Source organism: Callorhinus ursinus, unplaced genomic scaffold (genome assembly GCF_003265705.2).
Source record: "Callorhinus ursinus isolate GAN/ISIS: 27379988/994484 unplaced genomic scaffold, GSC_fseal_2.0 scaffold10, whole genome shotgun sequence".
NCBI lineage: Eukaryota > Metazoa > Chordata > Mammalia > Carnivora > Otariidae > Callorhinus > Callorhinus ursinus.
The window spans coordinates 87550731-87694909 of NW_027397072.1; the positions used below are offsets into that span (position 1 = coordinate 87550731).

Genomic DNA, 144179 nt, shown 5'->3' on the forward strand with positions numbered 1-144179 from the left:
TCAAAAAGTCTCTGTATCAATTCTGTGTATCAATTCTATGTAGTTAGCAGGCATAGAGTTTTAACCAGTAGACTGGAATCATCATTGGTTCTAGAACTGTATTCATTACTGAATTTAGTAGACTATATTCAGCCTGTGCTGATACAGTCACACAAATTGAAGAAATGAAGTACAGAATGAGGTAAGGCAAGGGACATATTGCCTTTTATAACACATTACATGCTACATTTAATTCATCCTTCATAGTGTTGGACTAAAATGTATACATACAAGTTTTCAAACAAGAGACTCCCCAAATGTTCTGAAGGCAATGAAGGAAGTGAACTAGCTTGCAACCACCTAGAAGACAGCTATTCACACTGAAGGACACTATCCTTTCTTAAAATTCAACCATCCCATCCCTCTTGCCCCCAAAAAAGCTTGCATTGTTTATACCATTTTGTTTTTAACCATTAGTCCAGTTCTTCAGAAATGCTTTTTTCTTTTCACCCAAATTTTAAAATCATACACAATGTCTAAATACCACACAGAATTTTAGATAGGAAGATGTCGCAATAATTACCAAAGTCTCTTCTTAGGATTACATAAAGTACACTTAATGGACAAATATTTATTGAGAACCAACTATGTGCATTACACAGTGTGAGGCCATCCCAGGTATGAAGAAACATTAAACAAGACAGACATGGTAGGGACCTTCATGGCTGCAAGTGGGAAGGTTCTCGATCTTATTAGGAATCATTATAATTATAAACGAAACCAATATATTTTAAAAGTATATAGGACCTAACATGGTTGCAGTTTGTTTTATACTAAAGTTATACATGTAGAATCAGGACAATAAGTTCTCCTACCTTTTAATAAAGACAAGCTGTGATAAAGCAGACCAATAACATTTTAAAAGTTTGAATTCCTTGCTCCTAACAGAAGTTCCAAACTAATAAAAGTTGAAATGCTTGCTTTTTTCCTTTATTTTGAGCCTGTGCACATGAATGTACTTAATCTTAGCTCAAAGATCCCTAAAATACTGGATATGGAACTTTTGCTTTCCTAGGCCACACCAACCTGGGGAAGAGCAATCAAGGAAAAGGGGTGATGATTCAGATAATAACTAAACATTGTCTCTGAACGACTTTATTACTCCATAGCTTTGAGCAACTTATTTAATCTTCTCTGATCCCATGTCCTCATCTGTGAAATAGGAACAATAACCTTAAAGAGTATAGGCCTTGAAACACTTAAGTATTTAGGACAGAAATGATCATATCTATAATTTGCTCTAAAATATTACCCAAAAAAGGGGATGTGTAGGTAAATGGAGAAAAACAGATGAAACAAGACCAGTCATCAGCTGATAATTGTTGAAGCTGGGTGATGGGGGTACATGAACATTCATGCCTTATATATGTTTAAAAGTTTACATAATAAAAGTTAAAATAAATATATATAACCCTTAATACAGGTTCTGGAGTTAAACTGGGTTTTAATCCTAGGTCTTCTGTTTATAAATTTTGTGACTTTAGGCAAGATATGACTTCTCTAAATTTGTTTAGACTTCTACCCCAAGCCAACATCCCAAATCTTGAGATTTCTCTCCTGAGATCAGAGTGTTCTTTTCAACATTTATTATTCACACACTCTTAAGAAACCCCATCTTTGCTTTCTTTGCATCTCAATTGTATGAATCCCTCTTTCTTTCCCTATCCTCATCTCCATTTGGTTTCATTACCTAACTTGGGCTGTATGGTTTGGCCTTCCAAAGGTACACCTTAATCACCATGCTGTAATCCCCTTCCTTTACTGTTTTCCAGGCCCACTTTATGAAACTATAAAATCGTACAGTTCTCCCTTGCTTCGACTCCACTATCCATTTTCCCCTCCTATTTTTGAGCTAGTAAGACTTGCTAGATAGAAATTATAAAAATTATTGTCAGACTCATGACTTTCTTCTAATTTCAGTTGAAAACTCACTGCCTCTTTGTAGTCCTTTCATTCCTCTTATAAACTCCTCTCAAACTTCTTTCAGCAACTGTTGCAAACATGTTCCACTATTTTCAAGGCTCAAACTTACTGGAAGCAGAAGACCTTGCCTCCTACTTGATTGAAAGCGAACTATAAATGCTCTCAACCTATTTTCCTGTAGGAGTCAGGATATCCCCCGATACTTGAGACTTATATATCCAACTGCCTTCGTGACCTCTCCTTTTGGATTTCAATAGCACCTACAAATATCCTACACAATTACTGATGTTTCTGAATGGTTTCTATTTTCCCTACTTTTTCTTGAGAAAAGAGACTATATTTCATTTATCTTTGGATCATCCAATAGTATATAGCACATAATTAGTCAACTAATTAACAAAATTCCTGATCTTCCCCCAAACCTGCTCTTCCCACAGTCTTTGCTAGTTCAGTAAATGAAAATATCATCCTTCTGTATGGAACCATCCTGTATGGTTCCATGGGTGTTTGCTTTCCTGCACTACCCACCTCTGCATGCCTTTGTGCTGAGCAGGTTCTCACCACAAGGGGGTTGTGGAGAACCCCTAGGGCACAAAGTGAGAAGTACAACAGCACAGGCTTGGCAACGTGCCATCAGGCTGTACTTGTGCAGAGGTGGTTGAAGCCTGCATGATACCAGTGTCTGTTAGACTGAAGTTAGACTGAGGCAGAAAGGATCTGAATGCCGTATGTCAAGAACTGAGGGTTTGTGATTTTACCCTACTCACAAGCTTACTAAGTAAGCCTGCCACAGTTTTATGGATGCTGACAGAAGACACTAGACTCCTAGGTCAGAGTCCAAGGACTTTTTAAATTCACAATAGCAATAGCCAGAGTAGCAGTGTTTCTCTAAACCCCCAACTCTCATAGGGCAGTGTAAAGACAAATTCCTAGTGGTAGGCTGTAATACCACCAGTGAGGACCTGAGCTTAAAAAGCCTCAATTCTTTATAACCGTCAGTAAACATGCCTGACATCTTCTTCAGAAAGAGACACTATATCTTTTAAAAGCCGTTCACTATAGGGGTGCCTGGCTGGCACCCTTTTATTTTTTTTTTTTAATTTTTTTTATTGTTATGTTAATCACCATATATTACATCATTAGTTTTTGATGCAGTGTTCCATGATTCATTGTTTGTTCATAACACCCAGTGCACCATGCAAAACGTGCCCTCCTCAATACCCATCACCAGGCTAACCCATCCCCCCACCCCCCTACCCTCTAGAACCCTCAGTTTTTCAGAGTCCATCATCTCTCATGGTTCGTCTCCCCCTCTGACATACTCCCCTTTTCTTCCTTTCCTGTTATCTTCTTCTTTTCCTTTTTTCTTAAAATATGTTGCGTTATTTGTTTCAGAAGTACAGATCTGTGATTCAACAGTCTTGCACAATTCACAGCGCTCACCGTAGCACATACCCTCCCCAATGTCTATCACTGGCTGGCACCCTTTTAAAAGGGAGATTGACAACCCAAAAAACTACCTGAAACTAGTTTTCTGAAAGATAAAGGGCCTGAAAGGGACTGAAAAATAAAGGTCCAGAAAAGTAAGTCATATAGAAGCAAAGATACAAATGACTGTGGCTTCACTTAATAAAACATAAAATTTCCATGCCGTTAGCCCTGGAATGAGATTCTCTAAAAACCAAAAAGAAATTGACCAAGAGCCCCAATTCTCTACCCTGGGTCCCCCTTTTCCCATGAGGATCTCTCCCTCTGCTTCCCACTGCCACAACTAAAATGATCCAGGGACTTGCCCCTTCCCTTCATAGTCTGGTTCAACTGCTTGCCAAAAATTCCTCCTTTGCGTCTCCTGATTATAGCTGAGACAAGCCTTTTTTAAAAAGACTACAAAGGGTTAAGGAAAAATCTCAAAGTTAAAAAAGGAGAAAACCCTAAGGAAAACACATGAAGCATAGAAGGCAGGTCAGCTTGCACAGATTACAGTGTGTTCCTAACACAGTCAGTTAACTCTGAAGGTCACAAATTATGGCCCAATCCCTGCTACTGGAAGTAGCAACATTCTAGGCCCAAATATTATTACAATATTGTCAGAGGCCCTCAGCTCCTCAATCTCCACAGGGTAGGCAATCTCATTTCTATAGTGATGGCTGATTCCTTTCCCCAGTTAAAGCCATGACTGGTTCACTTGGCTGGCTCAGTCAGTAGAGTGTGCTATTTTTTTTAAAGATTTTATTTTGGGGGAACCTGGGTGGCTCAGTCAGTTAAGCGTCTGCCTTCAGCTCAGGTCATGATCTCAGGGTCCTGGGATTGAGCCCTGCCTAGGGCTCCCTGCTCAGCGGGGAGCCTGCTTCTCCCTCTCCCTCTGCTGCTCCCCTTGCTTGTACTTTCTCTCTCTCTCAAATAAATGAATGAAATCTTTTAAAAAAATCTTTAAAAGATTTCATTTTTAAGTAATCTCTACACCCAACATAGGTCATGAACCTACCACCCGAGATCAAGAGTCACATACTCTAGGGAGGAGAGAGAAATAGATGGAGCACAAGGGATTATTAAGGCAGTCAAACTGTTCTGTATGACACTGTAATGGTAGATGAATTTCATTATACACTTGCCAAAATTCATAGAATGTACAACACAAAGAGTGAATCTTAATATAAACTATGATCTTTAGTTAATAATAATGTATCAATATCAGTTCATCAATTGTAACAAACATACCCCAGTAATGCCAGATGTTAAGAGGATAGATGATGGTAGAGATTCCAGTCTGGGTCTGAAGGCCTGGGAACCAGGAGTGCAGGGCCAGGAGATCAGTGCCACGCTCAAGCAGTCAGGCAGGAAGGGCTGAAATCTTCTTTCCTAAGCCTTGTTATTCTATTCAGGCCCTCAACAGATTGGAAGATGTCTACCCACATCAGGGAGGGCAAAGTGTTTTACTCAGTCCACGAATTCAAATGGTGATTTCATTTGGAAACATCCTCACAGACACACTCAGAAACAACTTTTAGCCAAATATCTGGGCACTCCATGATCTAATCAAGTTGACACATAAAATTAAATATTGCACTGAGTATACCTTTTTTTAAGAGTCCTGACTTTCAAAACTATGTTAATGTTTCACATGGATGGGAAATTAAAAATGTAATATAAACAGAAACAAATTACTCTAACCGTATCTCAAATGAATAACAAAACCACACTCATGAAAAGAAGCGACCCAAGTAACTTTTTTTTCTTTAAAGATTTTATTTATTCATTTGACAGCGAGAGAGGGAACACAAGCAGGGGAGTGGGAGAGGGAGAAGCAGGCTCCCTGCAGCCCGATGTGGGGCTCAGTCCCAGGACCCTGAGGTCATGACCCAAGCCAAAGGCAGCCGCTTAACGACTGAGCCACCCAGGCGCCTCCAAGTAACTTTTGAACATAATATTTTGTCTATGTACCCTCAAACAAAAGAAGTAAATTTTAAAGTCTATATAGTAGGTTTACTTCTCACAGTAGTATGGGTTAGAAATTCTGAAACCATGTTATCTTAATTTTATTCTTTCCACAGATGAGGAGACGCTTTTCTGGTTATTCTGGAATCTGTGCTCCCCAAAATTGTAATTCTGAGACTCCAAAGGAAGGTCTTTGTCCTTTTTCAGTTTTGCCTCCTTTTCTTGGTTGACACTATTAAGGACATTGGGTTGGGTCAATTGCTAAGATTCGAATAAGATCTGTGGATTAGATAAAAGTATCAATGTTGATTCCTAATTGTAATTTTATAAGACAGTATCTTTGTTTTAAGGAAACACACTGAGGTATTTAGGAAAAAAGAGGCATGACATCTGCAATTTACTCTCAATGGTTTACAAAAATAATAATATGTATACACCTAGAGAGATAATGATAAAGCAAATGTGGTAAATTGTTAATCTAGGTGAAGGGTCTACAGAGACTCTTTGCACCATTGTTGCAACTCTTCTCTTAAATCTGAAAAGCCTAAAACAATGAATTATGGAGTAGAAAGTGCTTCCATACAGTGTCAACCAGCAGCTTGCCCTGGGGGCCTGCCTCTGCCAGCTCCCTACTCTGTCCCAATGATTCAGGCTTTATCACCACTGCCTTCTCCTATCATAGCCTCTACTTCCTCCTCTTTTTCCTTAGAGACATAACTTTCCCAATTTCATAGCTTTTAGAGTTTGTTATATGTGCCTTTCTAAGATGATAATTGCTGTAGACTGACTATGCCCCCTAACAAACTCAGATGTTAAAGTCCAAACCCCAGAACCTCAGAATGTGACATTATTTGGGGAAAGGATCTTTACAGAGGTAATCGAGTTAAATTAGGTCATTAGGGTGGGCCCTGAGCCAACATGATTGGTGTCCTTATAAAAGGGGGAAATTTGGCTGCAAAGACATACATAGAGGGACGACAATGTGAAGAGAAAAAGGGAGAAGCGGGCTATCTACAAGTCAAGGAAAAAGGCCTGGATACATCCTTCCCTCATGGCCCTTTGAAGAAACTAACCTTGTAAACGCCTTAATTTTGGATTTCTAGCCTCTAGAACTGTGAGACAATAAATTATCTTGTTTAAACTATCCAGTCTATAGTACTTTGTTACGGAGACCTTAGAGAATGAAAGAAATAATTACATAATCTGATGTACTAAATGCATAGAAGCTCATCCTGACAAATTAGAAACAAGAATTCACCAGTATGAACATCCAAGAGTCATGGTAATTTGTTTTCCAAATTGTTTAAAAAATTTACTTAATAAATTAAAATATAATGCTGGCTGGCTAGAGTATGTTCATGTGATGCTATAATATAATAACATATAGGTAATATTTTTGTGTCATGGAGGGGAAAGTATTATACTAAAGGTCAAGAATCCTCAGTTCTGAAATAAATGGAAAGATATTCCATGTTCATGGATTGAGAGAACAAATATTATTAAAATGTTGATACTACCAAAAGCAGTCTACACATTTAATACATTCTCTATCAAAATACCAACAGCATTTTTCACACAGCTAGAACGAACAATTCTAAAAAATTTTACGGAAGCACAAAAGACCCTAAATAGCCAAAGCAATTTTGAAAAGAAGAACAAAACTGGAGGTATCACAATAACAGATTTCAGGGTATTACTACAAAGGTATAGGAATCAAAACAGTATGGGACTAGCAAATAAATAGACATAGATCAATGAAACAGAATATAAAACCCAGAAATAAACCCACAATTATATGGTCAATTAATCTGTGACAAAGCAGTAAAGAATATCCAATGGGAAAATTAGTCTTTTCAACAAATGGTGTTAGGAAAACTGGACATCTACCTGCAAAAGAATGAAACTGGACCACTTTCTTACACAAAAATAAACTCAAAATGGATCAAGGACCTAAATGTGAGACCTGAAACCATAAAAATCCTAGAAGAAAGCACAGGTAGTAATTTCTCTGACACCAGACATAGCAACATTTTTCTAGATACGTCTCCTGAGGCAAGGGAAACAAAAGCAAAAATGAACTATTGGGACTTCATCAAGATAAAAAGCTTCTGCGCAGCAAAGGAAACAATCAGCAAAACCAAAAGGCAACCTATTGGATGGGAGAAGATATTTGTAAGTGACATATCTGATAAAGGGTTAGTATCCAAAATATAAAAAGAACTTATAAAACTCAACACCCCAAAAACAAATAATCCAATTTAAAAATGGGCAGAAGACATGAACAGACACTTCTTCAGAGACATACAGACGGCCAACAGACACATGAAAAGATTCTCAACATCACTCATCATCTGGGAAATGCAAATCAAAACTACAATAAGATATCACCTCACACCTGTAGAAATGGCTAAAATAAAAAACACAAGAAACAACAGGTATTGGTGAGAATGTGGAAAAAAGAAACCCTTGTGCACTGTTGGTGGAAATGCAAACTTGTGCAGCCACTATGGAAGAGAGTATGCAGGTTCCTCAAAAAATTAAAAATAGAATTACCCTGTGATCCAGTGATTTCACTACTAGGTATTTATCCAAAGAATATGAAAACACTAATTCATAGCATTATTTTCAATAGCCAAAGTATGGAAGCAGCCCAAGTGTCCATCCACAGATGGATAAAGATGTGGTATGTATGGGGTGCCTGGATGGCTCAGATGGTTAAGCATCTGCCTTCAGGTCAGATCATGATCCCAGAGTCCTGGGATCGAGCCCCACATTGGGCTCCTTGCTCAGCGGGGAGCCTGCTTCTTCCTCTCCCTCTCCTGTTCCCCCTGCTTGTGCTCTCTCACTCTCTCTGTCAAACAAATAAAATCTTTCAAAAAAAAAAAAAAGATGTGATACACACACACACACGCACACATGCGCGCACACACACTCACGCACACGGGAATTTTACTCGGCCATGAAAAAGGAATGAAATCTTACCATTTGCAACAACTTGGATGGGTCTAGAGAGTATAATGTGAAGTGAAATAAGCCAGTCACAGAAAGACAACAAATATCATGTGATGTCACTCATATGTGGAATTTAAGAAACAAAACAAATGATCAAAGAAGAAAAGACACAAAAGCAGAATAGATGGTTACCAGAAGGGAGGTGGGGCAATGGGTGAAATAGAGGATGGGAATTAAGAGTACACTTATTATGATGAGCACTGAGTAATGGTTGAATCACTATATTGTACACTTGAAACTAATACAACACTGCACATTAATTATACTGGAATTAAAAAAATAAACAAATAATTTTTTCTAATTAAAAAAAAAGAATCCTCAGTTATGGTCTCGATTCTGACACTAGCCATTTTATGGCCTTTGATCAATACCTTAAACTCAGGCCTTGGTTTCTTATGCCCATTTATAAATACACAAGATTCATACTTACTTTAACAAATATAGCTGAGGCTCTAATAAGCCAAGAACTAATTTCTTGAATTAAAACTTGCTAATGTACTAACAAAAAAAGATCAGATGTCACTCAGAACCCTAATAACAGATGTATTGTAATAAGGCCCTTCTGGAAATAATGCCCCACCTTTGTCATCTAAACCACATAAGGAAGAAATGGTAGCACCATGCCAACTGGTGAAGAAGATATATTTACTTAGGTAGGGTCTTTCAATACCCTCAAATTATATTATGTGAATAGTGCTGATTGAGACAAAGCAGTCTCCATCTAGCATTCAATGTGCCCAGTAACATAGCACGTATTATTGACAAACACAAAGACAATGTCCCAATTTTCTATTTCTATTATATGTTCAAGGTGATTTTTATTTTCTTTTTGAGATTTTCCTGTATTTTCCAGATGTTCACTAATGAGCCTGAGTTACCTGTACAACTAGAAAGAAACACATCATTAAACTGGTCATAGTTAGTCTCATTATGTCTTACATACATGAACTCATCAATCCAAAGAATGTGAAATATAAAAGATAATCTTTCTAAAATCTAAATATGTCTTTACTATGGACTTAAGAATATCAGGAAACCTCAGAGGATTCCCAATCAATTCATATATATTCTTTAGTTCATTTAAGAAAGTATGAAAGATGATAAATATATTTTGGGGATTTCAGTGCTCACTGTAAATAGTGAGATATGAAATAAAAGAATTTTTTCCTTCAGAGGAACAAGAGCAGAAGCTATCAGATGGTCAAGGACATTATTCCCATCTCTGTCATCTCAGAGAATAAAATTCTTGCCCAAATGATATCCAGAAAGACAGGTGGCAGTGAGCTGGAACTGAGTGAGGTATTTAGTTGCTAGGTGGCCTGGGGACATTGTTAAGGATGCACTGACCCTTGTCTCCCTGAGGATTCCATGCTGCTCTACCTGCTAAAATTTTTTTTCAAAGATTTTATTTATTTATTCATGAGAGATGCGGGGGGAGAGAGAGAGAGAGAGAAGCAGAGGGAGAAGCAGGCTCCCAAGGAGCAGGGAGCCCGATGCGGGACTCGATCCCAGGACCTCGGGATCATGACCTGAGCCGAAGGCAGATGCTTAACCATCTGAGCCACCCAGGTGCCCTCTACCTGCTAAAATTTATGGACACTGTTACTCAACCCAATGCCAAGAGAGGACAGGATGAGGAACGGAGGATCGAAAGGAAGAAAAGAAGTCTTTTTTTGGTGTCAGATGTGAGAAAAAAAGAATTCTACTGTAACAACATCAATTTTTCTGTAGCTATTCATATAGCTGCACTCCTGGAATGTAACTATTTCTTGCTGTGTTTCTCTGAACAACCTCTACACAATTGGAGTGAGCACAGTATCTGGTTAACCTGCTATTTTATTGCAAGTGATTTACCTATAGAGATGATGCTACTTACCTTCAGTTATGAGGAACAAAATTTGAAGAGTGGGTTGGATTAGAAGAATTGAAAAAGAATGGAACGATTTAGCACAAGAAGGAAGTTAGCTGTAAGTACATAATTAGGGCATCTCGGGAAGTCTCCATGAATGCAAGGAGAAAGGAGCATTGATGGAGCAGAAAGGGAGATTAAACCAGCTGACCTCTAAAGGTACCATCCAACCTGGAGAGCTAAGCACCAAAGGCCTGTGTTAAAAGAACATGGCCAACTATAGAGCCAACTTGAAGGGGCTCCCATAAATCAAAAATGGGACAATTTGAACATCAGAAAGAATAAGAGCTGCAATAGATTGAAATTCATGCACCTGTTTTCTTAAAGATTTATTTATTTATTTATTTTAAAGAGAGAGAGAGAGATCGGGTGGGAGGGGTAGAGAGAGAAGAGAGGGAGAACTCCACGTTGAACATGGGGCCCAACCTGGGCCTCAATCCCACAACCCCGAGATCACAACCTGAACCGAAACCAAGAGTCAGACGCTTAACCAAATGCACAACACAGGCGCTTCCATCAACTGTTTTTAAATCCATGAATGTTAAATGGTTACAAGAGGAAAAATACCTAATTGGTCAATTTAGGATGATTATTTTGAAAGCCACTGCTTTGAAAACTAGTTAAGTAAAGCGAGAATCAAACATTTATCCTCAGAGTAACAAAACAGTTAATCAGAGGAGGTTTCTCCTTGAAGAATTATTTCAGCTAATAAATTGGAGAATGATAGGATCATCACCATTTTGCAACTCCTAATGATCTAGGCAATGATCATCAATGACTGCTCACATCACAAGACAACATTTTATATACCTCCTGATGGAAGTACATAACATCCCTTATCAAATACTCTTCACATACACATGCACACACACACAAAAACCAGAGTCTGATCAAACCTTTAAATTTAGTAATTTATAGGAAACAGAGTGGGAAAAGAAATATGGTAAATGGGACACAATCAGAAAAATCAAACTGTAAGAAAATGCTTAGGATAAATTACTCCATTTCTTTAATAATTGAGAGGAAAAAGGAAGAGACGGGGAGGCCTTTAGATTAAAAGAGACTTAAAAGACATATAAATCCAATTGCAATGTATGGGTCTTAACATTCTGAATCAAACAATCAAACTCTAAAAAGACTATTTTGTTAATAAATTTAGCAAATGTGAACATGGGGCACCTGGGTGATGCAGTCAGTTAAGCATGCAAGTCTTGGTTTTGGCTTGGGTCATGATCTCAGGGTTGTGAGATTGAGCCCCACATCGGGCTCTGCACTCAGTGCAGAGTCTGCTTGAAATTCTCTTTCCCTCTCCTTCTGCCCCTCCCACTCATGCTCTCTCTCTCTAAAACAAGTAAATCTTTAAAAAAAAAGAAATCTAGCAAATGTGAACATTAATAGGATATGTCACAACATTAATAATTCTCCGGTTTTTGTATGATAATAGTATTGTTTCACATACCTTAAAATGTCTGCCTTTTACAGATACATTCAGAAATACTATAAATTAAATGATATGCTCTCTGGGATTTGTTTCAAAATAATGTACGAGAATTAGGGAGATAGAAATGTGAGTAAAAGTGAAATAAGTTTGTGCATTGTCAATTACTGAAGATGGATGATGTATATACATGAGGGGGTAGCATACGCTTGAGAGAGAAAGAGAAAGACAGAGATAAAAGGATGTGGCCATCTTTTAGGCCATGCTACCACAATGGAACAGAGGCCCCAAATAAACAAAACCATAACTTCTTGGGCCCCACTTAAAAGACTTAAATGTAATTAGAATGTCATCAAAGAGTACACAGAATAGAAAGAGAGAGATGAAAGGGACAGCAAGAACAGAGGCATTTTCAGAAATGTAGGGGACTGGGGCACCTGGGTGGCTTCATCAGTTGAGCATCTGACTCTTGGTTTCGGCTCAGGTTATGATCTCAAGGTTGTGAGACAGAGCTCCACATTGGGCTCCATGCTCAGTGGGGAGTCCGCTTGAGATTCCCTCTCTCCCTCCCCTTCTGCTCCTCCCCCTGCTTGTGCATTCTCTCTCTCTCAAATAAATAAATAAGCAAATAATCTTCTAAAATTAAGAAAGAAGTATAGGGGACTGAGGAAAATTACATTTTTAATTTCACCAGACTTAAATTTTATTTTTATAATAAAGGCATAATGGTGTTTTAAAAACAGAGGGTGTTATTATTATTATTATTATTATTATTATTATTGCATGTACAGAGGGTTGATAAAAGGCATCCACATAAAACCTATAGCTAACATCATACTTAATGTTCAAAGACTGAATGCTGTTCCCCCTAGGTCAGACCAAGGCAAGAGTGTACACTCTCATACTCCTATTCAACACAGTACTAGAAGTCCTAGGCTGTGCTATAAGAAAAGATAAATAAAAGGCATACTTCTGGAAAGGAAGAAATAAATTTGTCCCTATACTTAGATGATGTGATTGTCTATGTAAAAAAATCCAGGGGGAAAAAAACCTTCTAAAACTAATAAGTGCATTAGAAAGTTCATAAGATATAAGGTGTTTTGAGAGGCAATTCTGGGGTACCTCACTGGCTCAGGCAGATGAGCATGAGACTCTTGATCTTGGGGTCATGAGTTCAAGCCCCACGTTGGGTATACAGATTACTTAAAAAAAAAAAGAAAGAAAGAAAAAGAGAGGTAATTCTGCTTGGATTTCTCACTATTCTGTGCATCTTTCAGGCAGAGGCCCTTACAGTTTTTGATCTGGACTGTCTTTTCAAAGATCTTGTGCAGCTGGTGTTGTATAGGATTGCTGGTGTCAGCAATGAGGATCTAGAGCTTTTAGAGGATCAAAAACATTAGACATTCATTTGGTTCAGTTCCAAGCAGCCACCACTCTGCTCAGAACAAAATGTAATATAAAGCCTTGTTTATTGGTATATAGCTGCTCTTTCCCTTCTCATCCCTGCTCCCTCTCTTCCCATCCATTCCCTCTACCCAGATGCTTTAAAAAAAAGACCAAGGTTTGGTCGAAGGTCCTCCTCTCTTCAAGAGGAATATATAAGTCTATATGTATCTACCTGAATATGCTAGGGAATCTCAAGAGTGAGAGACTCAAATTTTTAGGAGAGAGCACCCACATCAATTGATGGGAGTCTGGACATGGTTCATCATGCAGGAAGGAAGCTAAAGTGACCTTACAGGAGGGGTCCTCTCAATTGATTCAGCTACTACTGTTTTTACATCTGATTGTTATGTAGGAACAGATGGGTTGTATGCTGGAACGTCCCCATCCTACAAGCGCCAGAGGGCATCATCCCAAAAAGAAAGCCTCACATAAAAATGTGCTAGTGGGACAAACTCTTCTACCATTTGCTACCAGTGGGTGGGTTAGAATTTAATGCAAATGCCTCACCCTCTCATGCCCAAAAGCATTCACTATAGGGATGATGTGCATTTGGGGGGTTGGCCAGTTAGAAGCCTCAACTTCAATGGCCTTGATGGGGAGTAACACATCCCTTCTAATAGAGAAGGCTGGTAAATCCCAATAAGAGTCGGGGGCTTGGTAACAAGTAAAGTTTTTTGGAACTGTGGATCAAATAAACAGAGTCACAGGGCTCAATCCTCCTGAAAGTCAAGGAAAAACTGCTGTCTCTTTGCTTCCCTCTCCCAAAATGGAAGCCTTATTCTGCTCTTTGGAAGCTGGGGATATACATGCTTCACTTGGGCATTCTGCTTGGTCCTTTATACTGGCTAACCCATAAACTGATACAGTTTGAGTGTAGTGCAAAACAACAGACTTCACTGGAAGCTGTACAGCAGGCTGTGGCACGCTCGCTACCTAGGGGGCTCCATATCTCTAATAACCACTTTGAACCAAAAGTCTCTGTGACTGATTTTTGGATGACTCAACTCAAACTCTATGACTGAAAATGTGAACAGGGCTCACAAAACCTTGCTACATTATCAAACGTAAATGATATGTTCAAGAACAGCCAGCCTGGCCCCACAGACATCCAGGCTTCACAGAAAAAAAGAGGCAGCTATCTCTCTGAGGAAAGTTTTGCCATCCACTCAGTCATGTGAGCTATTTTACTGGCTCATTGGACCCTCAATTCACAGATTCCCCTAAATTCTGAGCCTGGTTTGGCTAAGCAAAAACTCAGTAGTTTTCACTGGACTGCAGCCACTGTCCAACCTCAGTGCCAGCACTGCAACACCAAAAATGGACATGGCACCTGCACCCAGAGGAGAGAACTCAAGGTCCTTCTCAGAGCTCTGGCTAATACTGCCTGATGAACCTTGCTTTGTGCTTACTGACTCGGGCTTTTTCCAATGGCCTAGATATCTGGTCTGCCACTTCGAAAACTACAGATTGGCAGATTAAAGAAACCCCTTTTTGAGGTCATGAACTGTAGAAACAAATTACAGCTGCTGACCTAACTCTCTGGGGCCCTCATGTAGACGCCCACAGAAAGGGCCCATTCTCTGATGAGACTGCTCAGAATCAAGCTGCTAATTGGGCCTGCACTGCTCTGGTTGCTACTATCCTCCTGCCTGCAGCCATCATCATACCAGACATGACAACACATCCACCATCACAAAAAAGGCACAGAGGGAAGGGCTCTGTTTCTGTGGAGGCTGCCTCTGCATTCCAGACCTGTGACTCCTGTCCAAAGTTGGCCTGGCTGTCTCCTGGCAGACTGACATTTAACATCCTCACCCCACCCCCTCCCACACCTCAGCCTATTTCTTGACGATGCCTCATCACTGATGACACTTTATCAGGTTATGGTGTTGTTGTTTTAGCCCAAGCACCCAACCACAGTCACGCTGTTGTGACCCCTGAGACCACTATGTGTCGCACGTGTTTGGTTTTCTGGACAATTTGCAACTTGACCATGATATATCATTTATCAAAAAAATTTATTCACAATGGGCTGACAAAGTATTCAATGGATCTTCTGTACTCCCTGCCATCTACACACATTTGGTATTCTTAAGCACTGAAACAGCCTCCATAAAAATCAACATGGAAAGGTTTTTGACCACTTCCCTGATATCCTGGTCTGCATACCTTACTAAGGCAGTTGGTCACTAAATGTGGCTATTCCTAGAAAAAGATCATTTCTTCTCTGCCACGTCCTGCGTAATGATCAGGATGGAATCTTGGCAGTTTCTTAAAAAATTAAGCATATGCTTACCATAGAGCCCAGCAAATCTAACTTCCAAATATGTACCCTAGAGAAATAAAAACTTGTGTTCACACAAATACCTGTATGTGAAAGTTTATAGTAGGCCTATACATACCTAAAACTAGAAACCCAAATGTCCTGCAATTGGTGAATGGGTAAAAATTACGGTATATTAATGTAATGAATATTATTTAGCAACAAAAGGGAACAAATTATTGCTAAATTAAACAACATGGATGAATCTCAAAGGTATTTTGCTAAGAAAAAAAGGTACCCTCAAAGGTTTCATTCTGCATGTTTCCATTAATATGACATTCATGAAACAACAAAACTACAGTGAGGAAGAACCAATATGGAGGTTGCCAGTGATTAAGGATGGGAGGATTGTGTGGCTAAAGTGGAGTAGTATGAAGGAATTTTGGGGGATAGTAAAACTGTTCTGTACTTGACTTAGCCCAGAGATTCATGACTCTGTACATATATTAAAATTCAAAGAAATGTATGCCAAAAGAAAAGTCAATTTTACTGAATGTTAATTGAAAAAAATAAAATAAAAAGTGGGGAGGACTATAGTCTTCAAAAATGTCAATTTTTAGGGGCGCCTGGGTGGCTCAGTCGTTAAACGTCTGCCTTCGGCTCAGGTCATGATCCCAGGGTCCTGGGATCGAGCCCCGCATCGGGCTCCCTGCTCCGTGGGAAGCCTGTTTCTCCCTCTCCCACTCCCCCTACTTGTGTTCCCCCTCTCACTGTGTCTCTCTCTGTCAAATAAATAAAATCTTTTAAAAAAAAAGTCAATTTTTAAATTCTTTTTTTAAACTGAGATATAACTCTCGTCATATAACATATATTAGTTTTCAGGTGTACAATATAATGATTTGCTATTTGTATATGTTGTGAAATGATCACCACAGTAAGTCTCATTAACATGTTACCATAGACAAAAACAATTATTTTCTTGTGATGAGAACTTTCAAGACCATTATTTTAGAAACTTTCAAATATGCAATATAGTATTATTAAATATAGTCACCATTCTGTACATTACATTCCCATGATAAATAATATCTTATAACTGGAAGTTTGTTCCTTTTGACCACTTTTACCCATTTTACCCACTCCCCCACCTCCTGTCCCTGGCAACCACCAATCTGTTCTCTGTATCTATGAGCTTGGTTGTTGGGGGGGTGGGTTGATAAAATGTCAAAAATATAAAAGAATTAACCAAAATGTCAATTTTATAAAAGACCAAGAAATGTCTGTGGAAATGTTCCAGATTAAAGATGACTAAAGAAACATGACAATTAAATGCAATATGACCCTAGATCAGATCTCATACTGGAAGTGGAAAAATATAGCTAGAATCCTTTATATTAATAGAACAAATATCACTGTAGTTGCAGGTCTAAGCTTACTCAAAACCTGGGAAAAAAAATGATTAGTGAACTCAAGTTCCATTCTGCTGACCCTTTCTTACATGAATTAATAGATTCAATTTAGTATTTATAGAGTGCCTGTTATATACAGGGCAACAGAAAGTCCTCTTTTCTCCAAGGGCTTCTCAAAGTCTTGAGTTTTTCTAATTCTACCTGCCAAACTATTTATTCACTCTTCTTTAATAGTTAGTTTGCTGCCATAGAAACATTAAAATGTTTGATGGCTTTTAGGAGTTAGTTGCTAGTTTTTTAAAAAGGTTGTCTGAGATTATTTTTCTAGTCCCCAAGAAAGTCACTCATTTTACAACACTGCACAATGTCCAGATTTATGGATATGTTCTCAAGTCAGCTCATTATAGAGAGATAATTTGTGTTTTTCTCAAGTTGGCAAACTTTTCCTCCCAAGACATGTATAATGCTGTTACAAGTAACAGTAAATCCCAATGCTAACTGGCTCACTTAATACAGATAATTTATAGACTCATTCATCATAGATTGATCAGCACTCCAGCTTTATTCTTCTGTGACTCTCTTGATTCTGCCTTTTTCTTGACAATTATTTTGTCCTCAGGCTACCTTCCATCATAGTGGCAAATGTCTACCAACAGCAATCAGGGCTGTATGTTTCTTCAATCATATTCAAAGAAAGAGAAAACATTATTACTAAATCAAAATATTAAACAGAAGTACCACATGTCACTGACTGTATACCTTACATCATGCACTTTCTGTGAATCAATCTCAGCCAAAGACTAGGTGCTACACACTATCAAAGAAGAACAGATGTTGCGGAGGACACTATACTGGCTACAATAATTGTTCTTTCTCTCTTAGTTATATATCTCTTTACTTAGTAATAATTAGCTACCATTTATTTGATACATACTGTAGGTTGCCTCTTCACATCCTTACAGCCAGATCAAACTCCAGGGAACTAAGTTGTATATTCCAATTACCTCAGTTAATGACCTTCGTTGAAAACATGAGGGGGAAGTAAGGATGACAGCAATTTCACCAACCAATCAGGACACAACAGCATCTTTGGCCACTGAAACAGCAAATCTAATGGTTGTGCCCTCAGAAGGATCCTTGCTCTCTTCTCCGGTTTGGTGTCTTCCCCCATCTCTGTCCCGACTGCCTGAGAGAGGCCGTCTCTTTTGCTTCCTACCACATCAGCATGAGTTCAGCGTCCTCTCGAGCAGAGCACCCTGGGGGGGCCTCCTCACAGACCCTAGAGCAAGAAATGCTTGTTTCAGGGGAAGCGCCATCCTTGGCTCCATCAGCTTCCTAGGGAGCTCACATGGCACCCTGCTGAACATCTGCCTAAGAAACCCCTCGAAATCAGCTGTCTGACAGGCACTCTGAGGATTCCCCTAAAGAGCAAGCAAGGTAACCGGCCTTTCGGGGGTGCCTACCCCCCAACAGTACTCCCATCATCTTCACAGGATTTTAAGATATGGAAAACGAGGCCCTGAGGGGTAATTTCCCCAATTCTCACAGCTAATAAATGGCAGTGGCAGGATTCAAACCTATCAGGGTTTGTGTCACTCAACACCAGGGTTTGACCCACCTCAAACCAGGGTTTGAACGTGCGAAAACCTCCCTCACCCCGGTTAGGCTGCAGCCGCAAGGCGGGAGTGGAAGGTGAGCTGGCAGCCGGAGGGGCGGGGCGCGTGCGGGCACCCGCCTCCCGGAGCAGAAGCGGAAGCGGAAGCGTCGCCGGTCTGTAGCTATGGAGACGCAGGGGGGTGGGGCCACCCCCCCTACCCCCGAAGAAGCGCGACCTTTAACCTGCAGCCGAGGGTACGTCAGAGGCGGCCGCAGACGGAAGTGCGGAGGAGGCAGCGGCTGGGCTGAGTGGTTCCCGGGCTGTGGGGCTTCGTGGGCACTGCGGGCCGGCCGCCATGGAGGTAACGCTGCCCAGGCGGCCGGACTGGGACCCGGGCCACCACCTCCCTGCCGGGCCTTCCCGCGCAGCGGTTTGGGATACGGGGATGGGCGCCGTGTGAGGGCTTGGCAGCCTCCGTTCCGCGCCCCGCAGCGCCGCGCTGCCCTGGTCTCCCTCTTGCCCCAGACTCAGCCCCTCGCGGTTATCTGGCCCCTTTACAGCCAGACAGTATACGATTTGTCACAGCGACAGATCGCCTCCTTCCCCAATTCTTTCTCACGTAGGAGTTTCCTACACTTGATTCCACGGAAAGGCTTTTACCTATAAAGGTTCCAGCGTTCCGTCTGGGATTAGGAAAAGAGTTCGGACACACCTGGGTTTGATTTTGTTTTGCAGGATCCTGTTCAAGATGGGATGGCTTCCCCAGCCACCCCTGGGACCGGGAAATCTAAGGTGAAGAGAATACAGTGCTTGACTAGCGGGCTCACCTAAGAGTGGAAGGGTGATGAATGGAGAACTTTGGCATGGGTCGGTGGGGTGGCCTATTTAAAAGAAATCCTTCTCCAAGGGATCTCAATTTTAGTTCACACAGTAACCAATCTGTTATTTATTCTTTTTGAAGTTTCCTGCTATGAAAAGAGTTGACTTGTTGTTTACTTCCTGCTCCTGGTTAGCGCTGCTGAGAGATTCTGCAATTCTTCACACATTAAACAAAGCAATCTAATTTACGAGGATTTATATAGTGTAGTGGAAAGAGCAGTGACATAAGTAGTAGGCCTCTCCTATGATGTAAAAAAAGAGAGTTGAATTAGGTAATATTTATGGTCCCATACAACATTTAATATTCAATGATTCTAAAAAGATGGTGGTTTATTGCTTGCATACTAAGTTTTTGGCACTTACCTGAACACTCAGTTACCGCATTTAAGCTTCATGGTAAGCTTAAATGATAAGACAGGTACTTTTATTATCCATATTTTACAGATGAGAAAACTGAGCCCCAAGGGTTAAGTAATTTCCCTGATTTCTTAAAAAGACTTAATGCACCCTGATTCGTCTTGTTACTGTAATTATGCTTACATGTTTTCATGTAGCTAAAGACTTATTTCAGCCTTGAATAGAATAATTTTACAGCTCCAAGGAACTTTAAGTAGAATTAGTCCCAGTCCCCTAATTTTACAATTAAATCAAAACGCAGAAAATGTCTTAACCTAAACAAGAATATATGTACGTAAGAAGATACGTGCTGTTTTTTTTTTACATTTCATAGTAATTGCTTAACTAGTAATTATTAAGTTACATTTGCTACTTTTTTTAAAAATGTGGTTTGGTTGACATAAAGATTTATTCAGTGGGATGTTTTTAGGAGGACATTATGGTTTTGTGTGTGTGTGTGTGTGTGTGTGTGTGTGTGTGTGTGGTATAATAGAAACATGAGTTATAACAAACTGGTAACATCATTACCTTTTTTCAGCTGGAAACATTGCCCAAGGAAGATCTTATCAAGTTTGCCAAGAAACAGATGATGCTAATACAGAAAGCTAAATCCCGATGTACAGGTATTGTGTTGAAAATATTCATCTTCACCACAATCTCATTGAAACATGGTTAAAAATAGTAGGTTTTTAATAGTATATTAGCTTATTTTGTTTACCAGTATATCCAATAAAATCATAATAATTATAGTGAAATCTATTACTATTTAACATTCGAACCATTTGCCTGTGGTGGGTTTTTTTTTTAACCATTTCACATCACTAAACTGCAGTTATCTTTGAATTATTAAAATAAAATCAGGGAAAAGGATCTTAAATAAATTGTTAAAATTAAGCACTTTTTTTTTTACTTCATTTGGATTGTATATTGATCTGAAAAAGCATTTTTTTTTCCTAGAGCAATCAGTTGAAATGTTAGAGACATAGGTTGTGAGCCCAAAGGGGTAAAAAGAGGCCTCAAATAAAGTAATAAAAGATTTCCATTCCTGGAATGTTGAAGTATATTTATTTGCTGAAGTTGATTGATTGCCTGTTCACCTTTATATTCCAAAAGGATGTAGATATTAGTATCCTTTTTAATACATGTGGTGAGGCCATGAATTTCCGGTGACTAACAAATGCTAACTGCCCAGCCTAAAAGCCAAGATTTATGTTCTACTAGAAAAGGTCAAATTGTGTTTAGGGAGATTGGATCAGCTTGTGAGAAAGAGAGTAATGTATTTGGAAAGGTGTTCTAGGCTCCAGACCTAAACATGAGTTAATGAAATAGGTTAGCATTTATGCTTAACGTGAGGTTAGTTGTTGCTTTAAGATTGTACAGTAAGAAGTTATTTACAGCTAAAATACTATGTCTGGGATTTGCTACAAAAATATCAGGATGGGTAAGTAAAAAGGAAAAGGGAGAAGTGTCGGGATGATACAAGAGTCCGTGTAATAATTGCTGAATTAAGGTGATGGGTGTATTATTCATACTGTTCTTTCTATTTTTCTTTTTTTTTTAATTTTTTATTGTTATGTTAATCACCCTACATTACATCATTAGGCTTTCTACTTTTCTTATTTGTCTGGAGTTTTCCATAAGAAAAAGGAAAATAAAAGGTAATACTGGGTAAAGTTAATACTTTCTCAAAATATTTGCTGCTTAAATGTATTCTAATTTGTAGTGGGTTTTTTTTTTTTAAGAATGTACTTATCACTCTAGACAATAATTATTTTCTTCATTTCTGAACTGGAATTTTTTTAATAATTATTTAGAATTGGAGAAAGAAATTGAGGAATTGAAATCAAAACCTGTTGCTGGAGGAACTGATGATATTATTAAGGTAATGCAACAGTTGAAAATATTGCTTTAATTTTTATGTATGTACTTAGAGGAAATGTCTAATGACAAATCAAATTTCCTTTAAAGCTGTCAGTTTGCCAGAGCCCTGTCTGGCTTTCTGTCCCTGTTTTTCCACTTCTCCCTGCCCTTGGTTAAGTTTTTTACCTGTCTGGTTGCCTGTAAAAAGAGTTAAATGACCTCTCCATCCCTTTCTGTTCTAAAATGAGTATTCCTCTCTCTTGTCTTCATCCCACACACTCTGTCATTAGAGGGTTGCCTTAATCACAGCCCTGTTCTTCCCTCTCCCCCTCAGAAAACCCATGCTCAGGACTTCGATGATGATTTTTAGGCTGAAAGATACATATAATCTGTTAATAGACATATATCCCTGGATGTGACTACTGACCTTTCGAGCTGTTTGAGGAAAGAAATATTCACCCATTTTTCTTGTCTTCATATTCATATTCAGACCAAATCCCCTTGCCTGGACAACCAGTGGCAGCCCTGTTTTTCAAGACTTAACTTTAGAGACTTTTCAGTTTTCCTGTTTCCCTTATCCTCTACATGTGTCAGCCACCAGTGACTTCTAGTTCCTTCAGGATAATGCTGTAGTTTATCAGTATGCTTTCTCCATATCCATGGCTGTGTGGTAAATGCCTCATGTCATACTTGACTTTTTTTGATACCTCCCTAACCAGGCTCTCTTCTCTTTTCAGTTTTACATGCTCTTACTAGATCATAGGGTACTGTTTTTATTTTGTTATTCCCTGTCAAAGAAGCTGAATTGGTTATTCTTATTTACATGCCCTTAATGCTGACTAAATGCCTCCCCCACCCCTAGCTTGGCCTAACCTTCTTTAGAGTTTCTTTTACTTCTCAAAGCTCTGCAGTAATCTTTTTCCTTTTCTGTATTTATAATTTGAGTCTTGATGTCTGTTCTTTGATTATAAGTTTATAAATTATCTTACTTTCTTACTAGGGGGCTCCCAACTTGTGAGCAGTATACAATTGAAGGACTCCCAGAGAGTTACTGTAAGAGAGCTTTAAATCCCCATACATATCTCACATGATTGCTTTGTTCTTTATTTAGCTAAGACAGTATAGAAAGCAGGCATAGTGTGCACAAATACCATTTGGATTCACAGTGTACTGATTTACTTAGTATTAGTGAATTCATAGTAGCTTTCTTTGCTTATTTGGTCATTTTGTATTTTATTAATCAGTGATAGCTGAAGTAAAACTACTTGATATTTACCTAAGAGTATTGACTCTAGAGCCAGACACCCTGATTCAGATCTTTGGGTCCCTGCTCTGCCACGTACTACCTACGTGGCCATACCTAAGTTTCTTTCCTTTCAGTTCCTTCACCTGTAGACTAGAAAAATAATAATAATACCTACTGCTCATAGAGGTGTTGTATTTTGAGTTAATACATGCTTAGAACTTAAAATTGCATCAGTCACATAAGTTCTCAATAACTTATTGTAGGGACGCCTAGGTGGCTCATTCTGTTAAGTGTCTGCCTTCGGCTTGGGTCATGATCCCAGGGTGCTGGGATCGAGTCCCGCATCAGGCTCCCTGCTCAGGCGGGAGCCTGCCACTCCCTCTCCCCGCTTCCCCTGTTTGCACTCCCCTCCTTTGCTTGTACTATCTCTTGCTATCTCTCTCTCTCAAATAAAATCTTTTAAAAAAAAAAATAAAAGGGCACCTGGGTGGCTCAGTTGATTAAGCGACTGCCTTCAGCTCAGGTCATGATCCTGGAGTCCCGGGATCGAGTCCCACATCGGGCTCCCTGCTTAGCAGGGAGTCTGCTTCTCCCTCTGACCCTCCCCCCCTTGTGCTCTCTCTCTCATTCTCTCTCTCTCTCAAATAAATAAATAAAATCTTTAAAAAAATTTTTAAAAAATTAAAAATTCATTGTAATATATGTTATTGGCATATTTTATTGGTGGGGGTATTTAATACATACACACTAAAAAGGGATTTTTGTATTTGAAGAGAGAACCACAGAGGCTTCTTTCTAATTTAGTATCAGTTAACTCTTAGCCCTTGAAATACTTGTTATACAATTGCATTCCAGAATATCTAAATATCTGCCCCTTATTTCCTCCTTATCTCCGAGCAGTGTATTCTCCCTTTCTGTCAAAACTGCTAAAGAGGAGATTAGAAAATTTCTCTAAGTTAACGAGCTTTACTTTTCAGGTTAATTTCATATTAAAGCATGTTATCTCACCACTCAAGTTTCAGAAAGTAAGTTTGCTAAAATTCATGAGAACAAAACCTTTGGCTTCTAATTCTAATGAGAGAATTACTTTGGGGAGTGATTGAAAGAGATATGTATCAGTTATTCCACTGCTATAAGTAATTTTTCTATTTTAGAAAAATCCTATACTGCAATATAATACATTCTCTACATCTCTGGAAAACTTCTTGCTAAGTTTTATCTCTTCATTGGGAAAGTACACTGGAAACGTGGCTCTGAATACAAAATTTTCTGTTTTTCATATAGTATTAAAAATTTATGGCTTTTTATAAGTTTTAATTGTAATTAAAATTTCTGGAAATCATCTTATTTCTGGTAGTGATCTTCTAGTGCATTGGGATACATCTAAAATTTTATTCAAAGCTGACATATTTGACTTCTATTTTAAATATAGGAATAATAATCCATATTTTCCATGTCAAAATTTGAAGTGTATATTATTATAGTGAACTTATATGCTGCTGCTTAATGCAAGGGGAAGGTGAAAACTGCATGTTAAGAGAATGGAATTTCTAATACAGTCATTCTTGTTACTATCTCTTTGCTGCAATCAAATCTATGTTTGCTAAAAAATAACTGTCCATTCTGTGCCTCTAACCTTCAAGGGTTTTTACAGCTGTTTTCAATTAATGGCCTCTCTCTATCTCCTAAATTTAATGAATGTATTTAGGCTTCCCCTGACATTTACTAGTGAGAAGTTTATATTGCAATACATTATGTAATGTGAAAAACTAATTTTAAAACTAAAACTGTTTTAACCAAAGTAATATATGCATATGATTTACCAATAATGCTAATAACTAAAGAGCTTATTTTAATACTAAATAACAGAATTATTTCTGTTTCTAAAAAAATATGGTTATATTGCTGTTCTTTGATTTATCCATTTAGACATTTAGCTCTTAACTTGCTGTTACAGCAGATGAAAATTTAGCTATCTTTCACAACAACTCTTACTTTCAGTCAAATAGATCAAATAACCTTTTCCATTTTTTCCTGGACTACCTCCTTCTAGAGCCTTCTGTCCTACACTCATTTGTTCTGGTCATTCTCTTGGTCTGCCACACAGTTTTCCTGGAATTGACCTTGTGCGATGATCCTATGAATTTCTATACTGCTTTCCTATTATTGGCCCCTGTTTGCTAGGTGATGTGTCACTGACTTTCTTGGTTAACCTCATCTTATATAGAGTATGTCTTTCTGTAGCATTCTAAGAAGGGATGTATGGGAGGAAAAATGTTGTCATCCCCTATTTTAAAATGGCTTTATTCTACCCCTGTCTGAATAATAGCTATAACTTTATATAAAACTCTAAATTTTCTGCATCTGTTTTCTTTATTTCATGTAAGTTCAGAGGCAAGCAGATCTAGGGTGATAGTGGACTAATATTTAGGATTTTAACATTTATTTAGATTTTAACCTTTAGGATTAACTTTATCTGGATTTGTGGTGAATTGGATTTATGATTTGCCTGTTTGTAAAGTCCTTGGATATTTGTATCAAGTTATGCAAACTTTATAGAATAACTTGGGAATTGCTTCTTATTTTGTCTGAGTAAGTTCATATGTAAGTCGGATAATCTGTTCTTTGAAAATTTGATGGAATTCACCTGTAAAACTCTTCCTTCTGTTTTCTTTAGTGGACAATTTTTAAGCCACTAGTTTCATTTTTAAGTAGTTATAGTATTAATTATGCTCTTTAATTTTTTCTTGAGTTAATGAAGCTATATTTTTCTAGCAATTTTTATTCCTTTCATTTCAGTTGTTAATGTTGTTGCCAAATAATTGTTTGTAATATTCTCTTTAACTCTTTAATCTCTGATTTTATGTAAATATGTTTCCTTTTTATTTTTATGGTTGTGACTTCTGTCTTCTCTTGGTCAGTCTTGCTAGAGTTGTTTCATTAGCATTTTTTTTTCAAAGAACTGACTCTTGTTGATTTAGTTTCTGTTTCATTAACTTCCTGTCCTGTTTAATTTCTGCAGAGAACAAACCTGTCTCTGAGGAAGAAGGGACACGGGTGATTTCTTGCCTATTATTTTAACCACTCCCTATTCAGATTTTCAATCAATCCCCAATTTTTGAATCCCACACATTAGTACTTCCCTTAACAGTATCTGGGGACTCTGATTTCTGAGCATTTAGTTTTCTAGAGTATTTGCCAGCTTCTCATACGTGTTTCCTTGTGAAGGTACTGTGAGTTATACTTTTCCTCTTTCTAATTCAGTTCCTCCTCCACTTTTTAGTTTTAAAAAAATATGGTGAAATTTCCCATATCCTCACTTCTTTTCTCCTTTTCTCTTTGTTCTTGTGTTGTATAGACCTTTTTAAGTCTTTTATCCTTACTTCAGTGTGGTTTGGAAAAGGTGAAGAGAAAATTATGCATGTGGTCAATCCACCATGTTTAACCTCAGGCAAACAAATCATCCTGTTCCAAAACAGGCATTGACTGAACGTCTGGATGCCATTCTTCTGGAAAAAGCAGAGACTGAGCAACAGTGTCTTTGTCTGAAGAAGGAAAATATTAAAATGAAGCAAGAGGTTGAGGTAAGGCAACAGTTTAATGTTTGGTTTTTTTATTTGTTAATTAATGTGGTCATGAATTTTAGAGCTAAGACCTTAACAAACATCTGATCTGATGATTTTAATCATTTACAAGAAAACAAGTTGATATCTAAAAAGAAAAATAATTAAAAATCATCTGGCTACATAGAAATGGAGCCAGTATTGTTTCATTGCTTAATCTTCCTTATTGCTGTAATGTCATTCTTTATTAAAAATTAATAAAGATTACTTATTTTGTGAAACAGTACTTAAATAAGTTGATTCTCACACATATTCTAAATATCATTATCTGTTCAGTTCTAGGATACTCAATTGCCTTTTGGGTCTGGGCTAATTTTCTCCAAAAGTCCCTTATTATTTTACTCAGGAGATACTAATTAAGGTCTTGTGACTTAATGCAACTTACATAATTTATCACTTTTTTAAAGGAAATTAAACTCAAGAGATTTCTTATTTCTTGGTTATTATTTTGTGTTTTCTTGTCTTTTTAGTTATTACTTTGAATAACATATTTAATACTGCTGATGTGCAGTATATTGTCATACTTAAGGTAGTCACAGCCTGCGCAGAATTCTTGGAATCTCAGTATCATATTTCTCTATGTACATTTTTGCTCACTTCCTTTTCTAATTAACCTGTGGCTAATATTTTTCCTGAAGGCAGGTATTTCTTTTGTCTTAAATAATTTTTGTGTGCTTGTTTTTATAATAGGATTCTGTAACTAAGATCAAAGATGTGAACAAGGAGTTTGAACAATCGCAAAGAAACTCTGTGAAAGAAATTGAAAATCTGAAAAATGAATTAATGGCAGTACATTCCAAGCACAGTGAAGATAAAGCTAGCTTGCAAAAGGAACTGGAAGAAGTAACCAAAAAACAATTGGAACTTTCTGAACAACTTAAATTCCAGGGTGACTGTGAAGATAATGTTAAAAAACTACAAGAGGAGATTCAGAATATCAGGCCAGCCTTTGAGGAGCAAATTTTGTATCTGCAAAAACAACTAAGAGCTGCCACAAATGAAAAGGAGAAAGAAATCACTAATCTCCAAGAAGTCATTGAGGCTAATTCCCAGCATTACCAAAAAGATGTTATGAGTTTGCAAAAAGAGCTTTTGCAATTGAAAGCTACACACCAAGAGCAAGTTAAAGAATTAATGTGCCAAATTGAAGCATCTGCTAAAGAACGTGAAGCAGAAGTAAATAATTTAAACCAGCTAAAGGAGAATTTAGTCAGACAAGGTGAGGCAAGTGAGAACACTCAGGAGAAATATGAATGTGAATTAGAAAACTTAGAGAATGCGCCAAATGCAAACCATGAAAATCAGATGTGTCCTTTGGGCTTACAAGAAGATGCTTTTGTAGAACAAGTAGTAAACGAAAAAGTCAAACATTTAGAAAATACCTTAAAAGAATTGGAGTCTCAACATAGTATCTTAAAAGATGAGGTAACTTACATGAATAATCTTAAATTAAAACTTGAAATTGATGCACAACATATAAAAGATGAGTTTTTTCATGAACGGGAAGACTTGGAGTTTAAAATTAATGAATTGTTGCTAGCTAAAGAAGAACAGGGCTGTGTAATTGAAAAATTAAAATCTGAGCTAGAAGATTCAAATAAACAATTTTGCTATACTATAGAAAAACATAACAAAGAAGTACAGAGTCTTAAGGAACAACATCAAAAAGAAATATCAGAACTAAATGAGACATTTTTGTCAGGCTCAGAAAAAGAAAAATTAACATTAATGTTCGAAATACAGGGTCTTAAGGAGCAGTGTGAAAACCTACAGCAAGAAAAGCAAGAAGCAATTTTAAATTATGAGAGTTTGCGAGAAATTATGGAAATCTTACAAACAGAACTGGGGGAATCTGCTGGGAAAATAAGTCAAGAGTTTGAATCAATGAAGCAACAGCAAGCATCTGATGTTAATGAACTTCAACAGAAGCTCAGAACTGCTTTTAATGAAAAAGATGCTCTTCTTGAAACTGTGAATCATCTCCAGAGAGAAAACGAAAAGTTATCCCAACAAGAATTAGTACCAGAACTTGAAAATACCATAAAAAGTCTTCAAGAAAAGAATGAAATATGTTTAGTTAGTCTCAGTGAGAGAGATACCATGTTAAAAGAATTTGAAGCAAAGATAAATTCTCTTACTGAGGAAAAAAATATTTTCATAGGTAAAATAAAATCTTCTCATGAAGAGATGGATAATCTCCATAAAAAATGTGAAAGGGGAGAAAGATTGGTCATAGAACTTAGGGAAAAAGTGGAGCAAACTAGCCAGTACAACAGTGAACTAGAACAAAAGGTAAATGAATTAACAGGAGAACTAGAAGAAACTTTAAAAGAAAAGGATCAAAATAACCAGAAACTAGAAAAGCTTACAATTCAATTTAAAACTATTTCTGAAGACCAGGAAGCCCTGTCATCTGAAGTGAAGTCTCTTTATGAGGAAAATAATAGATTAAGTTCAGAAAAGAACCAGTTAAATAGGGATTTGGAAGCTGTCCTGTCCCAAAAAGAAGGAACTTTTATGCTTACGGATCACATTTCTGAATTAGAAAAGAAACTTCAGTTAGTGGTTGCAGAACGAGATAATTTAAGTACAGTGCTTGAAAACGAGCAGGTTCAGAAGTTATTTGTCAAAACTCAGTTATATGGTTTTCTTAAGCAGATGGAGTCCAAAATTTCAGAAGAAAATGAAGAACAAGATGTTGTGAATGTCCTGCAAGCTATAGGTGAATCCTTAACTAAAATAAATGAGGAAAAACACAGCTTGATTTTTCACTATGATAAAAGGGCAGCAGAGTTAGAAAAAAAGATTGAATGCCTTCAAGAAGAGAACACAGTTCAATGTGAAGAACTTCGATCTTTACTAAGAGACCATGAACAAGAGAAAGTTCTCTTAAGGAAAGAGTTAGAAGAAACGCTGTCACATAAAGAGGACTTGCAGTCTGATCTTCTAGAAATGAAGAATGCTAATGAAAAAACAAGACTTGAAAATCAGAATCTTTTAAGTCAAGTTGAAGAAACCTCTCAAAAATTATGTAGCAAAAATGAAACCCATAATGTAAAAGAACAATGTCTTGTAAAGGAACTTGAAAATCTGAGGCTATCACTAGAACAAAAAGAAGCGGAATTACAGGATGTGAGAGCAGAGTTGTTATTATTAAAGGTATTCTTATTTCAATTTTATTAATTTAAATAAATTCTTAATTCTAGTCTTAGATTCGAGAAAATATATACATTAAATTTTTACACTTTGAAGTTAGAAGTAAATTTTCATCATTTAAGCTCAAATGACAATTTTCTAAAAGTACAGTAAACATTTTCCTGTTGTGTATCCTCTATCCACATTGGTCACTTTTTGGTTTTAGATCATTTTAGAATCTTGATCTTGCATAAGATTAAATGATTAGGGGCTTAAATGTCTTGGTTAAAATTATGCAGCCAGTCACCACCAAAACTACATAATGAAAAAGACTTGAATTTCATTCTTATGTAATATACATAATACCTTTCTTAAAGAGCACTGTTGAGCAAAAAAGTGGGCTATTGCAGTATTTAGCTTTAGCCAAAATTTTAGATTTTTCTCCAAAAATTTATGAAAGTATGATAAACAATAATCATTTAACCTTTCCCTTATTGCATTGTGTTTGATATGTGTCAGGTTATTCATCTTGGCCTTGGATACTACTGTTTGGTTTTTTTTATAGTAAATACCATATGCATGATAAGGTCAGTATTACCTGGTCTGTCAAGGTAGGAAAAAGACTTCATCAGATTGCCTTTTATGTGAATTTTCTTTAATGAGGATTTTCTCATGCATGACATGATGGCCAATTCACCGTGGGGAATGAAGTGATTTTCTTTTTGTTTTTCCTATAAAATCTAGGATTCCTTAGCAAAATCACCTATAGAAAATGATCAGCCTTCTTTAGTAAAAGAGCTGGAAGAAAAAATAAGTAAGTATGGTTTTGCATATCTTATTGCAATGAATTACACAGATTCTTCTAGTGTTAGAGGCTATTGAGAAATGTAGTAACCAGTTAGTTGTTAAATCGTAATAACTAGCTGTCTCTTTCTAATGTCCCCATTCTTGCTTGTCTGCCATTTGTTTGCCTTCCCTTCCAAAATTACCACTTTCTTGTTTAATCCAAAGGACTGATGTGATTCCCTTTATAAATGGTTCCATGATTGTTTGGGGATTTTTCATTCATTTAGCAAACTTTATTTGAATGCCAGACTATATTAATAGCAGAGTGATTAAGATATAGACTATGTCTTCAAAGAGTTCAGTGCCAGGAGGGGCTATTGCAGTAGTTTGAGGTGTGGACAAGATACAGTGCTGGCACTACAGGAAGGCATGATTAACTGTCTTGAGTTAGGAAAAACATCACAGAATAGGCTGTACTTTTGTTGTGTCTTGAAGAATGAGAAATTTGACAAGAGAAGAGGCAGGAGGGAACAGCAGATGCATGTATGTTAATATATATAAGATTAAGGAGCATACCAAGAAGTTCTTGGAGAAGCAGGAGTCCCATCACAAAAGCAAAAGAGTGTGTGCAGAGCATTTGGGACTTTTTCCTAATGCATCTTCATCATACTAACATTATGGGGTAGCTATTTTATTCCCATTTAAAAATGAAGAAACAAATACTTAGAAGTATTAAGTAATGTGCCCATAATGCTTCAGTTTAGTGCCCAATTAGTCTGGTGGGGAAGAGGGAGAGGAGGAAGTTGTAAGATTTTATGATGAATCCTATTTTCTTGAGGTGGATGATTGAGGCAAGTGGAGTTAGATGAAATTAGGAACTCAGTTTGAGACATGTTATGTAACAACCCTAATACAAATGTCAGGTAGACTGCTAAATATGCAAATCTGGAGTTAGGGGGAGGGAGCTAGACCAGAGATAAAAAGTTGTAGTTAACATAATAGTTGCATTAAAAGCCATAAAATGGAGATTGCCAAGGAAGTGAATGTAGAAAAAAGAAGACCAGAGACAATTAATCTGTCATTTAAAAATCCGAAAGACAGGAACAGCAAAGGAGATTGAGAAGGAGTAGCCAGTGAGTTAGGAAAACCCAGAGCATGAAATGTCTTAGAAATTAAGACCAATGAAGTGCAAGTGATAGAAGTGTTTCAAAAGGGAACAAGTATTTAACCGTGGCAAATGCTGCTACAGGTCAAGTAACATTAGTACAATGAACTAATCATTAGATTAAGCAGCATAGAGGTCATTAGTAACTTGATAACCTGTTCTGGGATATGCTGAGGCTAGAGCCTGATTGAAATGAGTTCAAGAAAAAAAAATGGGGGAAGAGAAATTTGAGACCATGTGTACACAACTCTTACACAGAGTTTTGCTTTACAAGAAAGAGATGAGACAATAGCCAGATGGGAAGTGTGGTGATTTGCCTTTTTGTGTGTGTGCAATGTTTCACCAGTCCTTTTGTGACCTCTTCCCATCCTCTTTGGTCCTTCCACTGTTTGCTCTGAGCTTTAAAGCTCTTGATATTTTCCTTATTTGCATGTTGGGAAAAAATCCATTAGGGGGATTTGCTGCACAAGAAAGAGGGAGCATTGCTGCCTGATGCCTGAGTGGGTTATAGAACGAAATGCAGAAGTGTAACAGCTGGCCAGTGCTGCACATACACAGAACAGTCACCTGTAGCAGCAGAGGAAGGCAGAGGCTGTGAGCACAGGTGCATCTAGAATAACAAGCAAGGACAGAAATTCAGATCGTGACTTAAGCAGAAATAGCAAGAATTGAGATCTGGAACACAGGAGCTGAAATAGAGGAGATGGCTAAAGACATTAAGGGAGAGATCAGGATTGGATATGTAAAACACATTATGGGTTTAGTTGTAAAAATCACACCTGCCAACCAAGAGGTGTGTGCCTATGGATCCTTAGTATTTAACTGTGTCCGGTATTTCCCCTACATAACCCTGATTTGCAGATTGCCACTGAAAGTCCTACGGTACTTGAGTTTCTGGGAAATCTTTTTTTTTTTTTTAAGATTTTATTTATTTATTTGAAGGAGAGAGAGCACAAGTGGGGGTGGGGAAGGGCAAAGGGAGAGGGAGAAGCTAACTCCTCACTGAGCAGGGAGCCGGATAGGGGGCTTGATTCCAGGACCCTGAGATCTTGATCTGAGCCAAAGGCAGACTCTTAACCAACTGAGCCACCCAGGTGCCCTCTAGGAAATCTTCTAATGTTAAAGGAGTACTAATACTCTCTCTAATTTCTAGCTGCCTATGAAATGATTTTTAAGAAAAGTAGGCTATTTTGATTGATTGCAAGAAATTTTTTACATTGTTTGCCTTGCTTAGGTAATGAATAAGCTTTCACTTAAAAAAATATTAATATTTTTGCTACTTATTTCATTACTTTTAATTCCAAATTACAGATTTTGTGTTCCCAATTGAAGGTCAATTTCTAAGGCTCAAGTAAGTAAATTGGGTTTTTTTACTTTTGAGTTCATATATAATTCTTCCATTTTGTGTTTTTAGGATATCTGGAAAAAGAATCCAAAGAGAAAGAGGAAAAAATAAATAAGATAAAACTGGTTGCTGTGAAGGCAAAGAAAGAACTAGATTCTAGCAAAAAAGAGGTAAGGGGACTTAAAAATGCAAGCTTCAAGAATCTTACATGTTAGAAAATCTAATATTTCTGTCCATAAAAAACTCTTATATTTAAAATAGGCTCAGAGTCTACGGGAAGAGCTAGAATCTGTTCGATCAGAAAAGGATCAGTTTTCTACTTCCATGAGAGATCTCATTCAAGGAGCAGAAAGCTATAAGGTAAAAATAGTTATTTTAATAGCAAGTTATATTTGTAACTTCTAAGTTAAGGAATGTACTAGGAATGTAAAACTCTTGTCCATAACACAGTCACCTTGTATTTTTTAGTAAATCCTTTTTTCTATTTTTTTGTGTAATGTGGTAGCATCCTAGTATCAAGATTTTAAGTGTCTAAGCTTTAAAGTTCCTTCAAGCTATTATTTTTTTAAAATTAAAATTCTGTTTTAGGATTTCCTAATAAAATAAGTAACAAAAAAGATGGCTATTATTACTGTTATTATTTTATATTCTGGCCAAGTGAATAAACTTGAAGCTCAAACAACAGTTTAAAAAGAAAGTGAATGCATTATTTGGAGGTAATAATGCTTGTCAACCTAATATGAGAATTTATTATAAAAAAAATAAAATGAGAGTGCAATGACATCATTAAATGTAAGATAAATACCATTACATTCTTTTATGTATCTATTTGGCAAATATTTATACAGTCAGGCCGAATACTGAGTTCTAGGGAGATGCAGTCAACCAATTACACTAAATTCATGCCCTCTTAGGACTTAAATTCCAGTGGCGATAATAAACAAGTAGACAAAAATATAAGAACCTTACTGTGTAGAACAATAAAGGTGGGTGGTAGGGACAAGAGAGTAAGCCAAGTGGGATTGATTGAAAGAAGAAAATTCCATAATAGCCAAAAAATAAAATTTTTGGAAGAACTTTAATGAGAAAATTTGGCCTTCATGAAGAAAACTGCAAAACATATATATGGCAACTATTATTATTTGAAATACTAGTTTTCAGGTTGGGTTACATGTTCCAAAACAATTTCACTAAAAAATCTAGGATTTTTTTTGACTGGGCAATCTTGATCATTCTAAGTTTCAAATGGAAAATAAGCTCACAAGAGTAGTTAATACTTTTAAGTGAAAAAAGAAAATGGACATCTTGCTTTAGCAGATGCTAAAATTTATTATGAAACCATAATTGACGCAGATCTGATGTAGAAATAAGACATTAACAGAAGACATAGAGACTTCTGTATAACAACAAACACTTCTAGGCCAGGCTCTCTTCTAAGCACTTTACATATCTTATCACACTTAATTCTCAAAAGAACCCCAAGAAATATGTTACAAACATTGCCAGTTTACAAGTGAGGAATCCGAGGCACAAAGAGATTAAGAGACTCAAATCACAGAGCAAGTAACATAGTAAAGCTAGGATTGGATTCAGGCAATCTGGTTCCAGATGTTCTAACACCAAGTAAGCTATACTGTATACTACTCCAGTAAGATCTGAAAACATAGAAACCAACAAAGAAGGAATTAAATAACTACTTCAGAATAATTTAGTCAGATTTTTACTTCACTCCCACACACCACAATAAATTCTAGATGGATTTGAAGAGTTTTGTCAAATGTGAAAGGGATTTTTAAAAACCTAGTATAAGACACTTAATCATTTGAGTTCTGGATATGAAATATGTTTCTAAACTTAAAGCAATTAAAGAAGTTACAAAGAAAAAGACTGAACTATAATAAAAATATAGAATTAACATGAAAATATGACAAGGGATTAATATCCTTAATATATAAAGGTATCTGACAAATTCATTTTGTAAAACACTTATTTGAGTTTAAATATAAGCTTATTTGTCTTTTATGAACCATTAACAACTTGCTTCTTTCAATTTTAAGAACCCCATAATATATTTTATTTATTTTTCCTCCATGGGTAGACCATGTATGCCAAATTCTTTGTTTAGAATATAGATTGCAAAAGTCTGAAAAAATAATAGAATATCAACTGTGAGACAAGAACAGAAGGTATAACTGCCTAATGAGAATACTCATAGGAAAAGACATGCCTTTCAACAAACATAAAAAGTTCTTTGGAAAATGATATAGGTCAGACAGAAAAGGCAACACAATATTGAAGAAGAACAAAACGGGAGGATTAACCTGACCTCAAGACTTACTATAACACTACAGCAGTCAAGACAATGTGGTATTCATGAAAGAATAGACATCTAGATCAGTGGAACAGAATAGAGAGCCCAGAAAAAGACCCACATAAATACAGTCAACTCTTCTTTGACAGTGGAGCAAAGGTTATCTTTTCAGCAGATGGTGCTGGAACAACTGGACATGCACATACAAACGGAATCTAGACACAAACCTTATGTCCTTCACAAAAATTAACTCAGAGTGGATCACAAGCCTAAATGTAAAACATAAGACATGAAATTCCTAGAAGATAATAGGATAAAACCTAGTTAATTTGGGTATGGCAATGACTTTTTAGATAGAACACCAAAGGCCTGACCCATGAAAGAATTGATAAGCTATATATACTTCATTTAAATTACAAATTGCTGTTCTGTGAAAGATAATATCAAGAGAATGAGAAGGCATAGACTGGGAGAAAATATTTGCAAAGGACATATATCTGATGAAGGACTATTATCCCAAAATATGCAAAGAACCACTAAAACTCAACAGAAAACAGAAACCTAATTTTTAAAATGGGCCAAAAACTTCACAGATACCACACCAAAGAAGATAAAGAGTTGGCAAATAAGCATATAAAGATACTCCACACCATATGTCATCAGGGAAGTACAAATGAAAACAATGAGATAACCACTGCACACCTATTAGAATGGCCAGAATCTGAAACACCAACACTACCAAATGCTAACAAGGACATGGAGCAACAGGAACTCTCATTTAGGAACTCTGGTGGGGTTGCAAAAGAGTAAGTATGGCCATTTGGGGAGAAGTTTGGCAGTTTCTTACGAAACTAAACCTACTCTTACCATACAATCTAGTAACCATTGGTATTTACCCAATGCAGTTGAAAACATATCTACATAAAAACCTGCATATAGGTGTTTATAGCAGCTGTATTTATAATTGCCAAAATTTGGGAACAACCAGAGTGGCCTTCAGTAGGTGAATAGATAAGCTGTCGTACATTCAAACAATGGAATATTACTCAGCACTAAAAAAACGAGCTATCAAGCCATGAAAAAGTGTGGAGGAAACTTAAATGTATACTACTACCAAGCAAAAGAAGCCAACCTGAAAAGTCTACATAATGTATGATTACAACTATATGACATTCTGGAAAAGGCAAAAGACAGTTGAGAAAAAAAGCAATCAGTGGTACTCAGGGGTTTGGGGAAGGAAGGGCTAAATAGGTGGGGGGAAAAATGGAAAAAGGAAAAATGGAAATAGGTGGGAAAATCCTCTGTGGATTTTTAGCTTGTGAAACTACTCTGTATGATAATCTATAATGGAGGATGTATGACATTTTAAATTTTTCCAAACCTAGAGACTGTATAACACCAAAAGTGAACCCTAATGTAAACTATGGACTTTGGAGGATGATGTGTCCTTGTAGGGTCATCAGTTACAATAAATGTACCACTGTGGTGGGGCTTGTTGATAATGTCAGAGGCTCTGCATTTGGGGTGGAGGGGTAATGGGAAATCTATGTACCTTCCTCCCAGTGTTGGTGTGAACCTAAAACTGCTCTAAAAAAAAAAAAAAGATGAAGTCTATTAAAACATTTTTAAAAATAGGTTTTATAGTTGTAAAATTTTCTAAATCTTTAAGTAAGGTAGGGATTTCATTTGTGATGAAACACCAGGATTTAAGATTGAATCAGCAGTGCTGATATGTTTAAGAATGATGATCACTGGGGTGCCTGGGTTGCTTAGTTGTTGAGCATCTGCCTTTGGCTCGGGTCATGGTCCCGGGGTGCTGGGGTTGAGCCCCACATCGGGCTCCCTGCTCTGCAGGGGGCCTGCTTCTCCCTCTCCCACTCCCCCTGCTTGTGTTCCCTCTCTCACTGTGTCTCTCTCTGTCAGATAAATAAAATCTTTTTTAAAAAATGATAACTAAAAGCAAAGCAAAGCTGGAGACATCGCAGTTCCGGACTTCAAGCTGTAATCATCAAGACAAGATGGTATTGGCACAAAAACAGACACATAGGTCAATGGAACAGAATAGAAAACCCAGATATAGACCCACAACTATATGGTCAATTGATCTTCGAGAAAGCAGAAATGAATACTCGATGGAAAAAAAATCTCTTCAATAAATGGTTTTGGGAAAACTGGACAACTTACAAAAGAATGAAACTGGACCACTTTCTTACACTACACAAAAATAAATTCAAAATGGATGGAAAACCTAAATGTGAGACAGAAAACCATCAAAATCCTAGAGAACACAGGCAGCAACCTCTTTGACCTCAGCCACCTGAGCCACCCCAACTTCTTACTAGACATGTTGCCAGGAACAAGGGAAACAAAAACAAGAATGAACTATTGGGACTTCATCAAGATAAAAAGCTTTTGCACAGCAAAGGAAGAAGTCAACAAAACCAAAAGACAACTGACAATGGGAGAAGGTATTTGCAAATGACATATCTGATAAAGGGTTCATATCCAAAATCTGAAAAACTCAACACCCAAAAACTAAATAATCCAGTTAAGAAATGGGCAGAAGACATGAACAGACATTTTTCCAAAGAAGACATCCAGATAACTAGCAAATACATTTTTTTTTAAGATTTTGATTTATTTATTTGTCAGAGAGCACACGCACAAGCAGGGGGAGCAGCAGGCAGAGTGAGAAGCAGGCTGAGCAAGAGACCCTATGACCTGAGCCAAAGGCAGACACTTAACTGAGCCATCCAGGCATCTCTAGCAGATATATTTTAAAAAGATGCTCAACATCACTCATCCTCAGGGAAATACAAATCAAAACTACAATGAGATACCACCTCACTCTTGTCAGAATAGCTAAAATTAACAACTCAGGAGACAACAGATGTTGGTGAGGTTGTGGAGAAAGGGAAACCTCTTACACTGTTGGTGGGAATGCAAGCTGGTGCAGCCACTCTGGAAAGCAGTATGGAGGTTCCTCAAAAAGTTGAAAATAGAGCTACCCTACGACCCAGCAGTTGCACTACTGGGTAGTAGTAGGATACAAAGAGTGGTTCAGAGGGGTACATGCACTGTGGTATTTATAGCAGCATTATCAACAATAGCCAAACTATAGAAAGAGCCCAAATGTCCATTGACAGATGAATGGATAAAGAAGATGTGGCACATACACACACACACACACACACACACACACACACACAATGGAATGTTAGCCATCAAAAAGAATGAAATCTTGCCATTTGCAACAACGTGGATGGAGCTAGAGTGTATTATGCTAAGTGAAATAAGTCAGAAAAAGACAAGTACCATATGATTTCACTCATATGTGGAATTTAAGAAACAAAACAGATGAACATAGTGGAAGGGAAAAAGAGGAATGCAAACCATAAGAGACTCTTAACTATAGAGAACAAACTGAGGTTTGATGGGGGAGGTTGGTGGGGGATGGGCTAAATGGGTGATGAGTATTAAGGAGGGCACTTGTAAAAGGCAAAAGATTTATACGATCTGAAGAGAAACCAGAGTATTAAGGAGGGCACTTGTGATGAGCACTGGGAATTATATGTAAGTGATGAATCACCAAATTCTACACCTGAAACCAATTTTACCATATATATTACTAGTATTTATATAAAAAATGAAATTTAAAAAAATGATCGCTTTTTGTAAAAACAGACTTATAACTGAGCTCCATTAGATTCCTTAAGGAGCATCGATATTAGGATGCTGAGTAATTTTGTGGATTATTTGTGAATTTGGCTAGTTTCTTTTTTTCAGTCTTCTTATCACTTACGATCATCATCTTTATCAGTTTTTTTTTTAAGATCTGAACACGCAACTGTTCTGAAGGGATGATTAAGTCATAATTATTCTTTGCTGAGAAGAAGCATCCGCATATGCATCAAGGAAATTAGACCATTGCATGCATGGCATTCATTTTTTGTTCCAGTGCTCCCCTTAGCAATAATATATGATTATAGTCAGAATTTCCTATAAGGAGCCATTATTTACTAGAGTTAGCTTTGATACTCGTTTTTTGCAGTCCTTGACAATATTAGAACCATAGCGAGTAAAAACAAAGAAGACCAGATAGAGTTTAAGAGGATAAAGATCTCTGATCTATGGAGTTAGAGGAATTTGCACAAATACAAAACAAGCATGAAATCTCTCTGTGAAAAGAACACAAATGATTTCTCAATATGCCAGGAAGTAACAGAATCCTCAGACAAATAAACATGGACAAACAAATTTATAAGCCAGCTTCTAGATTCCCAATCTGCCTTTTACCTATCACAAGATGGATAGACCATAAAATTGAAACCCAGATTCTAACACTCAGCTACCAGTGTGGATAATAGTTGATTATGTATAAATCAGAATTAGAAACAGAATTAGATTTGGCCAAGAATCAGATTTTGGCAAGCAGGAACCAGAAAGAGCATATAATTGTCACACATGAGACCCCAGAGGAGTCTGGGAAGGGGAGCCAAGGACTCAAGAGGTCCTGGTCTGGATGAAGGCCACTTTTGAAGCTTTACAAAATAAACTTTCAAATGTTTTTGAAAGAAATAATAAACTTTCAAATGTTTTGAAAGTTTTCAAAGAAAACATTTTGTTTGTTATTATGCACAAAAATTCATTTATGTGAAGGAGAACAGTCAGTAGTTCTCCAGGAACAAAAGTGAAAACAGGATTTATCAGAGAGGAGAGAGGAAGAAAAAAAAAAAAATCCCACATACAGTCTGGAAACAGTGAACCTCATGTACCTATTTTGGAGGATAACGTGATTTGCTAGTATGTCACAAAAAGGCCAGTCTGGGCATTTTGTTCTTGAGTAGGCACAAACCAGAAATATTAAAGAAAATTCCATTGGTTTTAGAGTTCAGAAAATGTTAAACATTTTGCCACAGAGTATGAGACACTGTTTTTATAAAATATCTTCCTGTGTTCCTCCATTAGCACTTCTACCTTATATTAGGCTGCGCCTAAAACATTTCCCTGTCAGAATTCTTTAGGTGGAGTTAGTTAAGGCAACCAAGTTAAATTTTTTCTTCTCCTTCTCTAAATTTTGTTTATGTTTCAGAAGTTTATTTTTGTTGATGACTAGAATATTTAACTTGCAAATATTACATTGTATAAATGTAAAATCATTTTGCTCTCTAATAGTTCCCCCATACTAAAAGTCATCTGAATTATACTAATTTTATTATATAATGCCAGCTAGATATTCTACCAAATGTTGAATTTAAATATTTTAAGCTTTCAGAATGGACTCATAAATGTTATATCAAGATGGCTTGATAATACAGTCTGACTGGTTGAATGTATAATAATTGCCTGAAGTTAAATCCTTTTGCCTTTTTTTTGAAGAATCTTTTATTAGAATATGATAAGCAGTCAGAGCAGCTGGATGTGGAAAAAGAACGTGCTAATAATTTTGAGCATCACATAGAAGACCTTACAAGACAATTAAGGAATTCAACTTTTCAGGTAAAAAAAATTTTTGAGGTATAATTGACATGGAACATTATGTTACTTTAGTTTCAGGTGTACAACATCATGATTTGTATATATTATGAAATCTAGTTAATACCTGTCACCATACATAAAGAATTTTTTCTTGCAGTTAGAATTTTAAGGTTTACTCTTTTAGCAACTTTCAAATATTCATACCTTATTAACTATAGCACTATGCTGTATATCACATTTCATGATTTATTTATTTTATAACTATACGTTTGTACCCTTTGACCCCCTTCACTGATTTCACTCACACCCCACCCTGTTCCTCTGGCAACCGCATATCTTTCTATGAGCTTAGCTGCTATTTTTTTTTAATTCCACATATAAGTGAAATCATACAGTATTTGTCTTTATCTGACTTACTTCACTTAGCATACTGCTCTCAAGGTCCATTCATGTTGTCACAGATGGCAAGATTTCATACTTCTGTATGGCCAAAGAATATTCTATTGTATGAATACACCACATTTCCTTTATCCGTTCATCCATCACTGATCACTTAGGTTGTATCCTTATCCTGCCTATTGTTAGTCATGCTGCAGTGAATATGGCTGTACATATATCTTTTTGAGTTAGTGTTTTTGTTTTCTTTGAATAAATACACAGAAGTGGAATTACTGGATCATATGGTAGTTCTGTTTTTAATTTTTTGAGGAACTTCCCATACTGTTTTCCACAGTGGCTGCACCAATTCACGTTCTCACCAACAGTACACAAGATTTCCCTTTTCTCAACATCCTTGCCAACACTTGTTTCTGGTTGTTGTTGTTGTTGTTGTTTAATAATAGCCATTCTAACAGGTATGAGATGATATTTCATTGTGGTTTTGATTTGCATTTCTCTAATGATCCATGATGTTGAACATCTTTTCATGTACCTATTGGCCATCTGTATGTCTTTGGGAAAGTGTCTATTTAGATATTCTGCCCATTTTTAAATGGAACTGTTTGGTTTTTTGCTCTTGAGTTGTAGGAATTCTTTATTTAGGATATTAACCCATTATCAGCTACAGGATTTACAAGTAATTTCCTCCATTCAGTACGTTGCCTTTTCATTCTCTTGATGGTTTCCTTTGCTGTAAAGAAGCTTTTGAGTTTGTTGCAGTCACATGGGTTGATTTTTGTTTTTGTTGCCTTTTGCCTTTGATGTCAGGTTCAAAAAATTACTGACAAGACCAATGTCAAGGAGTTTACTGCCGATCTCTAGGAGTCTTATGGTTTCAGGTCTTATATTCAAATTTAATGCCATTTTGAGTTAATTTTTGTGTAAGGTGTAAGATAGTGGTCCAGTTTCATTCTTTTGCATGTGTCCATCCAACTTGCCCAACACCATTTATTGAAGAGACTATTCTTTTCTCATTGTATATTCTTGGCTCCTTTGTCATAAATGAATTGACCAATATATACATGGGTTTATTTCTGGGCTCTTTTTTTTGTCTTATTGATCAATGTGTCTGCTATTATGCCAGCACCATACTGTTTTGAGTACTATAGTTTTATAATATAGTTTAAAATCAGGGAGCATGATACCTCCAGTTTTTTTTTTTTTTCAAGATTGCTTTGGCTATTTGGGCTCTTTTGTGGTTCTGTACAAATTTTAGAATTGTTTTAGTTCTGTGAAAAATGCCATTGGATTTTTTATAAGAATTGCATTGAACCTATAGATTGCTTTGGTCAGTGTAACAGTATTTGTACTTTCAGAAAATATTAATTCTTCCAATCTATGAGCATAGATTATCTTTACATTTATGTTTGTCATCTTCAATTTATTTCATCAGTGTCTTACAGTTTTAAATGTACAAATCTTTCACCTCTTTGGTTACTAGGTTTTTTTTTTTTCTTTTTGATGCAGTTGTGTGGAATTACTTAGTCTTAATTTCTCTTCCTGATAGTTTGTTATTCATGTATAGAAACACAACAGATTTCTGTATATTGATCTTGTATTCTGCAGCTCTACTGAATTCATTTATTAGCTCTCACATTTTTGGGGGGAGTCTTTAGGGTTTTCTGTACATACTATCCCATCATCTGCAAATAGTGACAGTTTTACTTCTTCCTTTCTACTTTGGATACCTTTTCTTTTTCTTGCTTATTGCTGTGGCTAGGACTTCTAATACTTTGATAAATAAGAGTGGGAATCTTATCTTGTCCCTGATCTTAGAGGAAAAGCTTTTCACCACTGAGTATGATGTAGCTGTGGGCTTGTCATATATGACCTTTATTATGTTGAGGTACATTCCTCTACACCCACTTTATTGAGAGGACTTTTCAGATAATTTTAAATTGAGTAAATGCAGACATGAAAAATGTAATAAGTATATTTCAATTTCAAAATTTTGGCATAAAAAATTAAATTCATTAAAATTAATAGAAAATTTCATTTTGTTCTTCCCATTGTTGGGAGAAGAATATGACAAAACAACTGGCAACTATCATGTCTTATCTATTGCTCTAATCTCAGCTCCCTGGGGTGTTTTGGTTTTGGTCTTGGTTTCTTTTTTGCCTTTTCCTCTGCCAATGTTCCTGGTCTCTTGTAATGTTTGCCAAATTTATTTTAACAGTAATAGTATTTTAAACTTATTCTTGATTTTACATTATGTGGAATTGTTTTTGAAATCTCCATTTTTCATACTGTGCCAACAATCTTACAAGTATCATTTTATTCTTCCTCTCCTGTACATATTTTCTACATGTTTACAGTAGTGAATCATTTGTCATTCTAGTGCGAAAAATTAAGTTCTGATAATGAAGATCTCTTAACTCGTATTGAGACACTACAGTCTAATGCAAAGTTATTAGAAGTACAGATTTTAGAAGTCCAAAAAGCCAAGGCAGTGGCAGACAAAGAGTTGGAAGCCGAAAAACTTCAGAAAGAGCAGAAGATAAAGGTAAAAACAGTCCTGTAGGATTAGTTCATGTTATATAGTGATACTTTTATCATACTATTTAAGTGAAAGAAAGACTTACTAATGAGTAGCATTTGTGAATACAACAGAATTCATTAATTCCTTAATGTATGTCAACTATGAAGTTGAGAATCCCAAGCTATGATTTTGGGGTACGTGTTTTTTAAATATTTAAAGATTTTCAAGCTTTTTTTAATTTCAGTATGTCAGATTCATTTTATAGACCCTAACAAATACCTTTTTTAATGTTGGTTTGTTTGGGGGGGGTGGGGGAGCGGTATTTTTTAATTTCAGGAGCATGCCAGTTCTGTAAATGAACTTGAAGAACTTCAACTGCAACTTCAGAAGGAAAAGAAACAGCTTCAGAAAACCATGCAAGAATTAGAGCTGGTTAGAAAGGTAAAATAAAACCAGATTCAAAACTGAGGTCAATATTCACAGTGTTAAACGATTCTGAGAGTTTAGAAAGGAAATATTTCAAAACTAACATAACCATATATAAATTGTTAGCCTCAGAAGAATGAAAATTTAAGATTTCTCTCAGTCCTATCTTTTCAGAAGAATCTATGGTCACAAATGGTTTGATACTTCATTTTTTTGTACAGGATTGCTTTATGACACATGAAGATTTAATTAATGTCAAAAGTTGGAATTCATATTATACCTAAAACTTTGGCTAGTTTTTCTCTACTTTTTTCAAAGATGAGGCTAAAAAGAAAGGTATTATAAGAGCTGCTTAAATGCTAACATTTTATAAATAAGAACTCCATGAGTAGAACTGTCAATTGTGGCTAATGAAAATTATGATGAAATTCAATGAAAATATTTTATAAAATTACAAAAAGAGAAAGTACCAACTTCCAGTTTCTTCATATGATGTGTAAACTTTCTCTATTTCAGAAAAGCATAATAGAATGTGTTTATCCCTTTGGCATAATTTACAGTTATGCAATTAGCAATTTTACAAATAAAATTAACTGATCTACTATTATGTGGATCTTTTATTTCTGATATGTGCAGGATGCCCAGCAAACCACATTGATGAATATGGAAATAGCTGATTATGAACGTTTAATGAAAGAACTAAATCAAAAGTTAGCTAATAAAAACAGCAAGATAGAAGATCTGGAGCAAGAAATTAAAATTCAGAAGCAGAAACAAGAAACCCTGCAAGAAGAAATGAGTGAGTAAAACAATTCACTTTAACTTACAACAATTTCATTATAACTGAATACAGGGGAGCAATATTAGTTGTGCATTTCACCAGACTTTGACTGCCAGCAGATCTTTCACACAGTGCTAAATATTCATAAGGACCAGGAGGGTTGTAAAACCATTTTTGTTCAGATGTGTACAGTCTGTGTTGGTGCATAATGCAGTCATTTACTTAAACAGTTCCTAAGTACCTGCTGCATGAGTGATACAAAGATAAAAAATGGTCTTGTCCATGATTTGCTGGTTGTCAGCAGAGTGGGATCATTTAAATAGTAGTGAAATCTTTTTTAAGGTGATTATATTCCCTTCTCTCCATAAAATAACTTCTAACATTAAGCCTCTAAAGCTATATATATCCCTTTAGGCACCCCTTCAGCCACATCTCATAAGGTATGTTGTACTTTTTATTTTAATTCAGCTCAAAATATTTTTAAATTTCCTTTGGATTTCTTCTTTGACCCATGGGTTATTTAGAAGTGTGTTGTTTAATTCATTTAAAGGAATTTCACTTGTCTTTCTGTTAATGATTTCTAAGTGAATTCCTTTGTGGTTAGAGAACGTACTCTGTATGATTTCAGTCCTTTTAAGTTTTGGTGAATGCTCCTTAGGCACTTGAAAACGTATTCAACTATATTAGTTGTTGGATATAGTGTTCTAACTAATGTCAATTAAATCAAGTCAGGTGACAGTTTAGGTTTTCTATATTTTTAATGATTTTCTGACTACTGCTCTACCAAGTACTGAGAGAAGTATGTTGAATTTCCTGAACATAACTGTAGGTTTCTTTTTCTTTTCACTTTTGTCAATTTTGGCTTCATGTATTTAGAAACTCTGGAATTAGCTACATATACATTTAGAATTATTACTTGCTCTTGGTAATTTAATTTCTCTATTATTATAAAATATGTTTTTTTATTACTGGTAATATTTCTTTTTCTAAATTCCACTTTGATATTAATATAACCACTCCAGCTTTCTTTTGTTTCTTGTTTATGTGGCATGTCTTTTCCCATCCTTTAGCTTTCGACCTAAGTCTATAAAGTGCTTCTTTTAGATACTGTATAGTTGAGTCTTCCTTTTCTTTCCAACCTGACAACCTCTGCTATTTAAATGGAATGTCTAAATCATTTATTTTTAACATAATTGTTTATGTGATTAGGTTTAAACCTACTACCTTGCAGTTTCTATTTGTCTTCTAGTTTTGTTCCTTTTTCCTCTTTTTCTCCCTTCTTTTGAATTAAGTAATTTATATGATGTCATTTTATCTCCATTATTAGCTTATTAGCTATGCTCTTGTTAAGGTTTTAGTGGTTGCTTTAGGGTTTATAGTATATGTCATGAACTTATTACAGATTACTTTTAAGTAAATTATACCACTTCATATGTAGACTAAGAATCTTATAGTAGTACTGCTTATTCTCCCTCTTTTGTCCTTTAATGTCATACATTTTACTTCTACATGTGTTACAGACGTAGTAATTGTGTTATTTTGGTTTGAAAATAGTTATCTTTTAAAGAGAGATCAGCAAACCATGGCCCACAATAGCTGCCTCTCATATGGTTTTACTGAAACGCAGCTCTGTCCATTTGTGATACTGTCTGTGGCTGCTTTCATGCTACACAGCACAGTCAAGTAGTTGTAACAGAGACTGTATCACCTGCAAGCCTATCATATTTATTATCTCACCATTTAAAATGTTTTCCAATCCCTGTTTTAAAGAAATGAAAAACTAGAGATTTTTTTTTATATTTACCCACGTATTTACCATTTCTGCTGCTCTTCATTCCTTCATCTGTATCAAAATTTCCTCAAATATGACTTTCCTTTTGCCTGAAGAACTTCCTTTAACATATCCTTTTTTTTTTAAGATTTTATTTATTTATTTGTCAGAGAGAGAACACAAGCAGGGGGAGCGGCAGGCAGAGGGAGAAGCAGGCTCCCCGCTGAGCAAGGAGTCTGACGTGGGACTTGATCCCAGGACCCTGGGATCACAACCTGAGCCAAAGGCAGACACTTAATCAACTGAGCCACCCAGGTGTCCCTAACGTATCTTATAATGCAGGCTACAGGCATTGAATTCTGTAATGTTTTGTTTGCCTGAAAAAAAAAATCTTCATTTCTGAAAGATTGTTTTGCTGGGGAGCGTCTGAGTGGCTTACTCAGTTAACCATCCAGTTCTTGGTCTCAGCTCAGGTCATGATCTCGCAGTTGTGGGATTGAGCCCTACATCGGGCTCTGTGCTTAGTGCAGAGTGTGCTTCTCTTTCTCCCTTCCACTCTGCCCCTTCCTGCATGCACACTCTCTCTCTAAAATGAATAAATCTAAAAAAAAAAAAAAGATAATTTTGTCAAGTATAGAATTTTATGATGTGCCTTGGTGTGTCTTTTTTCCCTGTTTATATCCTGCTTGTGTTTTGTTCAGTTTCTTTGTTGTATGTAGTTTGTTGTATGTAGATAGATATGTTGTATGTAGACAATTTATATTTGTCTAAATCCTCTTCCTTTTTTCCCCCAAAACACCAATTACATACATTAGACCACTTGATATAGTCTCATAGGTTAGTGATGCTGTTTATTTTTTCTTCACTTCTCTTTTTTTTCACTTTCATTAAATGGAATATAGTTTTAATTTTAGTGGTTTCTATTATTTAATAGTCTTTAAATTTTCTCATCTTCAGGGTCTAATATGTTATTACCATTCAGTGATATTTTCACTTTAGATATTGTATTTTTTATCTCTAGAAATTCCATTTGTATTCTTTTAGTTCTTGTTGTTTTTCATTCATCTCTTCATTATGTTCATGTTTTCTTTTAAATCCTAAAGAATATTCTGGAATGTTCTAATATTATTGATTGTATTTTTCTCCTGTTATGAGTAATATTTTCCTGCTTCTTTGCATGGGAAATAATTTTTTAATTGGGTGTGAATTTTACATTGTTGAATACTAGATTTTTTTATTCATTTACAGAGTTAAACTTTGGCTGGCAGGTCTTTTCTGGATCACTTTTATCCTTTTGTGGTTTGTTTTTCATCTTTTTTGAAACCAAGTGTAGAGTACTCTTTCCTGTAGATTTAGTTCAGCCCCTCTACTAAGGTGGGGAATGTTCTGAAGTCTACTGAGTGCCCATGTATTATACAAAGTCTCTTTACTCTGGCTGGTTGGAACACTTTATATCCCTGTGTGAGCCTTGGGAATTGTCCAATTATAGCTCCCTATTCACTGTGCTTTCCATCTCAGCAAGACCACTGCTCTATTTGGGATTCCCCTCCTGTTCCACAGTCTAGAAATTTCCTCCAGACAGAAAGCTGGAATAGGGCTCACCTTGTTTACCTTCTCTCAAGGATCACAGCTCAATTTCAGGAACTTTCATATATTTTGTTCAGTTTTCTAATTGTTTACAGCAGAATGTGTGTCTAAGTCTTGCTATTCCCTCATGGTGAGAAGCTGAAGTTCCATAAAATGATTTAAGTTGGCTGCAAAAATATTAATGTATAAGATTTTAGATATATAAATGATGAGGAAATGGGATAAAAGGAAGTGTTGAGGTGTTGGACTATACAGTGAAGTCAGATATAAGATTAAGACATAAAATATATATTTTGTGTACTTTTGCTATCACTAAGGTCTCCCTAAATTGGCTTTGAGCTTCCCAGAAGCCATGCAAAGACAGGAACATTATCAGTTACAGGGTTTATAGTAGCAACAATATTACAACAAATATGATGCTTGTGAGCAATACAGCTTTTCCTGGAACTAAGATGTTTGAGAGAAGTTTTTTTTAAGGCATTTTTTATAAAAGGAACACTGTGTCAGAGGAGCAAGATGGCAGAGGAGTAGGAGACCTAAATTTCTTCTGGTCCCAGGAATTCAACTAGATAGGGATCAAACCATTCTGAACACCTAAGAACTCAACAGGAGTTCGAAGAAAAGAATACCAGCAACTCTCTGAACAGAAAAGTGACCACTTTCTAGAAGGTCACTTCTGATTTGTTTAGTGTATATTTTCTGGGGACGTTGTTACCCTGTTAGCATTTTGTTATCTCATTCATCTCTTCTCCTCTGGACAGAATGACAAAATGGAAAAAATCACCTCAAAACAAAAGAACAAGAGGCAGTACCGACTGCCAGGGACGTACTCAATATGGACATTAGTACGATGTCAGAACTAGAGTTCAGAATGATGATTTTAAAGACTAGCTGGGCTTGAAAAAAGCATGGAAGATATTAGAGAAACCCTTTCTGGAGAAATAAAAACTAAAATCTAACCAAGTCAAAAATCAAAAAGGCTATTAATGAGGTGCAATCAAAAATGGAGGCTCTAACTGCTAGAATAAATGAGGCAGAAGAGAGAATGAGTGATATAGAAGACCAAATGATGGAAAATCAAGAAGCTGAGAAAAAGAGATAAACAACTACTGGATCACAGGGGCAGAATTTGGGGCAGAATTCGAGTCATAAGTGATACCTAGAGATGAAACAATATTAGAATAATTGGGATCCCAGAAGAAGAAGAAAGAGAGAGAGGGCAGAAGATATATTGGAGCAAATTATAGCAGAGAACTTACCTAAGTTGCGGAAGGAAACAGGCATCAAAATCCAGAAGGCACAGAGAACCCCTCTCAAAATCAATAAAAATAGATCAACACCCTGACATCTAATAGTAAAACTTAGGAGTCTCAGAGACAAAGAGAAAATCCTGAAAGCAGCTCAGGACAAGAGATCTGTAACCTACAATGGTAGAAACATTAGAATGGCAACAGACCTATCTACAGAGACCTGGCAGGCCAGAAAGGACTGGCATGTTATCTTCAGAGCACTAAATGAGAAAAATATGCAGCCAAAAATGCTGTATCCAGCAAGGCTGTCATTGAAAATACAAGGAGAGATAAAAAGCTTCCAGGACAAAAAAAACTAAAGGAATTTGCAAGCACGAAATCGGCCCTACAAGAAATATTGAAAGGGGTCCTGTAAGCAAAGAGAGCCTAAAAGTAACATAGACCAGAAAGGAACACAGACAATATATTGTAACAGTCACCTTACAGACAATACAGTGGCACTAAATTCACATCTTTTAATACTTACCCTGAAAGTAAATGGGCTAAATACCCCAATCAAAAGACACAGGGTATGACTCTGGATAAAAAAGCAAGACCCATCAATATGCTTTCTGCAAGAGATTCATTTTAGACCCAAAGACACCCCCACATTGAAAGTGAGGGGGTGGAAAACCATTTACCATGCTAATGGACACCAAAAGAAAGCTGGGGTGGCAATCCTTATATCAGACAAATTAGATTTTAAACCAAAGACTGTAATAAGAGATGAGGAAGGACACTCTATCTTACTTAAAGGGTCTGTCCAACAGGAAGATCTAACAATTGTAAAAATCCATGTCCCTAACATGGGAGCAGCCAATTATATAAGCCAATTAATAACAAAAGCAAAGACACACATCAACAACAATACAATAATAGTGGGGGACTTTAACACCCCTCTCACTGAAATGGACAGATCATCTAAGCAAAAGATCAATAAGGAAATAAAGATTTTAAATGGCACACTGCACCAAATGGACATCACATATATATTCAGAACATTCCATCCCAAAGCAGCAGAATACACATTCTTCTCTAGTGCCCATGGAACATTCTCCAGAATAGATCACGTCCTAGGTCACAAATCAGGTCTCAAGCAGTACCAAAAGATTGGGATCATTCCCTGCATATTTTCAGACCACAATGCTTTGAAACTAGAACTCAATCACAAGAGGAAAGTCAGAAAGAACTCAAATACATGGAGGCTAAAGAGCATCCTACTAAAGAATGATGGGTCAACCAGGAAATTAAAGAAGAATTTTAAAAATTCATGGAAACCAATGAAAATGAAAACAAAACTGTTCAAAATTTTGGGATGTAGCAAAGACAGTCCTAAGAGGAAAGTATATAGCAATACAAGTCTTTCTCAAGAAACAGGAAAGGTCTCAAATACACAACCTAACCCTACACCTAAAGGAGCTGGAGAAAAAACAGCAAATAAAGCCTAAACCCAGCAGGAGAAGAGGAATAATAAAGATCAGAGCAGAAATCAATGAAATAGAAACCAAAAGGACAGTAGAACAGATCAACGAAACTAGGAGCTGGTTCTTTGAAAGAATTAACAAGATTGATAAACCCCTGGCCAGACTTATCAAAAAGAAAAGAGAAAGGACCCAAATAAATGAAATCATGAATGAAAGGAGAGATCACAACCAACACTAAAGAAATACAAACAATTATAAGAACATATTATGAGCAACTATATGCCATCAAATTAGATAATCTGGAAGAAATGGATGCATTCCTAGAGATGTATCAACTACCAAAACTGAGCCAGTAAGAAATAGAAAACCTGAACAGACCTATAACCACTAAATAAATTGAAGCAGTTATCAAAAATCTCCCAAGAAACAAAAGCCCAGGGCCAGATGGCTTCCCAGGGGAATTCTACCACACATTTAAGGAGGAATTAATTCCCATTCTTCTGAAACTGTTCCAAAAAATAGATGGAAGGAAAACTTCCCAACTCGTTTTATGAGGCCACCATTACCTTGATCCCCAAACCAGACAAAGACCCCATCAAAAAGGAGAATTACAGACCAATAACCTTGATGAACATGGATGCAAAAATTCTCACCAAAATACTAGCCAATAGGATCCAACACTACATTAAAAGGTTTATTCACCACAACCAAGTGGGATTTATCCCTGGGCTGCAGGGTGCGTTCAGCATCCGCAAATCAATCAATGTGATACAATACATTAATAAAAGAAAGAACAAGAAACATATGATCCTCTCAATAGATGCAGAAAAAGCATTTGACAAAGTACAGCATCCTTTCTTGATCAAAACTCTTCAGAGTATAGGGATAGAGGGTACATACCTCAATATCATAAAAGCCATCTATGAAAAGCCTACAGCAAATATCATTCTCGATGGAAAAAAATGAGCTCTCCCCCTAAGGTCAGGAATGCGGCAGGGATTTCCACTATCACCACTAATATTCAACATAGTATTAGAAGTCCTAGCCACAGCAATCAGACAACAAAAAGAAATAAAAGGCATCCAAATTGGCAAAGAAGTCAAACTCTCACTCTGCAGATGGTAATGATACCACTTATGTGGAAACCACAAAAGACTCCACCCCAAAACTGCTAGAACTCATACAGGAATTCAGTAAAGTGGCAGGATATAAAATCAGTGCACAGAAGTCCGTAGCATTCCTATACACCAACAACAAGACAGGAGAAAGAAAAATTAAGGAGTCAATCCCATTTACAATTGCTCCCCAAACCATAAGATACCTAGGAATATATCTAACCAAAGAGGCAAAGAATCTGTACTCAGAAAACTATGAAGTACTCATTAAAGAAATTGAGGAAGACACAAAGAAATGGAAAAATGTTCCATGCTCATGGATTGGAAGAACAAATATTGTGAAGATGTCAATGCTACCAAGAGCAGTCTACACATTCAGTGTAATCCCTATCAAAATACCATCAACTTTTTTCAAAGAAATGGAACAAATAATCCTAAAATTTATATGGAACCAGAAAAGACCCCAAATAGCCAGAGGAATGTTGAAAAAGAAAAGCAAAGCTGGCGGCATCACAATTCCAGACTTTGAGCTCTATTAGAAAGCTGTCATCATCAAGACAGTATGGTACTGGCACAAAAACAGACACATCGATCAATGGAACAGAATAGACAGCCCAGAAATGGACCCTCAACCATGTTGGGAAAACTGGACAGCCACATGCAGAAGAATGAAACTGGACCATTTCCTTACACCACACACAAAAATAGACTCAAAATGGTTGAAAGACCTAAATGTGAGACAGGAGTCCATCAAAATCCTAGAGGAGAACACAGGAAGCAACCTCTTCGACCTCAGCCGCAGCAACTTCTTCCTAGAAACATCGCCAAAGGGAAGGGAAGCAAGGGCAAAAATGAACTATTGGGACTTCATCAAGATAAAAATCTTTTGCACAGAAAAAGAAACAGTCAACAAAACCAAAAGACAACCGACAGAATGGGAGAAAATATTTGCAAATGACATATCAGATAAAGGGCTAGTATCCAAAATCTATAAAGAACTTATCAAACTGAACACCCAAAGAACAAATGATCCAATCAAGAAATGGGCAGAATACATGAACAGATATTTTTCCAAAGAAGACATCCAGATGGCCCACAGACACATGAAAAAGTGCTCAGCATCGCTCGGCATCAGGGAAATCCAAATCAAAACCTCAATGAGATACCACCTCACACCAGTCAGAATGGCTAAAATGAACAAGTCAGGAAATGACAGATGTTGTCAAGGATGTGGGAAAGGGGAACTCACCTACACTGTTGGTTGGAATGCAAGCTGGTGCAGCCACTCTGGAAAACAGTATGGAGGTTCCTCAAAACATTGAAAGTAGAGCTACCATTTCACCCAGCAATTTCACTCCTGGGTATTTACCCCAAAGATGCAAATGTAGGGATCCGAAGGGGTATGTGCACCCCAATGTTTATAGCAGCAGTGTCCACAATAACCAAACTGTGGAAAGAGCCAAGATGTCCATCAACAGATGAATGGATAAAGAAGATGCGGTATAATGGAATATTATGCAGCCATTGGAAAGGATGAAATCTTGCCATTTGCAATGTCGTGGATGGAACTGGAGGGTATTATGCTGAGCGAAATAAGTCAATCAGAGAAAGACCTGTATCATATGACCTCACTGATATTAAGAATTCTTAATCTCACGAAACAAACTGAAGACTGCTGGAGTGGTGGGGGTGGGAGGGATGGGGTGGCTGGATGATAGAGATTGGGGAGGGTATGTGCTATGGTGAGCGCTGTGAATTGTGTAAGACTGTTGAATCACAGACCTGTACCTCTGAAACGAATAATACATTATATGTTAAAAAAAAAAAAAAAAGAAAGAAGATAGCAGAAAGGGAAGAATGAAGAGGGGGAAATAGGAGGGGGAGACGAACCATGAGAGTAATGGACTCTGAGAAAGAAACTGAAGGTTCTAGAAGGGGCGGGGCAGGGGATGAGTTAGCCTGGTGATGGATATTAAAGAGGGCACATACTGCATGGAGCACTGGGTGTTATACGCAAACAATAAATCATGGAACACTATATCAGAAAAAAAAAAAAAAAAGGAACACGGTCATATGGAACAGTGGTCTCAGACCTAACTTAAATATCACACAGTATCCAAAGAGCTTTTTGGAAAGCCCAGGCACAAATGTAAAAGAATCAGAATCTTAAAAGGGTGGGACTTTGAAATCTATGTTTTCAAAAGTCTCATATGTCATTTTTGAAGTTAACCCAGAAATAGCAAAATTAAAGCCACCAAATCAATAAATAATATTCAGTAAGAATGTATTATACATATAAAAACAGATCATGAACTGGGAGTTTTCTAATTCAACGACAGATAGCCCAGGATGGCTTATAAAGTGAAACGAGGGACCCCTGGGTGGCTCAGTCGGTTAAGCGTCTGCCTTTGGGTCAGGTCATGATCCCAGGGTCCTTGGATCAAGCCCCACATCCAACTCCTTGCTTAGCGGGGAGCCTGCTTCTCCCTCTGCCTGCCACTCTGCCTGCTTATGCTCTCGCTCGCTCTCTCTCTCACACACAAATAAAATCTTTAAAATAAATAAATAAAGTAAAACAAGTAAATTTAACCTTTACAGTGATTGATTATTACAGCAGGGGTTTCCAGATGACAAGTTCACTTATTTTGCAGAATAAGCTAAATTAAGTTTCACTTGTGTGACTTAAATGGTTTTATCTGCTCAGGGAATTTTCAAACCCAGTATCCGTTTTATATTTAATTTTAATAGAAACCACTGATAATGTGATTTGTAGTCTCAATGACATTCCCACAATAAATAAAGTAGCAAATCTCCCTTGACTATTTCATAGTATTTCATTCAGCCTGTAGCTAAATCACAGCTCAATAAAGGTGATTCCATGAATAAACAAAGCATTATTCCATGACTCCATGAATAAACAATGCAGAGTTCTGATCATGTGCCTGCATCCAGGGGAAAAATTTAGAATACTCTGATAATTGAACAGATTGTAGAGTTTCCAGACAATTCACTATGTGTTTATCTTTCATTATGCATATACCATATTTTCCAACTATATTCCTGGTGCAAATTGAATAGTAGAGCTCTAGATTATACTCCTGCAATGCAAATATTTGGTTTTGTGAATTAGTTAATGTGTATATTTTTGATCATTAACTAAGCTGAAAGAGAAGCTTGATACCCTGGAAAAACTAAAAAGACATGAATAAATTCAAGAAGGCCACCCACTTCTCACTGATAAATAAGTACAGAAATGGGTGGTAAAAGCAGTAAGTGCTCTTTAAGAATTTGTAGGAGAGAAAGATTCTATAGACTAAAACAATCACAAGTTGGGGCTCGAGGTAAAGGTTTGGAGAAAAGACTGAAAAAGGGTATTCCTTTCTGCAGCCATGGAATGAGCAAAAATGAAAAATGTATAATTTCAGAAGTCTTGACCAGTTGGAGTGAAAGGCTTGACCTGTTAGGGAGAAGTGATGTATAATGAGGAAGACATTTTTGATCCAGTTTGTGAAATACCTGAAATACCAGAATATGTTTGGGCCCTTTTTGAAGACAACGAGGAAAGATTAGTCTGCCAGAGTATCAGATTAATTGGAATGGTGTAGAATCTGTCAAAAGCCACCAGGCTCATGGCAGCAAAGGTCCTGGAAGACTGGGTTAAGGAGTTGTGGTAGAGTAGGAAAAAGATAAGGAAGCATCTGGACAATGTTCTATGAAAAAAAAAAAGAATAAAATGGGGCACCTGGGTGGCTCAGTCGTTAAGCATCTGCCTTTGGCTCAGGTCATTATCCCAGGGTCCTGGGATCGAGCCCCGCATTGGGCTCCCTGCTCTGCGGGAAGCCTGCTTCTCTCTCTCCCACTCCCCCTGCTTGTGCACTCTCTCTCTCTCTGTCTCTCTCTCTGTGTGTCAAATAAATAAAATCTTAAAAAAAAAACGTTGCCTAATAAATTAGCAACACACATCTTAGTCTACCCCTCCAATATCTGGCCCTGGTCTGACTTTCCACCTTAATTCTCATTATTCTCTCACAAAGAGGACTGCTTATTTTTCCTGAGATATGATTTGTGTTTTTCTGTAACTGTGTATCTCCTCTCTAAAGGAAATCTTCTTTCATGCCCTTGCCCTCCCACCCTCATGCCCACCCTTTGGAATCCTTCCTAATCTTAAATGTTTTCTGTGCTATGAAATTTTCCTTGTCCTTTGCAAACTTTGTATAACCTTTAGCCCCTGTGGAGCCCCCCCCCGCCATAGCCTTTTGTATTTCTTTTGTAACGTTTATATTTTGCTTTATGTTATCATGTGATATTATTATCCCCCAATTTCATTTTTATTCTTTGAGCTCAGGGACTAACTATATCTAATCACAATTCCTGGAGCACTTAACAAAGGTTTCATGTGTAATCTGTGCTTTATAAAATGCTTTTTAGAACTGAGCAAATAGTTGCCAGGAAATAACTAAATTAAACTTATCATAAACAGGCATAGTTAAGATAATATTCTTATAGTATACCTGCTCATGTTTACCAAGTAATAGGATCCATATACATGGATTTAACTACATAAAGTTAATCGTTGCTTATAAGATATTTTAGTGGCACAATTACATAGTGCCCATATAACTGGCCTAGACCAGGTGTCAAGCACACTTTTTCTTAAAGGACCAGGAAGTTATTCTCCATGGCATCACAAGCCACATGGTCTCCATCATATACTCTTTATTTCTTTCACAACAGGCTGTGACCAGATTTTTGAGTACCTATGATCTAGACCATAAATCCACTTATTCCTATTTGATACTTGTTTTTTTACCTGTGTTAGCATAAAAGTTTTTTGTTTTTATCATGTTTCAGTTTGTTTCTTAGTGAACAGTCACTGACAGTCCCATCCTACAAAACAATTAGTATCACAAAAACAACCAGGTATGTGCCTCTACAGTGATATAATTGGAAATACGTGGCACCGCTTTTGAGGTACTTCTTAAAACTAGGTTTTTATCTTTTAGAAATACTCTAAGTACATAACTTTATTTTAAAAATACATACTGAAATATTTACAGACAAAAGGATTTCTTGTGAAGAACCAAAAAAAAAAAAACAAAACCAGGGAGGGTACAAGGAATAGGTGAGGGTATTATAGGTTAGGAGTTGGCAAACTTTTTCTATAAGGGCCAGACAGTAAATATTTTAGGCTTTACAGGCCATATTACAGTCTCTATCACCATTAGTCAAATCTATCATTGTTGCACTAAAGCAGCTGTGAACAATATGTAAATAAATAAACTTGACTGTGTTCTAATAAAACTCTACAAAACAGGCAGCAGCCAGACTTTAGCCTGTGGGCCAGAGTCCTGTTCTGGGTGATAAGATTGGCCATGTGTTGGTAATTGTTAAAGCTGAGTGGTAGGTACAGTGAGTTTATTGTACTGTTGTCAGAGCTGTCGTGTATGTTTTAAATATTTCATAATAAAAAGCTAAGATAAGTTTATTTTTTTCTTTTTCTTTTTTAAGACAAGTTTCTTTTAAAGATAGGTTAATACAAAGAAAAGACCTAGCATCCATTTATTTAAATTAATTCATAAAAATTGTTTAGGGGCACCTGGGTGATGCAGTTGAACGGCCGGCTCTTGGTTTCAGCTCAGGTCATGATCTCAGGGTCATGAGATTGAGCCCCACATTGGAGTCTGCTTGAGATTCTCTCTCTCTCCCCCTGCCCCTACCCCTCCTGGTGCTCTTTCTCTCTCTCTAAAGTAAATAAGTAAATCTTTAAAAAAATTGTTTAATCTGTTCTGAAATTATTTCCTTTGCTAGCTTCACTACAGTCTTCAGTGCAACAATATGAGGAAAAAAACACCAAAATCAAGCAATTGCTTGTGAAAACTAAAAAAGAACTGGCAGATTCAAAGCAAGCAGTATGTTAATTTCCCAGTTTCATATTTCAATTTATGTATTTATTAATCACTTCTTTTTTAAACTTAACCAAGATTCTTACTCTGTAGGAAACTGATCACTTAATACTTCAAGCATCTTTGAAGGGTGAACTGGAGGCAAGCCAACAGCAAGTAGAAGTCTATAAAGTAAGATTCTTTTTACTTCTTAGGACTTATAAAAAAAATTCCATGTAAAAGTAAGGTACTATGTAGGGATTTTTCTAAATACCTTTACGTACATATTTTTATACACACACATTTTTTTCTCCTAGATACCCTTCATTTGAAAAAGTAGAAGCATTAAGCCAAGTATGGCATATAACAGGAGTATCCCATTCAGCTTAAGCTACATTCTCTTCATGTATTTGAAAATCCTTGATGCACTAAAAATAAACATAACATAAAATATAAAATAAACATGACCCCAGACCTGCATCTGAGCTTTCTAAATGATAGTGCAGTCACAAGAATAAAAATGGTTTTATATACTTACATTGTATACATGTTATATGTATATTTACATTATTCATATATACATTTATATCTATAATATCTTGGCATATTCAATTAAACATTGAACTATAACAAGTAGTCTGGAATTTCTTTTATAATTGTTCATGATTAATTTTGATTTAAGGAAAACTGAAATAATTTATTGGGAAAATGTTCTATTATACTCCCTCTACTCTTTTAATAATTTTTTAATTAGATCGCTTATATATACTCATGATTCAAAACTCAAGTTTATTTTTAAGGAAAGTGTGTTTAGTCAATGAAGATCCAGTTTATTAGAGCTTAATTGAAAGGTTTTGCCCCAGATTCAGCTGGCTGAAATAACCTCCGAGAAGCACAAAATTCACGAACACCTGAAGACCTCTGCGGACCAGCACCAATGCGCACTGAGTGCATACCAGCAGAAAGTGACAGCCCTTCAGGAAGAGTGCCGTGCTGCCAAGGTACGGGCTTCACCCAGAAGCCGTGGACAGGTGTTATCATTACCTAGCAGGCAGTTCACATGAGGGCTGTGGTCTCACCTTTTAGGGTTTGCTGTTGTTTAAGAGCATTTATTAGATGAGTACCTGATGCAGCTTATTTGACCCTAACCCCAACCCCATCCCATCCTGTCACTGGCATAACATTTTTTTGTTAAAAGGGAAGACATGGGTACACGTTTCCACTTTAAACTTGTTTCACAGTTTCTTTGTGTAAGAGTTATTTTCTTTTACTTTTATAATTTAAAAAGTATATAGTTCTTTCTGAGGGCCAAATGACTGTAAAATAACATTCTGATAGGATGGCTCTGAGGCCTTCTTTCTTATCTTCAGCATGCGAAGCAAACCCAGTAGAGTAGCTTTGTGAGAGGTGCAGCTCTGATATGAGCCAATTTGGCAGAAGGGTCACAGGAGATCACTTTGGGAAAGTAGAAGACCTAGAATTTCATTTTTCCCACTCTCTTTGGAAGTTCAAGTGGCTTAATTTCTTTGAATTTATTTTTCTTGTATTTATGAAAAGAGGAACTCTCATAAGTGAAAATCTTTCTAAGGTTCTGAAGGCAAATAGTGCCATTACAAAATTTATGGGTACTCAGTGAATCTACCAGGGAGGAAAACATGGTAGAAACATCTCTTGTCAAACAAAATTCTATCATTCAAAGGCTTTTAAAAAGTTGTAAGGCTTGGGGCACCTGGGTGGCTCAGTTGGTTAAGCGTCTGCCTTCGGCTCAGATCATTATCCCAGGGACCTGAGATCGAGCCCCGCATCAGGCTCCCTGCTCAGTGGGGAGTCTGCTTCTCCCTCTCCCTCTGCCCCTCCCCCTGCTTGTATTCTCTCTCTCAAATAAATAAAAATCTTTAAAAAAAAAAAAGTTGTAAGGCCAACAGAAGCATACTTTTTAGAGGAAGCGAATCAAGGGGCTAAAGAGTGTTGGCCATTTTACTCATTTTCTAAAACACGTTTTCATCTTAAATCATTAATCTGAAAGAAAATAGGATTATGTTACAATGGAAATGCAATAGAAAAATTATTCTCTCTCTTTTAAATGTCACAGGCAGAACAAGCTGCTATAACCTCTGAATTTGAGAGCTACAAAGTCCGAGTTCACAATGTTCTAAAACAACAGAAAAATAAATCTGTGTCTCAGACTGAAACCGAGGGAGCTAAACAAGAAAGGTAAAGTCTAAATTAAAAGAAACATCCAGGGTTCCCCCCTTTCCTCCAAGATAGGTTCTCCACCAAGTAGGTTAAGAATCCTGCTTTGATTTCATTTGACTGTGGAATTTTACATGTAGTAAGAGCAGAGTTTCTTGGCTTCACTCTGTCTCCAGGCAGCAACAGGGAAACATCTCTATGAAGGGCACTGTTACAAACTCATAAAACTGTGATGTGAGCAGCAAAATCAGGAGATAGGCTAAATAGTGTCATCTTGCTGTAACAAGAACTGGTCAGAGTAGAAATACAGACATTAAAGTTACATTATGATTAGTTTTTCCAATTTTAAAAATTGAGAAATAGAAGAATAAAAATGCTTCCTTGATATACCCACCATTAATTAGGCTAAACAGAATTGCTTAAAAACATTTTGTTTATTTCAAAAAGTTTTAAATTCAGGACTAAATTCTAGCTTAGTATTATATTTTTATTCATAAATTTATAACCATCTCAAATATTTGTTTCAGTAGTATATTGTTTAATGCATCTTTAAAACTAGCATATGGATCATTTTTGTAAATTATTCAAAAATATACTAGGAGTATGAAATAGGGCATTCTAGAGCCTGTGTGTTTTTGTAAGTAGAGGTTCAGTGTTCAAAGTAATTTCACATCTGCCTGTTAACTGTTCTAAGTAGGACTAAATACCCTGCAATGTTTGTATGTTTATACTTGTGTTACTTTTTATTTTAAATATCTATTAAATATGGGAACTGTAGACTGAAAAATAAGATATTTTCTGTTAGTAGCTCATCTTCAAATTTCATAGGAGAAATTGAATATTGACACCTTTAATATGAAAATGTCAGCATTTGGGGCGCCTGGGTGGTTCAGCCGCTGAGCATCTGCCTTCGGCTCAGGTCATGATCTCAGGGTCCTGGGATCGAGCCCCACATCGGGCTCCCTGCTCGGCGGGAGGCCTGCTTCTCCCTCTCCCACTCCTCCTGCTTGTGTTCCTGCTCTCGCTAACTCTCTCTGTCAAATAAATAAACAAAATCTTTAAAAAAAAAAAAGGAAAGAAAATGTCAGCATTTGCAAGAGCCTTTTTTGATCATGCTGGAAATGTAAATGTTTTACATTCCTTTTATTTTCTTATACATAAGATACTTTTTTCTAAAAAAGGAAACTCAGTGTATTAGGGGTTTTCACTATTTGTTTTTCATACCATTCTCATAATGGTTGGCTTAGAACTGCAACTAAAAGCATAGTACTATAACAAAATAGGCTATTTTGATGCCATTTAATGATCTCTTCATTTGAGTATGAAATTTGTAAGTTCAGAGGTTTTTTTGAAAATCTGCAGTGCCTAAAATGTAAAATCTGACTATAATGTCTTCTCTATTATATTTAATCCTAGTCTCTGATTTCTTCCAATTATTAGATTTCCTTTAGAATCATCCATAATAATAGCAAGCATATGGGACATTAAAAGATGAAATGATTTAAGTAATAAAATTTATTTGGAACCACAAAATCAGGTTTACCTCTTTCAAAACTTTCTGTAAAACTGTTTATTTCTGTTTTAGAGAACACCTGGAAATGCTGATTGATCAACTAAAAATCAAATTACAGGATACCCAAAATAACTTACAGATCAATGTATCTGAACTTCAAACATTACAGTCTGAACATGACACTCTGCTAGAAAGGCATAACAAGATGCTGCAGGAAACTGTGTCCAAAGAGGCAGAACTCCGGGAAAAGTAAGATTGCTACAGGACTAAGTGTTTGTGCTGGGCAGCAAAGTATTTCTTTGTTGGAACTCCTAATGTGTTGCTTCTTGGAATAGATACAAATTGAAAATAAGAAATAGATATTTCTAGGGGCACCCAGGTGGCTCAGTCGGTTAAGCATCAATTCTTGATTTCAGCTCAGGTCATGATCTCAGGGTCATGAAATCAAGCCCCTGGGATTTTTTTCTTTGCCTCTCGCCTCTCTCTCTCTCTCTAAAAAATAAATAAAATCTCAAAAAAAAAAAAAAAGAGGAGGAAGAAGTAGGTATTTCTAGAGGTTTAGTAAACTGTATTTTTCTACCTTAAAGCTCCCCTCCCCATTTTGTTTGTTTTTATTCTTCATTTTTCTAAGAACAGTTAATTTTATTTGTTCATCCAGTAATCTGTTTCTCCTGTGGCCTTCATTGCCAGAATGTTTCTTTAAAAAAAAACCCACTTTCCAACTCAGGTGTCAAATTATAAGCATTTTTCTTTTTCTCTAGAGGAAAACATTCGGACAGTTGCTGACTGAAAAAGAATATGGAACTTACCTCTGCAACTGTCTTCAACTTGTCATATTGTTACCCTTTGTTGATCAGTACTTTAATTAAACATCAGGAGTATGGGGAGGGGGAACAAGGAACTTTGAATTCCTGTAATGAAGAAATTGGGTGGTAATATCTGTTGTACCTTAGACTAAGGAAAAGAGTTCTTCATTGAGCCTCAAGGGTATTGGAATACTTTACATATCTCAGGTATGCTTTCAATGCATACCTAAGTGATGGTAATCTTGAAAGCTTCATTTTCTTGGCTTTCTAATCGTGTAATTTATCTGTTAATCCTGTAAATCAAAAGTTTCAGGGAAGATCTACCAATTTTCTAGCTACCTATCACCAGGGTTTACTGGGAGATTAGCTGAAATACAATGATGCTTGATATTTACATCAGAAATTTCCTACATTTATTCTCTACTCTAGAAGTTACTGCAAATTATATTGCTAACACAAAGTGCAAGTGATGCCTCTAAATTTCAGTAACTATTTTGGGGGGCCCCTACTATGTGCCAGTCTCTCTCCTAAGTGCTAAAAACCTCACAGCATTTTGAGATATCTTTAGAGATCTTATCCCCCTTCTTCAGTAATATCAAGAATAATATTGTTACTGTCTGTACCCCAATATGAAGAAATAGCCTTCTCTTTATAAATTCTCTTTTTCAACATCTTAATATTCATACTTTCCCTATATGAGATTGTAAAAATGGCTTAAGAGGAATAAGTAGGCTGACCAACTAATACCTACATTTCCCAAAGGATCCTGCTATTTAAACACCCCAGTAACAGCTGAGACAGTAAATTTCCATCAGCATAGCCATTCTGGGTCCAAGTGGGGGTTCAAGCTTCTAGCTCTTAAGTAGGTAGAGCAGATGTGTCATTGAGACCACCTGCAAACTACCAACCTTACCCTAGCTTTAAAATGTAGCTGTTATCTTCCTTAGAAAATTATTGTCATGACTGCTGATGGTTCTTCCTTTACTTTCATAGTAGTGTTTGAACATAATGCTCACAGAAAAATGCAGATTTGAGGAGTAATATATACACTAGCATTTTCTGAACTCACTGATCAGTGTGAACTTGGCACTTAAGAAACCTTTTCTGAAACATGCAGTATTTTTATTGTATGTCACCTTTTAGCCACTAAATCTTGTTTTAAAACCCTGTATGGTGTGCATATGTATAGCACATAGGAAAAAGATCTTGGAATACTACATGCAAAACCATTAACAATACCTACCCCTGGAGCTGGGATTTTATACTGCAGGGGGCGGGAGTGAATAAGAGAGGGCTCTCACTTTTTTCTATAATTGGTTCCATACTGTTTGAATTTTTATGAGAGTACTTGTGGTACTTGTGGCTCTCTGGCATAAAAAGAAAACTTTTTTTTTTTTTTTAACCAAAGCTAAATGTAAAATATCAAGACTACAAGTGAACCATTAAAAATAGTGGTTCCCAAATTATAGTTGCACTGGCTAGCACCAAGCTGACTACATAAAAATCATATGGAAAACTGCTAAAAGTAGGTGATTTCTAAGACCACCTTTGGAAATTTCTGATTCAGTGGCTCTGGGTTGAGAACTAGATGTCTGTATTTTTAACAAGGGACCCGATGATTCTAACGCACAGCGAGAGTCAAAAACAGCTATAGTAAACCAAGCCTTTATGTTTCAGAGTTTTATGTTAATTGGCTCAAAAATGATTCAGAAAACTTCCTTTAAGGCTTTCCTTAAGACTTTATTTATGAATCACAAGAACATATTTTTTTCCTGTTTTCAAGGTAATAAAGAAAAGATACCCTATGCTTATATGAGCTCCCACATAAGATAACCTGAAAAGGGGACTGATTTAAAGTATAATTATATTATGCTCTAATTTTAGCCCTATTTTCTGATAAATGATGAAGGAAGTTCCTCACCTGAACCATTGTACCATAGTTACTCAAACGAGGTTCCTTGAATTACAGAACACAGAGATGATTTGAACTAGGTGACAGCCAGTCCCCAGATGGTTAACACAGCTAGTACCATTATAGATGCTTAGCAGTTAATTCATATATTTAGTAGATATCTCAGGGCTAATTACCAAGTAGAACCCAGTTGAGAAAAGCTGAGTCAGCATGTCAAATTGAAAGATCTGCTATGAAGTTCTTCTCACCCTTCAGGTTGTGTTCAATACAATCAGAGAACATGATGCTGAAGTCTGAACATGCACAGACTGTGAGTCAACTGACATCCCAAAACGAGGTCCTTCGCAGCAGCTTCCGCGATCAAGTGCGCCATTTGCAGGAAGAGCATAGAAAGACAATGGAGACTTTACAGCAGCAGCTCTCCAAGGTGGAAGCTCAGCTTTTCCAGCTTAAGAGTGAACCGACCACAAGAAGTACGTGTGTGTGTGCATGAGAACATCAGTCGTTCACATTCTCACATAGTTTTGTCACTTAAATACATTCTTCACAAATTCATAAGAAAAAAGAAAATTTACTAGGTGACAACCAGTGCCAATTCTGTGATTAGGGAATTTTGGATTTGCTTACTGAGAAGATATTTGAACCATTTGAACCCTTCTTGATTATACTTACAGCAGCCTACATCACCTCTTACAGTACTGATTTTCATGTATCTATTTACCTTCCATGAAACGCTATTTCCTGTTCTCTGACTCAGACATACTCTGCAGTCTCGTGACATGTGTCCAAATCCCAGTATTCACTGAATCTGTTTGGTGTTCTCCATTGTTAGTCATCAAATATATCTATTATTTTGTAATTAGGAATATTATAGTGAGAGGCTTAGAAACACCCAAGCCCCACTGAACTTATAGGATTGATTGGTCAATATAGCTTCTTCCCTTTAAAATTTCTTAGTTAGAGATTTAGTTCAGCTGCACCTGGTATCTTCCATTCTACTCCCTGGAAGAGATGGGAATATGCCAGCTGAGATGAGGTTACATTTTAACATTAAGTATCAACTTTATACTTAATAGCATTTACCTTGGAAAATGTCACCAGGACATTGGCAGCAATGGGTCACTCATTAGGGTCCGAAGCCAGCTTCAGGAAATTCAGCCTATGCCAAGAGTCATCAAAGGAAGTAATCAGTCAGGGAAACACAGTCATATGAGAGATTGTAATCTAGGAATCAGCAGTGGAATAAGCAGTTGGCACAATATCAGAAATCCTGGAAAGTGCTTCAACAAAGGCAGCTGGAGGCTAATGTTTGAGAGAAATGAGACAACTTCATGGAATGGAAAGTAAATGAAATTAGAAGTTAGATATGGGTTAGAATTCTGGTCCCTGACCCAGCTATGATGCCTTGGGCAAAGTCATTTAATTTCTCTGACCTTCAGGTCTCTCAGGATTAATAAAGTAATGTGTTTGAAAGTGCCTTATAATTCTTACAGTTCTATGCAAGTGTTCACTATCAGCAAGCAGGAAAGCCTAGCTGGGGGAGTATAATAGATTAGTTCCCTGCCCTGGGTCCTAGGCTTTTCTTGGCTGAACACTGAAGATGTGGCGATGGTAGGACCTGACAGAGGTTGAAAGGGTAAGGTAGTAATGAATATCTGCTCAGCAGAGTTCAGCAGGCGTATTGAGTCAGTACGCAGCTATCTGAAATACCTAATCCTCAAAAACAGAGTCTAGTTTGAGAATTTCTGCCAGTATTTTGCAACAGTATAGCCCTTTCTATTATGGTATCTAATAGTAGATCTTATCTAGGTGGTAGCAAATAATTTATAGTTCCTGTTGAAATTACTTAAACGGTTAAAGTCAATAACTAAATTTTTAGGGCAGTCTTAGAAATTCTTTATGCACCATTTGTCTTCTAGTTATTGAAATTCCCTCTCATACCATTTGACATTCCTATGATCACTTTAATTTCATTGTGTACCTCTGTGAATGCAGAATCCATGATTTTGAACAATCTCAACTTTTTAAAAAAAATATATAATAGGCCCAGCTGCTTCTCACCAACCTTTGAAGAACCTTCGAGAAAGGAGAAGCACAGATCTTCCCGTTCTGGACATGTATGCCATTACCCGGGAGGAGGGAGAAGGAATGGAGACAACTGACACGGAGTCTGTATCTTCCTCCGGCACTCACACACAGTCTTTAGAGCAGCTGCTTAATTCTCCCGAAACTAAACTGGGTATGTTTTTCCTATTTAGCTCTACTATCTTGTCTAATAAATACTAACTCTAAGTTATACATGCTTTTTTGAGCTACTCTAAGAAAATTTACTTCAGTGTTCCACTCCAAATGGAAAACTCTCCTGCAGAATGAAACAGTTAAGTTTTTTAAAATAAAATCCTAGTTCTGCCCCAAGCTTGAGCCAGAAATAGATGGTTGGAAGTCCTGTAGTGGTATCAGAAAGTAGGATGAACTATTCTTTTCACCCTTCTAAAAAGTTGACAGCTTTCGTTTATTCTTCTGAGTGAAGTAGTAGTGCTGAATTTATTAAATATAGTAAAGCTTCAGTATATGTTAGTCTTACCTGTCATGAATGTTCACAATTCAGGGGGACTCTGTTCTCTTCCTGAAGTTCCAGGATCTAGAGTAAGGACTGTTTGTGTCTGTGGTCACTAATCGTGGTGTGGATGGAAACTGCGATCCTGCCAGGTATGGCAGCAGACTCCAGAATTACATCTGGCTTTGTGTTTTTTGCCAAATTACTTGCCAACTCTGAGCCTTTTCCCTCATCTATAAAATTTGAATGATGCCCACCTCATCTAATATTCTTACAAGCATCCATGATAGAAATGTTATTACTCCCCTCGTTTATAAGTAAAACATAAACTCTTGGGACATAGAGGAGTGTGAGTGGGGAAACTGATAGAATAGTCTAGAAACACAGGACAAACAAATTCAAGAATTGGCACTCATAGAGCTTGAATTCAATTAGATTATATGCTTTACAACAGAGATTCTGCCTTATTTGTGTTACGTTCAACATGTAACCTACCAACTGGGATACGTTGAATAGAAGAATGCCAGAGAGTGGGCCTAAGTAATATTGCAGAGTAAAATATCTGTGTTTAGGTATATTTCTTACTTAGAATCTTCATCTGTAATCTCTGATTTTGAAAATTAATTACTGGAACAACATCTTGCAGAGCCTCCTCTATGGCATGCTGAATTTACCAAAGAAGAATTGGTTCAAAAGCTCAGTTCCACCACAAAAAGTGCCGATCACTTAAACGGCCTGCTTCGGGAAACAGAAGCAACCAATGCAATCCTTATGGAGCAAATTAAGGTAAGGTCAAATACTGTCACCCAGAAAATACTCTGCAACAGGTTGGTTTTCTTGACCCCCCTCCCCCGCACTCTCCAGATGAGACACATCCATCACATCTTGATTCTTTATAATATTACGTTCCTGAAAATGAGAAATATTAATTGCTTTGATATATATTATATAAAGACTAAATTCCTATTTTTTCTAAGAAACTATGATAGATTTAGAAATGGATTAGGGTAGATTCATAAGTGATTATTCCACATATGCTTATGGAAAACTCAAATGGGTATGGGCCTTTATGTTCTAAAGATAAACCGTGGATGCTTCTCATTCAGATCATGTTTATGGCACTAAACTTCTTATCACAGATTGTGGGTGGAGATAGTAAAGTAGCATAGGAAACTTTCATGTTTTAAGGTGACACTAGAAACATGTGGCAACAGGTAAAATGTGGAGCAGTTGAGGGTTACACAATCTACCCTGGCTCACTGCTAAGTCACTTCTCCAAATATAGTCCTATGACTTACCGAGCAGTTCTTGTGAGCCAGGCCCTGGGCTTTACATTATATCATTGTATTTAATCCTCATAATCACTGGTGAGAGAATGATTGAAGCTGATAAATGGTGGAGCAACATTCCAGCTCATGTCTGTCGAGAAAGCACATACTTCTGCCCTCTACATGCTTCTCCAAATAGACTGCCCTCTCTCTGTGCAGGGCCTCAGCTATCCTTGTTAAATTAATTTTTTAATGCTGAGTTACTCAGTTATTCATAGCAAATTATATATATTATGACATTCCACGTCTAAATATTTTTGTATACATCTGTATAAAATAGCATTTTCCTACATATTCAAAACATTATCACATCTAACAAATTGCTAACTAGCCCAGTGAACTAAGTGATTATTCAAATGCTCTATTTCCACAAATTTACATTCTTGAATGATTCTTAGACCTTATTTTCACTTTTTTAAAATGACTGTAGGTTTTAGGACAGAGTTGGCTAACTTTCCTGAACTAACTTAAAATGATGAAATATAACTATTTTTGTTTGTTTCAACTCAGAAATCTTCCTCTAAGACTTTAGCATTCTACCATCTTTTGCATATCATCTGTCTCCCCATTTTTCTGGTAGTATTTTAGATTGTCTTACATTCCTGAATTTTCACTCTGTCGTAGACTTGGCTTTTGTTTTGGTGAACAAAACAGCCATTGTTCATCATGTAAATACAACTTCCCAGGGGACACTGTAACTACCTACAGTCTGTGAGCAGGGCAGGGAAGGGGTCAGTGGTGGATGTAGATGTTTACTTTAGGCCCTGGTTTCAAGCTCTGCTTGCCCTCTACAGTGTGCCTTCTCCCACGGCCCTGAGCCCACTAGTTTACTTTCTGTAGAGAATAGGAGGTGAAGGGAACATCATGGTACCAACCAAAACTGAGGACTTGACATCAGTCCTCAGTTTTCGACCCCAGTTCCCATGCTCCTCTGTACTTTGAGGCAGAAACTTGATGTTTCTGAAGGATCCGTTCTGTCGTCTCGTCAGTGGTACTGGGTGAGCCACTGGGCTGAGTCTCTTCCACTTTATCTGCTTCCCATCTTGTAGCAATTTCTTGGTATTTCTCATCTTTTTTTCTTCTCTCCTAATCTCTCTGTTATAGTTATTTCTGGGGCCATTTCAGGGGGAAGAGAAGAAGAATACATGGGTTCAGTCGGCCACGTTTAACCTGAAGCTCCTAAAACTCATTTTTAACTCATTTCTCCAACATCAGCTCCTCAAAAGTGAAATAAGAAGATTGGAAAGAAATCAGGAACGAGAAAAGTCTGTAGCTAACCTGGAATACTTAAAGAATGTCTTGCTACAATTCATTTTCCTGAAACCAGGTAGTGAGAAAGAGAGGCTCCTTCCTGTTATAGATACAATGTTGCAGCTCAGCCCTGAAGAAAAGGGAAAACTGACTGCAATTGCTCAAGGTAGGTAAAGGAAAGTATTAAAACTCCTGTTGCATAACTTACACTAAATGTTGGCCTTGTGGTTGAGACTTTGTGTGTGCTTACAATCTTTTTCGTGACACTGTACTTAAAACATTTAAATTTTGTTCATTTGGGTCAGTTCTATCATATGTGTAACCTGTGACTAGATTTGAAAAGCTAATGTTTTAACACGTTAGGGCAATTATAGTACATAATATAATTTTAAGATGCAGCAAAATACAATGCAGTGTTTAGTTAGATCTTTGAAAATTAGACATGTAGTTCTAGCATTGAATTCTATCAAAGAATGTGGTTTTATTTTATATCATAATTTTTTAACATGTATTAGCTTATTCTTTCCAATTCCCCCCCCCCGGTTCACGCTCAGCCCTTCCCCCCACCAAATAGTCTAGAGTCAGCAGAGTCATATGGCCCAACAGTTGGTACACAGCGTACCCAACAGTCCCATTTCTCAAGGCAGACACAGTTTTAAAGCTGTCCTGTATTTGGAGCTTAGATTTTTGTGGCAAATAGATTTAACACTGTGATTTCATAAACCCCTTTAAAATGATTTGCATACAACTGCTGTAGTTACCTGATTTCAGACTGCATCTTAAGGATACACTTAAGGATCATGGTTTCATTTTTGTTAGTTTAAAATGTTTTTATTAGTGACCTTTTCAAGCAAATACAGGCAGAATGATGTCACGTCCCTGTAGCTCTCACTCATCTTTAACAATTTTCATGGTCAGACTTCTTTTGAGAGGGGAATAGCAAGAGCTAGAGATTTTTTTTTTAATGATTTTATTTATTTATTTGACAGAGAGAGGGAGAGAGAGCACAAGCAGAGGGAGCTTCAGGCAGAGGGAGAGGGAGCCCAAGGCGGAGGAGCTCGATCCCAGCACCCTGGAATAATGACCTGAGCTGAAGGCAGACACTTAACCGACTGGGCCACCCAGGTGCCCCAAGGCTAGAGATTTTAAAGCAGATCCTACACATCATGATTTCCCCAGCAAACACTTCACTGTGTATCAGACTCCTCTGCCATCTACACCCAGTTCGTGCCCACTGTTCCTATTATTGCAGATGTCTTTATACAGCATCTTAATAGGGCTCACACATTGCATTCGGTTGATATCCCTTAAGCTCTGTTTTGTTTTTGTTATCTATAGCATTTCCATGTTCCTTTTGGTAATACGTCAGTTATTAGTTGAAGAAACTGGTCATTTGTCCTAAAGAAGTTCAGTTCTGGATTTGGCACTTTGAGATAGCATTTAAGTTGTTCCATTGTTGCCTATAAATAGGAAGTCAGATCTTTGATTAGATCCAGGTGTAATTGGACGGGGTGGGAGATAAAAATCCCTCATAGGTAGTGTTCTGTACTTTCTGAGACATCACATCAGTAGGCCCAAAATGTCTAGTTGTCCCACTTTTGACTGGCTTATCCCATTATGTTGGTGCTATTTTTTTTTTAAGATTTTATTTATTTGAGAGAGGGAGAGAGAGAATGCGTGCGCATGAGCATGGGGAGGGGCAGAGGGAAAGGGACAAGCAGACTCCCTGCAGGAGTCAATCCCAGAACCCTGAGATCATGACCTGAGCCAAAGTCAGACACTTAACCAGCTGAGCCACCCAAGCGCCCCATGCTGGTGCTCTTTAACATCCTAAAATCCGGACTAAACTGATAACGCTGGAGAGTGGTCCTTAAAATGGAACAGGTGTCAGAATTATCTGGTGAGATGATTAAATTCAGATTGCTAGCCACCCCCCCCCCAAGTTTCTGGTTCAGTAAATTTAGGGTGGGACCCAAGAGTTTGCAGTTTTAACAAGTTCACTTGGTCTGGTGACCATACCTCAAGAACCCCTGATCTAGAGGACTGATGATTTGGCTGTGGTTTTGGGGTTTTTTGTTGTTGTTGTTTTTGGTTTGGTTTTTCAGAAATACTTCATAGTAGTGCTGATTTTTTTCTTTGAAACTGTTTTCTTACAATACATCTGTGTAATAATGAGGGAGGAAGGTTCTCAATACTGATAGTAATCTCAGGTCTGCTAATTGTAGGGTACATTACCTTAGCTGCAATAGTATTTTTGTCACAAGATCCAAAATAAGAATACATCATGTACATTTTTTGGTATGTACTTATCCTAAATCACAAATTTGCTTTTATATATTACTTTTTGTTTATTTTACCAAAGCTAAAACTGTTTTTTTCATTGTAAAGTTAATCAGGACTTTAGAAAGAATATGTGTATTTTTAAATTAAAACATACTTCAGTGATAATGATCTCAAAATATTTAGCATATCTAATAATCCTTCTAAAAGCCCAGCGTGTTTGATGTAATGTAGATGTTACTAACACTCAAGTGGCTCCTGTAAGTTGAGGATACATTGATTAAAAGATCTCAAACAGACTAACCTAAGTGTTCTAGTAACACAGATGTTATTGATCATCGCATAGGAGACATATAAGAAGTTCATTAGAAACCCAGAACTCTAAGACAGGTTTTTTGCTAAGTCCTATAAACGTATAGGAAGACGCCCCCCATTATTAAACTTAAACTAACATACCTTCAAAAGGTTATTCACTTCTTATCTCTTATTTACGTGAACAAACAAAAGAAAATTTATAAAAATTAAATTAAAAATAGTTATGGTCTGGCAGCAGATAGAGATATGGCTTAAGCAAGAATTATTGAACTGAAAGGTAGGTCAGAAGGAATTAGTTAGAATTCAGCAGAGAGAAACAAAACAGTGGAAGAAAAAACTGAAAGATTGGGTAATAGAAATAAAGGATAGAATGAAGACAACCAACATATATTTACTAATTGAAGTTCTAGAAGGAGAGGAGAGGAAAGAATGAGGTAGAGACAGTATTTGAAGAGAATGAAAATTTTTCAGAGCTGCTGAAGGACGTCCATTCACACATTTGAAAAATCTCAATACAATTTCAAGTAGAATAAATAAAAGGAAGTCTACCTCTTCACATAAAAGTGAAACTGCCCACCAAAAAGGACAGAGAAAAGTCCTCAAAAGAAGACCCATTGCTGGAGTTTGAAAAGATGGCGGAGGAGTAGGGGCCCTATTCCGACTGGTCCCCGGAATTGAGCTGGATATCTACCAGACCACTCTGAACACCCACAAAATCAGCCTGAGATGTAAGAAGCTATATCTGGATCTCTACAAACAGAATATCGCAGGCAGTTGGTTTTGAGGTATGAAGCGGGGAGTCGTGATTCTGCAGGCAGATATTGGAAGATAAACGGAAGGGAGAGGGAGCTGTCGGGATCCTGCACCACCAGTTCTTGAAAGCCTCCTCCTATGCTGGGGACAGGGCACAGACTCACAGACCAGTAGTGGCGAGGAAAGGACTTTAGGGCAGCCCCTCGGACTGAAACCTGGAGCAGCAGGGCCGCACGTGTGAACTGGGGCGGCTGGCAGTTTTAGAAGCACAAAGGGCAGAGACGTGCCCCTATGCCCTGAAGTGGAGGTGAGGACTGGGAGCCCTGCTGCGGGGCATATAACCCAGGACGCTGCAATTTATACCAGCACAGACAGAAACGGGGATACTGTGGCCTGGAGAGCTCACTGAAGAACAGACTGTGATCTCTCTGCTCTGAGGCAGAGGGTGGGAGACGATCTCTGCTCTGACTCTCAAAAGAGACGCGGAAAGCCACCAGGGAAAGCCGCCAGAGAACAAAATCCCAAAAAATATGGTTTTCACTGAACCCATCCCCCCCCACTGGGGGCAGGGCAACTCTGCCCAAACAGGGTTGTTTGAGTAACAATGCAGCAGGCCTCTCCCCCAGAAGACAGGCTGGGAAAACAAGAGGCCAATAACCCTAAGGTCCCTATAAACCAGGTGCATCTTGCTTGGATTGTGGTCAATAATTCAGACTCTGTACATTCCCTCAACTACCCATGAACAGAATGACTAGGAGGAAGAACCCCCAAAATAGGAAAGACGAGACTGTGAATTTTTTTTTTTTTATGTTAGGTTAATCACCATACATTACATCATTAGTTTTTGATGTACTTTTCCATGATTCATTGTTTGCATATAACACTCAGTGCTCCGTGCAGAATGTGCCCTCTTTAATACCCATCACCAGGCTAACCCATCCTCCCACCCCCTTCCCTCTAGAACCCTCAGTTTGTTTTTCGGAGTCCATCATCTCTCATGGTTCGAGACTGTGACTTCTGCCACAGATTTACAAATGGATACAGATATAACCAAGATGTCAAAAATGGAATTCAGGGTAGCAGTTGTGAAGACAATACTAGAACGGAGAAATCGATTAATGGCAACATAGAGTCTCCAAGGACAGAAATGAGCTGAATTGGCAGAACTTAAAAATGTTATCAATGAGATCCAGTCTAATCTGGATAATCTAACAGCTGTGGGTAAGCGAGGCAGAAGAACAAATTAGTGATCTAGAAGACCAATTAATAGAAAAGAAGGAAGAAGAGGAAGCCAGGGAGAAACAACTCAAAATCCATGAAAACAGAATCAGAGAAATAAGTGACACCATGAAACTTTACAATGGCAGAATTATTGGGATCCCTCAGGGGGTGGAGAGAAAGAGGGGACTAGAAGATATATTTGAGAAAATCGTAGCTGAGGACTTCCCTAATTTGGGGAATGAAACAAACATTTGTGTCCTAGAGGCAGAGAGGACCCCTCCCAAGATCAAGGAAAACAGGCCAACACCCCAGCATGTAATAGTAAAACTCGCAAATCTTAGAACCAAGGAAACCATCTTAAGGGCAGTTAGGGGGAAGAGATTCCTTATGTACAGAGGGAGGAACATCAGAATAACATCAGACCTATCCACAGAGACCTGGCAAGCCAGAAAGGGCTGGCAAAACAAATTCAGGGTACTAAACGAGAGGAACATGCAGCCAAGAATACTTTGTCCAGCAAGACTGTCATTTAGAATGGATGGGGAGATGCGGAGTTTCCAAGACTGGCAGAAACTGAAAGAGTATGTGACCAGTAAGCTGGCCCTGCAAGAAATATTAAGGAGGGTTCTATAAAAGGAGAAAGACTGCAAGAGTGATATAGAACAGAAATTTACAAAGACGATCTATAGAAACAAGGACTTCACAGGCAACAGGATGACAATAAATTTGTATCTTTCAATAATCACTCTCAAAGTGAATAGCCTAAGTGCTCCCATAAAATGGCACAGGGCTGCAGATTGAATAAAAAGACAGGACCCATCCATATGCTGTCTACAAGAGGCTCATTTTGAACCTAAAGATACATCCAGACTGAAAGTGAATGGATGGAGATACATCTTCCATGCCAGCAGACCTCAAAAGAAAGCTGAGGTAGCAATTCTTTTATCAGACAAATTAGATTTTAAGCTAAAGACTGTATTTAGAGACACAGAAGGACACTCTATCATTCTTAAAGGGTCCATCCAACAAAAGATCTAACAATTGTAAATATCTATGCCCCAACCTGGGAGCAGCCATCTACATAAGCCAACTGTTAACTAAAATAAAGAGTCATATTGATTATAATATGTCAATTGTAGGAGACCTTAACACTGCACTCTCAGCAATGGATCATCTAAGTAGAAAATCAACAAAGAAACAAGAGCTTTGAATGACACACTGGACCAGATGGACCTCATAGATATATACAGAACATTCCACCCTAAAACAATAGAATACTCATTCTTCTCGAGTGCACATGGAACTTTCTCCAGAATAGACCACATACTGGGTCACAAATCAGGTCTCTACCGATACCAAAAGATTGAGATTATTCCCTGCATATTCTCAGACCATAATGCTTTAAAACTGGAACTCAATCACAAGAAAAATTTGGAAGCAATTCAAATACTTGGAATTAAAGACCACTCTGCTCAAGAATGTTTGGGTCAACCAGGAAATCAAAGAACTTAAACAATTCATGGAAACCAATGAGAACGAAAATACATCGGTCCAAACCTATGGGATACTGCAAAGGTGGTCCTAAGGGGGAAATACATAGCCATCCAAGCCTCACTCAACAAAATAGAAAAATCCCGAATTCACCAACTAACTCTACACCTTAAAAAACTAGAGAAAAAGCAACAAACGATGCCTAAGCCACGTGTTAGAAATAATTAAGATCAGAGCAGAAATCAATGAATTACAAACCAGAAACACAGATCAGATCAACAAAACTAGAAGCTGGTTCTTTGAAAGAATTAATAAGATCGATAAACTGTGGCCATGCATATCCAAAAGAAAAGAGAAAGGACCCAAATTAATAAAATTATGAATGAAAGGGGAGAGATCACAACTAACACCAAGGAAATAGAAATAATTATTAGAAATTATTATCAACAATTCTATGGCAATAAACTGAGCAATCTGGATGAAATGGATGTCTTCCTGGAAACCTATAAACTCCCAAGACTGAAACAGGAAGAAATTGACAAGCTGAACAGGCCAATAACCAGTAACGAGATTGAAGCTGTGATCAAAAACCTCCCAAAAAACAAGAGTCCAGGGCCTGAGTATTCCCTGGGGAATTCTACTGAACATTCAAAGAAGAAATAATACCTATTCTTCTGAAGCTGTTTCAAAAAATAGAAGCAGAAGGAAAGCTTCCAGACTCATTCTATGAGGCCAGCATTACCTTAATCCCCAAACCAGGCAAAGACCCCATTAAAAAGGAGAATTTCAGACCAATATCCCTGATGAATATGGATTCCAAAATTCTCAATAAGATCCTAGCTAATAGGATCCAACAATACATTAAAAGGATCATCCACCAAGACCAAGTGGAATTTATCCCTGGGATGCAAGGGTGATTCAACATTCGCCAATCAATCAATGTGATAGAACACATTAATAAGAGGAGAGAGAAGAACCATATGGTCCTTTCAATTGATGCAGAAAAAGCATATGACAAAATACAGCATCCTTTCCTGATTAAAACTCTTCAGAGGATAGGGATAGAGGGAACATTCCTCAAATTCATAAAATCCATCTATGAAAACCCCACAACAAATATCATCCTCAATGGGGAAAAGCTGAGAGCCTTTCCCTTAAGATTAGGAACACGTCAAGGATGCCCACTCTCGCCACTATTGTTCAACATAGTACTAGAAGTACTAGCCTCAGCAATCAGACAACAAAAAGAAAAGGTATTCAAATTGACAAAGAAGTCAAACTCTCTCTTTTCACAAATGACATGTTTTATGTGGAAAACTCAAAAGACTCCACCCCCAAATTACTAGAACTCATACAGCAATTTAGTAATGTGGCAGGATACAAAAATCAGTGCACAGAAATCAGTTGCTTTCTTACACACTAACAATGCAACTGTAGAAAGAGAAACTAGGGAATCAATTCCATTTACAATAGCACCAAAAACTATAAGATACCTCAGAATAAACCTCACCCAAGAGGTAAATGATCTATACTCTAGGAACTTCAGAACACTCATGAAAGAAATTGAAGAAGACACAAAAAGATGGAAAAACATTCCATGCTCATGGATCGGAAGAATAAACATTGTTAAAATGTCTGTGCTACCCAGAGCAATCTATACCTTCAATGCCATCCCAATAAAAATTCCAATGACATTTTTCAAAGTGCTAGAACAAACAATCCTAAAATTTGTATGGAATAGAAATGATCCCAAATCGCCAAGGAAATGTTGAAAAAGAAAAAGCTGGGGGCATCATGTTGCCCGATTTCAAGCTATATTACAAAGCAGTGATCACCAAGACAGCATGGTACTGGCACAAAAACAGACGTATAGACCAATGGAACAGAATAGAGAGCCCAGATATGGACCCTCAACTCTATGGTCAAATAATCTTCGACAAAGCAGGAAAAAATATGCAATGGAAAAAAAGACATTCTCTTCAATAAATGGTGATGGGAAAATTGGACAGCCACATGCAGAAGAATGAAGCTCGACCATTCTCTAACACCATACACAAAGATAAACTCAAAATGGATGAAAGACCTCAATGTAAGACAGGAATCCATCAAAATCCTAGAGGAGAACATAGGCAGTAACCTTTTTGACATCAGCCACAGCAATTTCTTTCAAGATACATCTCCAGAGCTAGTGAAACAAAAGCAAAAATGAACTTTTGGGATTTCATCAAGATAAAACTTCTGCACAGCAAAGGAAACAGTCAACAAAACAAAGAGGCAACCCACAGAATGGGAGAAGATATTTGCAAATGACACTACAGACAAAGCGCAGATTTCCAAGATTATAAAGAACTTCTCAAACTCAACACCCAAAAAACAAATAAGTCAAAAAATGGGCAGAAGACATGAACAGACACTTTTCAAAAGAAGAATACAAATGACTAACAGACACATGAAGAAATGTTCATCATCATTAGCCACCAGGGAAATTCAAATCGAAACCACATTGAGATACCACCTTACACCAGTTAGCATGGCAAAAATTGACAAGACAAGAAACAACAAATTTTAGAGAGGTTGTGGAGAAAGGGGAACCCTCTTACACTCTTGGTGGGAATGCAAGTTGGTGCAGCCACTGTGGAAAACAGTGTGGAGGTTCCTCAGAAAATTAAAAATAGAGCTACCCTATGACCCAGCAATTGCACTGTGGGAAGACTGACTTCTAAAAAATCTTCTGCCACCGTGGTGTCCTCTAGGCATTCATGTCTTTATGTAACTCTCTCCCCTTGAATGGCCATTAGACTGGCCTAGTGACTTGTTTATAACCAGTAGAACACAGCAAAGGTGACAGGGTGTCACTTCCATGGTTAGGTTAGCTTGTGACTTCTGTCTCATTAGCAGACTCTCTGTCTTCTCCACTTGCAAGCTGACATTATTAAAGAGGCCATTTGGGGATGCCTGGGTGGCTCAGTAGGTTAAGCATCTGCCTTCAGCTCAGGTCATGATCTTGGGGTCCTGGGATCAAGCCTTGCATCAGGTTCCCTGCTCAGTGGAGAGTCTACTTCTCCCTCTCCCGATGCCACTCCCCCTCACTAATGTGCTCTTTCTCTTTCTCAAATAAATAAATAAAATCTTAATTAACAAAAAAAACAACGCTGTGGCAAGGAACTGAGGCTGTGGCTCCAGCAGCCTTTGAGTCACTGAATTCTGCCATTTACCACATGCATTTGGAAGCAGATCCTTCTCTAGTCAGTCCTTCAGATGAGACCCATTCCTGGCCAACACCTTGATTGCAGCCTTGTGAAAGACCCTGAGAATCTGGCTAAGCCCTCCCTACCTGGTCTCCTGACCCATGGAAACTGATATAATGTGTACTGTTTAGCTAATAAGTTGGCAGTGATTTGTTACACAGCAGTTTGTAACTAATACATGGATAAAACCAATGAACAGAAAAAGAAGTGAAAACGGCTTATAAACTATAGAAAGTCCTCTATGTAAAATTTTGGAAATGCTTCTTTGCCTGAGATCATTTGTGATACATACGTGTGTTTGACAACACAGAAGGGTGTCTGGAAGGGAGCATACTGAATTTAATAGTGGTCATATCTGAGGGGGGAAGGAGGGAAAGGACATGTAATGAGAAGAGATGTTCACCTTTTTTTAAGGTTGTAAAACTTTCAAATCATGTATATTAATGTACAAATCATAGTAAGAAAACAGTAAAGGAAGCCTTGTCAGAAATTTTCTTGGAAGCCCAGAATTTTTCTGAATTTTAAGAGAGGATTTGTTTGTGTTGATCTTAAAAAAGATAAAAAGAGAAACTGGAACACAATACAAAATGATACAACCGCCTTAGAAAAGTTTGGCATTATTTTATAAAGTTAAATATACTCATTATACAACAACAGTCCCACTCTGAGGTATCTATCCAAGTGAAATGAAAGCCTATATTCACACAAAAAAAATGCACAAACCTAACCACTGAATTATACACTTTAAAAGGGTGAATCTCATGTAGATTATTTCTCAATAAATTTTTTAACATTAGAAACCCATACATAAATGTTTAGAGCAGCTTTATTTTAAATTGGAAAAAAACTAGAAACAATGCAGATATCCTTCACTGGTAAATGAATAAAACAAACTGGTACAGCCACACAGTGGAGTCCTACTCAGCAGTAAAAAGGAATGAACTACCAATACCCACAGGATCATGGACAATTCTCAGATGCATCCTGCTAAGTGGAAGGAACCACATTCAAAAGATACACGATGCGATCCAATTCATATGACTTTCTAGAAAAGGCAAAAAGGTGGGGATGGTGGTGCTACAACTAAAGAGGATGAATTGTACTACAAGTAAATTATACCTCATATACCTGATTTCAGAATGATTAAAAACAGTTGTTTTTTGTTTGTCTTGGTTTAGTTTTGAGGTTTACCACACAACGATTGGGTTTTAATTCTAAGTTACATAAAGGCTTCTGTTATAAAAAGAATGTACAAATTCCCCTTATTGTTCCTATTGTTAGTAATACTTAGTTGTGCTGGGGTCTTTATTTTGGAATTGTCTAATGGAGAAAGACAAATACTGAAAGTTCAAGCACAGATTTGTAACGTCAAAGTATGTTATGAGAAGATTAATGCACTTTTTTTCTTTTTTAACTCCCCAAAGGTGAGGAAGAAAATGCTTCCCGTTCCTCCGGATGGGCATCCTATCTACATAGTTGGTCTGGACTTCGATAGATTGACAGGAAAACATTATTTATTAACCAAATAGAATCCATTTGGCAAAAAAAGTTTCACGTATATTGCTGTCATTCTTTTGTCCAAAAGTGTGTGTGTATATATTCACATCTACATGTATTTGTACATATGTATGTCAGATGTATTTAAAAAGTCTCCGCTTGAAGTAAAAGTATGAAGTAAAAGTACAGCAGCCTGAAGTGTTGATACCAGCCCACAGTCCTTTGACTCTGTGACCTCCCAAGCGTGCTGCCAGATGAAAACACCAAGAACAAAGTCACTCCCTCCTTCTGTGGAACCTCAGGACCCGCCTGTTTCTGCACAGTACTGTGAATTTCAAAGTTAAATTTTGGTACAGTCCCAACTGGAACTTAGGTTTTGAAAATAATGTTACTAGACTATTTATTGCAAGAGCAAACTTGCAGATAGATTATTATTATAAATTGTTAAAGCAAATGTAATTAGAATATGAAGGAAAATGCTTTATTCATAAAGTTGACATGTTTATTAAGGGATTATAAAACAAATATGTATAGTTAATTATGAGACTTAACATTTTATTTAGTAACTTTTAAATGACTGTTCTTTTTTTCTCTAAAATATATTATCTCAAAACTCATTATGTTGTCAGAAGCCCTAGTGTGGGCTGGTGTGACACAGAACATGAACATAGGGGACCAGCTCATTACCTTGAGGTGATTCTGTGTTGTCTCTCCAGGCTCTTGAAAGGGTTCATCTACTTTTAAGCCATGAATCTGTTTTGAGAATTCTTTCCATCTCCCCCAATAGAAACTTATCAGAACATTGACTGTGTCATTCAGCATTGTATCTAATAGGAAAGTGATGCTTCCCATGGTTCAGCAGACATGTCGTTCCTTACACTCTCCATCACAAGGAACTTCAGGAAGACACCTTCGAGGTCAGTGTCACATTTTCACAGGTCTTGTGGTGTTACCTGCCTTTGATGCCTCTGAATATATTTTATTGACAAGATCAAAATTGTGTTCTTAAATCATAAATATGAGAATTCTATTTTTAATATTTGTTAAAAAATCACACAATATGCTCTGTAAAGTTCCCTTAAGCCTTCCAATTTATATTCTGATTTTCATTCTCGGCTGGTGAACTGACTTTGTACTTTGGTTACTCAGAGCATTTGTTTCATTTCCAATTTAATTTAACTGAAATTTGCTGCTGACATGTTGAGTTTGTTCTTTACAAAATATCTCCTATTATCTGTCTTTCCTCCTATTTTAGAAGAACAGACCTAACTAGTGAATGTATTAATGAACATGCATCCATTTCAGAGCTGACTTTAAAAGTTTAGTGTTTTTTTTTTACTTTATAAACTGTGAATATGCATATGCCAGCAGCATACAATGTAACTGTAATAGTATTTAAGTAACTTTCACTGTAAGTCTAGGCCTTTTTGAAGTCTGTGTAAACTTGTTTTGAAATATAGTCTCTACTTATGAATGTAATAACAAAAATACCTTTTTGCATGATAAAAAAATTACTTTGATTACAAAGTGATATTCTTTCATGGTTTCAGCAAGAGGAAATGTAATGATTATTTTAATATTTCTATTAAATATGTTTAACTGCATATCATATTTTTATGCCTACTCTTTTTCTGTTAGACATTGTTTGGAGTTTTCGAGTTAGTCTATGAACTGGCATTGCACATCCCCTTACTACTGTCTTTAGACAGTTGGGACCTAGAGTATCAGGTACTTGAGAGAACATAGATTAACCTTTTGGTATGTGATGTGTAGATCATGGTGCCTTCCATATCTAACATCTACCTTCCAGTGGAACCGGGAGCCACACAGCCTTTCTTTGGGCACCTCACAAGTTCCACCCTCCTCTGTTATGTAAAACATCTCTTATATACAGTGAGTTTTGCTTATGCTCCAAACAGTGTATGATCAAGAATTATATTTCTTTAAACAAACTCTGGGAGAAGTGTAACTGAACTGCTTACTAAAAGCAAAGCCTTGCTAAAGGCAAGCAGTGTTTTGTGTTCTTTTTAAACCCTGCATTAGGGGCGCCTGGGTCCAGGCTCAGTCGTTAAGCATCTGCCTTCAGCTCAGGTCATGATCCCAGGGTCATGGGATCGAGCCCTGCATCGGGCTCCCTGCTCAGTGGGAAGCCTGCTTCTCCCTCTCCCACTCCCCCTGCTTGTGTTCCCTCCCTCACTGTCTCTCTCTCTTTCTCTGTCAAATAAATAGAATCTTTTAAAAATAAATAAACCCCACGTTAGCTGGTGATGTCACTGGAAATGTATTGAGGAGTGCAATTTCCAGTAAAGATACAATTTGGTTTTTGGTGAATAGCATGACACACACAAAAAAGTACTTGTACCGTTTGATTAAGTTGGAATGTAGTGGTCACAACTTGGTCTAAGACTATTCTATTTTGATTTGGTCTCTGAAAATCAGCTATTTGTTTCAAACTAAATGCACACCTAAGGAAAACAACCTGATAACAATTTTACAGGTGACTTTGAGCTCATTTTTACCTGTGAGTGTTGAAAAGCATTTGGTTATTTACGTATGAGTTATATACAGAAGAAAAATCTTTTCCCCCTACATTCATAATGTGACTACATGGGGGGAAAATCAAGTTGTGGCCTTCAAATTGTTACTTTAAAAAAAAAGTAGAAAGGTGCATGTGAATAGAATATTGAATATGGTGAAGAAATACAATTTCAGTTTCAATAATGTAGGTGATGACCCCAGCTTCCCTTCAGGGTGGGCTCACTGAGAGCCCACATAGTGGCTACCTCTCCAGACATCTGCCTAGAATTGAAGATGACAATCCTCTCTACCCCTTTTTCTGGGAACTTTTGCCCCACCACCATACCAAGGGGCAAACAGAATCAACTGAACCAGGCACAGAGCCCTAACCCAAGCCAAATAGATTAGATTCAAGAACGTGGATTTGGGACCACAGAGTCAGGTTCGCATCTCTGTGTAACTGGAATTGTGGTATGTAAAGACAGGAACTCTGGAATACCCAGAAGGGGCAAAGAAAGCCCACCTAGAAAGCACAAAGGAGGCTAAGCTGACATGCAGACATATCAAATATGGGGTGAGAATACTGGGGGCTTCAATTCTGCTTCTAACACCTGAGACGGGTACAGTGGGCTCCAGACTATGTCCCTGCATCCTCAGTAAACTTCTACATGAGTTTTGAGAGTGACTGTCAGGCGTCTGGAACACAATGCCGTGGTGAGAGGAGAAACTCTACACTCAAGACCTGGACAGAATGTCTTCTTCACTATTGATGGACTCAGGCTGTTCTCTTGACTATTTGAGCCCCATCTCTTTATCTGCAAGAGAAAGACATCATCAGCCCAGCACAGTAGGCACTCCAATGTTAATTCCCCCTTTTCAGTGTTACCTTCCTACTTCCACAGCCTGCAACAAGGTTTACCAATTCACTTTACTTTTTGTCCCTTTTGTCCTTCAATGCATGCCACATAGCACTAAATAAATGTGCTGAATGAGTAAGTGATTTTAATAATCAGCAAGTGAATGTAACATTTACTTGCACATGCCCCTAATAATCACCTCTTGTTTTTTAAAACTTTACAGTCTACCCCAAGCTAGGACTAGAATTCAGGTTTCATGGAACATGATCAGCTCTTGTTTAATGAAAATGAGCAATTAAAAATGTAGAATGAACTCTTGAAACTAAAGTTCAAAAAATTATAAGGAAGTGAACAAAAAAGCAACTATTAAGAGAAAAAGAGATTCTAAGCTCAGGATTTAATAGGAGTCTCTGGTCTCTGTAAATAAGAAAATAGGAAGAAATTTTCAAAGAAATACTACAAGAAAAGTTTACAAAACTAAAAGCCAGGAGTCTAAAATAAAAGACTTATCAGAGATCCAGTATAATAAAGGCATAGTGATACAACTTTTTAGAACAGAAAGCACTCCTAAAAAGTTTCCAATGACAGGGGTGCCTGGGCGGTGCAGTCAGTTGAGCATCCCGACTCTTGAGTTTTGGCTCAGATTGTATCTCAGGGTCATGGGATCGAGCCCCACATCAAGCTCTGCACTCAGCACGAAAGTCTGCTAAAGTTTCTCTCTCACTCTCCCTCTGCCCCTCCCCACCAAATATCTTTTTTTTTTTTGTATAGGTAGTCCAAAGCCTAGCACACGGTAGATATTAGTAAATGTTTGCTTCATGTTTGAGTTAATATCAACCTCATTCCAGAAGTTTAGAGTGGTCATAAATATTGAATAAATTAATATACCATACATTAAAAAGAAAAAGTTTCCAATGACAGATGGTGACCACACTTGTGGTGAGCATTGCATGATGTATAGAAATGTTGAATCACTATGTTGTATACCTGAAACTAATATAACACTGTATGTCAACTACAATTTTAAAAAAGAAAGAGAAGACACATTTACAGTACTGTACTGCATTAAAAAAAAATCCACTTGTAAGTGGACTCATGCAGCTCAAACCAAGAAATAAAAAAAATTTTTAAAGAGAGAGAGAGATCATCTCTTTTTGGATGCAGTTAAATGGTATGCATGGAGAGAAATTTATATTATTTAATGTAATAATTGCTAAATGTTAAAATTGACCAAAAAAAGTTTCCAAAGAGAAAAAAGTAATTTACATACACAGGAAGAGAAGGAAAATTGCATCAAACCTCTCAAACAGCAACAGCACACCAGAAGACCTTGGAGAAATTCCTTCAAAATTCTGAGTCAAAATGATTTGCAACCTAAAATTCTACAAACAACAAACTTTCAATTAAGTGGGAGAACACAGACTTTTTCAGATCCTTAAGAATTGGGGAAAACATTACTTCACATGCAGCCTTTCCTGTTGAGAGAATATGCTCCAGAAGGCTGAGAGAGACCAGAAGTAAAAGAGGGGCATCCAGGAAAGGAGACTGAGCACAGGAGAGTGCTGAGGAGTGGCCCCAGGGTGCCTGCTCTGAGCATGCCTGGAGCTCCAAGAGAAAGAACCAGGAGCTAAGGCTCCAAAGGGGGATTCTCCAGGAAGAAAAAAAAAAAATGGCACTAGTGGGTTATTTGATGTAGCTGAAGTGTAAAATTTTATTAAAAGATGTTGGAAGTGGAAATGTGAACACTTACAAAATATTTTAGACAAAGGAAATATATTTAATTTGTTTGGTTATGATAATGTGTCTATGTTTAAAAAGTTATTTTTAAAACGTGCTGAAATATTTATAGTTGAAATCATATTTGATCCAAATTAATATGAGAGGGACAGGGTGATTAGGAGTGTGAGTGAAAGAGGATTGACAAGGAGTTGAGAGTTGTTTTCTTATCTACCCAAACATTTTCATTCTATGTGTTCTTTCCCATCTATACCATAAGCATACATCTTTTCTTCTGACATCATTTATACATTAGTTTTTTACATATTTGTTGACATATAATTTACATACCATAAAGTTCCTTTGTTGAACATGTACAATTCAATGGTTTTAGTACAGTCACAAAGTTGTGAGACCATCCCCACAATCTGAGTTTAGAAATTATTACCCTCAAAAAAGAAACTCCCTACCCATTGGCAGTCACTCCCCCATTAGCCCACCTCAACCCTGGGTAGCTACTAATCCTCTGTCTTTAGAGCTGCCCATTCTACACTTTTCATATAAATAGAATCATATGTGTGGTCTTCTGTGACTGACTTCCTTCATCGGCATAATGTTTTCAAGGTCATTTGCATTGTAGCATGCAGCAATACTCATTTTCTTTTACTGCTGAATAGTAATCCTTTGTATGAATGCCATGTTTTATATATTCATCAGCTGGTGGACATTTTGGTGTTTCCAACTTTTAGCTACTAAGAAATTGCTGCAGGCTGCCTGGGTGGCTCAGTCAGTTAAGCCTCTGACTCTTTATTTCAGTTCAGGTCATGATCTTGGGATCATGAGATGGGGCCCCACATCCAGCTCCGTGCTGAGCGGGGAGTCTGCTTGAGAGTCTCTCTCTCTCTCCCTCTGCCTCAGTCTCTCCCCTCTTCTCTTTAAATAAAATAAATAAAATCTTTTAAAAAGAAAATTGCTAGTGGCGCCTGAGTGGTTCAGTCGTTAAGTGTCTGCCTTCAGCTCAGGTCATGATCCCAGGGTCCTGGGATCGAGCCTAACATTGGGCTCTCTGCTCCGAGGGAAGCCTGCTTCTCCCTCTCCCACTCCCCCTGCTTGTGTTCTCTCTCCTGCTGTGTCTCTCTGTCAAATAAATAAACAAAATTAATAAAAAAAATTGCTGCTATGAAAATTTGCATACAAGTTTTTGTGTGGATATATGTTTTCAGTTCTCCTGGGTATATACCTGGGAATGGAATTTAGCATCATATGGTAACTGTATGTTTAACTGTTTGTGGAACTGCCCAACTTTTCTAGAGTGATTGCTCCACTTTACAATTTCACCAACAAGGTATGAGGTTCATTTTGCCCACATCCTCACCAAAACTTACTATCTGTCTTTTTTATTATAGCCATTCTAGTGGATATGAAGTGGTATTTCACTGTGGGCTTGATTTGTACTTCCGTAATGGCTAATGGTTTTAAAAGTGTATCTCATGTGTTCTGTGTATCTTCTTCGGAGAAATGTCTGTTTCAATTATTTGCCCATTTTAAAAATTGGATTATTTGTCTTTTTATTATTTAGTTGTAAGTGTTCTTTACATACAAGTTTACATGATGTACAATTTTAGATACAAGTCCCTTATCAGATATATTATTTGCACATATTTCCTACCATTCTATGGTTTGTCTTTTTAAACTTTCTCAGCGATATCATTTGCAGCACAAAAGTTTTTCATTTTGATGAAGTCTCAGTTTACCTTTTTGCTTGTCACTATGCTTTTGATGTCAGATCCAAGCTTCATTGCTTAATCCAACAATTACAAAGATTTATTCCTGTTTTCTTCAAAGAGTTTTATAGTTTTAGCTCTTACATTTAGGTGTCTGATTTGCTTTGAGCTAATCTTTGTAATATGATATAGAAAGGAGTCCCACTTCATTCTTTTGCACGTTGTCATCCAGGACTATTTATTAAAAACACGATCCTTTCCCTATTGAATTGTCTTGGCACCTTTGTTGAAAATCATTTGACCATAAATGTACAGGTTTATATCTGGATTCTCAATGCTAGTCCCTTTATCTACATATCTGTCCCTACGCCAGTCCCACACAGTCTTGATTACTGCAGCTCTTTAGTAAGATTTGAAATGAGCAAGTGTGTTTCCTCAAACTTTGTTCTTCCTTTTCAAGACTGTTTTGACTCTTCTGGGTCCTTTGCATTTCCATGTGAATTTTAGGATCAGACTGTCAGTTCTGCAAAAACACAAGTTGGAATTTTGATAGGGCTTATGTCGAGTCTGTAGATCAATTTGGAAACTATTGCCTTCTTAACAATATGTCCATAACATAGGGTGTCTTTCCATTTCTTTGGGTCCGCTTTAATTTCTTTTGACAATCTTTTGTAGTTTCCAGTATACAAGTCTTACATTTAATAGTTAAATTTATACCTAAATATTTCATTCTTTTTGATGCTATTGTAAATTGAATTGTTTTCTTAATTTCATTTTTGGATTGTTCATTGCCTATGTATAGAAATATAATTGATTTTTCTGTATGCTTATTTTATATCCTGCAACACTTAACTCTTTAGTTCCAGTAGCTATTAGTATGTGGATTCCATAGGAATATATGCAATTATAGTCCATAGTTCATGTCATATCATACACAAATATAGTTTTACCCCTTCCTTTCCTCTTTTGATGCTTTTTAATTATTTCTCTTGACTCTTTGTCTGGCTAGAAACTCTAGCACAATATCAAAGAGAAGTGGCAAAAGAGGATATCCCTATCTTATATCTGGTCTTAGGGGAAAAGCATGCAGTCTTTCACCATTAAGTAGGATGTCAGCTGTGAGATTTTCATAGATGCCCTTTATCAAGTTGAGAAAGTTTATTTCTATTCCTAGTTTGTTGAGTGTTTTTAACATGAAAGAGTGTTGCATTTTGTCAAAAAAATATTCAATCTCTTTTGAGATCATTATGAGTGTTTGTCCTTTATTAATATGGCATATTCTTACATTGATTGGCTTTTGGATATTAAACTAACCTTGCATTCCTTGACAAAAGTTGATATTTGAAGCTTAATAATGAGGGCTGGAGTGTATATAATACTATTCTCACCATTTTGATATGTGTTTGAAATTTTCCATAATAAAAAGTTACTAAAAATTTAAGAGTCTGTTTTTTTTGTTTGTCTCCTTTTTCCTTTGTTCATTTGTTTTGTTTCTTAAATTCCACATATGAATGAAACCATATGGTGTTTGCTTTTCTCTGACTGACTTATTTCGCTTGGGATCATACCCTCTAGCTCCATCCATGTTATTGCAAATGGCAAGATTTCATTCTTTTTATGGCTGAGTAATATTCCATTGTGTATATATATATATATATACCACATCTCCTTCATCCATTCATCCATGGATGGACACTTGGGCTGTTTCCATATCTTGGCCAGTATAAACAATGTTGCAATAATTATAGAGGTGCAGAGAACAAACTGGTGGTTACCAAAGAGGAGGTGGGTGGAGGGATGGGTGAAATAGGTGAAGGGGTTAAGAGTACACATCCCAATGAGCACTGAGTGATGCATAGAATTATGGAATTCATTATATGTACACCTGAAACAAATATAACACTGTATGTTAATGCTACTTCAATGTTTTATTTAATTTTTTTAATGAATTAAAGAATAGAAAGTTGTTAGAGAATTAGTGAAATGTAAATAGGATACTAAGAAAGTGGGCGGGAGGAGTCAGTGTTAACTTTAGGAGAACTACAAGGTGAATGACAAAGAAGATATAGTCATAGTACACTTGTGGCTTACTGAATAACAATACAAAGTCAAAACACTATTTGCAAAATATTCAAATGTTATATTGGGAAAATGGCTATGAGTAAAGTGAGGATACACAAAGGCCCTAAATTCCCACCTAATATAAAAGTAAATAAAAAAGATAAAAAATGGATTTAACAGGGGTACCTGGGTGACTCACTTGGTTAAGCATCTGTCTTCAGCTCAGGTCATGATCTCAGGATGCATCGGTGCTCAGTGGGGAGTCTACTTCTCCCTCTCCCTCTGCCCCTCCTTCCCCCCGGCTCATATACTCTCTCTCTCTCTCAAATAAAGAAATAAAATCTTTTTAAAAAATGGACTTGACAAGTCAACATATTATTTAGAAATATGAAGGTAAATACCAGAAGAAAAAAGTAAAAGAGTTGAAAGTCATTGCCTTTGGAGAGAGGGCCTAGGGTCAGAAAAGTAGAGCAAGGGATTTGTGTTTTTCTTTTACAATCTTTTAAAAATAAAACAAATAAGTGATACATTTATATAATGAACAGGAATCCAAAGATACTAGAGATACCGCTCTAACACATGTAGTTATGGACTGAATCATGCCCTCCAAATTCATATGTGGAAGCCTTCCCCCACAATATGACTGTATTTGGAGATGAGGCCTATAAGGAAGTAAGGTTAAATGAGTTCATAAAGTTGGAACCCTAACCCAGGAGGACTGGTGTCCTTATAAGAAGAGGAAGAGACCAGAGCTCGCTCTCCCTCTCTCTACATGCATGCACCAAGGAAAGACCAGGTGAGAATATAGTGAAAAGATGGCTGTCTGCAAGCCAGGAGGAATGCCCTCACCAGAAACCAAATCAGCTAGAACCTTGAGTTTGGATTTCTGGCCTCCAGAACTGTGAGAAAATAGATTTCCACTGTTTAAGCCACTCGGGCTGTGCTGTTTTGTTATGGCAGCCAGAGCTGACTAATACACGTCAACACGGTACATATGTTAAAGTTATACTTTTAGGATCTATAACTAATGTCCATTTTTTGTTGTGTTTACTAAATCTGATCTTGGATAACAAATATCAATAGAAAACATCAATAATTGATGGATTAGTAAGACTCATTTCTCAATACAGTAAGTGAATGGATTTTTGTGACTATTTTTCCTCCTATTTCATTATATAGTACTATACTAGTTAGGGTTCCCCAGAGAAACAGAACTAAGAAGTCCCATGATCTGCTTTCTGCAAACCAAAGAATCAGGAGACCCAGTGGTGTAAGTTCCAGCCCAAAGGGAGAAGAACAATGCACCAGCTCAAAGATAGGCAGAGAAAGTGAGTTCTCCCTTACCCTGCCCTTTGTTCTACTTGGGCCTCCAGTGGCCTGGACGGGGCCCACCTGCACTGGGGAGGGCCAACTGCTTCACTCTGTCCTCCAATTCAAATGTTACTCTCATCTAGAAACACCTCTGCAGACACACCCAGAATAATGTTTAACCAGATATACAGGCACCTGTGTCTCGGTCAAGGTAACATAACATTAACCTTCACAATTACTATATGTAAAAATAGCTTTCGAGAGACTATGGACTCTGAGAAACAAACTGAGGGTTCTAGAGGGGAGGGGGCTGGGGGGATGGGTTAGCCCAGTGTTGGGTATTAAAGAGGGCACATACTGCATGGAGCACTGGGTGTTATATGAAAACAGTGGATCGTGGATCACCACATCAAAAACTAATGATGTATTGTATGGTGACTAACATAATAAAATTTAAAATAAATAAATAAATAAATAAAATAGCTTTTGTGAACTTAACAGCTCTAGTCAAGACACCCAAATACTTCCATATCCTCTATTTCATGGGGTAAGTCTGGATAAACTGAAAGCAAGCCACTCAACACTGCTTTAACTTGATTTTTCTCTCTCCCAACCTGCCTTACTGTATATGTCGTGTGGTATGATTAGAATAAACTAATGATGTAATGTGTGGTGATTAACATAACATAATAAAATAAAATAAAAATTTGTGGATCTAAAAAAATAAATAAATTCTTAATTCACCCATTTAATCCACATTTTTTGACTAACATTAACCTAATTTCATTGGTTGGGTATAACTACATTAGTTAAAAATACATTTTAGGAAAATGATAAACTACTAACCTTATATTTCAAGGTAGTAAATTATATAAGCAAACATTATTCTATGCAAAAATCTCATGATTTCTGCAGTTAACTTCACTCTGTCTGAGAAGGCAATGTGGTGAATAGGAGCACAGGGTTTGGAGGCAAAGTGCCAGGTTTCAAGAGTTCCTACACTACTTACTAACTATATGACTCTGCGCAAGTTAATTATCCCTGCTGTGCATCAGTGTCCACATCTATTAAATGGTGTGGGAACACGGTAAGTTGGCTAACCCATCAGCCATTCCACTTTTTTCTCTCCTGCTCCTCCCATTCCAGATGTTTGAAGGCCAGATACCTTGCCAAACTTCCTAATAGCTAGGCGTGACCAAGTACCTCATGTCTGGTCAATGAAGAATAAGACAAGTAAGTCTGCTGGAGGCCACCTGAGAAGGCTTATGAATTTTAAGAAAAAGAAAAGAGAACCTGCTTGGACCACTTTCCTCCTTCTAACAGCCTGGAAATTACATGTGTTGTCTGGAATGGTGGCAAAAGGCAACAGTTACGCTAAGAATGGTAGATTTGAAAACAGAAGAAAATGAGTTAATTCTTTTTAATAAACTATCCCTGATTTATCTCAGATTTCTTGTTATATGAGAGAAAGAAACCCTTATTTGCATAATTTTGGTTACATGCAACTGACTCGTTCCTAGTTTTCAAGTAAAAATAGTAACCTCATAAAATTAAATCAAATGATACAGGTAAGAGGCTGACTCAGCACAGTGTCTGGTACATAGGACACATATGACAAATATTAGATATTTTTCCACTTCAAATGTGTAACTACAAACTACTTCCAAAATCACACTCTTCTTATTGTCGCTACCAAGAAGATTAACATCGATGTCACCCAGTCCAACAATTGTGGCTACAAATCTTTTCTGTGAGATATATTAAATTCTAGATAGAAAATTAATATTTTTAAAGCTAATATAATGATATCTGGATCATTCCTGTTGCTGCTTTCCTAATTAGTGAAAGCAATTTAAAATGTAGTTTATCCAGGGCGCCTGGGTGGCTCAGCTGGTTAAGCAACTGCCTTCGGCTCAGGTCATGATCCTGGAGTCCCGGGATCGAGTCCCACATTGGGCTCCCTGCTTGGCAGGGAGTCTGCTTCTCCCTCTGACCCTAACCCCTCTCATGTGCTCTCTCTCATTCTCTCTCTCTCAAATAAATAAATAAAATCTTTAAAAAAATAAAATAAAATAATAAAATAATAAAATAAAATGTAGTTCATCCAGAATATTGCAATTTCTGTTAGTTGTGTCCCTTGAATCCTTTTTGATAACTAAGGAGAAAATAGGTGTTTGGTTTTTTGTTTGTATTTTGATCAACTCTTCTAAACATTATGCTCAACAGTGCTGCTATTGGCTAGACACAGAGTATGCTTGCCTTTGGGCGCCTCTTTTGAGAACTGACTATCCCTTCTTGGCTCTTTTTTCTCACCCCACTGGATTACCAGGTCACACTCCCTTGAGAGACCCTTCCGTTTCTCCTTCAGTCTTTACTGTCATTAACTTCCCCAAGGAAAGGGATCTGTTCATGAAGGCTGAGCTGCCTAACATCAGAATATTTATTATTCAGTGTATATCTGTAGCACTCAGTGATGTATTATTCCGGTTACTTTGTATGAGTGTAGGTACGATGTTACCCATCGCACAGCTGGGTGGTGATATAAGTCTAGTGGAATAAAGATTGAGGACAGGGATGCCTGGGTGGCTCAGTCGGTTAAGCGCCTGCCTTCGGCTCAGGTCATGATCCTGGAATGCCTGGATTGAGTCCCACATCAGTCTCCCTGCTCCGCGGGGAGCCTGCTTCTCCCTCTGCCTGCTGCTCTCCTGCTTGTGCTCTCTATCTGACAAATAAATGAATAAAATCTTTAAAAAAAAAAAAAGATTGAGGACAACTACAAGTCCCTCCACAGACTGTCTTTCAGTGAAAAAGATTCTTTTTAACTGCTTAGAAAACTTATAGACATGGAAAACAATGAATAAGCCGACCTTATGGCCATACTGATATCAAATGGTATACCAGGTTCTAGAATCACCCTTTTGTAAGAGCACTACTTGTTAATCACCACTGATTTTTTCCAGTGTCTTGTTTATACACAAAAGCATGACTTTTACTACTTCTCTCTTTCTTTTTCTTTTCTTTTTTTAGAGAGAGAAAGAACACGCATGTGCATGTGTGGGGGTGGGGAGGAGGGAGAGTCAGAGGGAGAGAGAGAATCTTAAGCAGGCTCCATGCTCAGTGCAGAGCTGGCGTGGGGCCCGATCTCACGATCCTAAGATCATGACCAGAGCATAAATCAAGAGTTGGAGGCTTAACCAACTGGGCCACTCAGGTGCCCCACTTCTCTTATAACCAAAGTAGAGGCCAGATTCAGAGCCGCTCTGAGGAATTTAACAGACAGTATATATTTTAGTGCAGCTTAAGATTACAGTATGATTCAGTTCCCAAAGAATGAAATATAATTTTTCACAAAGTTTGTATCTGAGGTAGTTTATAGAACAATATCAATATACCTCCTGCACTCAGCATAATTAGAACATCTCTACATATGGTGGTATAATGTGATCTTATTGTAAACTAAAAACTCATCTTGAGTATTGGACACTGTCCAGTGTTTAATTCACATGATTCATTCTGAGTTTCTGACTAAGATCATTCTCTCTGGCCTTGCCTATTTCTCCTGGGACCCATAAAATATGCAGCTAACTTAATTTCATGACTGCACTATTTCTGCTTCCTTTCCTGGAAAAAGGGAAATCATTCAGATCAGCTTTCAAACTGCCTTATAGACAATGACTGAAATATTTTAAATGGAACTCCTTTATTCTAAAACTGCTCTAATACAGTAGCCACTAGTCATATGTGGATTTTTGAAAGATTGAAATGTGGTTATTTCAAATTCAGATATACTATACATATTAAATACACACCAGATTCTAAAGACATATGAAAAAAATACAATAACACATCTCATTAAAACTTTTTATAATGATAACATGCTGAAATTTCAAAATTGTGAACATATTGGCTTAAGTAAAATATATTGTTGATAAAATATATTCTGAAAATTAATTTCACCCATTTCTTTTTCTTTTTTTAAGATTTTATTTCTTTATTTGTCAGAGAGAGAGAAAGCACACACACAAGCACAGGGAGCGGCAGGCAGAGGAGGAAGCAAGTTCCCCACTGAGCAGGGAGCCCGATGTGGGACTCAATCTCAGGATCCTTGGATCATGACCTGAGCCAAAGGCAGACGCTTAACTGACTAAGCCACCCAGGCGTCCCTAATTTCACCTATTTCTATTTATTTTTTATAATGTGGCCACTCAAAGATTATTTTAATTACTTGGAAGGATCATATTTATGGCTTATATTACATTTTTATTACTCTGTGCAGCTCTAAAGAGACATTCTGTTAAGTCTTAAATTAACTCCAAATGCCTTCAGGAATAAAGTGCCAAGTAAGGTACTTCCTTGAACTTCAATTCCTAAAAGCCAGCAAGCATGATAAATACACCTTCTCCCTTCAAAAATATTCATTCTTCATCTCCAATTATATATTACTTGGGGGCTATTAAGCTCCTCTTTTAAAATGTGAACTGAAGAAGATTAGGCCAAGGTTATTCCCATCTTGTTATCAATTATATAATCAGATAATTAGCTTGCTTTTTCTCTAAAACCTGGGAAAGATTAATGAACCTTCAGAGAACTACAAGACTTTTTTGTCATATGATTCATGAATTACAAACTAAATTAAAATCTCTCCTCTTAAAGAGTAGAACATGTGTGAATGTTCTGTTAGCCCTTAGAATAACTAAAAATTTGTAAGACTTGAAATAAGTGCAGGGTATAAAATCATTGCATTTTACAAAACAAAATTTAAAACTGACTTTGAAAACTGCATAAAATAATGAAAGCCAGGTTTCTTGCTGTCAGATAGAAATTACAAATGAGCAAAAGGAAAAGGCTAGAATGAATCTCATGATACTGGGCTGGAATCAGAAATGTCAGTTAAATCTTGTTTGTTTATTTTGCTACACACACACAGATAGAAATACAGATAAGTGGGGACACTCTCTCTCTTTCTCTGGCAAATAAATAAATAAAACCTTTTAAAAAGAAGAAATATAGATAAGTGTATATACATGAGTTGGTATACATACATATATTCTTTTTAGCTTTGTTGGTTAAGAGGGCATAGATGAACATACCTAGTGCCCAGCACTTGGTTTTAAAATTTAAAATATTATCCTCCAATAGAAAGAACCAGCATTCCATGGTGAAATGGTTGATGCCAGGTCTGGGTAAGGAAAATACAAACTCAGCCTGGAGCATCTTGTAGTGTCAAAAAGTGAGGATGTGCTAAAAAAACAAAAGTATGGGGACAAATTGAAGGGACACAGGAACCAACCTGGACGAGCTCCCAATGGCCAAACTGGAACAATTGGAGCAACTAAATAAATAGCAATAGTATTAGATTATAATCCTATTGTTAAAATAAATAGATACCCATGAGTTCCATGCATAAACTCAAAAATGGGGGAGAAGGGATGACTCTTCCATACAGAAGAATTCCAGTTAATGCCTTTGTTAGGAGTGGGGGAAGTAAGAATCACTGCTAGAACACCAAAGCTAATAATTGTTGTCGGCAAAATCAAATGATGAATATGAAAATTACTGTACAAAAGTTTAAGAAAGAACAGGATATTGCATAGCTGAAAATGTCTCCCCCAAGAATATTTGTTGACAGCAAGGAATGATAGTGGAGAAACCTTCCAGGAACCACCATGGCCAGGGAGCCAAGGTTGGTATCACTAGTCATGAGACAGAACAGTGCTCAGTACCCCTGATTGGATGCTCTGGGGAGGGCACTGCACCTCCGTAGTATTCTTCCCCAAAATCCATGAACTCTAATTAACCATGAGAAAACATCCAACCCAAATTGAGGGACATTTGACAAAGTAATGAGTGCCAAGGATCATGAACTGAATCCTGAAATAGACAGGATACTGGAGGAAAGGCTGGTGAAATCTGATAAGGTCAAAGCTGACATATCTTTTAGAATACGTCCTGGTTACAGGGCTACCTGGGTGGTGCACTCAGTTAGGCACTGAACTCTTGGTTTTGTCTGGGGTGGGGTCATGATCTCAGGGTTGTGAGATCAAGCCCTGCTCTATGCTTGGTGTGGAGTCTCCTTGAGATTCTCTCTCTCTCCCCGTCTGCCCCTCCCCTTCATGTGTGCGTGCTCTCTCTCTCGCTCTCTCTCTCAAATAAATAAATAATTCTTTGGGGTGCCTGGGTGGCTCAGTCGGTTGACTGTCGACTCTTGATTTTGGCTCAGGCTGAGGTCTCTGGGTTGGGGGACTGAGCCCCACATCAGGGTCTGCACACAGGTGGAGTCTGTTTGTCCCTCTCCCCCTACTCTCTTAAATAAATGGATAAATAATATCTTTAAAATAAATAAACAAATAATAAATCTTTAAAAAGAAAAAAGAGGGGCGCTTGGGTGGCTCAGTCATTAAGCATCTGCCTTAGGCTCAGGTCATGATCCCAGGGTCCTGGGATTGAGCCTACTTCTCCCTCTCCCACTCCCCCTGCTTGTGTTCCCTCTCTAGCTGTGTCTCTTTCTGTCAAATAAATAAATAAAACCTTTAAAATAAATAAATAAAGAGAAAAAAGAATATCTCCTGGTTGCAAAAAGATGAATATAACCTTCCAATGGAGGGATATCTTTATACTGTGATCTAAGCCCCTCTAATAGTGGTGCTCTAGACATTACATGCCTGAAGAAAATAGTATTAACTGCGAAGAATCCTTGCCAAAAATGTTTGATATAAGGATATTCAAACCTTTAGATTAAAATTCCAGTTTACTGGAAATAAAAGAACAGTTAAAGAGAGGATACTACCAGGAAAGAATCAAATAAACAGAAATTGAGAAAATTGGCCTTAGACAACTGGCTGAATCACTCCAACAAGTTCAAGGTCAAGATAGAAAATGGGAGCAAGGGGCGGAGCAAGATGGCTGAGGAGTAGGAGACCTGGATTTCGTCTGCTCTCAGGAATTCAGCTGAATAGGGATCAAACCATCCTGAACACCTACGAACTCAACAGGAGATCGAAGAAGAGAGTAGCAACAACTCTCTGAACAGAGAAGCGACCACTTACTGGAAGGTAGGACGTGCGGAGAAGTGAATCCCAGGCGATATTTGGGAGGATAGACGGCGGGGGAGGGGACCTCCGTGGGCTGCTTCTGGCAAGTGATAGGGCCGCGGAGCACAAAATCGGGCCTTTTAGAAGTCGGCTCTGCGGAGGAACGTTGCTCCGGTGGCTAAGCGGGGGGTGGAAACCTCGCGGGACAGTGTGGTCTCAGGACCCTCGGGGTCACAGAAAGACTGGGGGTGCCTGAGTGCGGCAGAGCTCCCAAGTATCGAGCAGGGAAGCAGGCTGCAGAGACGGAGCCGAGGTGCGGGCTCTCAGCTCAGGATGGCCATAAACTGTGATCCGCGGCCCAGTCAGGCCACTGCTCCTCCAGCAGGGACCCAACAAGCGGCAGAGCCGGGGAGACTCCCCTTCCTCCCCCGGGAGGAGCGGCGCGGGAGCGCACTGCAGAGGTCCGCTGGGTTTGGAGACTCCACACGGGGTCGGGAGCCAGAGATAGAAACACTCGGTCACAGGCCGGGTGAGCACGGAGTGCGGCCGGAGAACAGAGAGAAGGGAGTGACTGCTTTTCTCTGGGGGCGCACTGAGAAGCGGGGCCCCGAGTTCTCAGCTCCTCCGGGCGGAGATTGGGAGGCCACCATTTTCACTCTGGTCCTCCAAAACTGTACCGAGAGCTTGCAGGGAACAAAAGCTCCTGAGAGCAAACCCGAGCCAATTGCTTAGCTCAGACCGACAAGGGCAGGGCAATTCAGCCTCCGGCAAAGACATTTGGGAACCACTGCAACAGGCCCCTCCTCCAGAAGATCAGCACAAACAGCCAGCAAGCCAAGACCAAGTTTACCAATCAAGGAGAATGGGAGAATTCCAGCGCTAGGGGAATACTGCACATAGAATTCATGGCTTTTTTACCATGATTCATTAGTTTTTCAAAGTTAATTTTTTTAACTGTTTTTTTTTTAATTTTTCCTTTTCCCTTATTCAACCAACATCTTGTCAATCCCCTTTTTAAAAAAACACTTTTTATTTTCAATTTTTAGAGTCATATTTTATCCTTTCATAGTAGTTACCCTTATTTTTGGAATATATATATAAGTTGTTCTCTCTTTAAAATTTTGGGCTACACTTTCTTCTAACACATCAAAATATACCCTAAATCACTAGTGTATGGCTTTGTTCTAGTCTCCTGCCTGATCACATTCTCTCCCTTTTTTCTTCCTCTTTTTTTTAAATCTGCTTTCTTTGTTCAAACAACTTCTTATCAATTCCTTTTATAAAATCTTTTATAATTTCCATCTTTACAGTCATCTTCCATCCCTTCATTGTATCAACCCTTATTTTGTACATATATAAATCATTCTTCCTCTAAAATTTTAGGAGGCACTTTCTTCTAACAGACCAAAATATGCCCAAAATCTAGTGTGTGGCAGTGATCTACACACTAGCCTGATCATATTTGATCATATTCTGTTTTTTTTTGGTTTTGTTCTGTTTTGTTTGTTTTTATCTTTTTCTTTTTTTTTCCTATTTCTTTTTTCTTTCTTTCCCTTTCTTTTCCAATAGTTTCAGGTCTTTTCTGATTTGTTTAGAGTATATTTGCTGGGGACGTTGCTAACCTGTTAGCATTTTGTTCTCTCATTCATCTATTCTCCTCTGGACAAAATGACAAGACGAAAAAATCACCTCAGCAAAAAGAAAAAGAGGTAGTACCGTCTGCCAGGGACCTACTCAATATGGACATTAGTACAATGTAGGACCTAGAGTTCAGAATCATGACTTTAAAGATACTAGCTGGGCTTGAAAAAAGCGTGGAAGTTATTAGAGATACCCCTTCTGGAGAAATAAAAGAACTAAAATCTAACCAAGTCGAAATCAAAAAGGCTATTAATGAGGTGCAATCAAAAATGGGGGCACCAACTGCTGGGATAAATGAGGCAGAAGAGAGAATCAGCGATATAGAAGACCAAAAGATGGAAAATAAAGAGGCTGAGAAAAAGAGAGATAAACAACTACAGGATCACGAGAGAAGAATTCGAGAGATAAGCGATACGATAAGATGAAACAACATTAGAATAATTGGGATCCCAGAAGAAGAAGAAAGAGAGAGAGGGGCAGAAGGTATATTGGAGCAAATAATAGCAGAGAACTTCCCTAATGTGGGGAAGGAAACAGGCATCAAAATCCAGGAGGCACAGAGAACCCCTTTCAGAATCAATAAAAATAGGTCAACACCCCGACATCTAATAGTAAAACTTACGAGTCTCAGAGACAAAGAGAAAATCCTGAAAGCAGCTCGGGAGAAGAGATATGTAACCTACAATGGTAGAAATATTAGATTGGCAACAGAACTATCCACAGAGACCTGGCAGGCCAGAAAGGACTGGCATGATATCTTCAGAGCACTAAACGAGAAAAATATGCAGCCAAGAATACTATATCCAGCTAGGCTATCAATGAAAATAGAAGGAGAGGTAAAAAGCTTCCAGGACAAACAAAAACTAAAGGAATTTGCAAACACAAAACCAGCCCTCCAAGAAATATTGAAAGGGCTCCTCTAAGCAAAGAGAGAACCTAAAAGCAGCATAGATCAGAAAGGAACACAGACAATATACAGTAACAGTCACCTTACAGGCCATACAATGGCATTAAATTCATACCTTTCAATAATTACCCTGAATGTAAATGGGCTAAATGCCCCAATCAAAAGACACAGGCTATCAGATTCGATTAAAAAACAAGACCCATCGATATGCTGTCTGCAAGAGACTTATTTTAGACCCAAAGACACCCCCACATTGAAAGTGAGGGGGTGGAAAACCATTTACCATGCTAATGGACACCAAAAGAAAGCTGGGGTGGCAATCCTTACATCAGACGAATTAGATTTTAAAACAAAGACTGTAAAAAGAAATGAAGAAGGACACTATTTCCTACTTAAAGGGTCTACCCAACAAGAAGATGTAACAATTGTAAATATCTATGCCCCTAACACGGGAGCAGCCAATTATATAAGGCAATTAATAACAAAAGCAAAGAAACACATTGACAACAATACAATAATAGTGGGGGACTTTAACAGCCCCCTGACTGAAATGGACAGATCATCAAAGCAAAAGATCAACAAGGAAATAAAGACTTTAAATGACACACTGGACCAAATGGACTTCACAGACATATTCAGAACATTCCATTCCAAAGCAACGGAATACACATTCTTCTCTAGTGCCCATGGAACATTCTCCAGAATAGATCACATCCTAGCTCACAGAATCAGGTCTCAACTGGTACCAAAAGATTGGGATTATTCCCTGCATATTTTCAGACCACAATGCTTTGAAACTAGAACTCAATCACAAGAGGAAAGTCGAAAAGAACTCAAATACATGGAGGCTAAAGAGCATCCTACTAAAGAATGATGGGTCAACCAGGAAATTAAAGAAGACTTAAAAAAATTCATGGAAACCAAGGAAAATGAAAACACAACAGTTCAAAATCTTTGGGATACAGCAAAGGCAGTCCTAAGAGGAAAGTACATAGCAATACAAGCCTTTCTCAAGAAACAAGAAAGGTCTCAAATACACAACCTAACCCTACACCTAAAGGAGCTGGAGAAAAAACAGCAAATAAAGCCTAAACCGAGGAGGAGAAGAGAAATAATAAAGATCAGAGCAGAAATCAATGAAATAGAAACCAAAAGAACAGTAGAACAGATCAACGAAACTAGGAGCTGGTTCTTTGAAAGAATTAAGAAGATTGATAAACCCCTGGCCAGATTTATCAAAAAGGAAAATGACCGAAATCAACAAAAACATGAATGAAAGAGGAGAGATCACAACCAACACCAAAGAAATAAAAACAATTATAAGAACATATTATGAGCAACTCTATGTCAGCAAATTAGATAACCTGGAAGAAACGGATGCATTCCTAGAGATGTATCAACTACCAAAACTGAACCAGGAAGAAATAGAAAATCTGAACAGACCTGTAACCACCAAGGAAATTGAAGCAGTCATCAAAAATCTCCCAAGAAACAAAAGCCCAGGGCCAGATGGCTTCCCAGGAGAATTCTATCAGACATTTAAAGAAGAATTAATACCTATTCTCCTGAAACTGTTCCAAAAAATAGAAATGGAAGGAAAACTTCCAAACTCATTTTATGAGGCCACCATTACCTTGATCCCAAAACCAGACAAAGACCCCATCAAAAAGGAGAATTACAGACCAATAACCTTGATGAACATGGATGCAAAAATTGTCACCAAAATACTAGCCAATAGGATCCAACAGTGCATTAAAACGATTATTCACCATGACCAAGTGGGATTTATCCCTCTACTGCAAGGGTGGTTCAACATCCACAAATCAATCAACCTGATACAATACATTAACAAAACAAAGAACAAGAATCATATGATCCTCTCAATAGATGCAGAAAAAGCATTTGACAAAGTACAGCATCCTTTCTTGATCAAAACTCTACAGAGTATAAGGATAGAGGGTACATAACTCAATATCATAAAAGCCATCTATGAAAAACCTACAGTGAATACCATTCTCAATGGGGAAAAGCTGAGAGCTTTTCCCCCAAGGTCAGGAACGCGGCAGGGATGTCCACTATGACCACTGCTATTCAACATAGTATTAGAAGTCCTACCACAGCAATCAGACAACAAAAAGAAATAAAAGGCGTCTAAATTGGCAAAGAGGAAGTCAAACTCTCACTCTTTGCAGATGATATGATACTGTATGTGGAAAACCCAAAAGATTCCACCCCAAAACTGCTAGAACTCATACAGGAATTCAGTAAAGTAGCAGGATATAAAATCAATGCACAGAAATCAGTGGCATTCCTATACACCAACAACAAGACAGAAGAGAGACAAATCAAGGAGTCGATCCCATTACAATTGCACCCAAAACCATAAAATACCTAGGAATAAATCTAACCAAAGAGGCAAAGGATCTGTACTCAGAAAACTATAAAATACTCATGAAAGAAATTGAAGAAGACACAAAGAAATGGAAAGACATTCCATGCTCATGGATTGGAAGAACAAACAATGTGAAGATGTCAATGCTACCTAGAGCAATCTACACATTCAATGCGATCCCCATCAAAATACCATCCACTTTTTTTCAAAGAAATGGAACAAATAATCCTAAAATTTGTATGGAACCAGAAGAGATCCCGAATACCCAGAGGAATCTTGAAAAAGAAAAGCAATGCTGGCAGCATCACAATTCCGGACTTCCAGCTCTATTACAAAGCTTTCATCATCAAGACAGTATGGTACTGGCAAAAAAACAGACACATAGATTAATGGAACAGAATAGAGAGCCCAGAAATGGACCCTCAAATCTATGGTCAAATCATCTTTGACAAAGCAGGAAAGAATGTCCAATGGAAAAAAGAGTCTCTTCAACAAATGGTGTTGGGCAAATTGGACAGCCACATGCAGAAGAATGAAACTGGACCATTTCCTTACACCACACACAAAAATAGACTCCAAATGGTTGAAAGACCTAGATGTGAGACAGGAGTCCATCAAAATCCTAAAGGAGAACACAGGCAGCAACCTCTTCGACCTCAGCCACAGCAACTTCTTCCTAGAAACATCGCCAAAGGGAAGGGAAGCAAGGGCAAAAATGAACTATTGGGATTTCATCAAGATAAAAAGCTTTTGCACAGCAAAAGAAACAGTCCACTAAACCAAAAGACGACCGACAGAATGGGAGAAAATATTTGCAAATGATGTATCAGATAAAGGGCTAGTATCCAAAATCTAGAAAGAACTTATCCAACTCAACACCCAAAGAACAAATAATCCAATCAAGAAATGGGCAGAAGACATGAACAGACATTTTTCCAAAGACATCCAAATGGCCAACAGACACATGAAAAAGTGCTCAACATCGCTCGGCATCAGGGAAATCCAAATCAAAACCTCAATGAGATACCACCTCACACCAGTCAGAATGGCTAAAATTAACAAGTCAGGAAACAACAAATGTTGGCGGGGATGCAGAGAAAGGGGAACCCTCCTACACTCTTGGTGGGAATGCAAGCTGGTGCAGCCAGTCTGGAAAACAGTATGGAGCTTCCTCAAACAGTTGAAAATAGAGCTACCATATGATCCAGCAATTGCACTACTGGGTATTTGCCCCAAAGATACAAATGTAGGGATCCGAAGGGGTACGTGCACCCCAATGTTTATAGCAGCAATGTCCACAATAGCCAAACTGTGGAAAGAGTCAAGATGTCCATCGACAGATGAATGGATAAAGAATATGTGGTATATTATGCAATGGAATATTATGCAGCCATCAAAAGGAATGAGATCTTGCCATTTGCAATGACGTGGATGGAACTGGAGGGTGTTATGCTGGGTGAAATAAGTCAATCAGAGAAAGACCTGTATCATATGACCTCACTGATATGAGGAATTCTTAATCTCAGGAAACAAACTGAGGGTTGCTGGAGTGGTGGGGGGTGGGAGGGAGGGGGTGGCTGGGTGATAGACATTGGGGAGGGTATGTGCTATGGTGAGTGCTGTGAATTGTGCAAGACTGTTGAATCACAGTTCTGTACCTCTGAAACAAATAATGCAATATATGTTAAGAAAAAAAAAAAGAGGAAGATAGCAGGAAGGGAAGAATGAAGTGGAGTAAGTCGGAGGGGGAGACGCACCATGAGAGACGGTGGACTCTGAAAAACAAACTGAGGGTTCTAGAGGGGAGGGTGGTGGGGGGATGGGTTAGCCTGGTGATGGGTATTAAAGAGGGCACATTCTGCGTGGAGCACTGGGTGTTATGCACAAACAAGGAATCATGGAACACTACATCAAAATCAAATGATGTAATGTATAGTGATTAACATAACAATAAAAAATTTTAAAAAAAAGAAAATGGGAGCAAGTACTGTGCTTGGTTTTTAAAAATGTTTAGAAACAAAACAATGAAATGCAAAGCATGCTCCTTAATTAGATCCCCATTCAAACAAACTAGCTCTAAAAGGCATCCTGGGGTCAATAAAGAGAATTTGAATGTCGTCTGGCTTTTAGGTGACATCCAGAAAGCACTCTTAATTTGTGAGGTGTGAGAACTGCATTGTGGTAATATGGTCAAATAATTTTCTTTTTCAAAAAGATACATTCCGAAGAATTTAGGGGTGAAAATTTTAAAGCAAATTACTTAAAAAATAAATTAAACAAACCAGCAAGAGTTGGGTAGACGCCCCCCAAGATGTTCTCTACACTCTCTCCCCCATTCCCGTTAACATCACTTGCTGAATTATTAAAACAGACTCCTACCTTCTCTCCTTGACACTAGATTTCCTTCTCTCAAACTACATACATATAAATAATGCTTTTGACTTTTTCTCTATTTAAAATCATCCATATCTACATTATATTTTATATCTGCACTTTTTTTTTTCACAGAAAATCTAGCATTCTCTAATATTCCGGACTCAACCTGGCTCATTTAATTTCATACCCTTTTCTTTGGCTGTTTGTATCCAGAATATGCCACTGTCTTTCTACGTGCTCAGCTTTTTTTTAATTGAGATAAAATACGCATAAAATAAAATTTACCATCCTAACTATTAAGACTACAGTTCGGGGCGCCTGGGTGACTCAGTCATTAAGCGTCTGCCTTTGGCTCAGGTCATGATCCCAGGGTCCTTGGATCAAGCCCCACATCAGGCTCCCTTCTCAGTGGGAAGCCTGCTTCTCCCTCTCCCACTCCCCCTGCTTGTGTTCCCTCTCTCACTGTGTCTCTGTCAAATAAATAAATAAAATCTTTTTTAAAAAAAAGTGCAGTTCAGTGGGTTTAGGTACATTAATGTTGTGGTGCAACCATCATCACTGTCCACTTTGAGAATTCTTTTATCTTGCAAAATGGAAACTGTCCCCATCAACACTTCCTCTACACCCCTCCATCCCCACAGTCCCTGGCAACCACCATTCTATTTTCTGTCTCTATGAATTTGACCTACTTTAGGGACCTCATGTAAGTGGAATCATACAATTTCAGTATTTTTAAAATTCTCCCTTCTCAACTTTTAAACCAGATCCTGGACTTCCAGAGAGCCAGCCCTGATAACCCCACCTAACCTTATTTCATTTGCTTTTGCTCCCCCAACAACTTTTCTGACTTCTCCAAACATTTTAGACCCTTAAGTAATTGCTTTGTGTATTACTCTGATTATCTCACTTATCTCTCTCCCCAATTGGATTATTAGATATTTTTTGAAATGTTTATAAGTAAACATTTATTTATTTATTATTATTTTTAGTTTTATTATGTTATGTTAATCACTATACATTACGTCATTAGTTTTTGATGTAGTGTTCCATGATTCATTGTTTGTGCATAACACCCAGTGCTCAACACAGAACGTGCCCTCTTTAATACCCATCACCAGGCTAACCCATCCCCCCACCCCCCTCCCCTCTAGAACCCTCAGTTTGCTTCTCAGAGTCCATAGTCTCTTATGGTTTGTCCCCCCCTCAGATATCCCCCCCTTCATTTTTCCCTTCCTACTATCTTCTTTTTTTATTAACATATAATATATTATTTGTTTCAGAGGTACAGATCTGTGATTCAACAGTCTTGCACAATTCACAGCACTCACCATAGCACATACCCTCCCGAATGTCTATCATCCAGCCACCCCATCCCTCCCAACCCCACCACTCCAGCAACCCTCAGTTTGTTTCCTGAGATTAAGAATTCCTCATATCAGTGAGGTCATATGATACATGTCTTTCTCTGATTGACTTATTTCGCTCAGCATAACACCCTCCAGTTCCATCCACATCATTGCAAATGGGAAGATTTCGTTCTTTTTGATGGCTGCATAATATTCCTGTGTGTGTGTGTGTGTGTGTGTGTGTGTGTGTGTACACACACACCACATCTTCTTTCTTCTTTATCCATTCATCTGTCGATGAACATCTTGGCTCTTTCCACAGTTTGGCTATTGTGGACATTGCTGCTATAAACATCAGGATACATGTACCCCTTCGGATCCCTACATTTGTATCTTTGGGGTAAATACCCAGTAGTGCAATTGCTGGGTCGTACGATAGCTCTATTTTCAACTTTTTGAGGAAGCTCCATACTGTTTTCCAGAGTGGCTGCACCAGCGTGCATTCCCACTAAGCTATACACCCAGTATGAGGCTTGAACTCACAACCTTGAGATCAAGGGTTGCATGCTCTACTGACTGAGTCAGCCAGGTGCCCCAATTATCAGATCTTTGACTCATAAACTTTCAAGTTTCTTATATGTACATCCATCTACTTTACTGCATATTGGATGCCCCACAAACTCCTCAAATGTGGCAAGTATGATACTGAGTGTATCATCGGCCTACTACTTCCTCTCCACCTTCCCGACTGCTCTTTTTCACATTATGTCTACACCATGCACTATTTGGACTAGTCAGAAGCCCAAAAGTCATTCAACATTCCTCCTCTCTTTCACTGAATTCCATACTCATGTCCATTCCATCCCATCAATATCTTGCAAACCGCTCTCCCCAGTGTCACCCCTACTCCTGTGCATCAGTACACCTCACTTGGATTTCTGTAACTGTGTGCCTCCAGCAGCTGTCCCAGCTCCCTTTCTACATTCATCTTCTACATTCAGGAACTATGGGGCATGCTTCTTAGACAAAAACTTCATCGAGGATATAGAAGATCTGAATTAATAAATTTGACCTAAGGGACATATATGAAGGACTGCATCAAATAACGAGAAAATACCTTTTTTTTCTCAAGAAATAGAGGACATAATTTTGGAACATTTACAAAAATTGATCATGTCTATAAAAAGCTCAACAAATTTTAAAGAATAAGCATTATTCAAAGCTAGATATCTATTACTCAGATTAGAAATAAAGAATAAGACAAATACAACAACAAACTGGACAACCTAGGAAAAATAGATAAATTCCTAGAAATATACAACCTACCAAGACTGAATGATAAGGAAAAAGAAAATCTGAATAGAGCAATTACTAGTAAGGAGATTGAATCAATAATAATAAAATTTCCAACAAACAAAACTTCTGGACCAGACAAGTTCACTGGTGAATTCTATCAAACATTAAAAAGAAAAAATCACCAACCTTCTCAAACTCTTCCGAAAATAAAAGAGAGAACTCTTTCAAACTCATTTTACAAAGCCAGGATTACCCTAATACCAAAATCAGACAAAGATACCACAAGAAAAGAAAATTACAGGTCAATATCTCTGATAAGCATAGACGCAAAAATCCTCAACAAAACATCAGCAAATTGAATTCAACAATATATTAAAAAATCACACACCATGATCAAGTGGGATTTATTCCAGGGATACAAAGATGGTTCAACATACGCAAATCAATGAATGTGATATATCACAGTAACAAAACAAAGGATACAAATCATATGGTAATCTTGGGGCACCTGACTGGCTCAGTCACTAGAGCATGTGACTTGTTCTCAGTGCTGTAGGTTCCAGCTCCACATTGGGTGTAGAGATTTTTTTTTTTAGATTTTATTTATGTATTTATTTGAGAGAGAGAGAAAGAGAAAGCAGGAGGGAGAGGGAGAGAGAATCTGAGGCAGACTCCATGCTGAGCACAGAGCCTGACATGGGACTTGATCCCATGACCACAAGATCATGATGTGAGCCAAAAACAAGAATTGGATGCTTAACCAATTGAGCCACCCAGGCATCCCAGGTGTAGAGATTACTTAAAAATGAAATCTTTTCTTTTTAAGATTTTTTTTTTACTTGAGAGTGAGAGAGAGAGAAATAGCGAGAGAGAGAGAGAGCATGAGCAGTCAGGGAGAGGGAGAAGCAGGCTCCCCCCTGAGCAGGGAGCCCCATGCGGGGCTCGATCCCAGGACCCTGGGGTTATGACCTGAGCCAAAGGCAGACACTTAGACTGAGCCATCCAGGTGCCCCCTAAAAATAAAATCTTTTTAAAAAGTCATATGGTAATCTTAACAGATGCTGGAAAGACATTTGACAAAATTCAACACCATTTATGATAAAAACTCTAAACAAAATAGGTATACAGGGAACATACTTCAACATGATAAAGACTGTATATGACAATCCCTCAGCTAACATCATACTCAATGGTGAAAAGCTAAGAGCATTTCCTCTAAGATCAGGAACAAGACAAGAATGCCTGCTCTTAGCAGTTTTATTCAACATAGTACTGAAAGTCCTAGCCACAACAATTAGGCAATAAATAGAAATAAAACACATCCAAATTGGAAAGAAAGAAGTAAAACTGTCACTATTTGTAAATGACATGATATTATATATAGAAAACCCTAAAGACTCCATCAAAAACCTATTAAAACTAATGTACAAATTCAGTGAAATTGCAGGATACAAAATCAATATAGAAAAACCTATTTTGTTTTTATTCACTAATAGCAAACTACCAGAAAGAGAAATTCAGGAAAAAATCCTATTTAGAATTACATCATAAAGAATAAAATACCTAGGAATACATTTAACCAAAGAAATGATAGACTTGTCACTTAAAACTATAAGACATTGATGAAAGAAATTGAAGAAGACATAAAGAAACAGAAAGACATTCCACGCTCATAGATTAGAACACATTAGATTCCCAGAAGAAAATATAGGCAGTAAGCTCCTTGACATCATCAGTCTTAGTGATGATTTTTTTTTAAATCTGACACCAAAAGCAAAGAAAACAAAAGCAAAAATAAACAGGTGGGACTATATCACAGCAAGGGAAAACCATCAGTAGAACAAAAGGCAACCTACTAAATGAGAAAAAGTATTTGCAAATCATACTTCTGATAAAGGGCTAATATCCAAAACATATAAAGATATATATATATATGTATATATATATATATGTATAAAGACTACTCAATACCAAATAAACAAGAAACCCAATTATAAAATGGGCAAAAGATCTAAATAGGCATTTTTCCAAAGAAGACATACAGATTGACAACAGGTACAGGAAAAGATGTACAACATCACTAATCATCAGAGAGATGCAAATCAAAAACCACAATGAGCTATCACCTCACACCACTTAGAATGGCTATTACCAAACAGATAAGAAACAAGTGTTAGGGACGATGTGTAGAAAAGGCATCCCTAGTGCACTGTTGGTGGGAATGCGAATTGGTGCAGCCACTGTGGAAAACACTATGGGAAGTTCCTCAAAAACATAAAAATAGAACTCCCATATGATACAGCAATTCCACTTCTGAGCATTTAGCTGAAGAAAATGAAAACACTAACCCAATGGTATGTGCACCCTCATGTTCACTGCAGCATTATTTACAATAGCCAAGATATGGAACCAACCTAAGTGCCCATCAAAGGATGAAGAGATTAAAATATATATATATATATATATATATATATATATTTACACACACACAAGGGAATATTATTTAGCCATAGAAAAGAATGAAATCTTGTCTTTTGTGACAATATGGACAGAACTGAGGGCATGATGTAGTAAGTGAAATAAGACAGATAATAGAAGACAAATACTGTATGATCTCACTTACATTTGGAATTAAAAACAAAACAAACCAAGCTCATAGATAGAGAACAGTTTGAGGGTTACCGTAGGCAACTTATTTAGGAAAGGTTTATTAAATTTATTATATAAACTATTAAGTTTATTATTATTGTCAGTAAAACAATCTCTAGCTATTATTGGGATATATAAAAGCTTTGCTTTTTATATGTTTATTTTACAATTGGGTATCTTGCTGAAGTTTTGTAAGAATGCTAGTTTTCCAATAAATCACATCATCTATAAGTGGTTATATTTTTTTCTCCTTTCCCAAAGTCACACTTCCTCGGTGGACTCCTTTATTTTATTCCTCACCTTAAGCATGTATGTAGTGCATCATAGTAAATTTGTTATTGATTTCATATTCCTTTAAGCAAACTGTAATGTTTTATTTTTTTAAGATGTTTATTTTATTTATTTGACAGAGAGAGAGAATGTGAGAGAGGGAACACAAGCAGGGGGAGTGGGAGAGGGAGAAGCAGGTTTCCCGCCGAGCAGGGACCCTGGGATCATGACCTGAGCAGAAGGCAGATGCTTAACGACTGAGCCACCCAGGCGCCCCAATACTGTAATGTTTTATAAGAGATGTAAGTTGAATTATAGCATTTTAGACATTTATTAAGATGATTGTGCAGCTCTCCTCCTTTACAAATAGAGTAAAATATATTTTTCTTACCAGAAAGCCAAACTTGTATTTCTAGAATGCATGTTAGCCTACTTGGTCATGGATTAATATTCCTGTGATATGCATGTGGTATTGATTTATTCATAATTCTTTAAGATTTTTTGATCTACTTAATTCTTTCCTACTTCCTTTGACAATTTTTGGTCCTGGGTTCACGCTAACTGTGTAAAATGAATTAGGATGCTTTTTCTACATTCCGAGACAGTTTACATGGCTTTACATATTTCCTCCTTGAAATGTTAAAACAATTCTCCTGGCAGTGCCTGGGTGGCTCAGTCGGTTAAGCATCTGCCTTCAGCTCAGGTCATGAACCCAGGGTCCTGGGATCGAGCCCTGTGTTGGACTCCCTGCTCAGCAGGGGTCTGCTTCTCCCTCTCCCTCTGTGCTCTCTCTCTCTCTCTCTCTCTCTTAAATAAATAAAATCTTAAAAACAAAATAAAACAAAACAATTCTCCTGTAAAACACCTCGACTTCACTTACCAACTCCTCCATCTATACCTCAATCTCAGGGTCCCAGTAATTCTGTTTTAACATCAGTTAATACAGTTTATCCAAATACCACTAAATTATTGCTGTTCCCATTATTTATCCTTTTGAAGAATTTAACATTTCACTCTATTTTAGAAAGAGATTTACAACAATTATTTAAATTTATTTATGTTTAAGTGGTTTCAGTTTCACTGCAGTCTTTTGGTATGAGGTGGATTTAATAAACCCAATTTCCTTTCATGTCTAAATTGGTCGGAATAATCTAAGTAGATTCTTTTCTCAAGAAGTGGTATAATTTCGGAACACTTACATATCTGAAAATGTCTTTCTTTCATTGTTTTCACCTGTGAAGGCATCTTGACTAGGTATAAATCTTGGATTAAAAATTTCCCTCTCCAAAATATGAAGGAATGGTTTCCTATCAACTCTTGGCACGGCATGAGGCTGGCTTGTTTTTTCTTCTCTTGCAGGTTACTGGCTTTTGTTTGTTCTTGCTTTTATCCTCATAATTTAATACTTTAAATTATAATTTGTGTCTAAATTACAGGATGTGTCTAATTATAGAATGCTTTTCTCAGTGATTTTTCTGGAACATGATGAGTTCTTTGAATCTCTACATGCAGATCTTTCTTTGGTCCCCCCAACTCTTTATTCAACTCTATCTTTGAACAATGCTTCTGCTCTACCTGTTCTGTTCCCTTTCACAAACATCAAACACCCCATGTTAAAGTGCCAACCTTTGTCCTACCATTGACTGTCCACTTGCTTGCTGGTACCATCTCTAGGTGCTCTGCATTCTGAGAGCTGCTTTGTGTGTGTGTGTGACACTGATTCTGTTTTCTGAAGTGTCTGATGTGCACTTTTGCTTCTGCATTCTTTAGTTCCTATAAGCGTGACCATACTCACCTTAGTCTGTTCTCTCTTTACAGTTTTCTGTTTCGGCTTCACAAATGGCATATTTTCTTATATTCTTTGGAAGAGACCAAAAGTTCCTGAAAATTTCTCCCAGTTTCTGGAAATGAGATTATATACTGACAGAGCATAATTTTATAAGTGTTTAGGACAAGGCTCCTTCTCTTTGTTTTGCAATATTCTGCCCAAAGTCCCACCACCTCTACCTCACCCAGACTTGTGGCTACTTTACTCATCTTTGGCTGTAGCAAGAGATATCCCTGGGTGTTGGAACTAAGATATTTTTGCTTATTTTTCAGTTTTTTTTAAACCTCTATTATACATTTATACTTTGGTGATAATTATTCTGGAAAAAATAAAAACAGAAAAAAATTCTTTCTTTAAAGTACTCTGTGAACAGCACAATAAAAAAAACAGTTTTTGTGAATCTAGGATCGATACAAAAGTTATGATATGAAGATGGCAACTTAAAAGTTATGTACTTTTGCTTCTGAAAGGGGAAATTGCTAATATATTAAGAAAGAATGACAACATGAACTAATCCTCTCTCCCACACAAACACCAATTTTATTCCAAATAATCACATAATTTTAAAAATTTCCCTAAAACACTCTTACAAAAAGTAAGCCCACTGTCATTAATTCTGGAAATTTCGTTTTGTACATTAGTAAGTACTATCTTAGTTGGACCAAAAGTCCAAAAATTCCACAGCTTCTATAGATTTCATCTTAAAAGTTAAAAAAAAGCTACTTTTCATGATAAATGATGCTACTGATAACTTTATTTGGTGGACTTTTAGTTACTTTGGTAATTTTTACAATCTTACAAATAAGCAACACACATATAATATATATAAAGTAATAATAAGCCAGTCTAATGGCTTGCATTGGAGGCCAAGGAGTTGCATTTTGTCAAACCCAAATTGAAAAGAGTTGAATTTAGGTTAATACAGAGAAAGGCACGCTCTTGGATGTGTTGTCCGTTGTAATTCTTGAAGCATCAGATGAATAGGAAAAAAGTTCAAAGAGCTTCTTATTACTCCTGTAAGAGAACAAGTACATTAACTTAGTTGCACACTCTCAGGGAGTTTATCTGAAATGACAAGGAGAGATCATTTACTTGTAAATGCGGGCAATTGGCCCCTGGTTTTGACATAGTGCAGAACATAGGTTAACTAAAGGATTAATATGCCAAGACAAACAAAACGGGCTTTAGGAGATAAGCTTAAAGTGGAAAAGTATTCAAGGAAGACGAGAATATGCTTTATAATCCTGAAAACTGCACTCTAGTCACCGTTAAAATGCTTGAGAATATTTTTTTTTCCTCACAGCTAGAAAAAAACAATACTTGATCATTTTAAGTAAGTAGCAGAGTACTGGATTACCTTTTGACTTAGCTCCAAAATACCTTTTCAGCCTTCTTCCTTCTAATAATCAGTCAGTAATTTCATTTTCAATCAGTTAGAATAATATCTGAAATATATTTATTTCCTTGTCTGCATATATTTACCTCTTGAAAGAGATTATCAAATAACCTATGTAACCACCCACTTATTACAAAACGATTCACATCTCTGTGGTTTTAAAGCTTTACTTTAAGACCTTCTTGCACATCAGCTATTCCCAGCCCTCCTGCTGGAGCTTTGTTCTAGCTCTCCATCTGAAATGAACATAAGCTGTAACACACATCAAGAATGGTAAAATGCTTTGGCTCAAGGGAGTACAAAGAAAACATCCCACAAATTAAGGGCTAAGACCCAATTAAACCTAAATAATGTTACTGCAGCTTTGTGGTACCACAGGTAAACTGTAACAGGTCTTCCCGAGAATTTACCGGATACAAATCAAGACAACCATGGTACAGTCTGCAAGTGAAGGAAGACAATGAATTGATAAGCTTAACTGATGCCAGTCCAAAACTCGCTGAGATGAGTATGAGGTTACAATTTGACAATAATTTACTGTGGTGTGGCATTGTGTGCTAGGCAGCAAGGAGAACATATGGACCCACTGTCACACACCTACAAATAATTTTAAGAGGTATTGATTATATTTACTATTCAAGTACACCGAGGTCTGGTAAAATACCTAAGTTCACTACCATGTAAATCACAGGTAAGGGGAAAGGGAAGGGGCAGAGGAGCTAAACCAAAACCAAAATTTTACTTTTATAAACATGAGATGAGACAGGTGTTTAATTTGTCTCAAAAGAAAACACTAGACGCTACCAAAATTAGGAAAATAAAGCTTAAAATCTATGTCCTTTATTTATAATTCAATAACATATCAATGTCTGCATCAGGGGAAAGAAGAGGAAATATAAAAAGAATGCCCTTGGTTCTTACAATAAAATCCAAATTAGTGGCACAACAAGCCCATAATTATTTCCTAAAATAAAACCAATTACTGACATTATTTTAAATCTCTTCTGCCTGCTTCATTCTCATTCCCTAAATTCATTTCAGTACATCAATAAGGATCTGCAGATATACTTTTAGTATCTTTTTTATTTTCACCTGTGGTATTACAGAGTATCAGTTGTGCAGTAATTCACTCTGATTCTACCACTTTAAATTGTTCTTAGTTTTGCATACTCTGTGGTAGTTAAATTTCGTTTAGCAAAAATGAACTATAGAACCAGGACATTCCTAGATGGACACTGTGAGTCTCGTCTGTCACTGAGTATGTATCATAGGCATGTGGTAATAATTCATGAATTTCACTTTTCTATGTTTATTGGGAATTGTAACTTAATAAAGTTGAGCCAGTATAGGACTCTGAGAAACAATCTGAGGGTTGTAGAGGGGAGGGGGCTGGGAGGATGGGTTAGCCCGCTGATGGGTATTAAGGAGGGCACTGCTTGGAGCACTGGGGGTTGTACGAAAACAGTGAATCATGGATCACTGCATCGAAAACAGGTGATGTATTGTATGGTGACTAACATAACGTAATAAAATAAAAATTTTTTAAAAGCCCTAAATCATCACAATAAGATGACTTTCAATAAAAAAAATCTTAAATATAAAAAATTGTGCTTGACTTTGGAAAGCTTCTGCAAAATAGTACTGAACTTTTCCAGTGTTTAAAGATCAAGCTTAGGGATTTGAAGCAGCATAGAGCAAGTACGAAAAGATAAAGTGTTGCTACAGGCTTCCAGGAAACCTGCAAGGATTCTGCAAAACAAGTCACCAGTGCTTTACTGTTAGGGAGTAGCTAAAAAGGAAATTAAAAAAATAAAACAAAACTAGAACTATGTGGTATATTCATAAATATTGATTTGGATTTTCATTCTTTTCGTACTTAAACTTTAGGACAAAAATATCATCATTTGAAAATTAAAATGTCCATTGGCTCTTGTTGAACAATGCAAACCAAAGATAAGACTATTTTTCCTAATATCCAACTTCCACTAGGTAGTATTTAGCAGAAATCCCATGTTTGAAATAATGGGGGAAGGTCATTTCTTCAACAGGTTCATAACAGTGGGCTGAGTTTAAATAATTAGCAATAAGAAATTTTGTTGGGGTAGCAATTTTTTAACACTAAGTATAAGAATTTTATTTTAAAATAACAAGTGTTAGCAAGGATGTGGAGAAAAAGGAACCCTCTTGTATTATTGGTGGGAATGCAAATTGGTGCAGCCACTGTGGAAAACAGTATGGAGGTTTCTCAAAAAATTAAAAATAGAACTACCATATGATCTAGTAATTCCACTACTGGGCATTTACCCAAAGGAAATAAAAACACTAATTCAAAAAGATATGTGTACCCCTATGTTTATTGCAGCATTATGTACAATAGCCAAGATATGAAAGCAACCCAAGTAGCCATCAAAGATGAATGGGTAAATAAAGACGTGGTATATATATAGCACAGGGAATTGTATGTCTGTGTGTACATATATGCACAATGGAATATTACTCAGCCATAAAAACACAATGGGATATTGCCATTTGTGACAACCTGGATGGACCTAAAGAGTATACCATATGATTTCCCTCATATGTGGCTTTAAGAAACAAAACAAAGAAAAAAGGCACAAACGAAAAACAGACTCAAACTCAGAGAACAGGTGGATGCCAGAGGGGAGGCATATGAGGAGTGGTGAGATAGATAAAGGGAATAAAGAGGTACAAATTTCTAGTTACAAAATAAATAAGTCACAGAGATGAAAAGTACAGCATAAGGAATAGTCAATAAGATTATAATGTTTGGTGACAGATGGTGACTACACTTATCATACTGTACTTATCATACACTTAGCACTAAGTAATGTGTAGAATTGTTGGACCATTATGTTGTCCACCTGAAACTAATATAACACTGTTAATTATAGTGAAATAAAAAAATTTAAAAATATATCATTTGAGTGTTAATGACAATTTACATAATCAATGGATAGGGAATATTTTTCTACTCATAAAAGCAAAAGGGGAAGAGATTCATAAAAGAAAAGATTAAAGAATTTTACAAAATAAAATTTTTAAATGTCTACATAAGCAAAAAATTTAAACTTAAAAGGCAAAAGCTCTAAAAAACAAAAGAAGCAAAACAAATGGGAAATGCCAAACTCGGGGCAGGGTGATGGTGAGGAAATTCCCTTGTCATATATTATAAATATGATAGCTTTGTATTCATCATTCTTTCTGAATCCATAAGCACAGCTTAAAAGATTGTCTTTACTGGGTAAAATAAACTATTCAATAACGAAACCAACAAAATCCACACTAGTAAAATCAGAGCAATGTTGTGATAACAGAAAGTGAAAGGTGCTACATGCTAGCAGTGGACCACAAGGACAGTGGTCACTTGTCCTCTGCACGTTACCACGTAGTAAAAAGTAGGAGGAAAAAAACGTAATACTTTCCCCAGAGCAGTCTAACCCAAGTACAGACTACACTTAGTTCACCAAAAGTCATGTGCATATTCGGGTGTCTATGTGCGTGTGCATGTGTGTGTGTGCGTGCACATGTATGTATCTCAGTTACAGGATCTTCTTAAAGAATGAAAATGTAGGTTACAAATACAGCACACATAACATAATAAAATAAAATAAAATAAAAATATTAGAATTCTTTTATGTTTTTAAAAATAAAAACAAGTAAATAAAAAGACCTTTTCAAACTGAAGGTTCTAGAGGGGAGGGGGGTGGGGGGATGGGTTAGCCTGGTGATGGGTATTAAAGAGGGCACGCTCTGCATGGAGCACTGGGTGTTATACGCAAACAATGAATCATGGAACACTACATCAAAAACTAATGATGTAATATATGGTGATTAACATAACAATAAAAATTTTTTTAAAAAGACCTTTTCAGAAGACCAAAACACAAACATTCTAAATGTATCTTATTTGAAAATGCTACAAACATGCATTTTCATTTCTAGTAAAATATATATTTCCATATCCTGGAGAATTTATAATGTTCTATGAAATTATGCTTTCATATAGTTTATGTTCTCTTATATTTATATGCATCTCATTATTAAAAAATTTGAGGCCTAACCTTGTTTGATTTATTATTAAGTATACACCATTGTATATGTATTAAGTATTCATGGCTATGCTATAAAACATAACATTTCCTTTATATATTTGATATATAACATTGAAACAAATACTGATAAACTGAAAAATTTTGTTAGTATTAAAAAAAACAAATAGAGCACACATAATCTACAAATAGCATTAAAATGCATTGATTGAAATTTGAAGCAGTTTCATTAAACAACTAACTGTCCACGGGTTTCTTATTCAGATCCTGAGACATATGATTCATGTCAACTCTGAACAAGAAAGTTAACTATTGTTTGGTTAACAGAATTGAAATTGATGGGTAAAAAACAATCTTAAGTTACTACCAGAAAGACCACTGAGGGTTCTTAACACACCCACAATCTACAATATCGATGTTTTTGATCTAAAACCCTAGAAACCATGTAATAAAGTTATGATGGTTGTTTATACAGTTGACCCTTGAAAAACACAGGTTTGAACTGTACAGGTCCATTTATATGTGCATTTATAAATAAATACAGTACAGTACTGTGTTATTTTCTCTTCTTTATTATTTTCTTAATGACATTGTCTTTTCTTTAGCTTACTTTATGGTAAGAATACAGTATAGAATACATATAACATACAACATATGTGTTAATCGATTTTATGTTTATGTTATTTTATTGCTATGTTATGTTATTGGTAAGGCTTCTGTTCAACAGTAGGCTATTAGTAGTTAAGTTTTGGGGTGTCAAAAGTGCAGATTTTCACCTATGTGGGTGGTCTGTGCCCCTAAACCCAGCATTGTTCAAGGGTCAACAGTAGTTCTAAAAATTCTGAAACAAAATTCAGTTAACAAATTGATTCCAACTATATATAAAGAAGATGATACACCATTAAGTTGGGTTTATGCTAGGTATGCAAGATAGTTTAATATTAGAAAATCCATAAGTATAATTTATGACATTAACAGATAAAAAGAGAAAAGGCATTTGACCAAATTAAAAATATATTAATATAAATTCTTAGTAAATTACAAATGGAGAAAAAATTCTTCTACAAAGAAAGACTATGTATGAAAAATGAGGAATAAACACCATCCTAACTGGACACTGTTAGAATTCATTTTAAAATCAGAAATGATATCATGATGCTCACTTTAATTACTTTGATTTCCTGTGGCATTGAAAGCCCTATATAGTGCAAGAAAATAAGAGAAATTACAGGCATAAGATCTGTAAAAGAAAAAATAAAATTTATTATTTGCAGCTGATATGATGGTTAACATTTAAAACACACAAACTATGGATCAATTATTAGAAAAAATAGAAGTGCCTGACAAGTGGGCTGATTACAAGATTAATATATTTTAAAAGTCAGTTGTATTTTCATTGTACTATCAGCAAACAACTGGAAGACACCATTGTGAATCAGAGAATACCAAGTACTAGGAATAAATGTAACAAATGAAACACGCTTAGAAAGAAAGTCACAAAAGTTACTAGAATATATTTTAAAGATTTAAGTAAATAGAAAGACCAGATTTATGAGTAGAGAAACTCAATATCACAAAGATGTCAGTTCTTTCCAAATTAATCTGTAGATTCAAAGCAATTTCAACCAAAATGCAATAGGATTTTTCTGGCACTTGATAAAATGATTGCAGAATGTACATAGAACAGGAAAGGGCAATAGCCAGGAGACGTCTGAAAAAGAAAATCAAGAACCAGGAACTTTCCCTAACAAATATCAACAATTATACAACACCATAATAGTTAAGAGAGGTCGCAAAGATAGACAAATTGACTAACAGACTAGGATAATGAGCCCAGAATATAATGAGTCCCACATATATATGTAACTTTGGTATTTCACAGTGTACATAAATACCAGTTCTAAAACTATGATATATGCTATACAGTAGACTATTATTTAGCCTTAACAAGGAAAGAAGTGCTAACACATGCCACAATGTGGATGGACCTTAAGGATGTTATGATGTTAAGTGAAATAAGCCAGTCACAAAAGGACAGATACTGGGGCACCTGGCTGGCTTAGTCAGTAGAGCATGCAACGCTTGATCTCAGGGTTGTGAGTTCAAGACCCATGTTGGGCATAGAGCTTACATGGAAGGAAGGAAGGGAGGGAGGAAGGAAGGAAAGGAAAGGAAACAGAAGGAAGGAAGGAAGGAAGGAAGGAAGGAAGGAAGGAAGGAAGGAAGGAAGGAAGGAAGGAAGGAAGGAAGGAAGGAAGGAAAGAAAGAAAGAAGAACACCGTATGATTGTATTTATACGAAGTACCTAGAATGACCAAATTCATAGGCACAGGAAGCAGTATGGTGGTTGATGCTCCACTCTTTGGGGACAAATAAACGCCCTTCTCCTGCCCTCTTCTTATATAGTTATCTGTTGGAAATTAATGAAGTTGGAAAAAAAGAAAAACCATATTAAATAAGTGTTTATTGTGAACACAACCTTCAAAATGCTTGCAAAACCATGATGTGTGTGTGTGTGTGTGTATACACCTACATATAACACACAAACTTACAAATACCAAATTTCATTTTTGAAAGCTGGTAATGAGAGTCAACAAAAATGAATGAAATAGTCATGGGGACATCTGTGTTTTCATCCTGGGAAACTGTAGAAATAGGAGCAATAAGAAATTTAATTTCCCATTCAAGACCTACAGACAATATTTTTTCCATGTCTTTGTGACAGACTCTGGTCAACCATGGAAGTAGTCTCCCCCAGACAGTACATTCCCCCAGAGACAGGATGACTATGACAAAGATGAGCTACTACTTTAAATCCACTAATGAGAAACCACGAAGAAGCCACAGTTTTCAGCCAAGTATCCTGACATGAGAGCAAGATTAACTGATCACAAAGTACAGCATGTTGGAAGCAAGGTACTGTATAAAGAAATCTGCTTTATGAAATACAAGCATAACAACGATTAAACAAGACACTTGAGTCCCTTTTGGAAGATGAAGTAAAAGATTAATTATTGATCATATACATGCAAAAAATAAGTGCTTGTTCCAAGGGAAGTGGGAGATGAAAGTTGTCAGGAGATGAGAAATCAAGACAAAATAAAGCCTCTAAATTTTTTGATGTTGATTTTTCCTCCAAAAACTAATACACATGATTTTCTGAAAAACAGAAATGTAGAAAAACATCACATAGACTGTTTTCAAGCAAAACACAACTTCTAAGCATTTTAATCTACTTATAAGTCACACATTATATATAAAATTTTTAACTTACCCCATACAATTAATCACATTGCATATTTTCTCATATTGCTACAGTCTTATAACAAATTTTTGATGGATATATAATACTCCATTAAGGAAATACACACTGTGTGCATGTTCCCCTCTCTTAATCCTTAGTCCTTCTGCAGATTCAATTCCTGTTATGTTTCTTGTATATCTTATCATTCCAGATATTTCTACATATACAAGTGGGTGTGTGTTGTGATAGCATACTAAACACATTTTTCTCCCTTGCTTTATTTCCTTAATTAAAATATGTCACAGAGATCATTCTTTATTACTGCATATCATCTGCCTTATCTTTATTTTTTAAATTGTGGAAAATATACATGGCATAAAGTTTACCAGTTTAATCAGTCTAAAGTGTGCAGTTCAGTGGTGTTAAGTAGATTCACATTGTTGTGCAACCAACCTCCAGAATTTTTCATCTTACAAAATTGAACTGCTACACCCATTAGTCAATAACTCCCCAATCCCCTCTCCCAACACCTGACGCCCACCATTCTATTCTCTGTTTCCATAAATTTGACCACTCTAGTTACCCCATATAAGTGGACTCATACAGTATCTTTTTGTGTCTGCTTATATCCCTTAGCATAATATCCTCAAGGTTCATTCATGTTGTATCATGTGTCAGAACTTTCTTCCTTTTTATAACTAATACTTCATTGTGTGTATATACCCATTTCGTTTATCCATTCATCCTGCAATGGACGCCTGGGTTGTTTCCACTTTTGACTATTGTGAATAATGCTATGAACATGGGTGTACAGATATCCCTTTGAGATCCTCCTTTAAATTCTGCTATATATATCTCTTGGATACATATACCCAGAAGTGAGATTGCTGGATCATGGGATAATTCTATTTTTAATTTTTTGATGAACCACCATACTGTTTTCTGCAGTGGCTACACCATTTTACATTCCTAGCAACAGTGCACAAGTTTCTAACTTCTCCATACCCCCACCAAAACTTGTTGATAGTAGCCATTCTACTGGGGGTGAAGTGGTATCTCATTTTGGTTTTGATTAGCTTTTCCTTAATGATTAGTGATGTTAAGCATCTTTTCATATACTTGTTAGCCATTCTTATTTTTTTAACAGCTGTGTAGTATTATATATGGAAACTATAATTTATTTAATTAATATCCTGATTAAATAAACTGTCTCAGTCGCTCCTAAAAACAAAACTGCAGACTCTCATTTTACAATTTTCTGGTTTGCATTTAAAAAAACCTTTTCATTATGGAATTTCAAATATACAATAAAGTAGGCAAACTAATATGAAGACCTCCATGTACCAATGAGCCACCTGAACAGTTATCAATTTCTGGCCAATTTTGTTTCACTGACACTCCTACCTAGATTCCCCCACCCCCCACATTTTATTTTAAAGAAAATCCGAGTCATTATATCATTTAGTTTATAATTAGTTTCCCAGATATCTTTAAAACTTGTACATCGTTTTTATGTACATGTAACACATCTGTAAGATAAATTCCAAAATGTGGATTTTCTGGGTCAAGTGGAGCTGAATTTTACATTATGATAGCTAGTCCTCTCTGTCCTCAGTAAAAATTGTGTAGATTTACTCTCCCATCAACAGTAAATCAAAGTACCTGTCTGTGTTCCCTATATTCTCATCAAAATAGCATATTGCCAAACTAATCTTTGCCTTTATGTGAAAAATGGTGTTTTAAAATTTTATTTATGATATTGGACATCTTCTTGTACTTTTAAAACTCATTCCTATTTTTCTTTTTCTGTGGAAACCTGTGTATATACCTTGTCTATTTTTCTGAATGGTTGAACTTCTTCTTACTGACTCCTTTTGTAATAAGGAAATTAGACCTTTTGTAGTTGCTATTTGTTTGCTATGCAGAATTTTTAATATTCCTATTTGGTTACATTTATTAATCTTTAATTTTATGATTTCTAGGGTTTATATCCTATTTGGAAAGTATCTCTCCACAGCAATCCTAACTTTTTTCTCCCGTTGTTTTCTTCTAATATTTTTATATGCCTTTTTTTAACATGTAAACATTTGCTCTGTTTAGAATTAATTTTGGTATAAGGATATCAAAGGCATCAGTGCCCACCCCGCGTATACATAAACGGTGGGAAACAGTTTTCTTTCTATAATTAGAAATAAATTTAGTTACAAAATCTGATACCTTTAAGAGATCATTTATATTTATGCTCAGTATAAATAACCTACATTCATCCTTGGCAGATTCCAGGTTTGGGTAGAGGTAATGGGGGAAGAGGATGAGAACCAGTAAGGGAAGAAACAATGTGGAGACAAGACCGGAGTGTCTCAAAGAAAGGTTAACTTTTCCAAATTCACAATCTGTAAGCACTGTGAAATCCTAGAGAGCTCCCCAGAACGTGCCAGGCTTTATATACAGTGATTCAGTCCTAGCCAGTGCAGACAAGGATCCCTCCCGAGAGTCCGGTGAACTGACTCCATCTTCTGAAGTCTTCTCAGGACCCCTCACCCAGAGTGGAATCCCAACACTTTGGGCCCAAAGTCTTCTGGCAGAGCCATGCGGTCCGTCAGCCTTGCCGAATCAGAGGTGTCTCGAAGAAGGAAAACACTGGCTGTTCCTTCCGCTTGCGGCGTGCAGTGCAGTCACCCGAGAGGAGCAGTGGAGGCCAGTGGCGATACACCCCCTACAACCCTGGGGTTCCGGAGGACTCTCAATGGAGCTTTTTGTCCCCGCCCCACGAGTACGGTCTTTGTAGCGTGCCGGGCGGGGGCGGAGCGGGGCGGGGCGAAGTCAGGAGGGGGCGGGGCCGAAGACGAACTGGAGGCGGGGCGGGGCCGAGACGCGGGGGCGGGTAGGAGCAGGGCCAGACAGGGATAAGGGGAGAGGTGCTGGGGGGCAGGGCGGGGCGGTGCCAGGGACGGTGCGGAGGCTAGCGAAGGAGCGGGGCCGAGGACCGGCCGGAGGTGGGACGATGCTCGGGGAAGGGGAGGGTTTGAGGCGGAGCCAGACGGGGGCGGGGCCGTGGCGGAACCAGGCCGGGAACCCGGCCGAGGGAAGGCCGGAGGTGGGGCGGGAAGGAGGCAGGGGTTCCCGCGCCGGGGGCTCCGCCCCCGCGCCTACCTCTCCTCGCCCCTGCCCCGCGCGCGCCCCCGCGCGGCGCGCCCAACCATTTGCCGGTTGAGGGCGGGAGGCGGTGGCGGCTTCCCCGCCCCTTGCCCGCCTCTCCTTCCTGCCGCCGGCCCGCCCGCCAGCCCGCCCGTAGCCGGCCGCTGCGCGAGGGAGGAGACGGCGGTCGGAGTGGCGCGGGCAGCGGAGGTGCGGAGGGACGAAAGCCGACTGCGGAGAGATGCTGGGCGTGGCGGCAGGAATGACCAACAGGTAAGGGCCGGGCGCCGTCGCAACTGCGCTGCGCTCGGCACCCGCCACGTCGGCGGCGAACCAATTCCCCGGCCTTCCCGCGGGCCTGGGTGCCGGTCGTGGGTGGGCGGCCTCTCTCCCAGTGCTCCGGCCTCCGTCCGAGCCCCTCGGCGGCCGCGGAGCCGGGCGCAGAGCTGGGCCGTGTCCCCCCAGGCCCAGCCGCCCGCAGCCACGCTTCCGCACTACCCCCGCGGCGCACTCCGACCCGGGCTGGCGGCCCCTGGTGAGAGGTTCCACTAGTTATTGGTGACGTGTCCACTGTCGCCTAAACACTTCGAGGGCTTAGCACAGCACCCGACAACAGATGTTTGTTGAGCGAATAATTCATGTTCTAGCCGTTGGAACACGTTATACAGACCAGCGGCTCACAAACGTCTTGGTCTTAGCACCCATTTTAAAAAAATAGAAGAACTTTTTGCTTGTGATGGTTATGCCTATAGATATTTACTGGATTAGAAGTGAAAACTGAGACATTTAAAATATTTAATTCATTAAAGAAACAGGAAATCCGTGATATGTTAACAGACATAACATTTTTATGAAAATAGTATTTTCCTAAACAAAAAATCAGTGCAACGAATGGTGTTCTTTTACATTTTGCAAATCTCTTAAATGTCTAGCATAGTAGAAGGACAACCAGAGTTTCCTAAATGCTTTGCATTCAGTCTGTTGCGATGTGTTTTTTGACTGCACTGTGTGAAGAATATCTGGTCTTACACAAATACCTACCTAGTTGGAAAGGGAGGAGTGTTTTAATAGCTTTTGCAGATAATTGTGGATATTCTTTGCTACTACACTCAAACTAGATAAATGGTAGTTTCTTAAAGATTAGTTTGGATGTGGAATCTGAAGCCTTACCAGTGAACTTTTCACTCCTACATAAAAATTCACTGGTCTGATTTGCAGTGTGAATGGACTTGTTACCCATTGTAACATCATATGTTTGTCATTTGGAAAATATTGGTTCATAGAGTTAGGCAGATCTTCCAAATGCTGACACATTTCATCATACAATACCACTAGATAATATTTGTCAATATCACCACTGATTTCATTAGAAAAGTTTTGAAGTATTGAGAACCTGTCACACTCGAGGCGGTGGGAACAAGTTTCCTCTCATTCTGAAATTCACTCGAAAGTTTGATTTTTATTATTGGCAGGAAACTACTGTCAGTTGTTTTCCTCAAAGTGACAGGCTCACTTTTTTGAGTTCCAAGAAATGTCTACCAAATACAAGTCTAAAAACCATAGTTTATCACTTATTATTTCAAGTAAAAATGGTATACCATGAAGAAAGCATTTGATTGACCTCATCACTCAGTGACGCGTGCTTTTCCTGGAGACAACCATCTTACTTTGGTATGCAGCAGAACTGCTTTATGCATACCTCCCTTTTCATCACAAGTAACAAGAAGGTCAAGGGTCAAGATTTAATAATGTTAATAATTTGTACCACTTCATCCAGGACATTTTTTTGTTTTTGAAAAATTTACTGAATATTAAGTCGATACAAAATTTAAGATATAAGATATAGAGAATAATGTTACAGTGGCTACACAGTATGAATAAAGAATATAAATTGTTTCCTTTTAAGACCCTTGAACTGATCTAGTGTCCCTCCTTGATCTCATCCTGGTCCCATCCTGAATTTGCTGTTAGCAATCCTTTCCTTTTTTTCTTTTATTTTCTTTCTTTTTTTTTTTTTTTTTTGTATTAAGTACATTCATGTTGGATGACCATTACCACCATCCATCTATCTCTGGAATTCTTTTCCCCCTGCAAAACTGAAATTCTATACCCATTAAATAACAACTTTCTGTTCCTCCCTCCTGCCAGCCCCTGGTAACTCCTATTATGTTTTCTGTCTCTGATTTTGACTGTTCCAGGTAATTCATATAAATGGAATCAATCACACAGTATTTGTCTCTCTGTGATTGGCTTATTTCATTCACTTAGCATAATGTGCTCAGGGTTCAACCATGTTGTAGCATGTCAGAATTTCCTGACTTTTTAGAACTGAATAATATTCCATTGTATGTGTGCATTCATTTGTTTTATTTATTCATCCTTTGATGGTTACTTGGGTTGCTTCTGTGTTTTAGCTATTGTGAATAATGCTTCTATGAACATGGGTATGCATTCTTTAATTGAAATTTTTATAGATTCTGATGCAGTTATAAGAAATAATTCAGAGAGATCCAGTGTATCCTTTACCCAGTTTCCCCAATAATAATATTTTGCAAAGAAGTAGTATAGTATCACAACCATGTTGGTAGTAATACAATCCATCAGTCTTATTCAGATTTCCCAGTTGTAGTCATCTGGGTGTGTGTATGTGTATTTAGTTCTGTGTAATTTTACCACAAGTGTTGGTGCATGTGTCTATCACCACAGTCAAAATATAGAACAGTGAGTTCTAGCATCACAAGGATCCCTCATGTTGTCATGTTATACCCACACCCACCTCCATGTTTTCTTCCTCCTTCTTAAAGCCTGGAAACCACTCATCTGTTCAACATTTCTAAAATGTTGTCATTTCAAAATTTATATAAGTTGACTCATATAACCTTTTGGGATTGCCTTTTTTAAAATTCAGCTTAATTCCCTGGACATGCCTCCAAGTTGTGCATATCATAGTTCCTCATCATGGCTGAGTAGTACTCCATGCTACAAGTATGGAACAGTCTTTCGCCAGTTGAAGGACATTTAGGCTGTTTCCAGGTTTGGGCTCTTAGTAATAAAACTGCCGTGAACATTTGTGGACAGGTTTTTATGTAGATGCAAGTTTTCCTTTCTCTGGGATAAATATCCAAGAGTGCAATTTCTGGGTTGTATGGTAATTTCGTGTTTCACTTTCTAAGAAACTGCTGGACTATTCCGAAGTGGCTGTAGCATTTTTTCTTTCTTTTCTTTCTTTCTTTCTTTCTTTCTTTCTTTCTTTCTTTCTTTCTTTTTTTCTTGCTTGCTTGCTTGCTTTTCTCTTTCTTTTTCTTTCTTTCTTTAAGATTTTATTTATTTATTTGACAGAGAGAGGGACAGCGAGAGAGGGAACACAGGCAGTGGGGGAGCTGGAAAGGAATAGAAGCAGGCTTCCCGCTGAGTAGGGAGCCCCATGCGGGGCTCCATCCCAGGAGCCTGGGATAATGACCTGAGCCGAAGTCAGACGCTTAACGACTGAGCCACCCAGGCACCCTGTGGCTGTACCATTTTCATCAAGGATGTTTAAAAGGGAAGTTGGCATTCTTTTCCTGCAAGTCCGTGGAGGTAAAGAATTCAGTTGCACCACTTAGCAACCAGCACTTATACCCACCTTTGCTTTTGCATTATTAGTGAAAGTGTCACTGCAGTGCAAAAGACTACAGCAACTTTTTCAGAACTTCTTAGTAGTATTATGAAAAGAGATTTGATCTCCCAGACCTCTTGTAAAAGTCTTGGAGATACCTCCACCACCTCTACCTCCTCCAGGGTTTTGAGACCACATTTGGAGAACCGCTGATAATGACATAATCCTAAATGATGAGGGAGGTGGATATTTGGTATATTTTTAAAAGACTATATAGAAAGATTTTTCTTAAAATATGTATTAAAGGCTTGTTGTTCTGTGTGCTCTCTAGTTTGGGGGAGTTTTAGTGGGACTTACTAAGACTTGAAGAACCACTACAAAAAAAAGCAGTTTTCTGCTCTTAAGGATTTTCCTGACAAGATAGCCAGTGTTGTTATGAAAAGGAAAAATGTCATGGCAGTGAGTACTAAAACTTCAGTGCTCTGTGCCTTTTTGTATGGGTGAGGAAGTTGGGCTCTTCATTTTTAAGAAAACCAGTGAAAATTAGGTGGTGGAAAGATAACCATCAGTTCTGGTTGTTCCATGCCCTACAAGCTTAGAGAAAACAACTGATCAGGACTGTTGTCTTTGAATTTTTTTAAAAAGTTTTATCATTGACATACAACATTATATTAGTTTCAGATGTACAAATATACAACATAGTGATTAGAGAGTTCCATACATTGCAAAATACCACAATAATAAATGCAATTATCATCTGTCACCATACAATGTTATTACAATATTATTGATTATATTCCCTCTGTTGAGCTTTTCATCCCCTTGACTTATTTTAGAACTGGAAGTTTGTACCTCTAAATCCCCTTCTCCTGTTTTGCCCTTGTTCCCAGTCCTCCACCCTGACACCGCCCCCCCCAACACACACACAACCAACCACCAGTTTGTTCTCTGTATTTATGAGTCTGTTTCTGTTTGGTTTGTTCACTTTTTATATTTGGATTCCACATATTATCATTCCCATCCCTTTCCTCTGTGGTGACCCCTGGAACCATCTTCTGGACAGCTCTTTCTCTTGGCAAATGTGGGTACAGCACTTGAGCTTTCCTTTCTTCCTAGAGAGGGCCTTTCTGCCCCTTCATTGGGTCAGAGAACCTTCAACAGCTAAAGCAGATCTATAATGGGAGAGCAAAGCTTTGCTCTTAGAGTCTCTATTTTTTTTTAAAGATTTTATTTATTTATTTGAGAGAGAGAATGAGAGAGAGAGGGAGAGAGAGAGAGAGAGAGAGCATGAGAGGGGGGAGGGTCAGAGGGAGAAGCAGACTCCCCGCAGAGCAGGGAGTCCGATGTGGGACTCGATCCCAGGACTCCAGGATCATGACCTGAGCCGAATGCAGTCGCTTAACCAACTGAGCCACCCAGGTGCCCCCTAGAGTCTCTATTTTTAATAGTGTTATGTTTGTTCTTCAGATAATCATTTAAATAAACCCCAGTGTAGGTCGTGTTCTTAGTTAAGGTTGCACTTCATAGAAGGCAAAACATCTCAGGCTGTTTGTCGATTTTACATTTCTTGTAATTATGCTTTAAGCTGTGGTTTCCCACCCACAGGAATATCCTCTACATTACATGCTGGACTGTTGCCATGTTACCTTCTAAAAATTTCAATTTTAAGATACTTGAGAAGCAAGGGCTGTTCTACCTGCTGCACACACTGCATTCTGCCCCACAGTGGTTTTACCCCCCCCATACCAGTATCATCTCTTCTCTTTTATTTGATCTCATCAGACATTTCCGCACTGGAGTTCACCGGGGGAGAGGAGGAAGCATTTTCCTGCATATTTCTTTATTTTTTTCATGTTGGAGCATATTTTGGAGTTTGAGGAGTCCACAAGAAAATTTAACATAGATAGGGGTTGGGAAGTTATAGATAAATCAGGCTCTGAATAGTGTGTTCTGTGTGGGGTAGGAAAAAGGGTGCTAGAAATTGAGTTTGAATGCTGACGGATGTGTTGGGGGTGGGAGACACCTGAAGTCTGGAGTCTTACCAGGATGTCTGAGGGGTAGATATGATAAAGTGAGAGAAAGGATTAAAGATGTTTATAAAAAATGTTTACATACACACACAGTCTCTGTGTACAAATATGGAATCATACTCATACTGTTCTGCAATTACTTTTTTTAGGATTTTTAAAAAATGTAAAATACATATAACAAAATGTACCATCTTAATAATTTTTCAGTGTGCATTCAGTGGCATTAAATACATTCAGACTGGTGTGCTGCCATTGCCATTAGCCATCTCCAGAACTTTCTCATCATCCCACACTGAAACTCCAGGTGATTAAACAATGTTTCCTCATTTCTGGCAATTTTTTTTAATTTAATAAGCTGTCTTACAGGTTTTCCTGTGTAGCATATCTAGATCTACCATAATTTTTTAACTTTAGATTTAATGACTGTATAGTAGTTCACAGTATACGTGTGATAGATTTATATAACCAGCCCTTGATGGACATTTTGGTTCCAGGTTTTTGTTATTTCAAGTCCGTTAAACATCCGTGCCAGTGTTTCTGTAGGAGATCCCTGAGTGGGTGTGCATGGATGGTTGGGCCCATGTTCTAATCCCAGCTCTGTCCCTTCATGGCTCTATGGCCCTACCCAAGTCAGCCTCCTTAAGGCTTATTTTCTTTTTTCTTTCAAGATTTTATTTATTTGACAGAGAGAGACAGTGAGAGAGGGAACACAAGCAAGGGGAATGGGAGAGGGAGAAGCAGACTTCCTGCTGAACAGGGAGCCCAATGCGGGGCTTGATCCCAGGACCCTGGGATCATGACTCGAGCCAAAGGCAGACGCTTAACGACTGAGCCACCCAGGCACTCCAAGGCTTATTTTCTTAATTTATAAAGTAATACCATCTATCTCAGAGAGTTGTTGTGAGAATTAAATATGAAGGCCAATATAAACATTTCTGAAAGATACAAATGAAACTGTTAGTAATTGTTGCCTCTGGAGAGGGTGTCTAGGAATCTAAGGAGTTTAGGAATCTAGAATGAGAGGGAAATTTTTTTTACTATATACCTTTTTGTACTGTTTTGATTTTTTTAACCATGTGCATGGAATCTGACATCATGCCAGGAACATAGTAGATGCTCAGTTAATGGTAACTATAGCTGTTGATGTTGATTTTTTCTATCATCCTGGTTCTTTTTTCCAAGCTTACAACTTCTGACTTCACTGTTAATGGCACTGATACAGTCACTTGCAGTTTCTTCCATTTTTTCACTCTCTGTACCCACATTCTTGCCGAGTTCCTACCGTAGAATTTTCTTTGAGTCCATACTGCTCTTTCTCATTCCTTTCTTTCTTCTTTTTCACCCTCATTCTGATTCTCTTTCAAGTGAATGTGAGATAACAATAAGGCTGGGAAAGACTTTAGAGAATACAAAATAAAATACATATGCATATTAAACATTTGAGGTGGAACACACAATTCTGTGTGCGTTCCTGTTTGTCATTTAAATGTTGATAAAGTACAGATTCTTTTAAAGGTGTTATAGGATTTGTGGTAGCATTTTTGTAGTATATGCTCTTTGTTAGCATGTACTGAAAAGACAATTACAGTAACATGAAGATTAAGAAATTTGCCTAGCATTTAAAAAATGGCTTCATATGTGAAAAAGTTAGAATCTACTAATATACTCAACACTTTTGTGCATCTACTACAGTAGTCCACTCAACTCTTCCTTTATTTTTTAGGTCTGGAGTTGCATAGAGAGGTAATTTTATTTACCTCTCTTCAAGGCCACAAAGTGAGTTAATAGGGTCAGGACTAGAGCCCAAATTTTGAAGGTAGTGTGGAGTCCTCTCTGCTGTATTACACTAGTTTGTTCTGTTACTTCATTCAAAGTGCATTGTTATGGTTTGTTACATATATATTTTATCTTCCTATCTAGATTGTAAGTGCCTTGAGGGCTGAGACTTTGATATTTCTGAGCCCCATTAACATAGTGGTTCTGGAAATGTCTGAATGAATTACTAAATGTTGCCTTAGATTGTTCTATTGCAAAGGTCTTGGATGTCCCCCTCTTTCAAGTGGATTCCTTTTGTGAAATGTGTTCTTGGGGACATGGGATTCGTAGGCATACATGATGGTAATTGTATTTCGTCATTCCCAGAAACTTGGGTCTTCTTGCCCACCCATGTCCACTGCCCCCACATGGCACAGTCTGAGAGATTCTTTCCTATTGACAGACTTCTTTACTGATGCATCAGTTACGCGACAAATACACCAGCTGCTTAAACAGATTGTAAATTATTTCTCATTGGCAAATGTTGTAGTTGTTGGTTTTGTTTTGTGAAAGCTGGGCACATTGCTACCCCTTATGGAATCTGCTTTACTAATACAGTACGGGAGAGAGGGTGGGCAGTTGCTGCCTCTCCCATAGCTTGTTGCTCCTCCTTCTCAATGCAGCATATTCCACAGCATTTTTAATATGCAAGGTGCAGTGCAGGTGCAACTGTAGAGACCAAAAAGGCAGAGAAGACATGGTCCCAGCTCTCGAGTATCTTTCAGTTTAACTAGTCTGTCATTCATGTTGGCTCCAGATTTTCCTAAAGCAGCACTTTGATCATATTACTCCACCTTTCAAAATATTAAGAGGACTTCTTAATTGCCTGCCAAATAAAGTCCAAAGTCTAGAGCCTAAAGTTTAATGCTCTTTGTGGTCTGGCCCCAGCCTGTCTGATAGCTTTGTCACCCACTGTTCCCTTAGTCTTTATTTCACTAAACTCTCACTTGTTTGCCATTTTCTGAAAACATCTAGTGTTTCCCATCTCTGTGTCTTTGCTCATGCTGTTCTTTTGGGCCAGAAAATCATCTTCTCCTGTGTCTTCTTGGAACTTGGGACAGAATTGCCACTTCTCCCATGAAATAATGAGTTTCTGGAACACTTATTGAGCCCTTGTTGTATGGTTAGGGAGTTAGGGATTTGGAGCTTGTATCTGCTCTCCCAAAGCATTTTGACTTCATTTTTGGTAGTTACCAGCTTTTGTTTTGTGTTATCATTGTTGGTATATATATGTCTAATCTTTTTGGCCAAATTGTTATCTCTGAAAGTAAAGGAATGTCTTAAAATTCGTTAAATGTCCAAAGAATAACAAACTAGATTTAAATGAACTTTATTTCTCCTTTTATTCCTTCATTTGTCAGTGAACTGAAAAGTTCAGAGTTGGTTCTGCTTAGTGCCTCTGCCATCGTTTGAATAAAGCCACCGAACTTTGAGTAAGACAAGAGAACTTTCACATTTGGTTTAACTTAATTCTACAGTGTAATGTATACTAGTGGCAGAGACCCAGCACCCACAGAACATTGGGAAGAAATTCAAATGGTGTTTAGTCATCCCTGCTTAGATGATTTCATTTCACTGCCAGGCCACTCATTTGAAAGCTTTCTTAGTGATAACCACTTTTTATTAATTACCTACTTTGACAAAAGGTACTTTAAAGGTGTTGAACATCTATGTAACAGATCTTACCTTCACAGCCACACCACGAAGTAGAGTGTTTAATGCCCATTTTACAGACGAGGGTATTAAGTTCAAGAGGCAAAGAGCTCACCAGGTCACACATGAGTGACAGCACTGGCGTTCACACTGTCGTCCCCCCAGAGGCCTGTGGCTCCTCCATTCACTTCACTGTTCAGTTGGTCAGAGCTCTCTGTAGTTCTTTGCTGAGATTTGAAGGTTTTTCTTTTACCTTAGCATGCCAACCAGCCTATTCAGTTTTATTCCCCACTACTCTTTCTTTTCATCATCTTATTGCCAGACATACCACAGTACTTCTTTTTGAACTTGGTTTTTCCTTTTTTGTAGTGTAGAGAGTTCCAAAGCTTGTGCTCAAGGCCCAGCCTAAGCTCTTCTGTCCCGAAGATGACTTCCCTGGCTGCTTCTACCTCTTATTAGTCTTTTCTTTCTTGGCGTCCTAGAGAACATATTGGATAAGATTAAACTCTTTACTTAAATTTAGTGTGTAGGTACTTGTGTGCAACACACAAATGTCTGCTATTTTAATTTAGAACTCTTGGCTCTGCTTGCATGTAATAAAATAGTTTTTACAAATTTGAAGACATAGTTCCAATTCACTGTGCATTCATTGTGTATACTGTGCTGTGGGCTCTGAAGCATATCATTATAATATAGTGAGGGATCACACTTTGTATATACAAGTAGCATAGGAGGAGTTTTAAAAGCCTTTTAGAAATTTAAAGGAGGAAATGATCATTTGTCACCAGTTATTGTAGATTTATTGTTATTTACTTAATATGTGAGGATCAGTCAAATGTTTGTTGAGCTCTCCCAGGAGGTAGAGACGTATCAGTCATGGCAGTGTTCAACCTGAGGCTGGTTTATTTGGAATGTTGAATCCAGTATAGCAGTACTCTCAGAACATGGGCTGCAGACCATCGACATGGGGTTCATACTAACTGCAGATTATTCATCCTATTCTCATACTTCTTGGGGGGGGGCAATGTCATGATATCTGTACTTTAAAATTTTTTGTTATGGAGAATTTCAGATATATATAAAAAATAGACTAATATATCCCCATGTGCTACCACTCAGCTGCAATAATTATTGCCTGATGGTAAATCTTTGACTCATTCCTCTTTTTTCATTTCTCTCTTTCCTATGTCATATCATAAAGATTTTAATATGTATCCTTAAAAAATAAAGGCTCTTCTAAAAAAAACTTTGAAATGTAACTACAACATCATTATCACACCTGAAAAAGATTACTAACAATTCCTTGATATCATCAACTACCCAGTTAGTGTTCAACTTTCCATTTATCTCAAGCATCCATTTTATTTTATAGTTTTTCTGAATTGGGATCTAAGAAAGGTTTACATGTTTGATAGATTGATAAATCTGTTAGTCTCTGTTGTTCATCAGACCCAGCAGCATGGTCAATTCTCTGGGTTTTCTTTTTACCTTATATATTCCAATCTTAGAGCTGAAGAATCTGGCAGTCTGGAAATGCCACCGGATGCAAACCAAAAAGCCACAACAAAGGACCGCTCTCTCTAGCCAAGGACCAAGAGAGAGAAAGTCTAACAAGACATAAAACATTTAGATAGTATGTGCTCTACTCCAACCAAACACCCATGAAAAACTGTGGTCACATCCCTACTCATGCTGGTGAAGTCCAAGTGGGGAGCCTAGACTTGCGTCCTCACCAGGCTGGAACCTGACACTCCCACCACCCCTGTCATGGTGGGGTCAGGAAGAGGCCAACTAGGGAATCAGGACTTTCATCCTCACTGGTAATTACCATCCCCCCACTCCATTATCGGTGTCAGTGCAGACAATGTAGGGAACTAAAACTCTCATCCTTGCCCACCATTAATGAAGAGTTCCCGTCTTGTGTGTCAACAGAGGCCAGATGAGGAGCCCATATTTCTCCCTCTGTCTGGCAGTAATGAGGGAGCTCCTTTGCTAGAGAGATTTCAGAAAAAGCCAGTTTCATAACACAATAAAAATATTCATGTTTTATTAGGAAAACATTTGTCATATCAAGAACCAAGAAAATCTTAAAGTGAAGAAAAAAAGACAATAAACAGATCTCAGCACCAACATGACAGAGATGTTAAAATTATCTGACAAAGATTTTAAAGCAGTCATAATAAAAATGTTTTAGTAAGCAATTGTGAAGATGCTTGAAACAAATGAAGAAGTAGAAAGCCTCAGCAAAGAAATAGAAGATAAGATATAAAGAAGATTCAAATGGAAATTCTGCCACTGAAAAATATAATAATGAAAATAAAAAGTTCAGTGGAGGGCTCAGCAGTGGATAGGTTCAACTGAACGGGACTGAAGAAAGAATCAGTGAACTGGAAGAATAAAATACTAGAAATTACCCAGTGTGAACGACAGAGAGAAAATAGACCTGGGGGGGGAATGGGGGGAGGCCACAGAACAAAGCCTCCAGGGACTTGTGGAACTATAAAAAAAAGAGCTAATATTTGTGTCATTTGAATCCTGAAAGGAGAGGGAAAGACAGTGGGGTAGAAAAATACTAGAGGAAATAATGGCTGAAAATTTCCCCAAATTGGCAAGAAATGTAAATGCACCAACTCAAGAAGCTGCATAAACCACAAACAGGATAAACCCAAAGAAATTCCGGCCAAGACACATGATTAAACTTCTGAAAACTAAAGACATAAAAAAAAACCTTGAAAGTAGGAAAAAAATGACATTTTGTCTTTATACGAAATATCCAACTCTTGGTTTTAGCCCAGGTCATGATCTCAGGGTCCTGGGATCGAGCCCCTCATTGGGCTCCAAGCTCATCAGGGAGTCTGCTTCTGGATTCTTTCTCTCCATCGGCCCCTCCCCTGCTCATGCTCATTCTAAAATAAATAAATAAATATTAAAAAAAAAAGAATTAGAGCAGAAATCTGTGAAATTGAAAACAGGAAATGAATAGAGAAAATCAATAAAACCAAAAGCTTGTTCTTGGAAAAGTTCAACAAAAGTGATAAGGCTATATCTAGGCTAAGAAAAAAAGAGAAGACATAAATTACTAATATCAGAAATGAAAGAGGGGATATCACTACAGATCCCAATGAAATCAAAAGGGTAATAAAGGAATACAATGAACAATGCCCACACATTTGATAATTTACTAGAAATGGACCAATTCCATGAAAGACACAATCTGCTAAAACTCACACAAGAAAAAGTAGATGATCTGAATAGGCCTGTATCTATTGAAAGAAACTGAATCAATATATAATAATCTTCCAAAACAACTCCAGTCCCATATGGGTTTACTGGTGAATTCTATTATGCCATTTTTCTACAGTCTTTCAGAGGATAAAACTAGAAGGAATACTTCCCAACACTTTCTATGAAGCTTGTACTATCCTAATACCAAAGTCAGATAAAGGCATTACAAGAAAAGGAAACTTCAGACCAGTATCTCTTATGAACATAGATGTAAAAGTTATCAACAAAATATTAGCAAATTGAATCCAAAAAAGTATAAAAAGAATTACACATCATGACCAAATGGGATTATCCTAGGTATGCAAGATTGGTTTAACATCCAGGAAACAACTTTATTCATAATGCCCAAATACTAGAAACACCTCAGATGTCCTTCAGCAGGTAAATGCTTAAATGAAGTATAGTTCCTCTGTCTCATGAAATACTATTCAGCAATAAAAAAGAATAGGCTATTGATTTTTGTACAAGTTTGGATGGATCTTGAGATCCTTGAGGGCATTATACTGAATGAAATAAAAAGCCAATCTCAAAAGGTCACATACTGTGTGGTTCAATTTATATAACATTTTCTAAATATCAGAATTATAGAGATGGAAAACATTAGTGGTGGCCAGGGATTAAGAGGAGATGGGGATGGGGACAGAGGTTGGAGGGAAGTAGGGCATGGGTATGAAAGGGCAACATGGGGGACCCTTGTGGTGATGGAATGTTTTGTATCTTCACTCTACTAATACTAGTATCATTGCTGTGATTTTAGTGTGCTACATTTTTGTAAGATGTTACCATTTGAAGAAACTGGGTAAAGTGTATGTATAATTTCTTAGAACTGCATGTGAATCTACAATGATCTTAAAACATTTAATTTTTTTAAAAGATTTTATTATTTGACAGAGACAGAGCACAAGCAGGGGGAGCAGGAGAGGGAGAAACAGGCTCCCCGCTGAGTAGGGAGCCCAATGCGGGGCTCGATCCCAGGACTCTGGGATCATGACCTGAGCCGAAGGCAGATGCTTAACCGACTGAGCCACCCAGGTGCCCCAGAACATTTAATTTTTTAAAAAATGCATGTTTGCCTAAATGGGCAACAGTTAACATTTTTCCATCTGTTCCCCACTGAAACTTTTATAGACTTATTATACTGCTATAATTTTCCCAGACCATGCCTATTCTTAATTTTCATGGAAATTCTCTAAAAGTAAAATGGAGAGTCAGTTAGGGTAGGGAAAATAAATGTGTTTTGAGGACACCTGGATTAAATTATTGAGCTGTTCATTTCCTGCCTCACTTACCAAAAGCAGAGAGATATAGGACATTGAAGTGGTTATCTGGGTAATCCAGACTCCCTGTGTTGGACCCTCATGTCTTCAAAAGGGAATGGTTGAAAGGTCTTTTTTTCACATTTCTCTGTTTCTGTCAGAAACACAGGCTGGCTTCTCCAGATGCTGAATATCTAATTGAGAATTAGAGTGTTTAAAATTTGACATTTTGCATGGAAAGTTATAATTCCATCTCAGGTGCTTCTGCAGCAGAACTCAGTAATAATCTTTTCAGAGCTTCTGACTTGTTTGGAAAGGCTCCCACGTTGTAAGATTGTCTGGAGCTGTACATTGCTGGCATTGCATCAACTGAGACATCAGACTGTCAATCATGACTTGTGTATTTAATAATATGTTAAGAACCATTGGCTGGTTCTTCAGTGCTTTGGAATTGATTACATATTTAGTCTTGTTCCCCAATCCTTACCTTTCTAGCTCCACTTGAGATTCATCCACCCCTACCCCCAACTGCCCTGGAGATGTGTGTTCTACACTTCCAGAGCTGTTTGAAATTAGGACTTACCTTTTTCTTTTGTTCCTTCATGTTTTTACATACCCTGTTTCCCCAACATTTTGTGTCCTTAGAGGCATTCCTAATCTTTCAAGATTCATTTCAAAAATCATCTTTTCCATGATATTATCCCTGATAATACATTTCCCTCTTCGTTACCCAGGGAAATGTTACACATGTCTTTCTCTCCACTACCTTGTTTATTCTTAACATACAGTAACTCCTATGGTGTGAAACCTGGCATATAGCACATAAGGGGCTATTTTCCACTTTAGACTCTGATTTCCTTCCGGGAAATAATTTTTCTCCATTCACCTTTGTGTTCCAAGATCTAGCAAGAGTGCCTGACATTAGGTGCTCAATAAGTAAATGAGTTAGAGAAATATGAACATTCTTATTTTCACACTAAAAACTGGAGGTTTGGAAATTTAAAATATGTATTCAGAGTACAAGGCTGACCTAGGAGGAACTGGAGCTTGGATCTAGTAACTGACTTAAAGAATAATGGTTTTGCTATCTGGGGTGTCTGGCCCATTGACATTAGTATACCTTGCACCTTACTGAAATGAAAAGAGCCATATGTTTTCACTCATCTGTGCCAATTAGACATTACAAATGGGAAATGGCACACATGGAGAGTAAGAGCATTGATTCTGGAGCTAAACTGTCTGTGCTCATATCCCAGCTTCTTACCTGTTGGTAATTGCCTGACTTCTCTCTGCCTCATGTGTAAAATTAGGGTAATAGTACTCATCTCCTGTGATTGTCATCGTTAAACAAGTTACCATGTGTAAAACATTTAGAACAGTGCCTAGCACGTTAGGCACCCTGTGTGTTGCTGACAAAAATGGAGAAATGAAGAATTCCTTAATTAACTTGGAAATGTGAGAACTCTTTGAGCTCATAGGTCATGCAAAAATAGGCGGCAGGCCATACTGTGTAGACTTTCAGTCTAGATCATTAATTCTTTAAGAGGTTGCAAAGTGGTGATATTGTTTAAGACATTTCATGTCCAGGCTGCAGTACTTTTGCATGTCATCCTTGCGCAGGGGCCATGCTAATCTTCTCTGTATCATTCCAATTTTAGTATATGTGCTGCCAAAGCGAGCACGAGGCTGCAGTACTTTTAAAAAGAGAAGCTTTCTCCCAGTTGACTAATTTGATAACCCACTGGCACAACTTGACAGATCGCAAATGTTATTATATAATAGAGTCCAGTCCCCTACTCAATAATATGTATGTTACTTTACCATATATCACTTTTGTACTATACTGGGCATGAGATCTGTGCTCAGAAAAGTACATTGTCCCTGGTACCTACGTAATACTTTTTGTTTTACAAGCACTTCAGTTAGAGTTGAGATCCCACATTCTCTTGGGCCAGTGTTTTTACCTCATTCTCAGGCTGCCTCTCTACTCTTTAAGAGTATGTTGCTCTTGCAGTGTGAGCCCCTCTGGTTAAGGTGGTATCTGGAAGCCCATTGGAGTGTGGATAACTTCCTGCTCACACCTAGTGATCCCTGTTTATTGGCCAATTGCCACACCATTGAAGGATGTAGTTAATGTTTGTGTCGTTTATAGCTGAACTAGCAAAGCCTAGCTGTTCATTACTTAGCAAACCTGTCTCTAAATTGGGTGACCCTTTTTAAGGCAGTGGTAGAGGGGAGCCTGGGTGGCTCAGTCATTAAGTGTCTGCCTTCAGCTCAGGTCATGATCCCAGGGTCCTGGGATTGAGCCCCATATTGGCTCCCTGCTCAGCAGGAAACCCACTTCTCCCTCTCCCACTCCCCCTGCTTGTGTTCCCTCTCTCGCTGTCTCTCTCTCTCTGTCAAATAAATAAAATCTTTAAAAAAAAAAAAGGCAGTGGTAGAAATAGTTTCATGTTGAATATAATGTAGAGTTTAAAATGTCCAATGAGAGATATGAAAAAAAATCTGTAAAGGGCAAAATAAGTTGCTTATGAAGACTTTTTAAAAGCACTTGCAAATCATTTGAATGATAATTATGTCCATTTTTTTAATGGAAAGCAACATTTCCTGAATGATGCTTGTGTTTTAATTAAAATTTTCTCCAGTTTTTTTTAAGATTTTATTTATTTATTTATTTATTTGAGAGAGCGAGCTTGCACCAGCAGTGGGAGGGGCAGAGGGAGAAGCAGATTCCCTACAGAGAGGGGAGCTGGACTCCTGGGATCATGACCTGAGCCAAAGGCTTAACCAACTGAGCCACCCAGGTGCCCCCTCTCTCTTTTTTTTTTTTTTAAGATTTTTTATTTATTTGAGAAAGAGAGTGCAAGCAGGAGGGAGGGGCAAAGGGAGAGAGAGGGAGAGAGAGGCAGACTCCCCACCGAGCATGGAGCCCTAACCAGGCTTGAGCTTACGACCCTGAGATCATGACCTGAGCCAAAATCCAGAGTTAGTTGCTTAACCACCTGAGCCACCCAGGTGCCCCAAAATTTGCTTCTTTTCAATAGATGCCTTTTCTGACTGTAATTGTGACTAATGTGCAACTGAGGAGATTAAAGGACTGATTTAGAGTTCTGATTTCATTACATGATAAGAAGAAAGAATGGTGGACTTCATCAGGTAGAGTTGTGTTTGAAGTTAAATTTAATATACATTTTGAGGGGTGCCTGGGTGGCTCAGGGTTAAGCGACCAACTCTTGGTTTCAGCTCAGATAATGACCTCAGGGTCCTAAGATGGAGCACCGCATGGGGCTCTGCAGTCAGCAGGGAGTCTGCTTGGGATTCTTTACCTCTTCCTCTCCCTCCCCGTCGGCCCTTCTCCCCCAACCTCATGCACATTCTCTCTCTCAAATAAATAAATAAATAAATAAAACCTTTAAAATATATACACATTTTGAGTAAAGCTTTTTCCTCACTCTTGGATTACAAATGGCAGTTAGAGTCTGACTTCCCATGCAGCTGGTGTGCTTCCACACTTAGTGATCATGGGTTTGAACTTGAAGTTGCTGGGAAGGAGACCAGTCATATTCCAGGGTGCTAGACAACCAGGCAGGACTTGGTTGAGAATTACCAGCATCCTCCATGTCATCACTGAAGGACAATGTGGGGGAAAGGTGGAATTTGGTGAGCTTGAGAATGTCTGTTCAATCTCTTAGAACATGGTGGTGAGAGAATCTTCAGCACAGGCTTGCCAGCTGCTGGCTCCAAGTGGCTGGACACCCTCTGAGGTAGTGGTTCAGATTTTGGTCTTGGGCTCCCAGAGACAGAAACAGTCACATAAAAACAGATAAAAACAGAAGTAGTCATATTAAAATGACATGTGCTAAGCCCGTAATTAAAGAAGGGACCTTTGGCATTTTGACTTAGGCCTTCTGCCCAGCTAAAGCATATAAATATAGGTTAAAATTTAGCATGATTCCTCAGGCTTGACTTGAATGCCTGTCTCTTATTCTAATGGGAAAGTTTAGAACAAAATAAATATTCATTCACTACATTCAAATTTTCTCATTTAAAGAGTGTGTGGGAAAATGATGTACAAAATATCACAGTTTAGGGTCATTGCCCACATTAAAATACATCTATGGATTCCCTTGGGTTTTAGGGAATTGCTGTCAGAATAGGTCTTTCTTTGGAATACAGTGTAAATTTTGTCGCAGTAAAGCACGTTTTAGGGAATATCATGTAGTCTTCTTTAGAATCTTAAAATGGAGTAATTCATCCATCAAATGAGCAGCCTTTTGTTTTAGGAGTGTGGGTAGTGATATTTTTGTAATAGTCATGAATCCTTTGTAAACATGGCTAAAAACTAGTTTTCTGTTTTAAAATGAGTCCAAGAAAGTAAGAGTTTTGTGACTAGTCCAGTGATATCTGGAAAGTTCTGTTAGCACTTAGCCCATTTCAGGTGATTGAATATATTTACACAACTGAGGGTAATGATAAAAAACAAAACAAAACAAAACACTATGTTTAAAAATAGTTTGAAGATCTTAAGGGAGAGGCTCTCATCTTTTCCCCATTGAGCGTGATATTCGCTGTGGGGTTTTCACAGATGGATTTTATGAACTTGAGGAATGTTCCCTCTTGTCCCTATACTCTGAAGAGTTTTAATCAGGAAAGGATGCTGTATTTTGTCAAGTGTTTTTTCTGTATCAATTGAGAGACCCATATGGTTCTTCTCTTTCCTCTTATTAATGTATTATATCACATTGATTCATTTGCAAATGTTGAACCACCCTTGCATCCCGGGGATAAATCCCACTTGGTCGTGGTGGATAATCTTTTTAATATATTGTTGGATCCTGTTAGCTAGGATTTTGTTGAGAATTTTGGAATCCATATTCATCAGGGATATTGGTCTGAAATTCTCCTTTTTGATGGGGTCTTGCCTGGTTTGGGGATTAAGGTAATGCTGGCTTCATAAAATGAGTCTGGAAGCTTTCCTTCTATTTCTATTTTTTGAAACAGCTTCAGGAGAATAGGTCTTATTTCTTTTTCAAATGTTCGGTAGAATTCCCCAGGGAATCCATCAGGCCCTGGACACTTGTTTTTGGGAGGTTTTTGATCACTGCTTCAATCTCGTACCTGGTTATTGGCCTCTTCAGGTTGTCAGTGTCTTCCTGTTTCAGTCTTGAGAGGTTATAGGCTTCAAGGAAGGCATCTATTTCATCCAGATTGCTCAGTTTCTTGGCATATAGTTGTTGATAATAATTTCTAATAATTGTTTCTATTTCCTTGGTGTTGTGATCTTTCCCCTTTCATTCATAATTTTATTAATTTGGGTTCTTTCTCTTTTTTTAATATTTCTAAATTTTTTATTGTTATGTTAATCACCATACATTACGTCATTAGTTTTTGATGTAGCGTTCCATGATTCATTGTGCATAACACCCAGTGCTCCACGCAGAACGTGCCCTCTTTAATACCCATCACCAGGTTAACCCATCCCCACACCTCCCTCCCCTCTAGAACCCTCAGTGTGTTTTTCAGAGTCCATCGTCTCTCATGGTTCATCTCCCCCTCCGATTTACTCCCCTTCATTCTTCCCCTCTGCTATCTTCTTCTTCTTCTTCTTTTTAACATATATTGCATTATTTGTTTCAGAAGTACAGATCAGTGATTCAACAGTCTTGCACAATTCACAGCGCTCACTGTAGCACATACCCTCCCCAATGTCTATCACCCAGCCACCCCATCCCTCCCACCCCACCACCACTCCAGCAACCCTCAGTTTGTTTCCTGAGATTAAGAATTCCTCATATCAGTGAGGTCATATGATACATGTCTTTCTCTGATTGACTTATTTCACTCAGCATAACACCCTCCAGTTCCATCCACGTCGTTGCAAATGGCAAGATCTCATTCCTTTTGATGGCTGCATAATATTGCATTGTGTATATATACCACATATTCTTTATCTATTCATTTGTCGATGGACATCTTGGCTCTTTCCACAGTTTGACTATTGTGGACATTGCTGCTATAAACATTGGTGTGCACATACCCCTTTGGATCCCTACATTTGTTTCTTTGCGGTAAATACCCAATAGTGCAATTGCTGGATCGTATGGTAGCTCTATTTTCAACTGTTTGAGGAACCTCCATACTGTTTTCCAGAGTGGTTGCACCAGCTTGCATTCCCACTAACAGTGTAGGAGGGTTCCCCTTTCTCCGCATCCCCACCAACATCTGTTGTTTCCTGACTTGTTAATTTTAGCCATTCTGACTGGTGTGAGGTGGTATCTCATTGAGGTTTTGATTTGGATTTCCCTGATGCCGAGTGATTTTGAGCACTTTTTCATGTGTCTGTTGGCCATTTGGCTGTCTTGTTTTGAAAAATGTTCCTGTCTTCTGCCCATTTCTTGATTGGATTAATGTTCTTTGGGTGTTGAGTTTGATAAGTTCTTTATGGATTTTGGATACTAGCCCTTTATCTGATACATCATTTGCAAATATTTTCTCCCATTCTGTCGGTTGTCTTTTGGTTTTG

General features: G+C 37.6%; 2 protein-coding genes, 1 long non-coding RNA gene and 1 other non-coding gene across 4 annotated transcripts in view; 2 read left to right on the forward strand and 2 right to left on the reverse strand.

Moving 5' to 3' along the window:
* Positions 1-16063: 16063 nt before the first annotated feature.
* Positions 16064-18596, reverse strand: LOC112821511 (uncharacterized). Its single transcript, XR_003207470.2, has 3 exons — positions 18493-18596; positions 17879-18153; positions 16064-17549 (listed from the first exon to the last, which is right to left on the reverse strand). It is a non-coding gene; the product is annotated as an uncharacterized lncRNA (long non-coding RNA).
* A 99-nt stretch (positions 18597-18695) lies between these two features.
* GCC2 (GRIP and coiled-coil domain containing 2) lies at positions 18696-86513 on the forward strand. Its single transcript, XM_025869100.2, has 23 exons — positions 18696-18832; positions 19207-19263; positions 20285-20369; positions 21561-21628; positions 26332-26436; positions 27166-29634; positions 30355-30424; positions 32976-33076; positions 33168-33266; positions 40597-40716; positions 43472-43636; positions 43949-44053; positions 44675-44837; positions 57814-57914; positions 58002-58079; positions 58751-58888; positions 59980-60101; positions 61666-61842; positions 64567-64784; positions 66356-66550; positions 67515-67654; positions 69412-69613; positions 80180-86513. The coding sequence occupies exons 1-23, from the start codon at positions 18827-18829 to the stop codon at positions 80248-80250; spliced, it is 5055 nt and encodes a 1684-aa protein (XP_025724885.1). The 5' UTR covers positions 18696-18826; the 3' UTR covers positions 80251-86513.
* Positions 86514-124079: 37566 nt separating this feature from the next.
* The window catches only part of LIMS1 (LIM zinc finger domain containing 1), a 151191-nt gene continuing 131091 nt past the window's right edge, over positions 124080-144179 (forward strand). Inside the window, exon 1 of the mRNA XM_025869107.2 lies at positions 124080-124295. Coding sequence (XP_025724892.1) covers positions 124264-124295 — 32 coding nt within the window. The 5' untranslated portion in view covers positions 124080-124263. The remainder of the gene's footprint in view (positions 124296-144179) is intronic.
* Positions 139227-139338, reverse strand: LOC112821742 (U6 spliceosomal RNA). The gene has a single exon (XR_003207523.1). It is a non-coding gene; the product is annotated as a U6 spliceosomal RNA (small nuclear RNA).

Coding starts and splice junctions, on each gene's coding strand:
- GCC2 (XM_025869100.2), top strand. Junction 26,437..27,165: donor AAATGAAGCAAGAGGTTGAG/GTAAGGCAACAG, acceptor TTTTTATAATAG/GATTCTGTAACTAAGATCAA. Junction 43,637..43,948: donor AGAAAGAGCAGAAGATAAAG/GTAAAAACAGTC, acceptor TTTTAATTTCAG/GAGCATGCCAGTTCTGTAAA.